This window comes from Lycorma delicatula, chromosome 1, assembly GCF_047948215.1.
Source record: "Lycorma delicatula isolate Av1 chromosome 1, ASM4794821v1, whole genome shotgun sequence".
NCBI classification, from domain to species: Eukaryota; Metazoa; Arthropoda; class Insecta; order Hemiptera; family Fulgoridae; genus Lycorma; species Lycorma delicatula.
Genome location: NC_134455.1, coordinates 74846059 through 74952892, shown reverse-complemented (window position 1 = coordinate 74952892; position 106834 = coordinate 74846059). Strand labels below are relative to the sequence as shown.

The following is a 106834-nucleotide window of genomic DNA, read 5'->3' as shown; positions in this document are numbered from 1 at the left end:
TTGTTTTATCCCATTTATTTACAATTATGACAAAACAAAGAATGGATTACCATGACAAAGCAGATCCATTCAATAATTTTGTTTCGTAAAACAAACAGCAAACTTTTATATTTCTCACAACAATAATACTACTATTGTTTATGGATACATACATACATAAGTCCTTAGACTTATACATACTATATATCACTCACACCTTGATGTTGACAAGCCAACCATTTCTTTCAACAGTTATTTCAATTGATGTTTCTTAAAGCATGTAAAATCTGAGTTAATAAAGATACTATTAAAGCCATAAAGCAAATTCTTTGGTCATCAATTGTTTTACATTTCCTAAATTTGATTCAATTCCCAAATGCTAAGGTAAACACACTTATCAAATGAATTACAAATATATTATAAAGTGTCAAATCCACATAAACTAAATTACAACATTATAAGTCAATAAATATTCTGTATACCCTATTGGGGTGGGGTTACAATTTCAAAATCAGATATTTTAAATTAAAAGTAGATCCATATAAATGTGAATAAACATCATAAAAACCTTACTTGTCATACTTTCCTTTTACCTTTTTTCATACTTTCTGCACCCCACAAGCTTAAAGTTTTTGTATAGGAATGTATATATGTATGTGCCATAACCGCAGCTGTTAAACCATTACAACAATTACAGATGACCAGACATGAATCACATGTTACTCAAAAACAAACTAAGTCATCATTAAAAATAACAATTATCCCATGGCATCTTATTCAGGAAAGTAAGAAGTGAAGTAGTTATGTGTGTGAGGATGTGGATGTCAAAATATTTTTTATGTGAAAAATGTCATTCCTGGATTCACATCTGGAACCTTTCAGATAATGATTCTTTACAGTAAATGTTGGAAATTATGTACATCTTTTTAACACATTGGCTGCAGCATTTTTTTTTTTTTTAATGAATGTAATTTTTGTACATTACTAGTCCCCAATGTCTGGTGTTTGTGTTTCCACTTGTGTTAACAGAACATCTGTATTGACTACTGATGAACTCATATTACAAATCAGCTGATTTTGAAGTTGAGAGTTCTAAGGTTCAAGTCCTAGTAAAAGCAGTTACTTTTATATGAATTTGAATACTAGATCGTAGATACTGGTGTTCTTTGGTGGTTGGGTTTCAATTAATCAGACATCTCAGGAATGGTCAACTTGAGACTGTATAAAGCTACACTTCATTTACATTCATACATACACATCATCCTCATTAATCCTCTGAAGTAACACCTCACAATTGTTTCAGAGGCTAAACAAAAAGAAAAAAAAGAAGAGGACATTGTATCTTGGAAGCTGTCTCCCCTCTTGTAACTAACTCTATGTGTCAGTCATTGATTGAATTATTCATGTTAGTGTTATAAGTTGTACAAGCATCTACCTTGTTTAGGCTTCAACAGTTCTAATTGTACACATCCATAATTGGACCAAAGTAACTATAAATTTTACATTTTTTATCAACTGTCACCTAGGAGATGTATTGCACGGAAAGGAAACTGAGGGGAAAATAGGATGCCTCACTGAAAATGCTCATACAGGACATTCATAACTGTACTGCAGCCAAAGTGTGAAGTTTCATTTATTACATGAGTATATTTATGCATATATTAATCAGTATGTTGATAAACATATAATATATGTCAATATGTCAATATGTATATGTTTATGAATATACTGATAAACATATAAAATATGTTATTAATATATTTCATTATATTGCTAGCAAATTTTCTAAGTTTTCTTCTCTCTTGCATGGTATTGGTAATGTACATTTTCAACTTGTCTAAAGTATGTGAATTGCTCCTGTGATGGTGTCTTTGAGGTAGTTCCATAAAAAGAAATCTAGATTGATAAGATTAGGAGTTCTTAGCAGCCATAGTATTGTAGAGATGATTTCTCTAAAAAAAATTTATACATCTCTATAGAACTAGCTGGAACCAACACACACTTATCCTCTTGCAGAAAAGCAAAGTATATTGTTGGATTTCTTAAAAGGCTTCATAATTTACAATGGCTACACTAAACAGGAATTCAGTTGTTTTCAAATCGAATTAATGATTGAAAGCAACATTTCTCAGTTGTGCTTTCTCTTCATATTTTTCAGAAAAGATTGTCATCAATGAACAGAATTTATCCTGGCATAATTTTCCACAAAAAATGAAATCTTTAATTTTTTGCTACATTGTGAATAATCAGACTTGAAGTAAAACATTTTCCAATAACCGGTCCTTGCGATAGACGAACAAATATCACATGTACAGATGACTTCAAGACTCCCTCCCTCCCACCACTGGACTACAGTCTTACCAACTTCTTATACACAGCAGAATGGTCTCACACACAAATAGAATTACTGCAAACAAAATGATAAAATCAAACATCGTGGGAAATAGCAGTCTACTTTAAAGTTGAATACTCTTTAAAATCTAATAGCCAAATGCAATGCGTGATGTCATCACCAAAGTATAAAGCATATTACATTTTAAAAACATCATGTCTTAAAATAATATCTTTAAATCTAATGTAAAATATTTTATTAAATCAATGTCATTATGGTTCATGAGTTTGAAATACCATTTGTTTTACTCATATGTTAATACATGAACTGTAATTTATTTTACTCTTATAAAAAAGTATTTATATATATATAATGTCAACAAAACCGTCAATCAACTTAATAATCACTCATTTTAATTAATGGAATTATCTAAAATTGACCTCTTAACTTCAAGGTCATTAAAATTTAACAATATCTAAACCGAAATACTTTCCTTATTTAGTTCTTTCTGACAGTGTGTTTAGTGTGGTATATGTGATAACAAGTGAGTTTACATACCTGATTTGTGTTTACTGTGCGTTTCTTAGTCAATTTATTTGTTAAGTTCATAAAAAAAAGTTTTCAGACAGTTTTTTTCATTCTCATTGTTTATTTATTAATTAATTATTCATCTAGTTATACATATAATAATAAAAAATAACTTTTTTTTAAATTATATATATATATATAAATGTATTATAGACATACACAAGAATATATATAAATATATGTTCATTTTTTAAAAATAATTTATTTTTATCACTTATTTAATTTAATAACATTAATTATGGGCTTAATAGTAATGTTTATTAGTTTTAATATTTAATGATATGAAATTTTATAGGAAAGCAGTGTTTTATACACCTGAAAGCAGTGTTTTTAAGTTAGTTTAAACAACATAGTATTACAGTGCTTCTTGTTAGGATTAGGTATTTTAATTATAACAAAAAAAAACAATAAATGACAATAATAACAATGTAAAAACAAAAAACAATAACTAAAAAGGGCTCATTAACTAAACTTTTCTCTTGTTCACCCTTTCATAATGACAAATCGGTCTAAAATGTAATTATTTTAATTAACTTCTTTGAAAAAATCTATGTAGTATTTGAGTCAGATAGATCACTCTCTGGGTGAAAAATCTTGGCATAAGACTCGCATCCTGCAACAATTCAAATCAAATCAAATCATTTTTATTCTTTCAACCATTACAATGTACAGTACATAACATTTTTATACAAACAGTAAACTTTATGTGGCAGTAAATATATAAAAAAATAAAACAGTAAAAAAGCAACAATTAAATATGGTCATTAAAAAAATTAAAATTAACTTTAAATGGTTTAAAAGTATCTTATTTAGGCATTGCCTGTGTCAAGGTTACCATGACACTTAAAAATTAGTAATTGAGTAAATGGAGAATTAAAACTAAAGTTATTAAATTAAAACTAGAGTTAAAAAATTTTAAACTAGTAATTAATAATTACATCAGAACAGAAAATTAAAAAATATTTGAGAAAACCAATTGCACAACTAGTAATAATAAAGTTAAAAGCTACTCTAAAAAAATAAAAAATTAAATACACAAATTAGAATACAAATATTATTGATAAACACTGTAAACACTCTTTACACTGTACAGTGTTGACAACCAGTTTTTCAAATTTCTTTTAAAAGATTTAATGTTTAAAGAGGTTTTTATAAATGCAGGTAATTTATTAAAGATTCTTGGGGAAAAATATGTGTAAAATTTATTAAATGTAGTAAACTTTGATTTTGGCATGTGAAAGTCATGCCTAGATCTCAACTGTTGTCAGTATATATTAATTTCTTTTGGTTTGCTACCACTTCTTTTGTAAAATAAATTTAAAACTTTATATAAATACAGATGTTGTAGTGGAAGATATTTAGATTAAAAAAATTGTTAATTATTTTATTTGATAATATAACTGATATTATTTTACCGTTAATTTTTAGGATGTTATTTTACCGTTAAATCTTCCATCACATAAGCTGTTAATATGTATATGAGAAACAAGATTGGGCCTAACAAAACTCCAGAATTAGAACCTAACACGGTTCTAACAAAACCCCAGTCGCTAATCTGTTCTCCTACTTTAACACATTGTTTCCTAGCTGATAAGTAACTCTCAAACCACTTATGTGCCACAATTCCACATTATTTGTAATAATTTACTGTGAACAAAGAAGGGCATCCTCCATACTACACTATTCTAAAAATCCAAATTGATTTTTACTAAAAACGTTCATTTTAAAATTTTAACTTTTTATTTTTTCAAAAATTTTTGAAAAAGTTGAAACTAAAGAAATAAGTCTATAATTAGATAACTCATGTCTTGGGTCGCTTTTATACATTGGAATAACAAGAGCATTTTTAGATCATCGCCAGATGATAAATTGCCGGCGATAATTGCCGGAAATAAAGATAATTGCCGGTCTCAAGACTTATACTAATAATGCATGTTAAAAATTAAATATAAGTTTAATAAACATTTTTTTAATTAAATCAGAATTGATGTTATCTGTTTCTCGTGATTTATTTTTCTTTAAAGATTTAACAATTTTTTCAACAATACAACTTGTAACTGGTTGTAAAAAAAAAATTGAGTTGGTTATATTTTTATGATTAAAATATTTTTTGTAGTTATCATGGTTAGGTGGTCTTGTCAGCACATTAATAAAAATAAACATTAAAAAGGTTAGCAATTTTAAGGTTATCAGTAACAATTTCATTTTCAATTAATAACTTATTAGTTTCCATTGTTCTACGTTTTTGTCTAGTTAGTTCATTAATTACTTTCCATTCAGCTTTCGTGTTTCCTTGACAAATCAATAATTTCAGAAATAATAGAATCAAGCAAATAAACAATTATACCACCACAGCGGTAACCATCATTGCATTTTTCAACAATAGTATAATTTTCTAACTTGTACTGGCATACTTCATGGGGTCCTATTCAAACTTCAGATAAAATTATTACGTCAGGTAATGTTTCCCAGGTTGACATAAGAGTTGCAAAACATACTTCTTATGTCTTGATGAACTAGTATGAAATTATTTTTCCAAATAATTCATTCATTAGAAAAAAAAATATCAGAAACTAAAATTCAAGAACATAAAAACTATTTTTGTTAAAAAAGAAACCTTATAATAAGAAAAAGAGAATTAACAGTAGTATTAATATTTACAATATCTCGAGGTCATCCGAACAAGTGATACGTATTACTTTGGAAGAAGGATCCTTACTTTTCCGCATGAAGATATTACCACCTTTCGTCCACAGATATTCATACTCTTTTTTCTTGCTTCTCTGGCCAAAAAGTGTAATTTTTTCCGAGTCGGGCTCAGCGATTCATTGATGAAAACTCTATTATCAGCCACAATGTTCATATCTAGCGTCGATAAGTTCTTTTTTATACGCTTCTTTGCAAGAAATTCCTCCTTATCAATATACCTGGTGAACTTCACTATTATCCTGGGAGCTTCATCGTTCCGCCTGTCGTTAAGTCTATGATAGTTATCTTTGATATTTTCAGAGACATTAAAATCGATTGCTTTTCCAACCTCCTTTACAACTTCAACGCTGTCCTCTTCTTTTTTTCTTGGAATTCCTTGAATTTCAATACAGTTTTTACGGGAATATTGTTCCGCCTCTTCAATTCTAAATTCCAGTTCAGAAATTTTCTTTTTCAGATGTTTGTTTTCCGTTTCTAGAACATCCGTTTTAAGTAGTCTTCTATTATCTTAACTTTTTGTTTCGATGCTTTATTGGCGTCATCAATTTTGTTGAACAATAAATCATATGTAAGTCTTTCTTACATTGTTTTTATTCTTGCTTAATGGCTAAAAGTTCTTTCATTACGTCTTGCAAGGTAACATTGTCGACTAAAAAAATGGGTTCTCGCTCAATACTCTTCTCTTCACGGCAAGAAGAACACTGCCATTGTTGGTCAAAGTCAGTCTTCTTCATATTAACACAACGCCGATTAAAACTCAGCTAGTCGCCTATGGACGCTAACAATGGTCTCCGCAGCAGCTCGCACTTTCTGACTGGGGTTCTGGGCTGTCACAAGTGTGGCCAGACGACCAATCTCTCTTCGCAGCTTGTTAACTTACCTAGTCAGACGCGAAACTTCCAAGCCGGCATCCCAGGTCTCTCTCGCTTCACAGCTCCTCCAACTCTCTGGCCATTAACGATCATCACCATGAAAGCACCGATGTAAACAATCTTGTGAAGGCCCTGGATTGCTGTCACGTGTAATACGAAATAAAAAATTACTACTGGGGATCGTTTTACTAATTCCGCCATTTTTCCGTTTTTGTAACTTTATTTATAATTCGAAAACGAAAGAATTTATCGAGAAACGGTTTTCACCATTTTTTTTTTCGAAACATTTTACATTAAAATAATGTATCACATGTGCACCTTCCTATTTAAAAAAAAAATTAAATCAATATGGTGGATCCAAGATGGCGAACAAAAATTTTAAACTCACCATGAAGTAGTAATTCTGTAACTACGATTATGTTGATTTGCACTTAGTTTCTATCTCCTAATTTCCCTCAGTTTTTAAACATGAAGACGTTTCCATGCTTTAATATCACTCTGTATGTTATTACTATTATTACTTGAATTTTTTTTTCACATTTTAATTAGTTTTATTTAATTATTCTCCTTGCTTTATATTGTTACGTATTATTTATATTTTTTATATCATTTATAGAAGCTTTTATTTATGGCTTTTGTAAATTTTGGACTTATTTTTTTTTATGTCGACCATTTCATAAAAATGTGTGAATTCAATTTGAAGTTATTAGAGGAGTAAATAAATAAATGTACCACCAAAATAACATTACATTCTTTGCGTAGACGGGAAATATGATCTGGCCTTCTGCCAAATTTTGACCTTATTTATTATATTTAGCAGATAATAATTCTTTCTTAGTAAATAAAATATTAAGAAAAATGTATTTTTAAATTTAGTTAACTAAAATTATTATTATTTTAGAACAGGTGTCTTTAAGAATGACCTTATTTAAGAATTATTTATTACAATTCGGATCATAATTTTGATTAATTAAATATTATATATTTTTTTAATTTATTTTTAAATATGGGTAGTAAATAATACATTTTTCCCATTTAATTTTGTTTTTAACAGTCGCCACAAAAAAGTATTTTCTCAGTTCTACCCGTAAAATTTTTATGTATACGTTCAAACCTTTTTCTTTAACAAATGGACCGATTTGAATGACTCTTGGTTACATTTCTTAGAGGAAATTTCTGTGAAAATCTTGTTATAAATCTTTCCTACATAACTGTAACGGAAATTTTTTTTCAATTAGACATAAACCTTAAATTATTCTTATATTTAAAATATTTTTATCTCGAAAATTTAAAAATATTACATAAATTAATTTGTGTTAAAAATTACTTGTATTTCCGTATTCCAGGGAGTCTTAAATTACGCTCTATAACATACTTTATCTGTATTCCTCATCGTATTTTTATCAATATAAAGGTTTTTTATTCTATCTTTTTTGTAAACGACTTTTTCATATCATAATTTATATAAAAATAAATTTAAAAATCTTTTTATTTAAAAAAAAAAATAATAAAAGTGTAATTTAATTTTTAGAATCTGTTACTTATTAAAGTTTGTACCAAGTGAAGGATTATCAAATTGTTAGTAGTTCTGTTTTAATTTTGAGCTGAATTGAAGCTCAAAACTTGGCTTGCTTTAATTTTCAGCTGGGTTATCAAAATGTAAAGAATTAAAAACTTATGTGTTTTTAAGTTGGTTTTTGTTTTACACGACTGCCCAAAACAGGAGGGTAATGTATTTAGGGTGTATGTATGTATGTTTGTAGCGGCTCAACGGCTGAACCGATATAGATGTATGACCCCGCGTTGGAATCTTAACGTTACCGGGAGTGTGATAGGCTATGTAAATATGTATGTTTAAAAGTTTAAAAATTTGAAAAATCTATCACATTATTGAGTCGTTTTTTAATAACTCTCTCATTTGACGCCTCATTCTGAACCATTCGGAAACCTCATATCTCAAAGTGTTAATAAAAGTGGAACGAAAATTAAATTTAGTTGAAATTTCTCTGCTATCATTATCGGATTTTAAATATTGTTTATTATTATTATTAGCATCTATAAATTAAATAATTTTTCAAGTACATAAGATAGGATTTACATTATATTTTTTTTTTTAATTTATTAACGAGAACTGTATATTTTCATTTAGTTAAAGCCATTACATGTGTTCTTGAAATATTTTTTCCCAAAAAAAGGAGTGTAATGTATTTAGGGTGTATGTATGTTTGTTCCACTGTAGCAGCTCAACGGCAGAACCGATTTAAATGCATGACCGCGCGTTGGAATCCATAAGTTACCAGGAGTATCATAGGATATATGTTTAAATAAATTTAAAAGTACTGAAAAAAATACACTATATACAAAATTGACATCCGCATGCTCTTTAATTACTATCCTATATTAAAGATAGCAATTTTTGTCAGCAATATTTTTTTTTTTTGGGACGTGTTTTATAATTTTTAATATTTATCTCGTTTTAGATTTATTTAATGATTTTTTTTATACTTAAGTTTTTTTTAAATTCGAGTATCCTGAAACATCTTATTAATTCAAATATATATATATATATAATTTCAAATTTTAGTTAATTCTAAAAATATAATTTGTTCTCGCCATTTTCTTATATCAAATAGTATAAATTCAGAGCTTATTAGTTTGAAATTATTAATAAAATATTTCATTAATTTTAAAATTTTATTTTTACATAATCGATGATGACTTGAGATTATTATAAATATTTATATAAAATTAAATAATAAGAATGAAAAAAATCAAGTTGGTTTTAAGATTAATTAATAAAAGAGATATTTGCCGAATCATTGATGAAGTGTCGTTATTTCTCTATTTATTAGATGATAGGGCGGGTGGGTAGTGGTAATTTTTTTTTAAATTAACAAATTCCTATAACAAATAAAAATGAATATAAATAAAAATTGGGATGAATTCGATACTAAATATTAATTTTCTTCTTTTCAATTTTCTTTTCATTACTGTGAACCACTATGTAATCGTTAACTAAAATCACGCTTAACAACAGCTATCACACAACGGACAAACAATTGCTAAATAAAATTATAAAAGCTTAGTTGTGTCCATAGAATAACTTACAACATAAGAAAGAGAGACAAAAGAAAATTGATGAAAAAACTGACAACAAGGTTGTTAAACATTGCTAGCATTGGTTAGTTGAAAGAGTTAATTTTATATTTTTATAATAATTATATATTTAAAGAATTACGTTTACTATGAGAAATGGAAGAAATTTTAAAAAATTCCCCTGAAAAATGTACAACCAACAAATAGTTACCTAAGATTTTTTTCAAATTCTATTGCAATATTATGAAATAATATTGAAATTCTATTCAAATATTATTAATAAAATTTGATATAAACTAAAAAAGTTTTAAAAAATTCAACAAGTCGACATTTTTAAACTTGATTAGCTCCCTCACCCCCAAAATATTTTTTTGGGCCTCTTGCACTACTACTATGGTTAGAAAGACAAAAATTTCGTTAAAAAGGTACGCAATAAAAAATTATATAGTTTTTTCGATTTTTGGGAGGAGAGAATTTGGGGAAAAATAATTTTTACTTCCTTGTACGAAGTAAAAGAAGTATTGTGATCGCGAAAAATCCGGTTTTCAAATTTCAACGAAAATATCCATTTTGATCAAATTCGGAGTGGCGTCTGTACGTACGTACGTTTATATCTCGCATAACTCAAAGCCAATTAGCCGTAAAATGTTGAAATTTTGGATTTAGGGTTGATGTAACATCTGGTTGTGCATCTCGCTCCTTTTGATTGCAATCGTTCAAAATCCAATTTTTTTGGATTTTGGACTTTTGAAAAGTTGTACTTATTTAATTGATTCCAAAGCTAAGTAAATATACCTAAATAAAATTTTAATTAATAAAATATTTGGATCTTATAAGGGGAAGGCACATCGGTTTGAATCCGACTTCATATACGTACTCTTATATTTTTTTTAACATTTTTTTTTTCAATTTAAATATATTAACTTATTAATAATTATTATTAACCTTCAATTGTAAAAAAAAGTTTCAAAAAAGTAATAATTCAATAATAACAATTTAAAAAAATTTTTTTTAATCAGAAGTTATTACTGATAGAATTTTATGCACTTTTCATTTTAATTAGAAAATTTTTACAGAGGTTAATAAATTTAATTTATTAATCCATCAGTATATTTAAATAATTTTTTTTTACGTATATTTATATGAAGTCGGATTCAAACTGGTGTGTCCATGGTTACGGATTGACACGTTCTCAATTACAGCACACTTGAGCGACGTTAAACGAAATTAATAGATAAACTAACATAAAATGCTGAAACGAACACCAAAAAAAAGTGATGCAATGTGGTGTCCACCACAATGCAATAGTGTACCTGTCCACTTTATTAAAAACATGGAGGCTTGAATCTCAAATAAAATAACTTTAAATGAAGTACAGTAAAAAATATGTATGTGTATATATATATATATATATATATATATATATATATATATATATATATATATATATATATATATATTTAATTTATTAGGCGTACAAGGAAGTCATGTGTTGTCCATGTATACATGTATACTGAGCTTATTTTAAAGTAAGGGTAGTCTATGTTTGCAAAATTTTAAGAAAATTAACCCCAAAGAAACTATCTACCCTACCCCGTGAAGATATTGTTCCCAAACTTTTACCAATAAATTTCCTTATATGCACTAATTCTCATGAGTCTCTGCGCTAATTTTCATCAAAATCAATTTATCCAATCAAAAATTATGCTTCAAACGCACCAACGTACGAACATTACCGTGTCACTTGTTTTGTTTTTTGGGATCCCTTGGTCATGAAACGTCGAGAAATGCAAAAAAACCCCATACCCATTTTTTATTGATTACCGTATTTTCCTTCTAGAGATATGATGCCAGAAAAGTTATTAGAAGATGGCAACGAGGAGTAAACGGAAAATATAATTGCCATCATCGAGTATTGTCAAAAAGTGCCGTAATATTTTTTTAGTGTCAATGGTGGAACCCACTGGGTTAGTCTAGTGGTTAAACTCATTGCAAATCAGCTGATTTCAAAGTCAAGAATTCTAAGGTTCAAATCCTAGTAAAGGCAGTTACATTTATACGGATTTTTAAAACTAGATCGTGGATATCGTTGTTCTTTGGTGGCGGTGGGTTTCAATGAACCATACATTTCAGGAATGGTGGATCTGACTGAACAAAACTACACTTCATTTACATTCATACACATCATCCTCACTCATCCTCTGAAGTAATACCTTACGGTGGTACCGAAAGCTAAATAAAAGAAGAGAGAGTATCAAGAAGAGAAAAGAAGAGAGAAAGAAGAGAGAGGGGGGTTTCTCAAGAAAACAATTATAATTTTATTAAATTTTTTAATTTTCTAAAACTTTTTTTTGTTCAGGAAAGTGAGCTAAATGTTTGTTAATTTCTAAACCCATCTCAAAATTTGATATAATTAGAAAATTTTAATTATTTTAACTACGAACCAGGTCCGAGGTATCTCTGGGGTCTGGGTAATCAATTGTAGTTTTAGGATATCATTGTCGTAGTTTATCTTATCGATCATCTTCTCAAATAGTATTTTACGTCATATTTAGAATATTTCAAGATTTCATAATGACGGAGTTAATCCCCTTTAATCCTATCCTTCCTCTAGCCGCCAGATATATTCGTACCTGGAGACTATAAAGAATTTTGATGAAAAAATTTTCATACGACCTTAGTTCATAGATGAAAAAATAAATATTAAAAAGAAAATTTAAATTAAATTTATACATTATACATTAATTTATACATTATCTTTCAAAATTTATTATAATTTTATTTTTTCCAACCAGTTTTCCAGTTATTTCCGGGTGTTGGTGGTTGTGGGTGTGGGTGGTTGTGGATGTGGGTGGGTGTGTGGGTGGTTGTGGATGTGGGTGGGTGTGTGGTGGGTGTGTGTGGGTGTGGGGGTGTATGTGGGTGTGTGGGTATGTGGGTATGTGTGTGCGTGTGCGTGCGTGCGTGTGCGGGCAAATGTAATTACTGCTACCGTTCTGCCAGGCCTGATGTAGCTGCATACGTAGTGCAATATACCGATAAATATATAATCTGAAACAGACTCAGGTCAACCATTCCTGAGGCGTGTGATTAAATGAAACCTAACCATAAAAAAACTGTATCCATAGTAGCATTCAAATCCATTTAAAAACCATTCCCTTTACACGGACTCGAACCTTATAACTCTCGACTTCGATTATCATCTGATTTTGCATTGACGAGTTTAACCACTAGACCAACCCGGGTTATATTATCTTTTAAAATTTATTTTATTATATCAAAATTAAGAAGGTATTGTAAATATATTCTTCTCTAATTTGTTTTAATTACAGAATTTATTTATTTAATGAAAATTTAGTTGGTAAATTTGAAAAAAAATTTCTTAGTCCCCTCTCTTATTTAAAAAAAATGAACAAGAAAAGTTTAATAAATTTTTCAACACCTTCTTTTAAATCGAGTTCTAAGATTGAACTACCATCTTACAGTTGTGAAAATAATACGATTCAAATTCTCAACTGTACACGTTAATAGTTTTTTTTTTAGTGCAATACTAGAATAGAATAGATTCGTTATCTTTTTATTATAGTTTTTTGAAACATTTCATTAAACAAAGTAAAATTTGTTGTTTTAACTAACTGATAATGCAAATAAAACTAACAATACCTTAACTAATAGCCCATTATTCCTCGTGTTTTAATTTTTTATGTTACGTTAGCATTTAATGTAGGTAATAAGATTTTTTTCAAAATCTTCCAACTAGTTTTCCAGATTAAAAGAAACATATTGAACTTAATTATTGATTATACTACCCCGGTTGTATTTGAATTTTGCTTTCTTTTTCCTCTAAGAATTTTTATTTTTAGTTTTTAACAATTTAATGACAATCTTGTCTCGTGTGAAAGTTTTTACAGTACAAACTTTTTTAAAATAAATATTGAAATAATACTGATACGCTTCTGGATTTTGACGAATAAAAGGATGTTACAGTCAGAAAGAAGATTTGGAAAGAGGACACAGTATGTGGTGTTGCTATGCAAACCTTTTAAAGATTCATTTTGTAATTTAAATAAGTGAAACTTTAAAATTTAATTGTAAAGTTTCATTTTAAAATTATGTGGTCTTTAAACTGACAAGTTTTTGCTGTTGGCCTAGATCGAAATTCAATCAATTGTGTCCGTACCCGAAAGTTTGTCGCAAGTAATAGGTAAAGTTCATTCACACAATCTTATCTTAGACAGTGCAGTAAATTTTGGCTAACCGGAGTATTTTAAGTGTGTATGAAGGAAAAACAATAAATAGTGTAAGAACTCCAGAAAATATTGTGAGAATGAGACAAGAGATAACTCGGTGAACACCAGTTCAAGGCCTTTGAACTTGTCAGATACAACTGGGTAAAATTTTGCATTGATCTTTGATTATACAAAAAAAAATGTATACGAAACTACAGACGAATGATATTCCTTAGAGAATTGAATTTTAAAACGTGATTTAAGAGTTTTTCTATGAAAATCCTGAAGTTTTGTATAATTTAATTATACTGGATGAAACTCACTTTCATTTATGAAGTTACTCTCCCATAAATAGGACTATCGATTCTGGGCCGAAGAACAAAACAAACTAAAGTTCGAAACGAACTTTCGAACAGCTAATATTTTCTATTTCATGGGTGCCAATTTGAACGACAGATAGTTTGTTTATTCTATTAAATGGGTTTTCCGCTGTTGCCATTTATTTCTAATTGTATTTGACCTTATGTAGCCTACACTAAGTGAGCTGAAGGTTTTCCCGTCTTTGTCAACCGAACAGTCGGCTGGTAAGGGCAGGATCTTCTTTGTTGTACTATCTAACCAGATGACATTATCATATTACTAATAACATGGCACTTTTGTATATAAAATGCCTAGACAACAGACTAGTACAATACAATAACTAATACACTAGACACAGCAGTTGGCGAGGGGCAGACTTTTACATATATTTGTATATATATGCAGGGTGAGCAACAAAAAACCGAACCCATAACGTAACCGCTGCGAAATCAGAAATTTCGCCTTTATGTTTGAATGAAATTTTATGAATGATACTGATAAATTAAATAAGATAAACGAAACGTAATTTAAATGTTGCATTAAGAGTCGTCTGACGCAAAACGTTGTTGTCAATTACGTTTATTTCTCGTTGAACGTTCATCTTCAGTTTATCAGTACTGTGGGAATTAGATGCATAAACTCTCTCCTTTATGTAGCCCCAAAGGAAAAAATCACAAGTAGACAACTCTGAGGAACATGGAGACCATCCGTCCTCTGCTGGCATCTCGTTTGGCATCCTCTGCTGGCGATTCAGTGAAACATTTGATGTGTGACACGTTGCTCCGTCTTGTTGGAAGAAGCTGTATTGTTTTTCATTATCAGTCATTCCACATAGAATTCTTCGAAAATTGTGAGATAAACTTGTGAATTGACAGCCGGTTAAAAATTATTGGCTCCACTATACGATTACCGGAAACGGCACACCAAACACCAACTTTCTCATCGTGAAGTGGACGCTCGAATATCTCGTGAGAATTTCTCGCCATCCAGTACCTGGTTTTCTGCGAATTAACATGGCCGGATAAATGAAACCATATCTCGTCTGACATGAAATACGACATCGGCTCTATCTGTCCATCAACAATGTTTTCGAGAACCAACTTGCAATAATCAAGTCGTTTCGGTTTGTCTGTTTCTTTCAGTTGTAACGCGGTATGGTTTCAATTTTAATTCATAAAGAACTTTACGACAAGATGTGTATTTAACACCAGATTGTTGGGATAACTTACGTAGTGATTTTTTTGGACTTGCAGTAACTCTCCTTTCAATATCGGCAATGGCCAGCGGAGTCCTAACGGAAGGTTGCCTATTTCGTTTTGCATTTAAAACCGAACTTGTTGTTCGCCATTTTTTAACTAAATCGTGTATGTTACTTTTCGCTGGGATACAGGCATTCGAAAATGTTTCTACGAATACTTGACGTGATTCTTCAAACAATCCAAAACGAATATAGGCCTCAACTATAGCTATCCTCTCCTAGATTGAATAAGGCATTTAACACAAATGCACTCACTGTTAAACTGCAATAAAACGTACACTGCGCTGACATGTAATCGCCAGACAAACGGCAGCAACAATCAGTAGTAACATATACATCCTCTAGTCGCGCTAGTTGTGTGAGAGTCTTTCATAAATAGTGTTTGGTAGTGGTTTCATTATGGGTTCGGTTTTATGTTGCTCACTCAATTGATTCAATTTCAATCATCTTCAAAGTTAGTTTAGAAGAAACTTACTTTGGCTAATTTTTTATCTAGATTGGTTACATAAATAACTTAATACATATTTTTCTCAAAAGATCAATCCCCCCACCTCTTAAAATTGAAATATATGTTTCTTTTTTTTACTCTATTTCTGAATATTTTTAGAAAAAGGCTTTAAATTGTTTTAATCTATATATATTCCTGGCATTCTCGGCAAATACAGCTAGAATAGCTATATTAAAGGGGAAAGTGTATGTTGATAATGTCAAAAATGGGGAATCAGGTTTTCTTTACGCTTTAGGATCGAGACCGAAAAACATATGGTCAGGCCAAAATACATATTCATATGTATGTATGTACATACGTACGTATGTGTTTCAGTGTCAAGGCCTTATATCTCAGGATTGACAGACGCGTTTTTTTTCTTCATATTAGTTCAAATTTTTCAATGTATGGGGCAATGATCATATTATTTTTTTTTTTAATTATTCAGGGGATACCGCGAAAAAATCATTTTCGATTTTCTTTAGAGGCACATTGGTAAAAATTTAGTTAAATTTTTTACCTATATTGCATTTAAATAATCCAATTTTTTTTCCAAAGAAAACCCACCTCTTAAAATTGAAATATATGTTTTATATTTCTGAATATTTTTAGAAAAATGTTTTTCTTTAAATTTATTCCCCACCTCTGAAATATATAATATTCTGTTTTTTGATTCTTAATTTTTCTTTGTCACTGTAAGAGTAATTAAAATATAAGTAGTTTTGCCCCCCCCCCCCCAATAATACAACCCGGACCCAAAATAAGAAGCAATTTTTTTTATTACTATCATAAATGTTATATTCTATTATTTCAATATTTTTTAAATAATTATTTTATTTAAATTTTTTTATTGTTGTCAACGATCACTTTATAAAAAAAAAGATTTTTTACTAAATTGTCTCCACATAGTAAAGGAGTCACCCAAAATCAACATTTTTTTTTTTTTAATTTGGTCATTTTGATACGTAAATCTTATTTTGATAATCATTATTATAAAAAAAGTCGTTTTGATACGGAGGCCTCAAAATTTTAAAAATTCGCAAAATTTTTATTTTGTTAGTTTTATGTAAACGGTTTATTATGAAAATAAAAATAAGACTGAATTGCAAAAGCTGCTCGGTATAACCGAAAAGGTTTTGCAATGAAAAAGCTGTGCAAGTTATTAATGACTTTGCCAACTCTTATTTATTATTACTTTTTTTATAGTGAAATTACGATTTCAATAAGCTACGTATTTATTAAGTTTACCCAACTCAGATTTTTACATTAATTATATTCGTTTTATTAATTAGATACATTAGTATGAAAAAAAACTGTTTAATTTTATGCTTTCTATTAAAATTAGAATTTTATATTTATGCTGTATTATTATATTTAATAACAACCTTCAACTAACGCATAAGTAATCAAGATATTAAACATTCACTTTCACGTTTGTTTTTTATTTTATTCTTTATTTTTAGTTCTGCCATTGAATTTATTTATGTTTACAAAAAATAATTATACATAAAATATTACGAAAGTAATACTAGAGAAAATTTATATTTTCATATTTTTTAAAGAAAATAAATGTTAAAAAAGAAAATATTATCATTGGCAAATATACAAGAATTTATTAGGATTATAAGAACCTATTTTATTATATAACGACCTTGCTTGGTTTGGTGAAATCGTAACCAATCTCCGTTATAGTATGTAACAGTTTTACATTTACTTACAATATGTTGCACCAAGACGATTGACTGTCTTTTAAAAGAGATTGTTGTTACTTGTCAACCAGCTGTAACCTAGAACATTATTGTTTTATAAATATTTAGAGAATATATTTGTAAATTTCCAAATTTAAAATTAAACTTTGTGAAAATGATAAATTATTTTCGAAGAAAATGAGATTTTTTTTAATTGCGAATAGTCATAACTATTTTTTATTATTAGTTTTTCATTTATAAACAACGGTTTGAAAATGTTTTTGAATAACTGTTGCATAAACTCTTTAGTGATTCTATTGAATACATTATTATTTTACAATGAATTATCTTCATCAAGAGCTGACTCGAATGCAGAACTGACATCTTATGATATTAAAAAAAAGGTAAGTAAATTTCTTTGTCTATTTTTATTAAGATTCTTTGATCAAATTTATTTATTATTTTATAATTATGATTATAATATTAATATTTTTATTAAATGTGTTTTTTCTTTAGATTTTTTTACATTAAATATTGCTAATTGTTTTTTAAATCAATAAAGTTAATAAGTTAGACTCATATTTCATACAATATTTACGTAATCTCAATTTGATAACTATTTTCTTTCATAGCAAACGTAAATCATTTTAAAATTTTATAGTTAATATAAATTTTGTTAACTCTTGAAAATATAAAATTAAATATATTTAAATAAAATATTTAATTTATATAATTAAATTTTCAGTTATTAATACTATTTTAACACAACAATTTTCTCTATTATTTTTAGCATAAAATACGCTAACCGTATGAAAAACAAACTGATCGCTAAAATCAATGAACTTAGGTTTTGAAAAATAAGATTTAAAGTAGGTTCTTTGGAATATGGAAGTGTGTATTTTAACGTAATTTAGCAAAAATATACCCAAAAATTCCATACACCAACAGATTAGATTTTTCTCTTCCTTTAATGAGTGGTATTACATACATTTTGATAAAATTCACCTCTGAACAGGAAATCGCGAAGAACAAGTTTTTATCACCGTAGGGTGGAACCCAAAAATGTTTAACGACTTAACAATTACACCAAATTATATCATGTTAAAGAATTATATGCAAAAATTTGTAAATATTGTTTTTTTGCATTAAGAAAAAACTCTTGAATATTCAAATTGTTTAACACACTCCTGTAGTCTACATTTTTCACTCAAAGTAGACAGATATCGCTACAAAATTTTCATCGATTTCCATCGTCCTACCCACGTACTTGAAAGTTCTTGTCAAGTAATATGCAGAAGCCACATCGTGCTGAAAATAAGGTTTTGTAGTCCTCTTAATCTAGTACAACTGTATTCCTTAGCTTGTTAAGATACTCGTGTTGGTCTACAAGTGTATTGAAAAAGATAGATTCAAAGATATCTTTACACGAAAAATCTGTCTAAAGTATAAAACCTAGTCGAATCACTGTTCCTCACTCGTTACATGAGGATTTTCTATTGAGAAATAGATCTAGTTGTGCCTGTTAACGGTAACTGAAAATTTAAAATTTGCTTTATTTGACCAAATAACGTTTTGAATAATGCTATCATAGCTCGATGAGAGTCAATTGAATGCTCATTCAATTCTTTAAATCTTATCCCTTTGAATATTTTCTTTTGGGAGGTTATTAAAGAAAAGGTATTTGAAAAAAATATACCTTTGCTGTTCAAGATATGATTCAGTTCTTACGAAAAGTTGCCAAAAAATTAAGCAAAATTTGTAGCAAATTAAGTAAAAATGTGCTCGAGTGTAAAATTTAGAATATAGAAGTCAGTAGGTTAATGCTTGAAGGCAAACAACTTGAATACTCAATAGGAAATTGTTGTTAATTATAATTTGTATTTAATCTTTTTTTTTCCTGGGCCGGACATACAATCAAGTATAGCTCAGCCTAGGAGCCTCCTTCAACTCTAAGAGGGCCTCCCCACCGACCTTTAGTACGTACGGCATGGCAGTTCAGCACCCCCGGTGGATCTTTTTTATCGCCTGCCTCTAATCTCCAAGAAGAGGTGTACAGGACTCGACTATGTCGTTCCCGGGCCCCTCCCCGGAGACCGGGTCTCTGTCTATACTCTAAGCCTCACACCTCTAACCACTGAGCAGGGAGAACCGGACTTGACCAAGTCGCCAACCCAGCAGCCGGGTCTGGGTCTTTTATTTTATCCCATCCCAGCCTAAGGACCCCGGAGTTCCCGGTCGATCATTGTAACCGACACGTAATCATTAATTTTACTTAACTAAACTATATTGTATTTTATACTATTACAGGTTATTTATTACTTTCACATTCCGTAACTGTATCTTCTTCTTTTTTACCTCCACCCCATAGTATATTTTGTGAATATTCTCATTTATTTTTAAGTAGATATTATCTTTTTTTTAAGTTTAAAAACGCTCAAATTGGGTGAAAAAATCAAAAAATTATTAACGGGTTAATCGGTTATTCTTTTATAATTTTTTGACACGTTTCAAATAAGTGTAAAGTTTAAAAAATACTCGTTAAAAAGGATGCTTTGTGTTCAGTTTTGTGAAAAAACGATAATATTGAAATTAAGTTGCAAAGGTTAAAAGGAAAGTGATAAGGAAATAAATGGAGGCCATGATTCTATATTATGAGTCGAGTTAATTATGAGGAGTCAAACTCCTCAGAAAAGCTAAACGCGACTATTATTGGAAGATTAATGTTTCCCATTTTAACGTAGCTCAAATAAAAGTTGTTCAAAAAGTGATGCAGCCGTATAGGAAACTGAGTAAGTTACAATAGTTGTTGAAAGTGGCCTACATTATGCGATTCACATAATTGAATACGACGTTACAGGCTCTTAAACAATGTTTTAACGTTGGTTGAGGAATTCCAGTAACACATCGTTCAATTTTGCTCTGCAATTCGGGAAAGGTGTGAGGTTTTGTAAGCAGCATCCTTAAGATATCCCCACGAGAAAAAATAAGGAAGGGATTAATCAGTAGTTGTCCATGAAAACACTGATCCAAGAAAGTCAGAAAGGTGTTGGTTAGCGTTAGTATTGTCGTATGGGCCGTAACATTGTCCCGCTGAAACCACGCGTACTCTAGCCGTTCTAGAGGTACAGTGTTTACAAATTGTTGCACCATCTGTATTTAACGCTCACCGTTCACTGTGTCACAAAAGAATGTTATGAAGATTCGCCTACCTGAAACTGCACACCAAAGCCCACTTTTTGTCCGTGCAGAGGTGATTCGTGCAGTTGATGTGGATTTTTCGTACATCAAATGAGTGAATTCTGTGTGTCACGTATTTATCAAGGTGGAACCATGCCTCGTCAGACCGAAACCTATCATCGATTTCTTCTCCGTCTAGCGTTAAAGATGACGTGAACCGCTGACAGAAAGCTACATGTTTTCTAGTATCTGCAGGTAATAACCCGTGAATAACACGAATTCTGTACGGATTCATCTTAAATGCGCGCAATTCCATGTGGTCACTACCAACGGAGAGACCAGATCTGTCAGATAGGCGTCACACAAATCAAATTTCTTGGGATTAACAGAATATGCAGCTTGCACGTCGATCAACTTTTCTGCTGTTAGCACTTTTGATCGACCACTTTTGGTTGTATCTGTACATTCCCTGTCTCTTTCGGACAGCCGCTTGATGGAGGACTTGTTTTTGAAGGCCTTTTCTGTGAAGGCATTCATTCTGGGTTTAGCATAACTGGCACATCTAATGTATTGGGAAACAATGAATATTCTCTGCTGCATTGTTTAACCCATTTTTCTCAATTAAACCTGCAACAAAAGAAGGAAACATTCTTCCATAAGGTTACGTCACTTTTTGAGTAGTGAATCGTAGTACAGGACAGGTGATGGGCACTGTATATATTCATTTACTTAGAGCTGTTGGTTTACAGAAACTGATGGTTAAATTAGTGACGGAAAACAAAGTTTAAACATTTTTTTTAAACTGAATTTCTATCACAAGCATTACATCTACGCTAGTAATTTTTTCTTAAAAATTCATTACTGAATTTAATGCATTTATGTATCATTCCTTAATATTTTCTTCAAAAAGTCAGTAAAAACACTTTCCATGCAATACCTATAAACAAATCTGTGAATGAAATTTCAAAAAATTTTCAATAATTCTGTTTACATTAATTTTAGTCGCTTGAAGTTTTTGCTTAATTTTATCATTCTAAGGATTTTTTTTTAATTTACCTGAAGGAGAGCGTATTTAATTTTTTTTTAATTTTGTTTTCTTTTTTATAGTGCATTATGAGGGAATAAATTCCATAAAGTTACGAATATACTTCACTATTGTTGATATGTATTTTCTAGTCTCAAAAAAATTTGCAGAGATGTGTATTTTGTATATAAATGTATTCTAATTTCGGTCTGTCCTGACCGAAATTAGAATTCAGGACTTTTCCGAATGAAAAGCAATCGAGAGATCTACCAACCTTTTAGGCAGAGTTATTTAATCTGTTCTTTTGAGAATAATTTACCCAATTTTTTTTAATGAAATAATACATTCTTTTATAAGATTTCACTCGTTGTAAAGTAATACTTGTAATTATCTCATAGAATGTAAGTTATTCATTGATTGAGAAGGTTAATCACATGAAAAATCCCTTTAAAGAATACAACACGCTCTGTTTAATCTACACAACTCGCAAAATAGTGGAATTATATAGATAATTTTAATCCTAAACCATTCTCAAAATGCAATAAAGTTATTGGTAAAAGCATTATTCAATCGGTCCATAGGTTCTCAAGTTCTTTACTTATATCACACATAAAAAAATACATGCGAACAATGGAAATGATGGCCAAACGTAAGGAACTGATTCAGGACATCAAAATAAACAAAATAATTCGTGTGAAAAAATGTTCTATCTCGCTAAATAATTCCTTTATCCTCCACTTTGTTTTGTGTTCTTTTTTCAATAAAAATACTACATTTTAAGAACAGATTGAGATTTTTTAATGAAATTTAGTGTAAAATTATCCAATAATATTCTCTACGTAATAGTTTGAAAATTTTACCTTTAAAAATCCAAAATGCAAAATGGCAGCCATTTAAATTTCATATTTAAAAAGTCAAGCATATTTTTTTATAATCATTCGAATGTCTTTTGCTTGAATATAAAATAAATCTTTGGAACTATAAAAATGTAAACCTGCAAATTATAAAAATATATTCCATTGCATTATAAAAATATATGATACATACATAAATACCGAGGAAGGAAGGGAAGGTACTCTATGGTGTGTATATACGAGGTGCGACAATAAAGTAATGAGACTGATTTTTCTTTGCAAGATGTGGCAACCCTGCAGCTTGCGTAGGCACACCATCTTTGACCTTGGTCTATAAGCTACTTCTAGTCCAAGCAGCACATTGATGCAACCGCTCAGTCGTGAGTTGTGCTGTAATAAGTGAACACGTGTTTGTCTCTCTCGTCACAGAAATGAAACCGCAAAATACTGCCCAACGGTATGCCATTTCTTTTTGCGTTAAATCGTGTGAAAACGCGACGACAACTTACGGTAAGCTTCAGAAGGCTTTTGGAGAGGAGGTTATGTCAAGAGCTCAAGTTTTTCGGTGGCATAAAATGTTTAGTGAAGGCAGAACGAATGTTGAAGATGAAGACCGCAGTGGACGACCATCTACCCCGCGGACAGATGTCAACTTGACCAGGGTGCGTGAAATCGTACGATCTGATCGAAGATTATCCGTGAAAATGATTGCAGAAGAACTCAACATCAATCGAGAAACGGTTCGTCTAATATTAACTGAAGATCTTGGTATGAGAAAGATTTGTGCAAAAATGATCTCCAAAAATCTCACACAACAGCGAGAAACACGGAAAAATGTGGCAGCCAATCTGTTATATGAAACGGAAATCAATCCAGATTTGTTGAGCCGTGTTATCACTGGTGATGAAGGTTGGTTGGTTTTTTCAATACGATCCAGAGACAAAACGCCAAAGTTCGCAATGGTGCTCAAAGAGATCACCCAGACCAAAAAAAGCTCGCATGTCAAAGTCAAAAGTGAAATGCATGCTTGTGTGCTTCTTCGATTCCAAGGGAATTGTTCATAAAGAGTGCGTGCCTCCTGGACAAACAGTTAACCAATATTTCTACAAATAAATTTTAGAAAGACTTCGTAAACGAGTTCTTCGTATCCGTGCCAACATTGCTGATAATTGGATTCTGCATCACGATAATGCGCCATTCCATACTGCTCTGTCAGTACAGCAATTTTTAACCTCAAAACAAATGTCAGTACTACCACAGCCACCTTATTCACCAGATATCGCTCAGTGCGACTTTTTTCTATCTCCAAGAGTCAAAATGGTGGTCAAGGGATACCATTTTCAAACAACACAAGATGTCCAAAAAGCTGTGACGAGGGTCTTGGAGGATATTACAGAAGATGAGTTCCAGAAATGTTACCATCAATGGCAGAAGCGCTGGAATAAGTGTGTGCAATCAGAGGGGAACTACTTTGAAGGAGACAACACTAAACATGAATAAAACGGTAAGCAACATTTTTTTTCACATCAGTCTCATTACTTTATTGTCGCACCTCGTGTGTATATATATATATAAGGTACGATATAAGTATGAAATATATAACCAAAATATATTTGAAAGACAATTCATTTCAAAACGAGAAAAAACTTGCGTTAATTAACTTTAACCTTATCTCTTCCGTTAGCAATACTCATGATAATACTACAGCTTTAAAAACTTTTAGCTTCAGAAAGAGAAATAAATTCACTAAAATTATTTTCATTTTTTTGAATAAGTCTTCTTTTTCATTTCTTTAAATAAAAAAGTCCAAATTAGTATAAATGCGGGAGTTGTTTAGTTGCACAGACGAATGCCCCTGGGTTATACTGACATGTTTTTCTCTTTAAAAGAAAGTCCGTTTGTATCCAATTTTCATCTGCTGCTGTTCAACAGTTAAGGTTTTTAAACGAGTGTCCAACAGAAAGTAATTAAGAACATCATATATGTCGTTTGGTTGGTAATTGATTATACCTACACTCCTCAACGATCTATTTGGTTCTTGAAGAATAGTCGTAAATCTAGCCCTGAACATCACACAACCATATTTGTTGAAGACGCTACAGGAGTATTGATTTTTTTTAGTATTTCTAATGTATACGTTGCAATCTGTTCAACTAGTGAACAGTGAACAATAAGCAACCCCCCCCCCCCCCACTCATGGCCCAATTAGATGAGGATGGTATATATGACATATAAATGAGGTGTGGTCTTGTACATACTCGACCGACCATTCCTGTGACATTTGGTTAATTGAACTCCAACCCCCAAAGAATACCGGTATGTAACACTGCCTAGTATTCAACTCCGTATAAAAGCAACTAGCTTTTACTAGGATTTGAAACTTAGAACCTTTGACTTTGAAAATCAACCGTTAAACAGCTGATTTGCGACGTCGAATATGCCACTAGACTAACCCGGTGAGCTGTTCATATTAACTGCATGAATTATTAATCCGCTGCTTTGAAACCAGGCATCCGTTTTATTTGTCTACATACAACCTCGTTTTCAGTAGAAGCCTATTTACCAATAAATAAAAAACGAGCTAGATATTCACCATCCTGTATTATTTTTACTAACTTACTCTCATCTCTTTATCATTATTATTTGATCACTTGCAGCTTAGTTTTATTATTTTAATTTTTTTAATCCTATTCGTTTTCTAAATCAATTATATCGTACTTTAACTACAGAATAATTCTTCAGTTTCACCTACCTGATACTTTAACGTCTGAAAATTGACAGTGCCTTTACAAAAATAGTTGCAGTTAAGAGACTGTATGTCTCTTAACTGCAAAATTTATTCGACAGCATCGTGTCGAATAAATTTTTCACTATCTTTAAAATACCGAGTGATTCAAAAAGAAATTCACAACTTTAAAAGCACAAAAAATTTATTATAATTGCAGATTCGGTTGAAGTCTCATTTCATAGAAAAACACATCAATTTTTGACTCGTGTAGTTTATTAGTACTGGATTTGGCCTCCAGCTCTGCGACCAGTGTTGTTAAAACTGGATACATTTATTGGTTTAAAACCTGATTGAAAATTACCGTACCCTGTTCGAAAATTACGTTGAACTGCAGTTGCTAACAGGGTACGGTAAGCAGCCTCCTAGTAGGCGTACAGTTTACTCTTGGCACCAAACCTTCGTTGAGACAGGTTTTTCTGTTAGAAATACAAAATCACTAGGATTTTGAATAATAATTTTATTATTATTTCTTAATTTTATTTAGTTTCAATTTTATTTAAAATGAAATAGGGTTATACAACACCCTGTCTATGTGCAAAAAATTCCTTTGAGTCGCAAAGGTGAGAAACTAAACTTTAAAAAAATTTAGAAAAACTACAGAAAGAAATGACTACTATTAAGCGTGAGCTAAGGTTCTTTGGAATTCAAAAATATGCTTTTTTTTATTTATAATTAACCTATATTTACCAATTTGTCCTTGGATTTTAATCTGAAAATACTTAAAGTATCAGAACAATAACGAACTGTTCCTATATAAATATCCCCTATATCTCGTTAAGATCAGTTCACCTGGTAAAAATTAAGATTTGAGTACTTGTAAATAGTAATTAATACTGCTTGAATTTGAGAATCAATTATTAAATCGTTCGAAAGAACAACAATTTTTCTTTTTAAGAAATCGTTTAATTTTTTTTATGTATAGATTTTCACTGGGTGAAAATGAGTTGTTTTTTTGTTATAGAAATCACGAAATTTAAATACTGTTGTAAACACAGTTAAATAGTACAATGATTTTGATTGAAAAATTCAATTCCCATTTTCTCGTATACGTATCAGGAGAGAGAGTAACTACATTTAAAAAAAATGGAACCGACATTAAAATGCGCTAAAAAGCAGGAAATAATTTCGTCCAAATACTTAATTCCTTAGACACTATTTTAAATCGGCCCCTGCTCCTACAAAATTAATTTCTAGATAGAATATAAATTTTTTCTATAATATTATATACGTATTCTACATAAAAGCCAATACCGATATTGCGTCAGTGGAATTCATGTGTGTGCTTTGATTGCTTTTCCGTTTGCGATTATTATGTATTTTTCTATACATTATTTATAGGTCCATTCAAGTACCAAATAAGTATGCTCATATATTTTGGCGCCGATTCAAAAATGTGTCTAAGGAATTAATTATTTGTACGAAATTATTTCTTACTTTTCAGCGCATTTTAATGGTGGTTCCATTTTCTTTTTATAATTATTTCACTATTTTTGTTTCTGATTAATAACAATGTTATTCGGCGGTGTTAATGTGCTCAGTTTTGATAATATAATGTACCTGCCTCCAGTCAAAAGCCATTGATGTTTTATTCAACCTCCTTGAAGTGAAGCAGAAATAAATTTGTAGCATCAGTTTTCACTTTGTAAGCAAACAATAAAAATGAGACAAAGAAATGACATGAAGTTGATTGATTTATTAAATATTGGCGTGAAAGAGAGTACCTTTAACAGACGAATTTGCAGATAGAGATGATGTAAGAATATTCCCAACTATTAAATTAGTGGATGAATATAATCGTAGTGTGACTGTTATGATATTAAAAACAAATAAATCACAAGAAGCTGCAATATATAGGAAACCTTCCGTCGGGAATGTTATTCCGGTAGACGGCTGAAAAGTTTGTCAATTTTCAGACCGATTTTTTGTGTCAAAAAACTTTTCAACATCACGGTCCAACCGCGAAAAGCAACTGTGTCGATTGCTACAATACTCATTTCAATCTCATTAATAGGAAAAAGTTATAGGCAAACATAAAAAAAATAAATGGATCAAAACGTAAACTTTTGAATTCTGTTAATAATGAAACTTTTCAATTTTTTTTAACTTTTTTCAGTTCGGAAAAGTGTAATTTTTTTACGCTAAGCTTTTCAATTAATTTTCTGGAGTATATTCGTGTCCAAATACTTGAAAAATCAGAAAACTGCTATTTCGTAGCGCTATGAATATAAAAAAGTATGTGTGTTGTGGGCGTGTATGTTTGTATTTGTTTCTATATTAATAGATTATTGAATTGCACTACGGTACTGGTTTGCTTGGCATTTCTCCCGCCACCACCCCATTCGGTCGCCCTAAAGCATAAGATCGATTGTCTTTGCCACAAACGGCTACTGAGCCTCGAAACAGTGTCCCAACAGCTTCTAGAGCTTTGAGCGGACTAAGCGCGGTGCCATACACCACCGGCTTACGTGTCAACTGCTCACTTGTCATATAACTAAAATGGGTAGGCGCACCCCGTCAACTACCAAAAATATATATGACTAAAATAAATAAATTTACATCGTCAAGACAGCAATTCGCTGCCACGCCTAGGTCGCTGAATGCCAGCAAGTACCTTTCTACCATTTTAAAGTCCTTGGAGCTTTAGTTAGCTGGTGACCAGCCGTAATTCTCGGGTAGCTTCTCACAGCAGCGCGGTAGGAGTCTTTCCCTCAGATAAACTACTGATGCCGGTTGAACAAAGCAACGGCATCAAGGAACGCCCACGCGGTCGGGCAGTGCAGCTCTCGCCACATTGACTCGCCGCTAGTGAGTGGCCAATTTTCCCCTTGACCTCTAAGTTTCAGGATGACCTGAGTTCTAGCCGCCCCCCCCCCCCCAAGAGCTGGGCAGTCAACCTCCCCGCAGACGCACAGCTCATCAGCTGCTAGGCAGAACCGAAACAAATATTGGTTTGAATTTATGAATTCACGTGGTTGGAGAGCACTTGCCCCCCCCCTCCATTGCCTTTAAAAACGAACTAGAGGCATACCATCCCCCAAGTTCTGAATAAATCTATACAAAGACCTACCCTTAGTCGTGGCGTGCTATTCTTGTTGCCATGCATCCATCACGAAGCTGTAAAGCCTCCTTTGCAGGCTGGAGATGGGCAACTGTTCGAAATTTAGAACCGGTGCATTGCGATCACCGTTCCGCTCCGGTACTGGCCAGGCTCGAAACCGCATCCCAAATGCCTCGGCCTCCCCTACCTCTTCGCAACTTCCACATGGCTGCCCGAACTTTTTAACAAAATGATACTGATATCATTTTTAACAAAATGATATTAGTGTCATTTTGTTAAAAACAGTTTTATTTATATTACAGAATTTTTTTTGTTTTTTGAACGGAAGAATATCTGCTAGACTCTTACCGTAAGATTTACAATTTCATTGTAATTTTTTTTTCTATCTCTGCATTTTCTTAGATTATTCTTTTATTTTTTTATGAATTACTGATTGTTATCTTATGGATTTATTATTAAAATTTATTGCCTTAGAAAAAACAAATGAATTTCACAGCCAATTTTTTTTTTTTTGTTGATAGTCATATTCACTTCATACCATATTTTTCCTTTTACGAATCGAAAATCCGTGATGTAATATCTTTACTTACCTTTGTAAGTGTAGCCCTCGATTTTTGTCGTTAAATTCGATTTTACCAATCGAATTAATTTGTTTTATTTATTCCTTTTTTAATAAAACTAGTCTAATCTCTTGTAAACTTATACTTTTATTTTTTTTAAAGAAGTGACTGGAATTAAAAAAATTGTTTCATCTTCAGTACTTTCATTTACTATTAAAAACAAGCTGTAGTATATTTTCTTTTAAATTTTATTATTTCAAGTACATACTAATTTTTTGTACGCTACCTAGTACTATCAAGTACTGATATCTAGCGCGCGATTTGTTAAGGTACATTGAAAAAATTAATAAAATGGCATATTCGAGTCCCGCGGTTCACCTAACTGAAAAAAAAGTTATCTAACAAAATTCAAGGTATTTTTTAAAAGTATTCTTTATTACTTATCAAATTGAACTAAATATAATTTTTTCATGCGTATTTTTTCCCCCATTTTCATTTCACTCTTAGGTTAAGTCATGTTTAGAACTGTAAACGTAGTTCGTTTATTCGTCGCCTCTACCGACGAAGTTCTACCGAACTCGTGATTCTATTATTTTTGTAGCATTATTCATTCGATCGATTTGAATTATTCTGTTCAAGCTCACACAATGATTCACAATTCATTCATTAAAGTTTATGCTTCAACCGGCAAATCTCAATTACTACTATTACATATATAGGGTTTGAGTTCACCACACACCTCAGGAATGGTCGACATTAGACTATACAGGACTGCACTTCATTTACGTTTCATACATATGATCTTCATTCATCCTTTGAAGTAATACGGTGATTCCGGAAGTTAGACAGAAAAAGAGAAAGACTATATACATAGTACTATACTTTTCATACTAGTACTTACTTTTCATAGTACTTTTTCATACTACTATATACATAGTAGTATGAAGAAAAAAAATGAAAAATCTTATAAAATATATATATTTTTTTTTTCAAGTTGAAATATACCCACAAACCTTGTTATACCAAGAAACATGGATAAAAATTTGGTTGCGATTGATCGAGTAGTTTTTTGTTTATTCCGAACAAACAAAAACCCTCTTCCTCTTTACACAGACTGAACAACATAAAACCGAACCCATAACGTAACCGCTGTAGAATCGGTAGGTTATGTTGGAATGAAATTTTATGAATGATACGGATGAATTAAATAAGAAAAACATAAAATGTAATTTAAATTTTGCATTTATTTACCTTATTGTTAAATAAATGCAAATAAATGAAACGACTAGCACTAGATAGGGAATCTTGGAGAGATGCAACAAACCAGTCAAATGACTGAAGACAAAAAAAAACCTTATTGTTACAAAAGATGTCCAATTGACTACCCTGGGCATCGATGCACTTTTGTGCTCGACTGATCATATTGAGAGTCGTCTGACGCAAAACGTTGTCAATTGCGTTGATTTCTCATTAAATGTTCACCTTAAGTTCATCAATACTGTTGGGATTAGAGCATAAACTCTTTCCTTTAAGTAGCCCCAAATGAAAAAAATCGCAAGTAAACAATTGTGGAGAACGTGGAGGCCACCGTCCTCTGCTGACAACTCGTTCATTTGTGAAAGCTACATGAACACGATTCAGTGACACGTTTGATATGTGACACGTTGCTCCATCTTGTTGGAAGAAGCTGTATTCTTTTTCACTATCGGTTAATAGCACATTGAATTCTTCGAAAATTGTGAGGTAAACTTGTGTATTGACAGTCCGGTCAAAACACATAGGTCAAAAAACACAATAGGATTACCGGAAACGGCACACCAAACACCAGTTTTTTCATCGTGAAGTGGACGCTCAAATATCTCGTGAGGATTCCTCGCCAACCAATATCTGGTGTTCTGCGAATTATCATGACGTTTAAATGAAACCATGCCTCGTCTGACATGAAATACGACATCGGCTCTATCTGTCCATCAATAATGTTTTCGAGAAACAAGTTACAGTAATCAAGTTGTTTCCTTTGTTTGTCTCTTTCTGTTGTAACGCGGTATTGTTTCAATTTTAATTCATTAAGAATTTTTAGACGTGTATTTAATACCAGATTGTTGGGATAACTTGCGTAGTGATTTTTTTGGACTGTCAGTAACTCTTCACTGGGATACAGGCATTTGGAAATATTTCTACAAATACATGACGTGATTCTTCAAACTATCGAGAACGAATACAACCCCCCCCAACTGTAGCTGTCCTCTCCTGTATTAAATAAGGCATTTTACACAAACACAACTGCACTCACTATTGCACTGCAACTAAACGTAAACGGCAGCAACAATCAGTAGTAACATATACTTCCACTAGTCGCGCTAGTTTCGTGAGAATCTTTCATAAATAGTGTAGGGTAGCGGTTTCATTGGGGATTCGGTTTTATGTTGCTTACTCTGTATAATAGTATAGATTACATATTTAAATGTTCATCGTTATAAGAAGTTTTTAACGAAGCGTGGACTATAACTGTTTGGATTATTATTCAGTCGAATAAATGGAAAGTACTTCTATCAAAAATGGGCAATCGAGATGTAAATTCCAATTCAGGGAAACAATAAAACTCGAGATCTGGTAAAAACAACGTTCACAAAAATGCTAGGGGATGCGTGCACGTGTGTGCGCGTGTGTTGGTCTCTACTTCGTTTAATATCTCAACAACGGGTTGACGGAGAAATCGACAATTGTTTGAGGTCATCAATTTATTTATTTTTTTTTAAGTCTATCAATACCTTAAATGGGTGGCGTGGTAAATGGCTTCAGGTGGTAATAGCTTCATATTTCAACAAAAGATTCAAAAAAAAAATTATTTTATTAAATTGTTGATACTAGTAATATTTTCAAAAAAAGGAAAGAATGTACTTTCAAAAATCACACCTTCCCTCAAATATTTCAGATAATCAAATTAGAGTGTTGGTTTTTACTAATTCCATTTTAACTTAATACCTAATTGTTAGCGTACAATATGATTTATAACTTATTTGTTAAATCTTTAAGACTTTAGGGCATGAAACCGGTAAGGGGTCAAAAAATCGTTTATTTTTTTGGAATTTCTTCTTAGTTTTTTTTTTTTCAATATTTTCTGAGCCATTTGATGTAAGATCAAATTTGAATAAACCATATGAAATAAATACTAGATTCGTATATGGATGGCGTTCCGTAGGCAAGGGATATGTAGGCGGTAAAATGTTCTGTAGCTTGTTGAATTTACCAGAACCACTTCATAAATGTAGTATAATTTATAAAACTCCTACTTCCTGTTGTGAAAGACGTTAGTGAATTGAGTATGAAAGAAGCTACAGATGAGGCCATACAATTGAATGATGGTTAACTTATTTAGCAGTAGCTGTTGATGGAAGTTGGCAGAAAAAACCACACATCTTTGTGTATTGTGTCTGTTAATAGTGTAGATTTTGGAAAGATATAGATATTCCACCAAGTACTGCCAACTTTGTAAAAAATCTTTAACATCAGCACACAAAAATGGTTACAAAGCAAATTATGTTGGAAGCAGCAATAGAATTGAAGTCGCTGGTACTACATTATTTCACCGGTCACTGCAGACACAAGGTATTCAATATGTTTACTATTGTGATAGTAAGATATATTAGTGTAGTGAAATTCTAAGTCATATGGGGAAGACTGTGAAATTAGAAGACTAGATTGTGTAGGGCAAGCACAAAAAGACTAGGTTCAACACTGTGTAAGCTTGTGACACAACGGATCACAGACAGAAATTATTAACTGCAAAATTACTATGGCTTAGCCATCAAAAGAAACCAGAAATTAAGCAGGCCACCTGGGCAATTTATTTTCACAAATTGCCTATGGATAAACATCCATGCTATAAGTTGTGTCCTAAAGGAAAAGAATCATGGTACAAATATAATTGTGCAATAGAAACTAGCTGTTCTTACTCACACAAACGTTCTCTCCTAATGTCTGTTCTTCAAGCTATAAAATCAATATTTCAAAGTTTATCTAATGAAGATTTGTTGAAAAAATGTCTCCATGGACAGACACAGCAACTCTGAGTCTCTCAACCACATAATTTAGAACTGGTTGCAAAAATATATTTTTGTGGGAAAGGGAAAATATTATCATTATATAATAATTTTCCTAGTCGCCATTCTTTATTTGGGGGTCTTAATTAATAATATATGATGATCCATGAATGTAAATTAAAGTTAAAGGTAAATTACTTCACAAACAAGTTACACAGTACCTAAAGGCCTACCTCAACAAAGCTGGACCAGATATCCAGAAAATTATATAATATTGTATAAATCTATCAAATAATTTATCTAGAATTATAAAATATATTATTTAAACTATTACAATACCCACAAACATGCACATAATATAATGTTGAAAAATATATTTACGTAGTAGGTTTTAATTGATATTTGAATTCTTATATGTATTTTTTTAAGAGAGCAAAAGTAAAACACACAAGTTTAGTGTACTCATCAAGGCAATGATTGTAGAAAAATTACACACTACATTTACACATATCTCTCTCTCTCTCTCTCTCTCTCTCTCTCTCTCTCTCTGTGTGTGTGTGTGTGTGTGTCTGTGTTTTAACAGCTAATGATGCAAAAGAGTATTATTTTTAACATAAGAACAAAATTTGGGAAATTTAAAGTATATCCATTCTTTTTAAAATAATTTTCTTTGTTACGGTCTTTGGTTCTAGTTGGCCAATTTTGTATTGTCCCGTCAGAAAACCTTTTTCAGTCTTCTGGCATGTACTGCATACAGTTTTGTAAATCATTGATTTTTATCTTAAGTATGGCACACTTCCCTTCATAAGCTTTGTTTGAAGGTACTTTTATTACACCCATTCACAAATTGACTCATTTCAATAACTCCCTTTTTCTGTGAATCAGAGTCCTTTTTTGGTTGTTTTTGTGTGATCATTTCAAGTGATGTGGCATATTTTTTATAATACTCATGGCCACCAATTTTTAAAATCTAAAATTTTTTTTTGTTTGAACTCTATTGATAAAAAATTTATTTTTCTTTGATGAGTGAATGATGAGTTCCATCATTGTATAATACCTATCGTGCCTTTTTAACTTTTAACGTCTGTGAAATCACGATTATTTGGCAAAAATTAGTGTCCTCTTATTGCTAGACTTTTTCTGCTCATAACACAAAGTATAACAACTGATAATTGACATAATTGGCACAAGTAATACATTTCCTGAATAGGAAAACATGGCAAAGAAATGTTTTGCATGTAGTCAAAAGTTAAGCACATGATGCTTTCTTCAATTTTGCTCTAAGTTCAATCGATTGACGCAATGAAGAGTAAAATATATTACTCCTTTTATGGACTAAAAGCTTAGCAGCTTCAAAACGTTTCACTACTGCATTAATATTATTAACTTTTAATTTTAAATTCAGTCTTTCACATTCACAATATGTATCTATCTGTGGACGACCAAAGCAGTAATCAAAGTTTTCGTGTAAGTTTTGTAATAGAATGAATATTTGACTTCGTAATCTGGTTATTTTTTCTTAAATAATTAAAACATAGTCTTAGCATTAAGTGATGCATCAAGGTATAATTTCTTTGCTGAAGTAGTGACTCATTTTGAGAGGAAATGATTGAATATGGTTCATGACACTGGATATGCTATTGACAGATTTTTTTTTTTAGATTTCCTTGTTGACCTCATCTGTCATGAGGAGAAACACCTTGTAAAAGTAGTTTTTGTAAACGTCAAATTCTTTCTGCAGAAAAAGAATGCAAACTAATAAAAGCCAGTCAACAAACTTGAATTTTTCACCATTTTTATCAATGACATGATATTGGCAGCTTGAATGCCCTTGCTAGTATTTCCTGTCAGCCAAATTTCTCATGCGATGCTTTGTGAGCAAGTATTAGTGTTTGCAGGGTAAATCCTGCTCATTTTTACTTTGAAATGCATGAAAGTTATTTAAAATATGCAATTGCGAATAAAAATCAATTATAACCTCCATACATTTTTCTTTGAATCTGTAACAAGATGCAAAAGAATTACAATGCATAGAAATTAACAGTTATTCTTGCCAATAACCTAATTAAAAATATTACAAAAAAGTATTACAACAAATTAAAAAGTAGAATCAATTGTTACCATTTGCCATATTTGTAGTAAAATTTGGAAACTGGCTTTGATTTATAAGTTAGTTTCAGTAACTTTAGAAAATAGTATGCACTGTCCCATGCATAAAAGTGCCTCACATTAACAGGCTATAATATTATCAACATATAAAATTTGTACCTGCAATTAGGCCCTAATGATCTTGCGGGTGTTAATTTTCCTTTATGATTAATATACTCATCACCATTTAACTGAGCTTTTTTAATTTTACTAACTTTGTAAGATGCTTTTTTCCGAACACTTATTTTCCCAATCTCATCATTTACATGTTGAGATAAATTAAGAATATTATCTTCACAATCACTTTCAACATCACTCATTTTATAATTTACTAATAACAAATTTAATTTGTATTTATTAATAATACAATGTATACACAAGTTACTGAATGATTATTTTGTTAATAAATTATTTTTCATTTACAAGAAAATGTAAGCAATATGGCACCCAAAATATAAAGAAAAAAGGTTAAACACCAGATGATTACAGTTCTGCACTCTAGTGTTGATTCTTAAACCACATAAGTCAGCTTTTGTTGATTCATAAATAAACAAAATACATCATCCGTAACTGGAGTATTAGGCAATGGATTTGAGTTGTTTCACAACTAAACAGAGCATATTTAATCATATTTTGATGTTGTGGTCATAACTCAATTTGCAAAAAAAGTGACTTATGGTGTTTCATAAATAAGTGATTCATATATGAGTATATATTCTACTGGTGATAATAATGAAAAAAGTTCATTAGAAACGTAAATCTGGAATCACTTTGTTTTTGAGTAATTGCTAGCGAAAGATTTCACCTGAATTTCAGATCTTCTAATAGAGCTAATCTAGGGTTTCTAAAAAGAAGCCCTACTGTAATTTTTGGGAATTACTTACTGTAATTTAACTTCTAACTAATGCAAAACACAATATTCAGTGTTGAAAAACAAGTTTACTTAGATTTGTAGTGCAATAACTTTGTTTAAATGATTAATAAATGCGGAGGATTTAGTAACAAAACTTGAAGCGAATTTAATTCTAAGAAAATTAGAAGAGTTACAGTTCTGAAACCTGTTTATCCTACTTCCTAGCTCAAATTACATAAGAAACCACCAACTTTACTCCTTCATTTGAGTCCAAAAATTACAGTAGGGCTTCTTTTTATTAGAAGAGCAGAAATCCAGGCGAAATCTTTCGCTAGCTGTAATTCGAAAACAAGAATTTCCAGACCTATAAATATATATATATATTTATAGGTTTATAGGAATATATATTTTATATATTTTACTCTTTTTGATTTTTCGGTGATGGGGTGTGGGGGACAACTAAAATATCTCAAATGGGATACCAGTACTCATTTGACATATATTTTTAAAGAGCTCAATGAGATGAGAAAATGATACAATTAAAACTAAATTCTGATCACCCAATCCAAAATGGGAGCCAACAATGAGTTTTTTACACACACCTACATGGGCATCATGACTATGATCCTGGAAATACTATGATTAGGATGCTGCACATTAAATGCATTAGCTGTTCGTTTGTACTATTGGCATTTCCAACTTATGAAATGATATTTTTATTAAAAAATGAGTAAATTAATTATTATTTAATAATTATTTTTAAATTCAAAACAGTAAGTTTTATTAAAAAATGTATTTGAAAAATTTTAATAATTAGTTTTTTCAATATTTAATTAAGAAAATGACTATTCTGCTCGCCATTTTGCTTTACTCGCAAAGACCTTTAAAGCAATATATCACCATGACTATATGTACCATTTAAAATTTTTTACCCTGAATACAGATGCCATCTAGTTTTAGTTACAACTGATCAAGGGGGATAGGAAGATGTGGTTATCATATGTAATTTTACTCAAAGACTAGATTAATTTTTTACTTGCAAGTTAATAATTTTACACAACAATTTTTTACTTGCATACTTAATTTTCCACTTATGTTCTCCTAAGTAACTATCTGTCAAGGTTGAAGCTAGAGTTGCATATATTTTCCAGCTTAGCTGGTAATGGGCCCATCTAAGCCAGGAAAGTTATATGTAAATCTTTCCCAGCTTTTTACTTTATTAAAGATCATTCTCTGTATATTTATCCTCTTATGAAGTACAACACTTTTTGATCAGTGAATATGAATTGTAACTTATGTAATACTTATTTGATTTTTGCAATATCTTAGATAATAATGGTGATATTATTTTGGTTTTTCAGAATATATGGGAAACTGATGCCAGACTTCCTGAAGATGTATTTCCATTACATTATAATTTATTATTACATCCTAATTTGGAAAATGGTACATTCTATGGAGAAATTGATATAGCAGTAAATTTTTCAGATGAAAAAAATATTATTGTATTACATTCACAGGGACTTACTATAAATGACGTACATTTTTCAAATTCTGAAACATGTGAAGTATTAAATATTAAAGAACAATTTCCATATGAAATACATGAGTTTTACATTATTATTTTGGATAAATATGTGGCACCTGGAAAATATGAATTGTCAATGACCTATAGTGGTGTTCTTACAAATAAAATAATTGGTTTTTACAAAAGTACTTACAGAGATGTTGTTACAGGTGAAATCAGGTCAGTTTCATTGTTTTATAAAAACAGAAATACTAACTGCCTCTGAGTTGAGAAATTAATTATTAACAATTGAAAACAAAATTCTGGCTATTTTACTCTTAGATAAATAAATAATTTTTTAAATGATGCACCTTGTAATTAAATTATTGTTATGTATCTGTGAAACTGTATGTGCTTTGTATGTAAACAATTTATGGATCGTAAACATCCCATTTAGCCAATAAATTGCAAAATAACTAAATATAATTCAGTCCATGATTATGAATATTTTCTTATTTATTTAAATTCACCTAGAATACATCCAGTTATAGATTTTTTTGTATGATGAAAAATATCAAATCCTTACTGAGAATTGAACCCAGACCCAGTTAAATGAGAAAGCCTATTAAGTTTCTGTTAGTGAATATGACTATTATGCTGATTCTTTTTTCCATTATTATTATTAGCATTGTAGACATATTTTAATAAATTTCTCTACATGATCTCCAATTTTGATGCAACTAACAAAATGAAAAGTCTCATGCTAAGAAATTCTATCAGCCATCAGTTCAATAAGTGATTAATATTACTTCTGACTAGCTGTAATGATATCTATTTACAGATGTCATATATTTGTGTTGTTACCAACCCAAGTTCAAAACCAGTTAAATTAATTATGGTATAGTTAACTTAAACTGATTTGAACAATATGCTGCAGAGATCTAAATACTTGTTTTGTTTAGATTCAATTAATGTAATTCTTTAAAAAATAGTCTATTAACTACCAACTATCAAATTAAAATTAATTTTTGTGCACAGTCTGTTGTGAGGCAATATCCAAGAACTTTGGCATTTTACACTACTATTAAAATTTAAACTGATTCACAAATACAGAAGTGTCCAAATAAAACAATGTAAAATTTAATTTTAATAGGCATGATTATTAATGGATCATATTTCAGATCTTTTGCACTTCGCAATTTGTCTTTGGGACACAGGAATAAATTATGACATTATATATCTATAAAACTTATGAAATGTATTAGTAAATTAATAATAATCAATTATCAACACTATCATTTTCCATAATGGTCGTCATTGATGAAAATTTATTTTAAAATAATTTTTACACTTGCATTATTATAAAAGTTTCTATCAGATGAGGTCACACAATGCTTTCAGTTGTTGAAAGGTTGAAAACTCAGTTGAAAGCATTCTCCATTAGTGTGAAAATATCAATATTTAAAAAATTTGTTGAATTTGAATTTTTTCAGCATATCATTAAAAATTTATTATGTTGTAATATACGAGTTAACCATGAAAGTATCATTATTTGACTCAGTTATTTAAAAGGTACAGTTAGTTTTTGATTTCATTTACTTCCAAAATGGACTAGCATTAACATATGACCAGAAGAATTTTATTCAGTATCTGGAAACCTTGAGGAATTGAAAATCCTAGTTTATAAAAAAGACAGTTGGAAAAAAGTAGATCCTGGAATTGGTAACAATTTTTTTTTCATTGTTATATATTAAATAACTTTGTTTACTTCTATTTTTCAATGAGTAATCATTCACATCGTCTTTGACAATAATTTATAAGCTTGGAGCTTTCTTAGATTGCTATAATTATTAAATTGTTATTATGCCTAAGACTATATGTTTCCAGAAAATAAAAATATTAAATACTTTCATAGCACCATGAAATGTAATGTTTTCTTCTAATATCTTTTATATACGAGTATAATCTATATTTGTAAAAAGTGATCTATTCCCATAAAATAATGATATCCACTTTTATCAAATCAGTTAATTGTATTGTTTTCACATTACACAGAATAATAGTACACTTTATTCATAAGGAAGAACTTTATTATACTTTTGTGGTAATTTTTTAATTATAAGCTAAGGCTCATGTTTAATAATTTTGAATCAAATGCAACAATTTCTTGTAAAAGATAAAACCCATCGATAAATTAGTAGATTAGTTTTAAACAATATAAACTTATAAGCTGAATACATCCAGTTTAATGTGAATAATACTTAAGTATGTGTCCAACTTATAGGTTTTTAGATAAAACAAACCTGTAAGTTGAATACATTTAATACATTTAGTTTAATGTAAATAACACTTAAATATCTATTCGAATATTTTTTCTATTAAATTTCAAAAAAGTTTTCAAAGTTGTCTGCTTTTTTTATGTATTGAGATAATTTATTATTTTCATAACTATTCTGTTTTTATCTATTATATTACATACAATCTGTTATCATTTGTAATTAGTTTTTATTCTAACATAGTTATCATTTATACATATATTTGACTATCTTCATAAAAAAATTCCATTTTTTTTTTTTTTTTTGTTTAGATTATATTTTATTGTTACCAATTCTATTTACATTATTTATTATAATTCATAACTTTGTTTTGTGCAATCGTTTACTTCCAGGTTTTATAATAGATTTTTTTTTTATTTCTCTTAATAGATGTCACAGCAGGCTTAGTTCATTTATCAAAAAAGCATCACTTCTATGCATTGTTGATATCATCTATATAATCCATAAAATTATGTATTGATATGAATAAATATTATTCTGTAATACTTTTATGTGCATAATCCAAATAGATATTTTACTATAATCTTTATAATTTATAATTCAACATGCTGTTTGTTTCAGGCAAATTGCTACTTCAAAATTTGAGCCGACATATGCACGTCAAGCATTTCCTTGCTTTGATGAGCCAAGTTTCAAAGCGGAATTCACTGTTCAGTTGGTCAGACCTACAGGAAAGAATTACATAGCTTTATCCAACATGAATGAAGTGGTACAACTTTTCAGTATGAGTATTGATATTTCCTTTATCAAACTTTTAAGCTATTGTTAGCTAATTATAATAAAGATCATAGTTTTTGTTAAAAAATATATTATGTATATATATAATATAGTACCACAAGATTTTGAACAATGAAAGTAAATAATTATTTGCAACAGACTTTTTTAAATCTTCAACTAGTTTTAATACTAAATATTCAAGATGAAAACCTAGGTTTCTTCCTTTTTTGACCACGTATGAATTATGTTAGTTTTTGTGATACAATTTACAATAATGAATGATCAGTTATTACATATTTTGATGGTAGCAGGGGCTACTTAGTTAAAGAATAACACTGGACTTTTCAAAAAGCTCCTGTACTATGATACATACATCATGTTCAGTTTAAAAAATAGTTTAGAACTGATTTTGAAGTTGTTATTAAAACAGAAAGATTAAAATTTTTTTTTAAGATTACAATTACTCTTGGATTATAAGATATTTTCACTTATTCTTAAATTATAGTTTCTGTAGAGATTTGTGTAAAGGCATATATTCTGTAATACCACTGCAGAATATATACCTGAATTATACAATGTCGACAAAATTTACTTGAAATTTAAAGTACTTCCATTCAGGCTGGTAAGGACTAATGTATTTTTTTTACTGGTATTCAATAATTTCATAGAATTGTAATTTAATACAATCTTGTGAGACTTTTTTAAAGGTTTTCAAATACACTCTATAAAATTTCAAATTAGTAGTCATATAAAATTATTTTTTTGAAAATTACATATTCAACCTAAAATTTTAATAAGTTTTAGGGCTTTTATTTGGTAAATTATTTAAAACTTACTTAGATTCACAAATATTGTTCACAAAAATGTTGTCATAAAACTATTCTATGATTGGAATATTATTGAGTTTATAACATTCAATCATTGGGATCCTATATAATCCTTCAAACCTTAGATGATAAACTAAAAATTCTGTACCTAGGCCATATGATTTCATTCAGAGTTTCTGGTTTCAATTTCCTAAATATAATCTAATTTTCTTCAGGTGTCTAAATAAAAATCAAAAATCTCTACATAGTTGTGCAAAGACAGCTAATTGACAACAAATTGAAAGAATAGATGAGAATGAATTGAAATCTCATGAATGAATTGAAATCTCATGTCTGTTAAAATATTAGTTAATTAGTAGGAATATCTGTGTTTGTGACTTGCAAATAGAAAAGATTACCCCAGTTATTACTACAATCTTTCATGATAACAAAAGATCATTTCTGTTTTTAATTAAAAATTAACTATAAAATTTTAGTAAAAATTTTGCCCAAATCTTCCAGTAAGAGGTGGTTAACTATCTCTCTTAATAACAAAATCATATTCAGTCAGTCTCACGGGACACAATGATCTCAGATCTGTTATTTTACTTTTATAGCATATTTCTCATTATAAGTAGATGTCCAGGAAGCCTTATCTGCCAAGATTCCTGTAGCATTGTTGAACTGAATAAACCACCAATTTGGCAAGAGATAAAATGAATTCCTATGCACTTGCTTTAACTGTGTAGTTTCAAATTTATTTTTTTAAATTTGACAAAATTTGAGCGCTCTCTATTCCACATGTTTAAATAGTGATAATTTTCCACTACAAACAACAATCACATGGCATCATTTTTGCTGTATGCTTAATATGGGACCATGTCGTATTTCAGATGGTAGGATAACCCTACAAACTAGATGGTGTGAGCAATATAAGGTGTGTCAACTCATTTAATTGTTGGATTGTATATATTTTGTGAAAATAATTTGAAATTTTAAAAAATTTGAAATTTTGCCAAGTTGTTTAATAAAATTAATTCATTTTTCTCCAAAGCTCATCAGAATGGCAATGATTTACCTGTGGAAATTAATATAAAAAACAAAAATTCCTTATTAAGTGTAGTGTATGATTAGTAAGTTAACACACTCTGAACATAAAACATTCTATTCCGATGATTACCTTAATCCTAATAAATATGAAATAATTACACAATATACATACAGTCTTCTAGAAAATTATTCTATCCGGACCCATGATGCTAATCTTTTTTATATTCATTCCAAACTGTTAGTAAACATCTTTCCTTCACACTATCAGGAATGAATTAATACTACAGTACACCTCTTTAAAAAAATTACTCTTTTAAATTTTAATGACTTGTTTTCAGATTACATAGAAATTGCAATTCCAGGACATCTTTTTAAAGCTAATATATCATTCTTTCACCGGTGGAGAACTATGAACTCTTTTCTTCTTATTTATGTTTGGCATAAAAATATGTTAATGAAGTTTAGTTCAACAGCTGTTTTATAATACAGGTTGATTCAAAGAAACGGGATATTTAAAAAATTAAATAACGTTAATGAAAAAATTTTTTTAGATAATGAATTTTATTTCATGTAATTGTACAAATGTTGCCATTTTAGGATACATACATTTTAGTTTATTTTTTAAAGATGACATCTTCCAGGTGACCTCCTCTTCTACTACGTAAACACTCACGAAGTCTCTTCGTTAAATTGTTCATGGTTTGACGTAACATCTCAACTGGAAATTCCGCAATTGCTTCTCGGATCTTTGCCTTCAGTTCTTCCGTTGTAGCAGGTCTACTGTGGAACACTTTGCTTTTAAGGTGACCCCACAAAAAGTAATCGCAAGCTGAGAGATCAGGCGATCTGGGAGGCCATATAATGTCACAATTTCGTGAAATGACATGTTGTCCAAACAATCGGCGTACAGCTGCCATCGATATTCGTGCACTATGTGACGTTGCTCCGTCTTGTTGAAACCAGGCTGTGTTAAGAATCGGTGGAAATCTCTTTTGTTTTTCTAAAACAAAGGTTTCAAGCATGGCTACGTAACGAGCCGAAGTCACTGTAATCGCAAGACCGTTGTCATCCTCAAAAAAATAAGGGCCTATAACACCGTAAGATGACATAGCACATCACACGGTCACTTTCTGGCTGTGCAACGGACGCTGGTGTAGTTGCGTAGGATTTTCTTGTGCCCAGTATCTGAAATTTTGCTTGTTAACAAATCCACTGAGGTGGAAATGCGCTTCGTCTGACATCCACAGTTCGTCAACAAACTCTTCGTTATCATTTATTTATCTTCTGAAGCATTACATTACAGAATTGTACTCACACAACTGCATCGTTCGGTTTCAGTTCCTGGACGATCTGCAACTTGTATGGATGGTATTGCAAGTCCTTCACTAACATTCTTCGAACACTTGAACTATGCACTATAATTGTAAAGATGCTGAGAGACGACGGATTGACCGATGTGGACTTCATGTGACAGCATCTTGTAAAGCTTGAACATTCTGTGGTGTACGGACGGTTCGCTCACGGCCTGGAGGTTTCTTTTTCATTGCCGAACCAGTTTCCATGTGCTGATGGAACACGGTCGTGCCGTCCCAGATTAAAATGACGGCGAAATTCTCTACGCGCTCCCTCCACACTGTCATTGTTTTTGTAAAACGCTTTGATAGCAAATGCATGTTGCGCACCACTCCAAGGATCCATGACAACTAAATGGCAGTTAGGTTAGAGAGGGTGGTACCAATCGCCCACGGCTACCAACACAACTTTCAAAATTTCCCGTTTCTTTGAATCACCTGTATATATATTTCTTCTTGATAATGCGATTGTTAAAGTACTTTTCATTTAATTATTAAAGTAAATTTTTTCTCTTTAAAAATGTTATTAAAGTAAGTTCAATAAAAGATGTCTTCAAGGTTAAATCAATGCTATTTAAAATGTGGCTTAAAAATATGAATCTAAATAAATACTTAAATATAATACTTCAAATATAAATATTGAACATGTACCTACTGATTAATCTCAATATATGAAAGAAATGTAGTTACAAATATAATTATAAAATAAATTAGTTATATCTAAATCTGTAATAAAATGTATATGTAATAAAAATATAATTAAATACATTAACAAAGTGTTTATTGAAGATATTATTGATCCAGTGACATAAGTTTTGAATGCTGGAAGTTTCAAGTAGGCACAGTTATTCGAACAACTAGGGCTGGAGCAGTATTGAAGATGGCACATCTATCTGAAGTTGCAACCCTATTCAAGCATAGTCAAATGTATCTCATCTGTATTATTCTTGTACATTAAAAATATTTTTCCAGTTCATCAATTTTATAGTTGCAAGCAAAAATTGCCATTTCATCTCATCCTCTGAAACAATACCTAACAGTGGTCTCAGAGGCTGAAAAAAAAGGAAAAAGTATTTACGTGTTGAAAGAACATTTTGTGATTGATACTCTTAATATATATGTCCTGTTTTTATGAGATTGTTTACAAAGGGTGATTTATATTTTTTAAATGATTTAAAAAAATGATGGATCATTAATAACAGTGCCATTGGTAATTCCATTGATGACAATGATGATAATGAATACTTAGCTAAAGAAAGACCATCAGGAAGCACAAGTTCTGTGTAATTTGAAAGTGATCTAATTCTTTTCTAAATTAAGATTTTTTTAAATCTTGAAAAGAATTTTCTGTAATTTTTAATCTCTACCTAGTTTATTACCAATTGGATTAGCATTAAAGAGATAAAAAGTTGTGACTGATAAGACCAGACATCTTATTAAATCTACATTTCATCATATATATTCATACTTTTTTCACTGGAAATTTTTTGCATAGTTTTCATTTACATAAATTTCCCAGAGCCCTTAATATTTTCCTAGAAATTCTCTGGGAAAAGAATTTGCTAACTTTAAATAGTTTCACTGAGAACTTTACATTTAATATTCAAATAATTTAAATAATTCAAGAAAATTGTTAATGAAAAAATATTAATTGTAGTAATAAATTTAATATTGTCTGTTTATGGTGTAATAAATTTATAAAATATGAAATATATATATATATTGTATTCATATCTGTTTTTTTGTTTTTTTTTTCAGGAAAAAGAAACTGACAAACCACAGGCTGGTTTGACTACAGTACACTTTGCAAAATCAGTACCAATGTCAACTTATCTGGCATGTTTTATAATTTGTGATTTTGACCATCTTGACCCAGTTATCTCAAAACAAGGATTTCCAGTCACAGTTTATGCAAGACCTGGTCAGGTAAAAAATATGCAATATGCTCTGGATTTAGCTGCCAAAACAATTGATTATTATGTTGAATACTTTGGTATTAAATATCCTCTTCCGAAACTTGGTAAGTTATTTATTCATCAATAATTCAAAGATTTTTAACTTATTAAAATCTTTTTTTAATTACCACTATGTTATTAATTAATATTTTTCTTAATTTAATTAATTAATATTTTTCTAAGTTTTATTAATAGATGAAAATGAGCAAATTACATTGCAATAAAACAATATTATGAACTAAATAAGCATGTAACATTCAAATTAACCAAAAATTCTCTTTTAAAATTTGATTTTCAGTTATGTTCATAATGACCAATATGTTAAATTGAATATTTTATTCTTTTTTTCTTGTTTCATGTATTTCAGTGTAAAGTTGTACAAATATGATGTTACTCCCAGCTTTTTTTAAATTTACATTCATTGTCTATACATTCCTTTTTTGTGTCTACATCCAAAAATCATAGTCTATTTGGGACCAACTCAGGAAAAAGGAGCATTAGGATAAAGCGATAAATTTTTATATAAGAACAAAAAATATAAAATTAAATAGAAATTTTAATTATGTCTGCTTAAGCTTCATTGACATACAATTAATTTTAATTTAACATTAACATTATGAAATGAATTCAATATCTTCGTTTATTCAACTAGTATTTTAAATATTCTTCAATGCTTCATGACAGTGTTGAAAGATACTGTTTATTAGTTACAAACCATTTATGGCAACCATCTACTTCATTCTAACCTTAATTTATGTATTGATGCTGTCTGAAAGACAGCAAAGATTACTTGCCAGATTAAATGGATTTAGAAGAATATCAAACTATGAAATAAGATTAGATTTATTGACTTAATTCAAAAATTTCTCTGTATTTAAAACAGGAAAAATTGTTACATTTATTTGTTCATAATTTTAATTACTATAATTAAGCATTGACAAAGAATTTGTAGACTGATAACACTGATAAACATAATTTTTTAACAAGATTTTTTCATCTTTCAACATATGAGGTCTGTTCAAGAAATATATAGTCTGTTTGAATTGCTCGGGTCTAGTTGGTTCCAATCAAATCTGCTTCACGTCGCCATGTTCGTACAGATCAGCGGATTACAATGCAGCTATTTGATTGCAAATATCATTATTGGTTTAGCTACATGGTTGTTTGTGAAGTGTGTTTCATTTGGCAGATTTTAGAATAAGTGACTTGAACGAGCAAAGAGTTGCTGTGAAATTTCGTGTTAAACTCGAAAAATCTGCGAGTGAAACTTTTGATATGCTCAAGACGGCTTACAGCGATGTTGCTATGAAGTATGCGACATGCTTTAAGTGGCATGGAAGTCTTAACGATGGTCATCAGTCGATTGAAGATGAGTGTCCTGGACATCCTTCCACGTCAACTGACAACTCACACTTAGACCAAATCAACACCCTGGTTCAGGCAAATCGACGTCTGACCATCAGAGAGCTTCCTGAAGAGTGTGGGATATCAGTTGGATCATATTACGAGATTTTGACCGAAAAATTGAAGATGCACCATTGGTTTTGTCATCATGACAACACTCCAGCCCATTCAGCTCTCAAAACTTGTGAGTTTTTGGCCAAACACTCGATCACTGTTCTTCCTTACCCACCCTACGCACCTGACCTTGCTCCTTGTGACTTCTTCTTGTTCCCCAAACTCAAAAGACCTTTGAAAGGAAGAAGATTTGAGACAATTCCCAAGATTGAGGCAAATGCGACGAAGGAACTGAAAAACATCACAAAAAAATCGTTCCAGGACTGTTTCCAAAAGTGGAAACACCGTTGGGATAAGTGTGTGCATCAGGGAGGAGAGTACTTTGAAGGGGACCCAGACAAGTAACTTCTAAATAAAGTACATTTTGTTTTATGAATTTAGTCTACATATTTTTTGAACATACCTCATATGGTTAGCATTTTAAGCTCCTATATTGAATTTTGTTAGCCCATTTTTTATTGTGTAACTTTGTTAACATAAAGCTACAAATAAACAATACGAGACAAAGAATTAAATCATATCTAATACTAAAAGAGTGAGCCTTCTTAGACAAGATTAATCATGTCTCTGCAGGTTAGAACATGTAGCTGAAAACACAGCTGTGTATAAAGCACTGGATTTAGGAATGAACTAATTTTGTTCAGTCTTATTGCTGTCTTAATTTTGTTAACAGTACAGTGTCATAATGCCTCGAAATTGTGTAAATGATATGGATGCCTTTTGTTATGTATGAGGTGAGTTTACCATAAAATCAAATAGAGAAAACATTACATTTTTAATTAAAAAAGCATTTCATTTGTATTATCAGTGTAAAATTGGTGATCAGGATAAGACTTAGGCTCCTCATATAATTGTTCTGTATATTTAAGAGGATGGCTGAAAGGTACACAGAAGGTTTTGCCATTTGGTATACCTATGTGAACCAAAGGATCATGTAACTGATTATTAATTTTGTTTGACAACTGTGTCTAGAATTTCTAAAAAATCTAAACATACTGTAAAATATCCTTCATTGGAATCTGCAATCAAGCCTGTACCTCACAGTGACATTATTCCAGTTCCTGAGCCACCTGTTATTGTATGTTTCGAAAGCAGCGATGAAGAATCAGGCAGTACTGAAGAAGACAACAGTGATTTTGATTTTGAATTATTTTCCAATAAGCTACATCTTATATCACAAGGTGATATAAATGAGTTGGTTAAGGATTTAAATTTATCAAAAAATCAAGCTGCTCTATTAGGATCAAGACTGCAAGGTTGTAATTTACTTCAAAAAAATACAAAAATTTTGGGCCTTCGAAGCCGACAAAAAGAACTTTCTCAGTATTTTATTGATGAAAATAATTTGGTTTATTGCACAAATATTAATGAGCTTATGTTGCACCAGAACAAGTTCATAAACCTGAGGACTGTCTCCTTTTCCTAGATTCGTCCAAGTATAATTTAAAAGTGGTTCTACTACACAACGGTAACAAATATCCTTCGATACCTACTGCTAATGGTATTAATTTTAAAGAGACATACAATGTGATGGAAGACATTGTTGAAAAATAAATTATAAAAAACATAGCTGGAACATATGTGGTGATTATAATCATATGGTGAAAATAAAAAATTATTGCTATTTTGTTAGGCATGCTGTAAGGCTATACTAAGTACATGTGTTTTCTTTGCGAATGGGACAGCCGAGCTAGGGATAAACATTATGTTACCAAAGAGCAGAAGAAATAAGACAACTTAACTCCAAATGGGAAAAATATTGTTCATGAGTCCTTAGTTGAACCCAACAAAATATTTTTACCCCTTCCCATATTAAGCTGGGACAATGAAAAATTTTGTAAAAGCAGTGAAGAAGGACAGTCCTGGATTTTTGTACAACAGACAGAAATTTCCGAATGTAAGTGCAGCAAAAGTTAAAGAAGGAATATTTGTTGGTGCTCAAACAAGATAGTTGGTCAAAGATGATGTTTTTAACTCAATGTTAAATAATGTAGAAAGTGCAGCTTGGGCTTCATTAAAAGACGTTTGAAAAAATTTCTCAACAAATAAAAATCCGACAATTACCATGATATTGTTCATCAACCTCTAACTATGGGATGTAATATCTCTTTGAAAACATATTTCCTCCACTCACATCTGGATTTTTCCCAGACAACCTCAGAGACGTAAGTAACAAATACGGTGAATGTTTCCAAAACATTTTGGTGATGGAAAGCCGCGATAAAGCGAAATGGAATACTAACATGCTAGCCAATTATTGTTGGACATTAAATTGGGATGTGCCTGAGGATATTTATAAAAGAAAAGCATCAGCGAAATTATTCTAACACAGGTATGGCCACGCAAAATTATAAATTTATCAGATTTTAAATATATTTTCCCTTAATTTTTTATGAAGTGTAATTAATTTAAAACTAAAGCTGATAGAAAAATTGAATTTGCAAATCTGTAATGTACGCAAAAAAGCAATTCAAGAAATGTATCACACATCATAGAGAAATATTAATTTTTTTTTGTCTATCAGTGTAATTCATAAAAACACTCTGATAGTGTAATAATTTAAGTGTTCCTTAAAAATTTGTAATTTATATTAAGAGCAAATTTTTTTTACATATTTATAAATAATTTAAAGAGCAGTCATTATTAATAATATTTCTAACTATAAAGTAAGTAAATAAATAGAACTATCAATTTTTCCGTGACGTGTTTATTGTATATCCTTGATTGTGAATTTGGTGAGGGACATTATTTGTGTTTAATCTGATCTTGGAGCTGGTGAGTATTAAATTTTTAAAATAGCCTGCTAGGGTGTAAATAACGAACATTTGGATTAATACAATTTTTTTTTAACCTCCTGAACCACCGTTAGGCATTGCTTCAGAAGATGAAATGAATGATTTGTGTAGCATGTATGAAAATGCCTGACCAGGATTCGAACTCAGGATCTCCGGAAGAAAGGCTGAGACGCTACCACTCACACCACGCAGGCCGGCTGGAGTAACACAGTTAGCTAACCCCAACATAACCTACTAAGTTCAGCTAATTTGACGCTCAGCCTAACTGAGCAACGTAAACAAACACTCAGACTCAGCCACTTCCTCTGAGTAAAGGGGAATAGTTATGAGTATGAACGACCAAGTAACAGTATGTGAAAATGTATCTGAGAAAATGCCTGAGGGTAACAGATTACAGACAATCTGGAATAATCATAATGAACCATCAAGCAAAGCCAATCGTTCAGGAAATGACACCCGTCTTACTAAACAGATGAAGAAATCAGGGAGTTATGCCACCATAACCCAAAAATTAACTTACCCCAATAAAAATCAAGCCATAGTACTAGACTCCATAGGGGATATTCCAATCAGTACCTATATTGTGGCCACCGGTAAATTAGTCACTTCCAAGAATATCTTATATGCATCTAAGATCTCCATGAACCAAGTACGTACCTGGCAAATAGTGATCTTGTTAAATCGATCATCGACAAACATAGTAAAGTTAATGTTGGCAACCACCTCCTGGAGACTGGCCCTTTGTTGATCAAATTTAAAATCTAATGTGTGCCCAGTTATCCCAAATGAGATATTAGAGGAGGAACTTAAACGCTTCGACATCCACCTTGGATCGGCTGTCCAAGGCAGCTTAGTCGTTGTTCCAGAAGCGGGTTATGAACATGTCCTGAGTTTTCATCGTCAGGTATACGTTCATTCTGATGATATTATAAAGTTACCAAGTTCCATGAACCTAACCTATAATGACCTGTAGTACTAAATATATCTCTTGGCCGATGCCGTATCCTACTTCCTCTGTTAGTAGTCAGGGCAAGTAGTAAAAAATTGTAACTTACAAGGGGGAAACCCCTACAATCTAGAAACATCTTCAGGAAGTACAGACCATCAGGATTCAGAGACCGGTTTTCCTAACCTCTACCAACCTCTGGATGCATTAAGTAAGGCTCAGAAAATGTGTTGTCCACTAATTCTATCTCTGACAATCATCAGGGAGACATCAGGAATGCAGCAGAAACGCTGAGCAATCCTCCTAACCAAGAGGCTTGTCAGTAAAATAAGATCAAAGAAGCTAAATGAGGATAATGACAAACTTGATGCGAGCCTAGATCCCATAATGGAAATCTTGCAAGCCAAAGATAACCCCTACGTCTTGAACTTTGTTGACTTCAAAAGCTTCCTGGAAAGCTGCAAGGGAAAATCAGCGACACTGGAGCTATCACTAGAATACACGTCTAGTATGATGGAACTCATACATATGCTTTGGGGAAACGTACTTGAAAATACTGGAAAAGAGTATTAAAAGTAGGTTTATGCGCCTATTAAACAAATTAGTGTTTCGACTAATGAGTCAATGGAGGTTGCCGAAGTTACGAGCATATCTGATGAGGATTGCAATGACATACCTCTCGTCGAAAGCCAACTGGCCGATCCAAGTGTGTAGTCGTCCTAACAAAGAATTTCCCATGCCCAGATAATATTCACCAAATCCGTGACTAAATCCTACAATGGAATATTAATGAGTTTCACCCCCAGAGAGAAAATTTGCAATTTCTTATTAATTGGCTTCGTCCAACTCTGATATGCCTTCAAGACTAATTTTAAGGATAACCATTATCCAGTACTGAAGAGTTAATACATTGTCTCAAAAATAGATTGGATGTTTCCCACGCCAGCAGTGGTGTGGCCATCTACATCAGCGATCAAATATCCTATATAGAAATTCATCTACATACTAGACTTGAGGCTGTGACTTTGATGATTACTTCTGGTACATTTACAATATGTAATATCTACCTCCCTAGCAGTCGGGAGTTTACTGTAGAGGAACTAACAGACATAGTTAGGCAATTGTCCAAACCGTTTCTACTGATGTATCATTTTAATGCTCACAGCATCAGCTGGGGCTGCAATAAGTTGAACATTAGGTGTAAGTTAGTGGAAGAAATTCTTGATAGTCTGGAGCTTGTTTTCCTAAATACACACCTCAGCAGTTGATATGGAACCTTGTGCCATTGACCTAACTATATGTGACTCAACTAACTGAGGTGACCCAACTATATGTGACACCTCATCAGCCCACCTCTATGAATGGGTGTCTACAGGAATTATATGACAGTGACCATTTCCCTATTGAGATAGCAATTAAACACTGTAAAGTAACCAATATTCCAAGAAGAGTGAACCCTAGATGGATATTGCAGCATGCTGATTGGAATAGATTTAAGGAACTGATTTCTGAAGACGTTGGAAGTTTACATCTGACAAGCGACAGGACACAGGTAAATGAATATGTTAGGGACTTTATGGATCATGTATTACATGCTGCTGAACTCAGTATACCCAAAACATCTGGGTTCATCAATAAAAAATGTATTCCTTGGTGGAACAACGAATGCAAATTAGCAATTCAAGGATCAAAGAATGCATTCAACAGGTACAAACAGCATTGGAGGTAACTTTTGTGGAATACAGAAAATGTTGCTTGAAGGCTAGGAGAACATATAAAGAAAGCAAACCAAGTGTAGTGCAATTAACTAGCTTCACTTAACAGCCACACTCCCATGAGGGAGGTATGGAACAACAAAATCAAAGGAAACTTTTAAGTCCAATCATGTACACGATCTGGTGGAGAATGGTCGTGTAATACACAACCCTTACAATATATCAAACATTCTGGGCAACAGATTTTCACAGAATTCGAGCGACTCAAACCTTGATGACAGTTTTCTGAGGATTAAGAATAGCCTTGAATTCCGCTTAGAGGATATGCTTTAGCGGGATACTTACAGCAACCAGGAGCTAAGTGCCCCTCTAACCTTAAGCAAATTACAGGATGTACTTGCAAATTTAAAGTCTTCTAGCCCTGGACCTGATGGAATATTATATATCTTCATACAAGAGCTCTCAGATAAAGGTCTCCACCACCTCTTACACCTGTTCAACACTATCTTGAAGGAAGGAGTGTTTCCAGACATCTGGAGGGAGCCTGTAGTCATCCTTGTAGTTAAGCCCAATCGTGACATCACTTTAGCAGACAACTACTGTCCAATTGCTGAAACATGCACCCTTTGCAAGGTGATGGAGAAAACAATAAATAACCAACTGAAATGGCATCTGGAAAGAATTAAATTCTTCTCCCAATACCAATATGGATTCAGAGAAAAGAGATCTACCATGGATCATGTAGTATCTACACAGACAGATGGGTGTGAGGCATTTGCATCTAAGGCGCACCTCCATGCAGTGACTTTAGACATTGAAAAGGCCTATGAGATGGTTTGGGGAAAAAGGATAATAGTTGTCTTACTACAGAATGGTGTTAACAGAAATGTGTTGAACTTTGTGGCTAATTTCCTAAGCAAAGTGATGATGTTAGAGCCAATGTGGTACTTCCAAAAGTCTTTGAAATTAAAGATGGAGTCCCTCAGGGATCTGTCCTAAGTGTGATGCTCTTCTTGGTGGCTATTAAGGGGTAGCTGATGTGATCACTCTGCCAATTAGAAAAGGTATCTTCACTGATGATATCACTATCACCTGTAGAGGCAAAGAATTGAAACTACTGGGGAAATAATGCACAATTCGCTGAACTCAGTGCAAAGATGGGCGCAATGTAGTGATTTCAAATTGTTGGTAACTAAATCAAGATTTATTGTTTTCTCTAGACAGCTAGATGGATACAAGAACATGGTGAAATTAAACTTAGGTGAAGATGAGATAAATGGAAGAAATAAGATAAATTTCTAGGTGTGACTTTTGATGGCAAGTTGACTTTCTCAAGCTAAATTAAGTACACTGAATGTCTAAAGAGAATTAATGTCTTAAACTCATATCATCTTGCAACTGGGATGCTGACAAACACATCATTGAACACTTATAGAAGCATTGTTCAAAGCTAGAATATGGGTCTATCCTATACGACTCTGCAAGAGAAAAAATTTAAGGTCTACTAGACTTCTTGCACAATACCTGCATCTGCATATCAATAGGGGCATTTGCCACTATCCCAATATCAAGTTTATTGGCGGAATCCTATGAACTCCTATTACATTACAGATGGATATACCAGGCTATCAAGTATGTGATCAGCAAGTCTAATGTCTCGCCAACTACTCACAACAAATGACTAGGCATGCTCACACTCTACTATTTGAGGGAATGAAGTCCTTACCGCAGTCTTTCAACTTCAGATTACCTCCAGGCTACCCAGCAATTATCAGGCTATCTCCATCAGGCATATCTGCAGATTAGGCTATCTCCAGAAACCAGACCTGCCTATTCCAAAGATTCTTTGAAAGGAAATAGAATACGGCACTCCTTGGTTGTGCGCATCTCTAAAGATCGAATACTTACCATCTGCAAGTTATAAACGGAACCCACATTACCATTCTGCCAGAGATCAATTTATCAAAATGACCAAGAAGTACAAAGAGTACACTCTCATCTATACAGATGGCTCTGTCTTGGCCGACGGATAAAGTTGGTCAATTATACTCCCTGACACCGAAATATTATATAAACTTAATGCCTACTCCTCTGTATTCTTTTGCGAGGCCTATGCAATTTATTCTGCCTTGAGAGTTATTGAAACCTGTAATGATGACAGTTCCTAGTAATTACAGACTCTATGAGTGTCCATCGTCCAAATAATTTATGATACTCTCTCAAGAATAAATAAGACAGTGGTATTGGTATGGATCCTGGACCATTGCAGCATCCTTGGGAACGAACAGGCTGATAAGGGTGCCAACAGAGCAGCAATACATGACCTCAGAGAAGATTTAACATGCAGGAGCAACTTCATAAAAACAGTCAGTGATAAACTACATTCTCAGTGGAATAAGTTCTGGGTGTTAAGTCCTCCCATGACCTTACATAGCACCTGGAAGAATGTGTTTGAGAAACCTTTTATCCCAAGCAACAGAAAAGATCAAGTCATCCTAACTCGGCTGAGAATTGGACACACTAGGTTTACCCATGCCTATATATTTGGCTCTCTTCAGCAGAACTATGAGGTGTGCAATGTAAATTGGTCTGTAAACCACTTGCTCATAGATTGCCCAATGTTCAGATCTATTAGACAAAAATTAGACTTTGGGTTCAGATGTGAAGTGCTTACTAAACTGGAAGGCTCTTTGCAGTTTCTTTCTGATAGTGGGATGAAGAACGTAATTTAGCAGTTTTGCTTATGTGAGATCCCCTTTCAGAGTTCTTTATGTGCAGTGTAAAATGACTATTGTGATGTTAATATATTTATGACCTATTTATTATTCTTTCTCTAGTTTGTGTTTATTATTTCCTGTTTTTGGTGTTTATTGTTTATTATTTATGATTATGTAATTATTAAGTCGGTAATTACTATGTTAATGCAACTATAAATAAAAGTATTTAACTCTAAACTTACATTATTTCATTTTTTACATCAGAATTTATTTATTCCTATATATTATATTTGCTTTGTTAGCTTTACGTATATGTAAAATATTATTAGATATAAGATATTTGCCTTTAATTGCAACATGTTTCATTTAAATTGGGACATTGATTCCAAGACAGGTTGTGGATAATTATAAATGTAAGTAAAAATGTGTGTTTGATCTATTTCTTAGTCAATCTTAGATAAAAAAAATTATTTCTGTTTTCATACATTTTGTTACAAATTTTTGATTGACCAAACAAAAAATTCCATATGTCGGAAATTTTAAATAAATTTAATTCAAATTTTGGATTATTTATATTAAACAAAGTATTTTTGAGTTATTAATATTTAAATAAGTGTAATTTAAATTTAAAAGCAGAAATCTGAAGGAGAAGTGATAATCAAAGCAATGGCACTTTGATTAACTTAATCTATTTACAGATTAAAATGCAATAGTGATGTTTTTTGTTATTATATTTAGCAACTAGTGTGCTACCTTTATTTGAACTTATCAGTCCAAAAGCTTTTTAATAGATGATATATATTATTTAATCAATTACAATTTTTAAAAAAAAGAAAAATTGTCAGATTTCTAGACAGTACAATACTCAATTAATTATTAATCATTTGAATATAGCTTGCAACAATTTATTACTATATTTTAGTGAAATTTGTAAAAGTATGTTCTCAGGTCATAATTCCACCTTAATAAATCTATCAAATGGAAGTTGTGATATTGAACATAGATTATTTTTTGAAGTTCATAGTATTTATGTCTTGGTATTTATACAGAAAATTAATATTTTTTTTTTTTATAAAAGAAGAATTATTGTTAGTTGTTAGGTAAAAATTATATTAAAAAAACTAAAAATTGATTCAGATAAATAAATTGACTTTTATTTTCAGATTTAATAGCAATACCTGATTTTGTTTCTGGTGCAATGGAACACTGGGGATTGATAACTTTTAGAGAAACTAGTGTTTTGTACAATGAAGGGACCAGTTCTATATTAAACAAAAAACATGTTTCTTTCACAATTGCCCATGAGTTAGCTCATATGTGGTTTGGAAATTTGGGTAACGTATTTTTATCTTTTTAATTTGGATTTGATATTTTTTTATGATTAATTCACCTTAAAAGATTGAATTTGAATGTGGATATATAAATGGAGAATTTATAGTTATTAAAAATGCCGTATATAAGTAGGATTCAAATTCAGGACCTTCTGAATGAAAAGCTGAGATGCAGCTGTTCCATCATGGAAGTTGGCCAAGTGAAGAATAGTATTTACTTAAGTAATATCACCTGCTAAGTTTATTAGCAACTAAAATATGTCAGAAGCATGAAGAGAACTGCTCCCAGATTTCCTAAGTTTTAGTGATCTATAAATTCTTGAATGTGGTTTTGGCCACTGGTGTTTTTGCTTATTTTCTACCCCTCTTTTTCAAGGTTGCTTGAATCTTAACATGTTTCAGATACTGCAGAATATTCAGGTTGTATGTGATTCAATTAACAGTTTTTCACAACATCCTTTACCTTATTTTACATGGTTATAACTATAAAATGAACCTTTTCATATTCAAGAATATAAGAAACATTTATAAAATTCATAATATTCATCTTTTAATTACAGTATAATTACAAATAAATTAGAGCCTATTTTTGATGTAAAGTGGACTACTTATAAGGTAAAATTATGAGAGGAGCATCTTTCTGTAATCTTCATATGACTACAGTTTTTATTTGCCTCAATACAGAATAATAAAAGTTAATTAAATTTTTTCAATCCAGCTTAATCAAAACAGCAAATCCTACAACCATAACAATTAAAATACAATGCTATAGTAAAAACATGCTTTAAAAAATGTAATAATAATTTTGAGTTTTCAGAAGTCTATACACCATATAACTCAAAAAGCCAGTTTTGTATTTCATTTACAAGTTTTACTTAATTATTTATGTAATTCTTATTTTATATATAAATTCAAACAAAATTTCATTGTAGAGTCACTCTAGTTGATACAGCTACCTTACAAGATAACCCTAATGTAGATAACATTAAGACCCTCCCATACAGACAACCCACTTATTTTTCTAGCTTTTACAATCAGTGCCAAACATATATCAATTATATATTAAATATGTCAAAGAGTACAAGGTACCTGATCTAGGTTTTTTTATATCACCAGACTTGGTCCTGGATAAGTCATTAAAACTGATTCCAGTCAATCACTAACTAAATGATATTAACTTTTGTAACAGTAATACAGTTTCATTTATTAATGACTGATAATCATCAAAGATAATTCTACCAAAAGTTTATTTAAAAACAAAACTTCAAACTAAAAGTTAAAATTATAAAATAAATGCGACACTTTTCAGACCTAAATACAATGAAAATTATATTTTATTCGGAATATACTCTTCAATGGGAATCGATTAGTATAACTGAAAAAACTCTTTTCATAATGTTAACACCAAATTGAATATAATGTTGATGCTGGCATAGTTTTAGAAGAGTTCAGTTTATCAACTTATTTACCACTAATAAGGAGTGTCTCAAAATTTTAAAAAGAGATTTAAATTGGGTGCCATTTTTTTTCCACTGGGTTTGCAGTGTTTTCCAAAGCAAACGTAGTAATCACATCCTGGTTATTACTGAGTCCTGAGTAAGTCATGATGGAGAAATACACAGTGCAGGCGTGCATAACTGTCGTGAAAACATACAGAGAGTGTTGTACAGAAACTGTTAATGGTTACGTTATTGCAGTAATATATTTTTGTAACTTCAGTTGGAAGCCATAGACTGTGGCTTTGATATTTATGAGATATTCTTCCAGCAAAATGACGTGTCATGCAGCATGTGAAACCATTGAGTTGTTATAGCAGAAATTTCTTGGGTGGCTGATTTCATGCATAGTGATAATTAGTCTCCAAGGTTATATGCTCTTACACCCTGCAACTTATCAGGGGATTGTAAAGGTTTACATCAAATGCATACCAAACATTCCTGAACAATTAAGCCACAAATCTGCAAAAATGAGAAAAATTTTGTTAAAAGACTGCGCAAGTGCCATATGATATGTGAAAGACATTTTTGGATATTATTTTCCATATTTAATTGCGATTTTAAAATATATATAATTATAAAATACATAATATTAAGATATGTCCCAACTTTGCCGATTCATGCATAAATAAAGGTCCATTTTGTAAATTGAAAAACAGCATTACTTTAGGGACATCTATATTATGAATAAAACCTTCAGGAAAAATATTTTGAGAAACTATAAATGAAAATATAAAAATGTAATTTTCTTAAGTTTTAATTTAAATTCCTACATTACCTGGAATAATTGTAAACTATCCTTTAAATTAAAAACCAAAAATAGAACCACACTAAGTTTTTATGGGAGTAATATTCAGCAGCAGCTTACAAGTATGAAATTCATGACGAAGATTAATCACTTTAATTTAATTAAAAATCTTTTTTTGATTTAATAATTAATTTTTCTTGCATGTTTGAAATTATTTCTCCTTGTTGAACTGCCTTGCTTCAGTGTATTTTGCAATTACCCTGGGTCTCCTATTTAGATCTATTATTTGTAAACAGTTCCAATATTGTTTGAGTAATTGGTTTAGAGTAAAAGTACTGACAATAGCAAAATATATACAAAAAATTCCCCAATATTTATACTTGCACTATAAAGTTTTGTCACTAATATTTTTTTTTTACTTTCATACTTATAGATTTCAAATGCATCTAATATTTTTATATTTCTAGCGAGAATAACTAAAACAATTTTTTATATTTTAATTCTTTTTTCTCAACATTTTTTTTTGTCTTCAGTCATTTGACTGGTTTGATGCAGCTCTCCAAGATTCCCTATCTAGTGCTAGTCATTTCATTTCAGTATACCCTCTACATCCTACATCCCCAACAATTTGTTTTACATACTCCAAACATGGCCTGCCTACACAATTTTTCCCTTCTACCTACTCAACATAGCATTCTTTCTCAACATAGCATGTTTTAATTATACATAAACTTTAACTACACCGTCGGTGATTTTTTAAGTCCTGTAGTAATTTTTAACTATAGAAATAATTTTATGTATTTTCTATAACTTTGATTATCCAAAATCAGGTCCACTCCTTTATACTGAGAGATCTTGCTGTGTGATTATTTTTTTAAGGTATTAATCTTCTATATATATATACATACTATAAATATGGCATATATTCATAATTTCTATAATTCTGTGCAATTAAATTTATAGATAAGAAACAATTAAAAAGAGTATATTATTTTTCTTTGAGAATAAATTATTGTGGGAAAGCTATAACTCACATTTTTGGAGAGTAAAAGCTATTAATCGCATATCATTGTTTATGATGCATTGTTTCCTTTAATTATAGATAATATGGTTGTACCAGTCTGTACTGCTTGTGCTTAGAAATGTCAAAATGAAAATTTTTGAATGAACATTACCCAGTAATTTTAATACCAAACTTTATTATTTTTGTTGTAAAATGTGTATAAACTAATGCCATTTATTTTGTATTTACATATCCTTTGCATTCACCCTGTGTGACAGTGTGGTGTGTGATATCCAAGCATAATGTTATTGGTCCCCATTTTGTTCTTGAAGAGGAGAGTGTAGTGGTAACAGTGAATCCAGTCATTATGTGCACATGATAAACACCTTTTTTCTGCATGAACTGCTGATGTAGAAGAGGGGTGTGGCTTCAACAAGATGGGGCTTCAGCCCATACCACCAGACATTCCATGAACATTCTACTGGGATTTTTTCCTGATCATTTGATTTCCTGTTTTGAAGATGTGACTTGGTCTCCTCGATCTCCCAAACTCAGAATGTGTGACTTCTTTCTGTGTCCTTTAAATAGAAGCAAGTTTACATCGACAAATCCCATTCATTAGACAAAAATAAGACTGTTTATATAGAGGTGCAGCCTCTATGGAAGATAGACATCATCTTCCATATGAGATTTTTTCTTTACACAAATGACATTTCTACTTACACCTTTTCAAACCGTAAAAGTTTGGTGTATAATGAATGATCTGTGTAATGTTCATTCAGAAATGAAATAATGAGTAACAATGAGAATAATTTCCACATTTTTCAAAAATAACAAGAAATATTGAGGAATTAAACCAAACAAATATATATATATATATATATATATATATATTAGATGATCTTGCAGCCTCAAATTATTTCATAAGATAATCAGATTTAAGAAGATCATAATTGGTAATGGTGTAGTTTATATATTAAAATAATTTTTACTAAGAAAACATTTCAGCATTGTTTCAATGGAATATAATTTTTTTTGAATAAATCAATTCTTACAGTACCATTCTTTATATCTGACCTAAGAAAATTTCTAAGTATCAAAATATTTTATAAACTTTTCCATTAATTCAAAATTAAGATCTACTTTCACAATTGACACCTTAGCAAGGGTTGTGCGCAGACCAAGCTCCACAAGAGTGAGAGAAGTTAAAAAATAATAATGCCAAATATACCATGTTATTAAGTTAGACATTTTTTAGATAACTTAGAGATTTAAATAAAATTTACTGTCACCATGGATTCAATTCACATATATTATAAAATTTTAATTTAAATATGACTGAATCCTTATGAACATGCAAACACAAATTAGCCACCACTTATCAATCTTCTGTAGCAAGCAAATTACTAATTTTCACTTTTAATTTTTTGTTGTACTGTGTAATCCCGCTTATCCAAAAATAAACTTGTTTTCTTTAAAATAGTACTTTAAAAATATAAGTCAAAATTTAAAAAAATGTAGTCAATGACATACCTCTGACCAGATTTTAAAGGTGTTTGATACACATGAACATTATTATTAAAATATTTTTTTTCTTTTTTAAGTGTAATTATCATATCACTGTGGATAAAGTACCTTTGCATATCATTTCTATCAGAAACAAATGTTTTCACAAATTATTTTTGATGTAAACAAGTGTATGTTTTTGAGATTTTTCTTTTAAGAATCAACTTCTTTGAAAAAATTACCTCTTCCAACACTACTCCTTATCCTATTTTTATTTGATACCTGTGAAAAGGAATTATAAACTCTGACTATTGAGGGTTTAGCCCTTGAAAGACTGCTGCTTAGGGGGAAAATTAAGTAGAATATTAAAGTATTCAAAGATGCAATTAAAAAATCATGTAAAAAAATTATTCTATCCTTTAAGGAAAATTTTGAGTTATAGGACTTGTGGTGATCATATCTCCCCACCCACTTGACTGATTATGATCAAACTTAAATGATATCAATGACCCAGAATCACTCTCTACAAGTTTTGTTTAAAACTTTTATGTGTTTATTACATAACAAAGCTATTTTAACAAAACATAAAACAGATATTTTATGACCCCAATCTTTTGTCTTTTATCCCATATTTCTTGAAAACTAATAAAAGTATAGTTCTGACACCTATGTTTTTTTGAGATTTTTAGACCAGATTTTACATAAGACCACTAAATTTAACCCTTAATTTGGCTCCAAAGAATTAATGTGTGGCTTAATTTTGCTGAGGACACAAAAATCAGGGTAGAATCTTTCTGAACTTATGTTTATATGATTTTTCTTCTTTATTTTCACCAGTAGAACATGTAGTGATAGTTTGTTGTATTCTATGTGAATCACTCTGTATAAAACATATATATATATATATATATATATTTTAAACTGAAAAGAACTTTGACAATTTTGAACTGGGAAAAAAATCATTGACAGCATTGCTATTTTTCTAAATCAATAAGAAGCCTAAAGTGAAAAAACTTTTACATAATTTTGAAGATTTTGAAAATGTAAAAAGCAGACTATAAAGTTTGTTTATAGATTCAGTAATCAACCAGTTCACACTTTTGACTACAACTAAATATGAAGAATTGTTCCAATAAATTGGAACAATTCAATAAATTGCAATATTTTCCAATAAATTGGAACAATTTTTTAGCTGTTCATATGAGATAAAAGCAATAACTAATGGATTTCATTTTATTAAATAAACATTATACAATACAGTATCTATAAATTTAACTATGTTAAATATTTTAATTGTAAACTCATTTTTCCAGTTACAATGGCATGGTGGAATGATTTATGGTTGAATGAAGGTTTTGCAAGTTTTATGGAATACAAAGGAGTTGGTCATTCACATCCTGACTGGGATATGGTTGGTTTTTATTAAAATGTTTTTATTAAGTATTTTTTCTAAGAAACTGTTAAATATACATATGTATGTTACATGACTTGCAATGTTTTATAAAGAAAAGAAATTTATAACAGAAAACCTTATTCCACAGTGCTTGTCTTGTTTTATAAGCCTAAATATCATAGTATTTGATTTTTTTTAAATTGACTATAATATTTATTTTTAAACAAGTAAGTTGTAAAGAAACTTCTGCCTGCATTTGAGGTAGCTTTTATTCTGTTAAGTTTTTTCATCAGAAACTGACCATTGACTGGGTATGCTGAATATGGTGGTGTCAGATTTGACACTTGTTTGTTTTATACATGTTCAAAGTGTGTACGATTTAATTACTCATTTATTTTGAATGTTGTTTTTATTTGATCTAGTGCTTTGTAATTCTGAGTATGTTGGTATATTTCAAATGAACAACATCCATTAAATATTCATGTAGTTCAGTTTGTCAATTTGATAATGCTGAATAGATTTTTTGCACCCTTTAGCACTTCTGTTATATACAAAATTATGGGAATAGTAACATTTTTTAAAAATTTGTTTAATGATGTTTCTAGTTCATTTTCATTATTAGTACATTTCGTAATGCAGTAACTCCCAGCTTAACCGTTGCATCCCTTTTTCATACTATGGCATCACTTAATATTAGCTAGCAGCCAAATTGTGCTGTGCAAAGCTACCCTCCAGTGATGCGATGACTTCGCCATAGCCAGACATGGATGGTACACCCTGAAGAACTTTCACTCCCTGACCCTGAAGTGCAATAATCAGGAACACAGTCTTCTCTGATGCTGTTCAACCATTATGAATGGATGCTGCCTCGAACTGCCATTTGAAGACAACCCAAGATGTACTCTTGTCGAACTTGGGTGGTTTCACAGTAGTAGGACATCCCATCAATGCATCTGGTCCTTGGTCCTGTGAACTGTTAACACAAGATTTTCCGGCACTACAAGCTACTTCCGTTGCCCATGTGTTGTCCTTATGGCTAACATGTATAACATTATTATTAGTCTCTAATTTACTATTAACTAATTATTCAACTTTATCAACCCTATTCTCTTAACTTTTTAGAGTCTGTCTTAAACACATCTACATCAGACTTAAAATTTTCTACATCTTTTCTAAATTTGGTACTATGATTACTGAATTTATCCACAATACAAGACATATTACACATCTCCTCTTTTAGTTTATTCATATTTTCATTCATCTGAGTTGGGAAGGCCATAATGCCCTCCTTAGTAGCATCCTTCTTACTACTAGTAAATTACTTTTACCAGCGCAAGAATAAAATTAAATTAATACAAAAAAACCTTACCAATAAATTACACAGTTTGCTACTATTGCTACTGTCAATGTAACATTGAACATCAAAATAAATAACACAAGAATAAATGAAACAATTAGTAATCAGTACCAACAACTAATCAAAATAAAAACAAAATTTGACCAATATAAACTAACATAAATCATAAACAAATAAAAACTGTTAAAATTTTACTACACTTAATATATCCCCCTTCTGACACCAATGTTGCGTGTTTGCAGCTCAATCAGGATATTGAGAGATTGACAAATGAAAAAGTTTACATAATTACATTTTAATGGTTTAAAAATATAGGTAAAGCAAGACATATCAATAATAATAATAATAATAATAATAATAATAATAGTAAATGACAATAATAAAAGAAATAATAAAAAAAGTAATCACAACCACAATAATAATAATCATAAATGTCAATAATAATAATAATAACAAACGGAGATTACATACAAAACAGAATTTAAAATAATCATCAGGATTTATTCACAGGTAGATAAACAACAGAAGAACAGAATTCAGTCCCACTGACAAAAACATTAGCATGTTCAAAGCGTAAGCGTAGTTAAAAGTACTTTTTTAACCACTAGTCTTAGTACAATAGATAAGACAAAAATGAAGTTCTTTCACTGCAGAAAAAAAATTACCTTTGCTGTTCACAAATAAAACTCCCTAACAGTTTCTGAATGAAATGTAGTACATTATCTCTTTCACTTATAGTCTTACAGTAACTCACAGAACCATTTCTTGCTTTCATACACTGGAATTACTTGTGACATCACTTTAATTGCATCTAGAACTTAATTCATTAGAAATTCACTTATTCACTAACCTCCTTGGAAAGTACTCTCGCTGACTGATCTCGTAGAACTCACATCTCACGGACTTTCATCTCGCAGACTGACATTGCAGACTCACGTCTCACAGACCAACGTTGTAACATCTCGCTTAGACTGATTTGCAGAACTGAACTCAACTGGTCTTCCCTGGAATATTTATATTCCTATCTTCTTTACCTGCCGGACTAGACTGCAGTTGAACATGAAAATGATTAACCGCCTTCATATTTTCCCATGAAATTCCAAACCTTGCTCTAGTAACTCTTCTCATGGAATAACATCTGTTTGGGTGTGTCAGTGGGCAGTATTACAAAAGGCAATTGTTAAATGGCCTGTTACCTTTACTAAAAGGGTTTCTTTTAGCTCCTTTCTGGATTCCTCCCATTATTATATTCTATTACTTTCTTCTAAATTGGTAGGAATTCGTTACTCAGGTTTGTTATACTGGTCTTGTTACAATTTTTATATATATATATAAATAATTTCATTAGGTCTTAAGTAAGATAACTACAAATTGTAGTTAACCACCATTTCATTACCTTAGCTTTTTATAGTTACCTAAGCAAAATTTATGAAAGATAAAATTGATTTAAATTCTTTTATAATTTTTTACAGGATACGCAGATATTGACAGATGAAATTCATCGTGTGATGTCTTTAGACTCAGTTCTCAGTTCACATCCAATTGTACAGACTGTTTCCCATCCTGATCAAATTACAGAAATATTTGATACAATTTCATACAGTAAGGTAAGTTTTTTTATTTTTCAATTATAGTTCTGCTAGCCAGAACCTGGACACTCAGGACTCTGGTCAGCCCAGGCAAATCCCACAGCCAATTCAGGAGCTCCTTGGGGCCCACTTCATGGTCACAGAGCTTGCTTTGCTTGTCATTTCCAATTTGCCATCCCCCAGAGCTTGCATCCATCGCCATTCCCATCAACCCAGAGGGCTTCACCCCCTGGACTCTCGCACTATATTGTGAGAATAATACTGAAAAACAATTACAGTATTCAGGTTTTACAGAAGCCTGAAATGAAACTAGATTACAATTGGTAATAATAATTATGGTAAATAAAGTACACTTATCTTTGACAATGAAATATTCGTAACTTATTTCTTTGCCATTGTGGCAGAAAAATAAAAATGAAGTACAAGGATTAATCTCTTTTTTCCTTAATGAATATCTTTAATTCATAACTTCATCCTTCTTGAAGGCGAAGAACAATGAAAAGTTTTAATATCTTAATCTTCAAGTGGCTAGGGCCTCAGTCAATGGCTTAAAACCTTCCCTGGATAACACCAATGTATCCTGCAAATTTGAAAGTAATTGATCAGTTGGTTCTCATGTGATGCGATAAAATACAAAGTTGATATATATATATATACATTTCTGATTTCTGATTAATTGTGATCAATTGTGTGTTACCCTTCAACCTACTAATAGCCTGTTTGAATTTTGAAATTGGACGATTGTTTGCCAGAGCACCTCCCAAAACAGCACCCCATTTGTTATCAGTTGATGGTGATGATTGGTCTAGCCTCCCACGAAGTGCTCATATACCTCACCACTCTAGCCTCACATGCAGTCCCCACAGGAAACTCATTATTGTTAAACAGAAATTTTTTTAATTTATTTAATATTATTTTATTTAACGTAAATTTAATTCTTTTATTTTGTTAATATTATTCATTCGATTGATTCAAATCATTCAGTTCAAACCCAGCTCACACAGTCCAGAGACTCACAGTTCACAATTGATTAATTCAATTCACTGAAGTTTCTGCTTCAACCAGCTAATAATCTCCACTACTATATGTATTATTTTTTTCAAGATTTTTAGAGATGAAATATATCCAAAAACCTTCTCAGTTATGCCTAGAAACATGGGTAAAAATTTGGTTGTTTTTTTGGTTTATGCTGAACAAACAAAAATTCTCTTCCTTGTTATATAATAGTATAGATTTCTGTTGCTGCAGTATAGCTATATAGGGAAATATAGTGATAGTCAAAATTTCAGTTGTCAGGGATTTTGCCAATGTTGATGTTTCAAACCCTTTTATTCAAATAACATAATAAAAGCTATAGAAATTTCCAAAAGATGAATACATGTACATGTGTTGGCCTGTATTTTGATGAATATCTTTGGGACTGGCTCAACATAAATTTTTAGAAAATTGCTCAAAAAATTTCTGTATATGAGACATTGGCAATAAATTTTTGATAAAATTAAAAAAAAGGGAAGTTTCACCTATTTGATGTTTTGTATAGTGTCATAGAAAATTGAGTTTAATACGATGAAAGTACTTGTTAAGTTATTAAAAATTCCTGAGTTTTAGGAGATATTCAACCTTGTTTCTAAACAGGTTTTGCTACATATCTCAAAATCTAAAATTCATTTACTAAAACAATTGATTTGCCAAAAATCAACTGTATATATATATACATACAAGCCAATAAGCCAGTTTTGGCCTGATTTTCAATCTCATCAAAGAAGGGGACATCACAATATACATATTTTTTTTCAGTCATGTTCAATAACATGGGATGACTTATTGAAGTGAACAATTACATTGATTAAAAAAAGGTTAAGCCCAGAAAAACAAGGGGGCTAAATGGGGGCCCTATTCTTATAATATTTTTTTAACTTTAATTTTCAAGATGGAAAATCCAATTCATCTAGTATTAGTGTGGACAAGGATAATTTCTTCTTTTTTTTATATAGAGACTTCCATGAAACCTAACATTTTATTTTTTATTTTTTTTAAATATGATACTTTATCTGTTTTCCAGTTTGTGCCTGTTATTAAAAATATTGAAAAGGATAGCTGTAAAATAAAGATGTCAACTGGAATCCAAATTTTTTCAATAAAAAAATTTTATTTTTTTCATGTTTAGCAATAATATTCTAAGTACAGTAAAATTTTGATGATAATGTCATTGTTGTTAAGAATTTTGATTTTTTTTCAATTATACTTTTAATAAAGAAATGTTTAAAGTAAAACATCATTTCATTAAGGTGATTAACAAAACAGACCTAATTTTTTTTTTACTACATACTTTGATATTTTTCACAATTGTACTCTAAATAATAATATTTAAAACTTATGTGGTGTAATTCCATTAAAATTTATCAAGACCAAAGCTAGGAAAGTTTTACAACCCTTTGCAAACCTTTTTCTTTCTTATTCCAGATGCCTCAAATAAACATGTGAAGTCAAGATAACATTTATTCAAATAAATTATAATATGTCTATAATAAAAATACTTAGATGTAGAAAGTGATTGATTTCTGTAGTAGAGTACATATCAAATAAAAACTTCTTTACATTTTTTAATGTTTGTCACAAAAGTAAAAAGTTCTCTTGTTTTTAACTTCTTAATATATTATTCGTTAACTTAATTTTGAACTTTTGTTCATAATTAACCTTTTTAATTATTTTTTTCTTAAGTAGTTATGAAAATAGATATTTTTCTTCTAAATGCTTTCTTATTTAAAATTTTATTACTACAGTTTAAATTTATTATTTCTTTATTGTTCAGTTATATTTTATTATTTGTTAAACAAAAAGTCCTACATAATGAAGAGGCTTTTAATAGGACCATTAAAATTGTATTAATTATATGTTTTAGAAAAATCTACATTTTATATATGAACATCAAAATCCAAGTAAATTTATTTTCTCTGACAAAATTGACAACATTGCATAACATTACACAACATACAAGGATTAACTAGCCAATAATTATGTTTAAAAATATTTCTAAATGATTCTTCAAACCCAAGTTAAAAATGATTCCCAGTGCTTAGTATTATAAAGCAAGGATTATAATTGTATAAAGAATTGTATGTTTGTAACCACTTCTATCACAATTGTAACTATTAACAAGAAATGTGTAATTATTTTTAAGATAGTACTTTTAAAAAAATATGATGGTAAGCATTTAAAATTAATATTTAGAACATTAAGATATTAACAATAAAAAAAATAATAATATTAAAAGAAAATATAAGAAATTTCCTTTTATATGTAAATAAATAAATCTGTTGTAGTATGCAGTAATGTTATATTATTTCAAACAATTCTTGGGATATTAGCTTCGAAGCATATTAAACAGAGTAAGACTGACAGTTTAACAGTGTCAAGTAAAACGAGAATATGGGGAACCTAAAGCAGTTTAAAGATTTGGAATGAACTTAAATTATCAAAAATTAAAATTATTTAGTTGAACCATTGAACAATATTGCCAACTATAGAGGCAAATCCTTGAGTAGATTTATGAACGCAAAAGATAACAGAATAACAATGTTTTGTTGAAAATTGTGAAATTCAAATCAATTTGGTTGCAAATTCTTATATTTCTAAACATTCAACTGAAATCTGAAACAATATTTAATTATTCTTATTAAAATGTTTGGGAAAACTTCAACTTCAGGTAATACAAGAAAATGACCAGTTTGCCCTTTATTTCCATCAAGGACATTTATTGATGTTCTAAGAAGTTGAAAGTTGTCAAATTTGGTTCAAATTGACAGGAAAATCAGAAAACCCTCATTTCAATAGATAAAAACTATTTTAAAAGTGAAAACTTTTAACGTTTACGTTTATGTTACGAAAACGTAACGTAAACATAAAACTTTTTGAACGTGAATTTTAAAAGTGAAGCAATTAAAAAGCTGATTGATTTACAGGGTGCAACAATAATTAGAATGCTGGAAGATATGATGGGACCTGAAGCTTTCCAACAGGGAGTTTCTGACTATTTGAAAAAATTTTCCTATGGAAATGCAGAGACCAATGATTTATGGAACATGTTAGAAAAACATTCCAATGGTATCAATATAACTCAGGTACAATTCTGTTAATAAGTAGAATACCATAATGAAATTTATTTATTGTTGTTTTTATCATTTCTTTTAAGAGCTGTTGTCAAAAGAAGTAGAATACCATAATGAAATTTATTTAATATTGTTGTTTTATCATTTCTTTTAAGAGCTGTTGTCAAAAATATTATGAATTGTTACAATTTCTTAACAGCTTTGAGAAGTAGGAAGAAAGAGGTGGTACCGCTTCAGCCTTACAATAGGGCAGCCGCTAGTATAGCAGAAATCATGAGTTATAACCACAAAACAAGTACACATTACATATGTAATTGTGTTAAAGATAATTGATTTGATCAGACATTTTCTGATTACTCCCGAAGGATTATGCAGTTTATTAGTAAAGCACATTTATTTTTTTTATATATCAATGCTTATGTCTTATATACATCATAAACTTACTTAAGTCCCTTATGACTTTTACTTGTTTATAAACACAAAAATTATGAAAATTTCAGTAGTTGTAGCTGAAGAGGTGAATTTTCTGATGGTCAGCAGTGATGTCAGTTTTATAATGTTAACTTTTACAAGCCAAACCAAATTTTATAGTAAATTTTGTGATTATCTTTAATAACAGTTATTAAAGATGATTTTTTGTTTTTCTTTTAACAGGGCAGAATGTATTTAGAATGTAGCTGAAATGTGTGGTGGATTTGAATTGCTGGTCAATTCAAATCCACCACACAAACACCACCACTGTCTCCTTCCAATTCTATCCCAAGCCATCTCCTTTATCCTCTGGTAGTTTCTAATTCTTCTTCTTCATCTTTTGCGCTTCCTTTCTCCTTCTACTGATCTTTTCAAAACAGTTGTCAAGATTCCATTTCCTCTAATAAGATGTGGAATATCTTCTTTGTGTATTGTAGAATATCAAGATTGTTTTCAATATTGGTAAATTTATGATTGTGTCAGTTAGTTGATTATATTGCTGGGCTTTCATTGTTTTCATTGCATCTTTGAAACTGCATCCCGTTTTACCATTCTAGAACATTATAAATGACTCCACAACCAGAGTACTCTGGTCAAAGGGATGTAGTTTCAAAAGAAATGCAATGATTACTTACCTTAAAAACCCTCCCCACAGCAATGTAGTTCACAGTTTTGAGAATTCAGGTACATCAGTTTTGAAGCTTAAGAGAATGACATATACAAACTAATAAAGGTTTGATTTAATCTCATCAGTCTCTACAACACTATGACAGTCCACCAGGTGCTTTCTCTACAAGAGTGATAGCTTTTGCAGAGAATATGTTAAGGACTTCTGTGCCTTCTTAATTTAGACCCTTATGAATTACTACGTCTTGTTCACGAATGTTAAACTTACAGAAAAAAATTAATTGGCTCCAAAAGGGGAAGGAGGGTTTTAAGACCATGGAAAAATTTTAATTTGTAAATTTGTGCTTGGCAGGCTTTAAGAAAAGTACTTCCAGGCACTGCTTGAAGCATGCTAGACACCGCTTCAAGCATGTTATAAATGGTTACAAGGTTACAAGGGAGACTACTTCAAAAGGGATTAATTGGAGTTTTATATTGATAGCATATTTCAATAATTCATCATATTTGTTTTGTTTATTTATTTATTGTATTCCCTCGGAATTATCATTTTTGATAAAAAGTTGTCAACAGTGGACAGTTTACATAATTACAAAACGTGTATCTCAGACTCATGATTTTAGCTTCAGTTATTTGCTTATTTCCATTTTTTTTAAACATTGGAAATGTAGAAGGGTGAATGTAAAATCAAGAGGGTAAAAACTCTGATTTTTCTGCACAAAATAGATTTTCCTTCTTAGTAGATCTGACCTTCACCTTACTATCATATTTCTTGTCATTTTTTTTGGATGTAAATGTGCCTTTTGTTTTCACCCAGATAAAACTGTAGGATTTACCTCATTCTACAGTTTGTCTCTGTTTGTATTATTGAAATGAACAATTTGTTTACCTTGCAGATAATGAGTACATGGACTCGTCAGATGGGATTTCCGCTAGTAAATGTTGAACGATCTGGAAACACACTGATATTAACTCAACAAAGATTTTTAGCTGATAGCAATGCTACATTTAATAAAGATGAATCAGAGTTTCAATATAAGTGGGATATTCCATTGACATATGTTACTTCAGTTAACCCGAGTCACATTCATAGAGACTGGTTTTATACTAATCAATCTTCAGGTATGCTTTTTGCTTTTTGTGTTTACTTATTTGACATGAAATCATACCAAAGAGCAATGTTATTTTGTTTTAATTATTTTTTCTAATAACTATATCGAAACATACTTTATTTTTACAGCTTCAGAATTACCTTTTAGTTTTGTATTAAGTGATGTACCAATTTGGTTTGTTGGTCTTCTATAGGAGCATGTTTGAACTGGAAAATACGTATCATGTGCGTAACCATTATGCTTAGTAACTGGCATGACCAGATCAATGTATTCAACTTCTCTTTCCTCAATACGCACACACATTATCAATTCTTAGTCACATTACATGCAACAAAAAATAAAATTCAGTTTATTGATAGTGGCTCTTAAAACAAATGATCAATCATAATTTGTAATTGTAGTGGTTTTAACTACCATAATCTTTCTCGTAACACCATTTAAATAAGAACCATTGAGAAATATTTATAGAGCTTGAGAAAATTGTTGTTACACTTAACTGTTATCTTAATTCACTCAATGGACTTTAATTATATTTAAATGATAGCTGCAGCAAGACCACGTATGAGCAACAGGAAAACCCAACTGCTCATCATTACAGTGCAAGAAGGAATTATGTAATAGTTTTTAAAGATATTCATATAATTTGGAAAATGAATCGTTGCCATTTAATAATGTTTTCAGAATTATTAGCAAGTTTCATTACGTTACATAAAATCTTTTAAATATATTCATAAGGAGGATGAATATCTTAAATATACTTTATTTACGCAATTTACAGGAAAATACAATTGACTAGGAAACCTAAATTATTCCACAATATTATGATACATAATTTTTACAATTCAGACGCAGTGTTATGGTAAAATACCACAATTTATAGTATTATACAGCTGTTTTTCAACTAGAAAAATGTTCTGGAATTGACGTTAAACTAAAACTACAGTCTTGTTTTGGGATTTTTGGTAAAAATGAATAGATTCTCTGTGGTAAGCCAGGGAAGGATAAGAAAATATAATGAAGAATTATTTGATTGCTTGTTGACTATCTATGAAGTAGATTTTTATAGAATAGATGTTTGTACAGCGTATTTTAGGAAACTTTGGCTATTTCTGAGTAAGTTAGTTATGAAGTGTTCAATTTATACTTTAATGACGTATTATTTTTAGGATACAATATTTTGAATTTTATATGTCATATCTGGATATGAGTACAAAAATCTGAAATTTTTAAGGTAAGAGAAAATTCACAAAGGAATCGAGCCCTTTCATTCCCATGCATTCTTGATCTGGGTCCAGTAACTCTTCTCACTGAAGAACATCTGTTTATTGTGTGTTAGTGGGTCGTATTACAAAAGACTATTGTTAAATGGACCTATTACCTTTACTAAAAAGGTTCCTTTTAGCCCCTTTCTGCATTTCTCCCATTATTATATTTTCTATTACTTTCTTCTTAATTGGTAGGTATCTGTTACTCAGGTCTGTTATTACCGGTCTTGTTACAATATAACTCAACTAATATTAAAAAAAATTAATTTTTTTCCTTTTCTTTCCCAATTCTTTTAAATATTTCCCAAGTCTTAAATAAATCATTAAATTGATGCAGGATTTTAGATTCTCTAGTTTTCAGTTGAGTAATTAACTTTGTAACTAATTAAATTTGTTGTGGTTGATTTCAGTTACTATAAATCTGTCACCTGATACTGAATGGATAAAAATAAATTACAGACAGTTTGGCTATTATAAAGTCAGATATTCTACAGAAGATTGGCAGAAGTTGGTTAATGTTCTTCTCCAAAGTCCAGATGTCAGTATACATTTTTATTATTATTAGTATAACTAAACCATTAGGAATTAACAGCTACTTTAAAACTATTTTTCATAATTAATATATATTAAAGAAACATACATACATAAGTCAGAAACAAACTTTATATTATTTAGAATGTAATAAAGATTATGTTAAATATAGAGCAGAAAAAATTACAATTTTTAAAAGTGTAATAAATGTTTAATGCATAATATCAACCAGATTCGAAGCGGGAAAGCATTTTTGTACCTACATATTTCTTTTATATAAAAAAAATAATAAAAATTACATCAATTTTTATGTATGTTCTAAAAATGTTTTTAATTAAGAATTCTTCTTTATTATTAAAGAAATGGGTGAGGTTCTCATTTTTACCCAAATATATTTGTTTATACATTTTCACCCTTATTCTTCAAGTAATTGATCGTTTTATTACCTTGTACAAAGTAAAGGAAGTATTGTGATCACGAAAAATTTACGTTTTCAGATTTCAACAAAAATAACCATTTTGACCATCCCTGAATCTATTTTGCCAATTTTTGGCATACTGTCTATACGTACGTACGTATTTATGTACAGACATACAAAGGCATGTTTGTATCTCACATAACTCATAAACGATTAGCCGTGTAGTATGTTGAAATTTTGGATTTAGGACTGTTGTAACATCTGGTTGTGCTTCTCCCCTTTTTATTGCAATTGATTGAACCAAAAATGTAAAAAAAAAGCCGAAAATCCAAAAAAATTTGGATTTTGAACTGTTTCTTAACTGCAGTAATAAGCCCTTATTGAAAGCTTTTCAACTATATATCATAAGTGGTACTTATTTTCATTGGTTCCAGAGTTATAGCCAAATAAAATTTTAATTAATGAAATATTTGGATTTTATAAGGGGAGGTTCAAATCAGACTTCATCTCCTTTTGTTTTAACTTTTTTTAATTTATTGATTTATTAATAATTATTAACCCGTGATTGTAAAAAAAACTTTACAATAAATTATTATTCAATGTTAACAATAAAAGAAAATATGAAAAAAAATCAGGAGTTATTAGTGAAATAAAATTTTATGTACTTTAAATATGTGTATATGTAGTCCAAGAAAAATACAATGAAATTGTAAACCGTACGGTAAGAGTCTTGCATATATCATTTTTTTCATTCATCCTCTGAAGTAATCCTAACGATGGTACCAGAAGCTAAACATCAAAAAAAATTCATTTCTTCCGCTGAAAAAACAAAGATTTCTGTAATATAAATAAAACTGTTTTTAACAAAATGATACTGATATCACAAAAAGGTAAGACACTACATTTTTATTATCAAAAACTGTTATTAATTAAGAATTTTCTTTAAAAAAAATACATGTTAAATATATTTAATAGACAGTAGATATACAGTAATAGATAATAAAGAATGTTTAAGCGTTCCATATAATAAGGAAAAAATTGAAAAATTTGTTACAAAACTCTTACTGGGCCGATTTCATTTATTAAATACCAAGTAATCATAAAAAATGTATTATTTCTGTAAATGTGATTAAGGATTACATATAAATGAAATCGGGCCGGTAAGACTTTTGTATTAAAGTGTTCTACTTTTTGCTTATTATATGGAACGCTTACATATAGTTTATTATCTATTATTGTATATCTGTTGTCTATTACATATATTTAATATGTATTTTTTTTTGATAACAGATTTTGATAATAGAAATGTAGTCTTACCTTTTTTGATATCAGTATCATTTTGTTAAATAAAAATTTTATTTATATTATAGAAATTTTTGTTTTTTCAGCGGAAGAAATGATTTTTTTTTTAGCCTCCAGAACCACTATCAGGATTAGTTCAGAGGATGAGGATAAATGAAAGAAATGATATCTGAAAGATTCTTATCGTATGGTTTACAATTTCCTGTATTTTTTTTTTATATTACTATGTTTTGTTTTGTTAGAATATTCTTTTATTTTTTTATGAATTACTGATTGTTATCTTATAGATTTATTATTAAAATTTATTGCCTTTCTGGAACAAACAAAACTACTTTTTTTTTAATTTCATGGCCGGTTTTTTTTTTGTTGATATTCAGTCATATCATTCACTTCATACAATTTTTTACATTTTTTAATAAAACTAATATATTGACCTTCACGAATCGGAAGATCCGTGATGTAATATTGCACTATACTTTGTAAGTGTAACCCTCGATTTTTATCGAATTTGTGTACACACTTTCACACTTTTTTTATTGTTACAAGCTGATACGGCAATGCTTCGCTATTGCTAGATTTGGTATGTGTGTATACACACTCTAGTTATATATATATATATATACATATAGATTAAATTAACAAATGAAAGTTTGATAAAACATTAAAAAATTGAACATTACAGAACATCACAAAATTTAACAATTCCTTTTTCCCTCTTTTCCCTTCCCCTCTTCAATTCTTCATCTCTTTCGTAATTCTCTTACGCTTTTTCGTAAAAATATTTCTTTTCATGTAACAAATACATATTCTGAATATGAACCAACAGACCATGAATACAATTTTTCGAATATCTCGAGCCCAGCGCCACCTAGCGGGTACAAACTATTCAGAAACCTTCGCGGGCGTGCACACAACTCACGAAAGTTTCTTCGTAATCGAGAATAAAGATTTAATGATTTTTTTTTTTTTTATTTCTCCATCAATTAGTTCAAATAGTTCTAATTGTAGAATAAAAACTTTATTTATTTATTGCTTTTTTAATAAAACTAATATAATCTCTTGTAAACTAATACTTATATTTTTTTAAAGAAGTGATAGGAATTTAAAAAATTGTTTAATCCAGTAATTTCATTTACATAAAAGCATTTATTATTAAAACAAGCTGTAGTATATTTTCTTTTAAATTTTGTTATTTCTTGTACTATCAAGTACTGCTATCTAACAACGCGATTCGTAAAGGTACATTAAAAAAAAAAAAAAAAATATTTAGAGTCCCGCGGTTCATCAAATGAAAAAAATTGTTGTCTAACAAAATTAGAGGTATTTTTTGAAAGTATTTTTTATAATAAATCTAACTGAACTGAAATATAATATTTTCAGGCTTATTTTTTAATTTTTTTCCTCATTTTCATTTCACTTTTAGCTTACGTCATGTTTAGAACTGTAAACATAGTTCATTGACTTCACTGTCTGTTCAGTTCTGCGGACTCTTACCATCGAAGTTCTAACGAACTTCGTGATTTAATAGGCATTATTACATAAGTGTATATTTAATAATTTGGTGAAACATCTGATTATTTAATATTAATTGAAAAATATAATTTAGAATCATATTATTTTTAGATTTTCTAGCTTAATTTCTGTTTAATTTTATTTTATTATTCTGGAATTAATGTTTAATTTTATCTACATTAACGTTAACTACAGAATGACTGAAAAATAGACCCTCACAAGAACAACATATACATGCAGGCGCATACATGCAAGATCTTAATAAATTGCCAAAAATTCTTATCTTTTATTTCATTACTCCTCTGATATTGTCGGACAATATTCTCCCTAAGTCAAAGTTGATCATCATTTGGTTTATTTGTTTTTTGTTGCCAATCACTTAATCACTCTTTGGTTTGATATGATTCTTCTGATCTTAATTTGTGTACACGTTCTCTAGGTTTCAAATATCCTCTCATTATATTCTTCATCTTAATATTTTTATTCTTTCTTTGTTTGCAATATCTTCCTTTTTATTCTTTCTTTGGTTTTAACATTTTCTTCTGCTTTATATTTGTCATATTCTCTTAATATTTTTATTCTTTCTTTGGAACATTTTCTTCCTCTTTATATTTATCACCTTCTCTTAATTTTTTTATTCTTCCCTTGTTCTTAACATTTTCTTCCTTAAGAAGATGAATATGAATTCATCTTCTTGTTTTTTTAGATATATTTCTTCATGTTAGCATTCTTTTTCCTGTATGATTCTTTCTTTTTCATTTTTGATTATTCACCAAATAATCTAATAATAAAAACTCTGAGTATTTTACACTGTAAGGTTGAAATTAACAATTGTAACCAGTATACAACAGTTCACTAAACGGAATAGTTTAATTATTTTGAAACTTTTGTGAATCAGCAATTCATAAAGACACGAATAATACTGATCTAGTAATACAAGTAATAAAGGGACTTTTACTCTATCCTAATATTTCATGTAAGATTATTGAATAATTAATTGTATAAATATTTGATGTTAATAAAAACTAATACTTCATCACGTGTAACTCCATTTTATTAAGGAATTGGAGGATCGTATCTCATTTTCAAATGAAATAAGTTTAAATGAAGTGCAGCAAAAAATGTGTATATGTAATTTAATAGGCGCACAAGAGAGTTATGTGGTGTCCACATCAGATCTTTTTTATTTTGTGAAAGTACTTTTTATGTTGTTTTCCTGATAATTTTAGTAGAATTTTTGAAACAAATATTACATTGCCTGTATGCAGATAGATATTATTTAGAACCTTAATTTGTGCTTACTGGTAGTTTATTCTAAATTCTTTTTTATTATTTTTAAACTCATTGGTTTCTTATCTTATTTTTTGCAGATAGGTTTTCTTTACACAGGTAAAAGTTTTTAAGGCTTATCCATATTTGAAATAAAAATTATTAACTAAAATAAATAATTTTCTAATTAAAGAGTTTTTCATGACTACTCTTAAAAAATACATAATTTTATATTTGTAAAGAATATATTATATATATATATTATAAATATATATATATATATTATAAATAAAAATAATAAATATATTATAATTATATTATTATATATTACATTATATATATTATTATTATATTATATCATAAATATATTGAATATTATGTTAATGCTTTATTTTAAAAAGATCCATTGATCATAACCACATTTTACGAAATTCATTCTACTTAACAAACTTCCAAAAACATAAACACTTTGAAAGAATTGTTTAACAGATAACGATCATTGTGTTTTCCCATTCTTTGTTTAGTAATTGTGACAACTAGCCATACAAATTTCTGTTTTTGTATCAGTCAGTCTTGATCAAAAACAATCATTAAATTAGCCAGCTTAAATAACAAATAAATAAACTCTTTAATCATAAAATTTAGTTTTTAACTTGTAAATATTATATTTTAATAACATTTTTAAGAATAAATTGTTAAGAAAATTGATAATAGAAGGGCTGAAATATTATTCCCCTACTATTTATAAGCATACAAACTATTTATATATTTTTAATCAGTTTGCCAAACAACATTTTCCACTGCTGTTATCCAGATTTTGATTTTTATTTATATCTTTTGCCAACACCGTGATACTTTTAAGTACTTATGAAAATATATAATTCCTATTTTTAATACTGTAGAATATTCCACATTAGTCCAGTACAGTTAATTATTCCAGAGAAAGGAACAATGAGAAAACAAGGAGTAAAATTATGAAGATAGTAAAAAGGACTGATATAAAATTCTTATATGTTAATATTATTCTGTTAATAAATAAGTTTTGTTAAATAAGTAATAAAAATTAAAAGGATAGATAGAAATTTTAATTTCTATTATCAGAGAAAATAACAATGAATAGCTGTTTGTTTATAAAAGAAAAAAGCATGCAAAATATCTGATTCAACATATCAACCAGTTTCGAAGCAGTACTGCATTTTTGCACCTACATATTTCTTTTTTATAAAAAAACTAAATAAAAATTATATCACTTTTTAAAAGTAAATACAAAACTAATTACACAATGTTACAATATTGATGATTATGAATTTTTTTAAATTTTGATATCAAACTCTAATTTTTAGTTTCAACTTCTCCAATTTCTTTGGCAAAATGGTAGCACCTGTCATTCATCGTAAAGTTCTAGGTTCAAATCTCATTGAGGCATGGTATTATTGCATATGCTAAAGAATTTCACTTAACTATAACTGGATATCAAACTATTGTTATGGAAGAAATAAAAAAATTATATGTTGACATAAATCAAAACCTGATTGATTTAAATCAAATAATTTATTTTTTTTATTTTAATGGGTAAACAACCAGGAAGGTTATCATTGTCTATGATACAAAAAATTAACTGCTCCAGCACAATAACATTTATTGTATGTACGTTTTGTCTATAAATTTAAATACAGCATTTTAAATAGGTTACTTTTTTGTACTTGAATATATCTTGTTATTAATAAGTAATAATTTATATTACTTACATACTGTACTTACTGTGTATTATATATTGAAAAATTGATTTTTTAACTCAGTTTTTATAGCTTTTCTCAAATTTCTATTGAAGTTTTTCATAATCTGAAACAGTGTCACATTTCAGTCCTTATGTTTCTCTGGTAATAAAATATTTATTGTTTACTTTACCATACAACTTATTTCCATCTAAACAAGCAGTTTGAAAAGGTTTATGCACTTATACTACATATACTACAATTTAGAGCCTTCTTATTAATCTTTAAACTGATATAATGGTCTGCAAAAATTGTTTTTACCATATATTATTGTTAACAAAGATATTAATATGAGAAGAACTGAAAGAACTACTAAAACTCGATGCCAGCATCCAATAACAACATTACCAGAAAACACCAACCCTCCAACAATAAATAAAGTCTACCAAGCACTGGATGAGATTACAAAGTATTACAAAGCAGCAGGATAAGATCAGACCTTTATAAGATATGAAAACATGCAGTAAGACCAGCAAAAATCGCCCTTCATCAATAGCATGTCATCGGTATCAAAGAACTACCAGAACACTGGATGACAGCCTTCATCCACCTGATACACCAAGAGCAGACAAAAAAATTACAAAAAAAGCAGACCCTAACAATTACTGGGTAATCTCATTCCCAGACACAACATACAAAATTCTTTTAAGAATCTCTCTCAACAGCATCAGTTTACAACTTGAAAAATAACTAGGAGAGTACCAAGGAGGTTACAGACCCTGGAGGAGCTGTCCAAACCAGATCATGAGTTTCACAGAAAAAAAGCAGAGACATGATGATAATGTTTGTAAACCTCAAGAAACTCTAACAGAGTTTGTAAACTTCTCTTGTATCCAGGAGAATCATTATTAAAAATTCTATGACACCTTGAAGTACATCCCAAATTAATAAGCATGATGAAACTGAACCTCACAAACCCTAAGTCAAAAGTGAAATTCAAAGGCAAACTCTTGGAACCATTTTAGACCAAAACAGGACTGCACCAAGGCTACTAGGGACTATTACTGATACTATTCAACTGCGCTCTGGAAATTGTAATGAGGGAATGGCTCAGAAAAGTCCCTCAAAAATAAAAAAAGACCAAAAATCAAAACAAACTGCCTTGGTTTCGCTGATGACTTTGCATGCTAGAAAACAACATTGATGAATCTAAAACACATTTATTAGAACTTCAAAACATTGTAAATAAAATTGGTCTCAAAATATCATTTGAAAAGACAGAAGAAATTACACCCCAAAAACCAACACAATTAAAAGAAGCAAACATAAACAGTAATAAAGTCAAAATAGTAACCCATTTAAATATCTCGGAAAAATAATAACAAACAACCTAAACAAAAAAACCTCAATCCTAACAGAACAAACAAACTAAACACAAAAATTAACCTGGTACACCTAAAGTAAACAATGTCTCTCCATAAATGTAAAATTAAGATACAACACAGTTATAAAACCAGAAGCCACATATGCAGCAGAAACACTCTTCCACCTAACTAACAAAGAGTGACAGACTCCAAAAAATTGAAAGAAGAATTGGAAAACCGCGTCAACAAAAAGTACCAGAAAGACGGGTAGTGGTGAATCATGCCACAATGTCATGTACAAAGAGTTAGAATCCATCACTGATACCATGCATTAGAGGAGACTAAGATTCTTTGAACACATCATGAGAATGCAAGATTTAAGACTTCTGAAATTCAGCTGAATTTCTCTTGACTTGAGAACAACAAGACAGGATGCAAATGGATCAGACAAATAACAGAGGGAGGATCTGCAGGAAATTGGCTTTACGCCAGAAACACCCCAGGCAAGTTAAAATTAAATGAAAAAATCAAGGACAAAAACACTTGCTTCATACTCACAAGAAAGAAACTCACAACACAAACATTTTCAATACCAGAAAGGACATGAAGATGGAAACATATAAAAAAGTACTGGTAGGACCGCAAGGTCCGAACAGTTCCTTCGAAGATACATGGATGATAATAATAGACTGACTAAAGTGATCCTATGCAGTCATAAAAGAGAAAAAAAGAAGAAATATTTAAACCAGTGTACAAATCTCATAATCACCTAATAAATTATTTAAAAAACAAAAAGAATAATAAAAATAAATTAAATGTAATAATTGTGAATTTTATTTGTATAGAAAAAAGAAATAGATCCTTTAATACTTTTTTTGGACTTTTTTTTAAACACAGCAAGGGGTGACTGGTAACTGCCTGAAAGACATTGCCTCGATCGCACCCGTGTGTCGTGGCATAGAAACAACCCCTAACCCCTATCTTTGGACTCTTCTGTATGTCCACCTGTCGGGGTCCCCCCCTAGTCCATCAGAACATCCCAGCCTTCCCTTCTGGAATGCCAAAAAACCCCTCCCCAGGAGGGCTACCCTTTCCGGGCCTATCCTACCCAAGGACCGGGTATGCTCCTCACGCATACCTCCCCGTCAAGCGTGCCCAACTAGATCCTTTAATAATAGATTTCTTGAACATTAGAGAAATTACAAAAATAATAAATTGGGTTTACCTAATATAGTAGACCATCAAAACAATAAACATTCTATTTTTGATATTAACACAAATTTATAAATATTAGAAATTAATCAAGATGACATAAAATTAAAATGCCTTTTATGCAGAATTAAGGTAAGATATTTCTGCCTTATCTCAGTATTTTGACCTAGGTGATTTATTTAATAGAATTTAATTTTTAAACAGTTTGACAAGTATACCTGTAGTAAATAATTGAATATTATATGTAGATTAAATATTTTATATGAAATAAATATTATTTTTATTATATTTGGTTCAAATAAATAGAAATGAAATATACAAAACAACTAATAGTATTTCCTCAACTTACTGGAATAATATAATATTTATTAAAACATTGAATTTGACAAAAAATAACATATTAAATAAACAAATACAACATAGATCAAATATATTGTTCTATAACATACTGATACTAAAGGCATCTCCTAACAACTTAAAAAGGAAGGCGCCATTCACAACTGTACCAGTTGTAACACCATTGATGAAGAATCTATATAAAACCTCTAGAAAACGTTTATGGAATAACTCTGCTTATTAGAAAATGAATATGTTTTGTTTTTTAATTTATTTGTTTTAATATTATTTTTAAGCATATTTCATGAAATTAGCTACTTATTTGATTTGTAAGTTTTTTTTTTTGTAGAGCATAACTGCTGCTGACAGAGCACATTTATTAAATGATGCATTTAGTTTAGCTAAAGCTGGTTATATAAAATATAAGATTGCACTTAGTGTAATTCAGTACCTGCCAAAAGAGCAACACTTTGTACCCTGGATAGAGGCTTCACATAAACTACAATTTTTACAAAGTATTCTTATAAATACACCAGTATATATGAAGTTCAGGGTAAGTTGATATCATTTAGCTACTATTTTCTTAATATATTTTAATTAAAATAAAATGGTTATTGTGTTCTAACACAATAACTGTGTTAGAAACACATCTCCAGTTGGTAAAATTATTTTCACTGTTGCATTTATCATATGGTTATATAGCTTGACCAAACCAAATCAGCACAGATCTGATAATATTATACGAGCACAGGTTTATAATATTACTCGATTAAAGACATATGAATATGGTACGATTATTGTTTATTCCAATCAATGAACAAATTCACATCTTTTTTAGTTACTTGTTTAATACTGTGTTTATATATTATTACATTAATTTATTTCTTTATTAGATACTGAAATAGATATGTTATGCATATTATGCAGACTAATCAGCTGTTACTAATCAGTGTTTAGGCCTAAATGTATTTATTTATAGTTTTATAATTGTATAAAATATCCAGGCCAAACACACACAAGATTGACTGTTTACGCAACGCTCTTTGCCCTTTGTTCTGGGAGTGGTGAACAATCGTATGCTAGCCTAGGCTAGAGTCATACATAAGAAAAATTCCTTTATTCAGGTTTGTGTAAATAATAGCTGAATGATATCTCATTCTAAACATTCAAATGAAACATTAAATCTCTATTTATACAAACCGTTCTGATTCATTCTGAGACTAACTTGTTCTTGTAAATCATTCCGTTCTAATTTATTCTGTATTTGCAGGTAAATCTTGTCCAGTTAATTGTGTATATCTAAACAGTATAAGATTATCCGATTATAGCGTTCTTTGAGTTTCAATTCTTAAAAGTAGTTAAGTTTTAAGTGAAATTTTAAAAGTAATTTATTCACGTTAAATTACAAAATTTTTATTAGCTCTATTCTTATGGTAGTGAATTGATTTTATTATTTTGCATATTATGTCTAATTTACATGGAAAAGGCATTCACTCCCAAGGGAAAGAAATTATACACAACGTTTTTAATTACATAGCAGGAGAATATGCAGTTGAAATGTTTGTTAGTGACCCTAAAAAAATAGTAAAACGTGTTTCGTCTGCCAAATCTCAAAAAGAACAGTTTAACGAATTACTGGTGAAATAACTTCAGAATAAAATTAATTTCTCCTTGCAAAGGAATGGGGTCCTCATGTTTGCGCTCTAAACCATTCATCATGTATACGAAAAAATTGTCAAAAACATCAGATTTTTAATTTGAAGCTATGACTTTATGTGAAAGTCATAGCTTCAAATTACCATCAAAGCTTGTTGCCAAATCCATTCTGAGATATTGTCTTAAAATTATGTTTTACCTTTTAGTGTGTTTAATTTAAGTGTTTAAAAAATTTTTTGCATATTTTTTTATTTTCTACTTTTTAGTGCATTAAATATGAGTGGTTTTTAAAAGGTTTTTTGTATATTTTTTGTTTTTTATTTTTAGTCTTCATAAGTTTATACTTTACAACTGTGCTAGCACTCAGGTTTGAGCGCATTTAACGAAAAATCTGATCGGTATTTTTTACAGTGGGCAAGTGCAATCAAAACATAGGGCTAAAGATTTAATTTCCGGATAAACAAGATCCGGTCGATAAAGAGTGTACCTGATAAGTTAAACAGTTAGCACTCAACCTGCTGATACACACGCCATGAAAATCGGACAAGCGATTGCCGAGATATTATGGTGGCACCCTGCCCCCAATTTCCAAACAGTGCCATAGGAGCACTTAAAAATATTATCATCTGACGGATAACACTGGGAGCATATGGGAAATGATGAGAGTGGTCAAAAAAAATTTTCAGAGCACTAGGACCGACCATTTTCGAGATATTTGCGATTTTCGTCCAAAAATTGAGATCCAGTTAAAAGTAGTAAATCTTACCAAAACTTTGGTCGCCACTGTACAGAATTTCTAGTAGCAATTATATATGCCAATATATATCTCACTTAAAATGTCTTTCACTAAGAAAATATGCATGTAAACGAGGTTGCATAAATTCAAGGGGCATTTTTTTCACTTAGCAACTTAGGGGCATCTTAGCAACTTGAAAATGTTTCTAAAATGTATTGTCATCAGGAGCAAACCTGTATACAAAATTTCAGAGCGAATGGATAACCGGAAGTGTGATTTAAAGGTTCCATACCATGAACCTCAAACACAATCCAAGAACGAGTTAATATAAGAGAGGTAAAAATAAATTAGCGAAATATTTGTGTATTGTTTTATTCGTATATATATTGTTTTATTTGTATATAAGTATAAGACTAAAAATAAAATAATAAAAATTTATTTTGTTTATTGATTGAAATAAACATTAGTATAAAAAATAATATAAAAAATGTATACTGTAAATAATTATAAAAATATTAGTTAAATTAGGAAATTACTGTAAGATAAAAAAAATTTATACCGTATAGATATCATAAAATTTATTATACCGTATGTATACTGCCTTCCACGAGTAGCATATTATAGCCTTATGCTAGCTAGGTGCCAGTTCGGCTTGGACAGTTATAATATTATGATCATCATTTTAAAAATTACATATTTAAAACTTCTTTAAAATTAAGAAGTTACACTTTCACTAAGTGCAAAACTCTTGCAATAAAAATCAAGGTTTTGAATGAGAGAATTGTTAAATATGTTGCAAGTTTAAATATATTGGCATCATGCAGATATTTATTTCTCCAAATTCTATTTACAATTAAAACAAAATAAAACTAAGCAAGAATAAAATTTTTATAAAAGTATAGTTATAAAATGAGAATTAATTATTTTTAAAAATAATGTAAGAATATATAACAATTCATGCATTGTGAGTGTATGTGATAACTTGCACCAGCTAGTTTATTAGAACTTTTAGTCTTAGTAAAATAAGAAAGTAAAATGTTTATCTTTTTATCTTTATTTAATTTTTATCAAATAACTATTTCACATATTTATGATCTTTATGGAGAAAATCCTGCTTCATTTTAATTTTGTAGTTTTTTTTACATATTTATTTGTAATAAAGACCAATATCTAATTATAACTAAAACTGTTAATTCTTTTTCATGAAGAAATTTATTCACAAAATTCTTGATCCAGTTATGACCGATTCTTTATGGAATATTTCTGCATCAAGTTCATACATAGAAAGGTGAGTTGTGCTCTTTTTTATTAATTTTTAATCCTTAATCAAAATGCAGCAAAACCTCACATAAAACACTATAGGCAGAATTTGGCTTCATATTTGAAAAATTCTGGCTGGTAAGAGATTTTATTTTTTGAATATATCTTACAAAATACCAGGTGATTCAAAAAGAACTTAACAAAAATTTATTTAGATAACTTGCAGATTTGGTTGCGCTCATTTCACAGCAAAACATATCAAGTAATGACTCTCGCAATTCATTAGTACCAAAATCAGCCAGCAGCGCTGTCACCAGTGTTTTTAAAAATGGAGTTGTTAAAATCATAGAGAGCACAGGCCTCTTAATATGCCTACAATTTACTTTTGGCACTAAACCTTCGTTGAGGAAGGTTATTCTGTTAAACATACAAAATTACCAAACACCCATGCGTCCCTGAAACTGCTGTGGAACAACTCTGAGAAAGTTTTGCACATAGGCAGAAGAAATCCACTTGACATGTGTCAGATGAGAATGGCATTCTACAAACAGCTGCTTGGCACATATTATGTAAACAATTGCGCTTGAAGCCATATAAACTATCCGTAGTTCAACATATTACAAATGACGAAGAAAGTTATTCGGCTGCAGTTGAAAATGATGGATAGAATTGCAGTCAATGATACATTTTTAGACAATGTAATTTTTTTTTTTTATTTTAGGGTTTTATTAAAGATTGGGTTACATATACCACCTTTGCCTACTGATGTTGTTGAACTAAGACTTCGAATTAATGCCGCAGCTGCAAAGGTAATGCCAACTTGCTAGCTAGAGTCGGGAATGAAATCAACTTCAGGTGAGATGTATGTCCAATTACAAATGGAAGCCATGTCAAACCAAAATGAATGTTGGGTGACAAACTTGATGATGTATTTTTCTATGAAATGTGACTTAACCAAATCTGTAAGTAAGTTCAATAAATTTTAAGTTGTTAGGTAAAACATTTCTCAATCTCTTTCCATTTTCATTGAGTATGTTCTCTCCAAAAGTGTCAATAGATTTAGAAATAGGTAGGTTCCTTTCCTTACCATTCAGATCACCAAGCAGTATGATATCATCAATTGCACTAACTCCATTGAGTAGTCATTGCATCAGTTTGTAAAAATGTTCTGATTCTTTTTTCTTAGTGGAATCCGTTTCCTCTGGGCCATAAGCCTCTATTACTGTAAAGTTTCCCCTATCATGTTTTATTCGTGCCCATTATAATCCTATTGTTCACCAACCTTAATCACTAATCCTTGCTTCCCAACTTTTATCGATTAAATGTATAACACCCCTTCTAGCTCATTGTCTGGTTAACCCCACCATAATCACATAACTGACTCTGAAGCAGCTCCCTTTCAATTTCTTTTTTGTTTGTTTTATCTGCCAATTTTATCTTGTTTTTCTGTAACTTTGTAACCAATTCTATCTCCTTATATGCCATCTCCTCATGTTCCAAGTAGTAATCTTAACTATATCCTATATCCATTTATTCTTAGATTTTGATGTTCTAACTCTTTTAATCCAATTAGTCCTACCCTGTTCTGAGGCCAATAAATGCTTGCCAGTAATAAGATTTCCCCATCCGTGTTATAAGCACTGCACTGAGTACTCTTGATGGTGGGGCTACCATCTCACTGTAGTCAAGCCTACAGAATTTGTTCTCAAGGTTAACTCTTCAAGTTCATCTATCCTCATTGCCATTAGTAATGAATTCCTCATCTGCCCCAGAGACCGTTGACCATTGACCTTCAACTGCGCTTATTTAATGGCAGCACATACTCACCATGTCACCACATCATCAACAGATGTATGTGACTTTTCTTGAGGATAACCTTAGTGCAGATTATCCCATCACATCCTCCAATGTGCCTGCCTTGGTCAGGACTGCTTATTTGAATAAGCCTTATTTGCCCCACAACCAATATCATCACTGTTCATTTTTCTAACGTATTTGAAAAAAAACTTGGGAAATTCAGACTTTTAAGATTTCTGTAAAAGCATATTGACAAATCCTCAGTGTAGTTATAGGGAAAAAATTTTATATTTTTCAGACTTTAGAAAGTTTTTGAAATATTATAGATAACAATTTTTTTTCACATCAACAAACCATACATTTCTTAGTGGTTAAAAAATTTTTTTTTAAAAAATCTTAATTGTTAATGATATCTGTTTGTGATTACAAACATACAATTGAAACTTCATCTTTCGATAAAAATACACTCATTGGTACTCATTTCAAAATGTAGAGCATGGAGTATTACAGAGAATTGTCCTTTGTCTCAATCTCTCTTATTATTTATTAATGATTTGCTTCAAAATCTTGAAAGATTCATCAACAAGCTCTTCACAGATGAATAACTGTCTATATCTAAAAATAATTATTTAAAAGGACTAGAAAATTCTACATTAGCAGTTCAAAAGCTATTTATTGCATGAATTACTACTGCTCTCTTAACTTTAAATGTAGATAAAAACATTTAATTGTACTTCTTAGGTAGACATAAAATCCTAATCAAATGAATAGCATTTTCATTAATGATAATAGTGGTGTTTCTGTTGTTTAAATGTGAAGTTTCCAAGTGTTTTGTTATTTGACATTTCTTTAAGGACGAGCAAATTGATTTCATTTGTAATAAAATCAAACCATACTATTTTGCTTTGAATAAATAATAAGTTTTTCATTATTAATAAATAATTATTTACATCTGAAATATAATTTCACCTCTTGAGGCTTTCAAAAAATGGCAGTTTTCATTTAAAATAACATACAAGTATTATGTACCAGTCATAATAACATATTTATTTGTTAAAATTAAACTAATGTAGATAGATTCTCTGACTATTTACTCAGCCTACAAGACAATGTATACAATAGTTTTCCTTTTTTATCGTATTTGATTCTTAAAAGAAACATTATACATTACTTAAAAAGTAGTACTTTTGGTACAAGTAGGATTTTTTCTGAATTTTTTATATTTTATTTAAATACTGATAGCTAACAACCATATCAATTTTCTTATGCTATCTTATTTATTCATTATTATCTCTATCTTTTTCTACTCATTCAAGGCATTTCTTTAATATTATCTAATATTCATTGTTGATTGATTGGTTGAATAGAATTAGAATATCATCCATATACAAATCCCAAACATATAATAAATCCCACATCATATGTGTAGGTCTACTGATAACTCTAGGTACAGAGATTTCTTCAAAAGGTTTTAATTATACCTTTGAAGATGTAGAGGATCCAATTACTGTATATATAGACAAACAAAATTATTATGCATTTAATAATCACCATATATACACAACCTATATAATGTATAATTACTTAAAAAGTTGCATATATTGATTTGTTTTTTTACAGGCAATGTATATATATAGATATATTGCCTATAAACATCTTTTGAATATAGATTCAAAAGATGTTTTAAACAGAAATATCCTTCTTTTATAAGAATTTAACACATGTAGATTGTAGTATTACAAAAAAAAGCTATAATTTTTTTAGATTAACATTCAAGTTTTAAGGCTTAGATTTAACTAGATTAAATAGTAATTTCATTAGCATTCTAATAATAAATTTTGTTTGTAAATTATATTTAATCTTTTAAATGAATTGCAGGAGACAAAAGTTGGTTGCGTTGGAGCTTAGTTGTTCACTCAAAGTGCCTTCTTGTGTTAACAAAGCTCAGGAAAAATTTAACTTTTGGCTTTTGAAGAACGGAACAAAACCTGAGCCAGAATTAAGAACACTTATTTACAGTACTGGTATGTGCTTATTTATTTAGTGGTATGTAGAAAAAGAGACATTTTCATCAAAAAACATTAAGTAATGATACAATTTTTTTTTAACTAAAAAGTAATTATAGGTATTATTTTTGCATAATTTTATTTAATGATAAATCTTTTTAGTAAATTTTGCAATAAAAATGATATGAACATTAATGAAAATCATTGGAACCATTCATAAGAAAAGAATTTTTAGAGAATTTTAGATAAGGAATAATGAATAAATGGTCTCTTTGACAACTTACTAAATAAAATTTGAGTAAACCAATAGTTTAGAATATGGTTACAGTTATTTCATGGAAACAAACACACAGATGTCTTCAGATCATCATGTTTAAAGAACTCTATAAAGGACTGTCAAAATTTTAAATTTACATATATTGCAAATAATTTAATTATCATATTCACCGTTCATAATTATCATTAATAAAACATTAAATATCAAGTATTGTACTTGGTACTATTGTACTGTGTGTTCTGGGGACAAACATGATTATTGGAAAGCATTGTACAGTCCTTTTCAGTTTTTATTTTTACCAACTTTTGAAAGAAAGGTACAGTATTAGTTTCTTGCACAATTGGATAGGGGGATGAAATTAAATTTTCTTTTTTATATATATATATATATATATATATATATAGTTAGCTTTTTGTACTACTTTATCATTGAAATTTAGATATGTTGTAGGAGTATATCTGAAGTTCTGTATGTGAAATTTTGTTGAAGATTGGTTGTTGTTCTTCAGTTTAAGGTTATGTTGACCTTGTATTGGTATATTTTTCATACACATTTATGCAGTGAATCACAGTGATGAGTGAGTTTAAACTTGAAGCTTGTGTATAAGGTTTACTCATTATTTTTAATTTTTCATAAAATAAGAGTTATAATTTAATTTTTTTATAAACAAAAAATATAATTTAATATTAAATTTATGTTTTCTTTATTTCTTGCACAGAAAATTATGCAAAGTAATTACAAAATAAAATAACAAAAAGTCAGTCTTTTTGAGAATTTTTAATTATACTTGCTATATAAAAATTGTTTAAACAAAATATTATTTATATTAAAAAAGTATTTAACTTTCAAAGTTATATATTACTGTAGATGTGTACACTCCCTATTGATGCTCTTTATCTTTATATATTTTATATTTTTGCTTTATGTATTTGCCCTTTTCTTTGAATCGTACTTTCAAGCTTTTGCATTCTTAAAAGTATGATACAAATTATGGTACTCAATACTGTGTACTGAAAGAGTTGTCATTTTTTAAATAAATTTTGTGAAGTTCAAAAATATATTTTATTTTCATTTTATTTTTGTTCTAAACATATGATTTGTTTAGATATTATTTTACATTATTTTTTAGGCTGTCCAGTATCTCAGCTATTTTTTTCTTTAATTTTGTTTAACTTTAATGAATATTTCACACACTAAATTTTGATTACAATCAATATCTACTTCTAGATACACATTAAAATGTTGTATAATTTGATTTTTAATCTCTGCCTAGTCATTATATAATTTTTCTGATATCTTCATCTCCTGTAATAATATTTAAAAAATGTACCAAATCATTTGTCCATAACTAGTGCAAGATTCTGAAAAAAAATAATTATACATAAAAAAAATATGTGTAACTAACATTCTTGATTAAAAAGGGAATGTTTCTAATCAGCTAAATTTTGGTTGTTTGTGATTTCAGGTATGTCTGGCAGTAGTGAAATTGTATGGGAACGAATGTGGCAAGCTTATATCACTGAAGAAGAACCACAAGAAAAGGTTAAGTTAAGAAATGCACTTGCAGCTGTACGAGAACCTTGGCTTTTAAACAGGTTTCTTGCTTCTTTTATTTTTAAATTTATTGTTATTAGAAGTTATTTTTATTCACTATTAAAAAAATAATTATTTACTCTATAAATCAATAAAAACCCATCTTTTATTTAGTTAAATAAATGTACTGAAAATTAATTATGTAGTCAAAATATAAAATTAATAATTTACAATATACAATTTTAATTTGCACTATAAGTTGTTTTTCAAAAGATCTAATCTGATGAATGGATTTACATTTTACAAGGGATTAAGAAGACTAGGTTAGGAGAGAAACCCACCGGGTTGGTCTAGTGGTTAACGCGTCTTCCCAAATCAGCTGATTTGGAAGTCGAGAGTTACAGCGTTCAAGTCCTAGTAAAGCCAGTTATTTTTACACGGATTTGAATACTAGATTGTGGATATCGGTGTTCTTTGGTGGTTGGGTTTCAATTAACCACACATCTCAGGAATGGTCGAACTGAGAATGTACAAGACTACACTTAATTTACACTCATACATATCATCCTCTGAAGAATTATCTAAACGGTAGTTACTGGAGGATAAACAGGAAAAAGAAAGAGGTTAGGAGAGAACATGCCTGTCAGATCTGTGACAAGCTATAGGCCTAGGCAGCTATTTATACCATTTGGCATGTATAGCAATGGTAAATTTATTGTTTTAATTTAGATTATTATTGTAATATTTCATTGTGGTTTTATTTCGATTTTAGTATATGTCAAAGGCGTTTTCCATTTATGCTGTATTTTTTTTATGTTACTGGTTTTAGTTTTAAATTTAATTTTGTATTGTTAATTTTTAATATTTATTTACTTATTATATAATTATCATATCCAGGCACTGATAACAACACTTCATTGTACGGCCAGGGAAAAAAAATATATATTACTGGCCTAGAGATTGTATAACCTATAAAAAAACAGAAACCAAGTTTCAGGTCAGTCCATAGGCAACCTCTCATTAGATCACTGGATGTCCTGCCTCTACAATTTCTACTATCCTTAGCATGGAACTAGCACAGTCCAACCTATGATCACGTAATGCAAAATGAGTAAAAAGATACAAACAAGATGAGTTAGACGGATAAGGAAAACAGATGTGTGATGAGAAAGAATGATCTTTATGGATATCACAATATGAGACAAAAATTCATACCCAGAAAAAGCCAGTAAGTAGTATCCATACTACTCATGATCACTCAGAAGAGATTTTTTACCTACAATGGAGCAACATATCTAAGATTAATGATTTTTTGATTGAACATGTTATCTTGGATTGCAGTTTAAGAGAAATAGGAAATCTGCTTTACCTATTAGTAACCTCACCCCATATTGTGTTTTTTTTTTTTATGAGCCCCAGGTGGAAATCAAAGTTTTTTAACAGTTCTAGAAGCACAAAAGCCTGCCACCAATCTGGAACCCAATAAAGGATTAAATACCCTGCCAGCTACTAGAAGGTGCAAGCATGATTCCATAGATTGAACTAGGCCAATGACTGACCAGCTGATCCACTTTCATAACACTCATCCAAAAAAAAAAGAACAAAGGATAAAGAAGGTAGTAAAAGAAATATAAAAATCAGCCCACAGAGGGGCTACCTCTGACCGAGGTAGTATAAAACCTTGCTCAGAATCCTTAACTCTCTGCTAACATCCTTGTGTGGAATATCTCTAACATCTCTAATTTTGAATGTATTTATGGTAAACCACTATAAAAATATGTACTTTTTTTTTAGGGAATTGAAACATTAAGCATATTTCACTGCAAGACTCTTAACATTTTTATCATCTGAACATTTTTTTTTCTTCAGTGGATGTCAAAAATCAGATCAATAAACTATAACCTTAGATTTTAACTAAGTAGTTTATAAAGTATGTTCATGTCACTAATTTTCTGATCAATAATTTCATTACCCACAATGGTGTCGACCATAAGATTACAGAAAACTAAATTGTAAATTTATGAAAATATAATCTTCTTTCTTTTTCCTGTTTAGCCTCCGGTAACTACCATTTAGATAATTCTTCAGAGGATGAATGAGGATGATATGTATGAGTGTAAATGAAGTGTAGTCTTGTACATTCTCAGTTCGACCATTCCTGAGATGTGTGGTTAATTGAAAACCCAACCACCAAAGAACACCAGTATCCACGATCTAGTATTCAAATCCGTGTAAAAATAACTGGCTTTACTAGGACTTGAACACTGTAACTATCGACTTCCAAATCAGCTGATTTGGGAAGACGCATTAACCACTAACCAACCCGGTGGGTTATGAAAATATAACCTGAGTTTTTTTAAAAGTTTGTATGATCATTTTTTTTTTTTCATTGAAATACTGTTTCAGTAAAATATTGGTCTTGTTCATCTGTATCTTAATACTTTTTGTTTTCATTCTTGAAATTTGTAAAATGAATAAACCATTTAAGAATAAAATCACAGCCAAAGTGGAATCTTTTTTATAATTAGGAACTCAACTGGACTAATACTGCTATCACCATCACAAAACTAAAATATGAATTTCTATTTATTAATTATTTCTATTTTTATTATAATAAAAATAGGGAAAAAGTTCACCACTATAACTTTTGAAAATAGTTTTTGGAAGAAAATTTTACAGAAATTAAATCAGATATTTTTTTCTAGAATTTTGGTTTTCTCAAGGCAGTTTTACTACTTTTTAATCCCTTCTAATAAATAACTCTCGTGGTCTACTAATTTTTAATCGGATATTATGATTATTAAAATACGTGTCTCATACATTGAGTAACAATTAATTTTATGACCTTGAACATGACTTTTTTTTAGAAATTACTGAATATCAATTTTTTTTATTTTCAGGTTAATTGACTTAGCTAAAGATGAAAACTATGTACGTTCACAAGACTTCTTTTTTGTTCTTGGTTCAATTTCAGATAATCCAGTTGGAAATCCAGTTGTTTGGGACTTCATTCGGTACAGTGAATATACTTACAAATTATGTACATAAATAATTATCTTTTTACATTCCTTCTACTATCCATTTAATGACTTCTGATGAAAATAATTACAATGATTTGTTTGAAATAAACATTCTGTCATTAAACATATCAGAATTGTTTCATTTTGGCAGTCCTGTCATGTTATTAATAAAATCATTAAAATTATTATAATGTTTGAAAAATTATTATTAAAAACAAACTTATAATGCTGTGTTTATTATATTACAAACAAATAATTTTAGTGATTTTGCTGTTTTTTGTGTGAGGTAATTCCATGATGCAATAATTCCTAAATATTTGATGATGGCGTATGTGTTCTGAAACATGTCAGTGTAGAATATAATTTATCAAAAATCAATTTTGTGAAGAAATATTTTTTCATTGTTGAAACAAGCTATTATCAGTAAGTTATGTACTACATACAAGTATATTTATAAACTTGATAATTCACAGTTTGTATCAAAATGTTTACTCCTTCTGATATACATTGTCAGTTTATATTAATTACTATTCTTAGCTTAGAAAATATATTTCATTCTTATTTTTTTTGTAATGCAGAGAAATTTATTATCCTCTTCATTCTCTAATTCACCTGTTCTTACTTATCTTTTACACTCCCTACTTCTGTTTAGTTAAATGTGTAAAATCAGTATTACTGATTGAAGTACACTGATAAAATGATAAATAATATTATCTTATAGTTTATTATTTATAGTATTCAACTTTTGATGTTTTATACTGTCGCGTGTTTGCGGTTCGGCGAGAATATTCAGAGACTAACAAACTAAAAATTTACTGTAAATTTTCAGTAAATATATAATATATAATATAATAATAATAAACATCTTATTATTGAAAAAAAACGTAGAAAATAATAATAATAATAGATTATATTCTATATGTAATCTAATAGTAATTCTAATAAAAAGATAAGATTTATTTAATGACAGTTAAACTATAAAAACCAGAATACAGTCCAATTTACTTAAAATGTTATAATGGCTAGTAGAAACTAATGTTGCACTAACAAGATAACAATAGAAAAGTCTTACCAATCACTTTCTGCAAGTATTATTAGTTTTACTGTATATAAATGAACTACTCTTCACTTTATGAATGAATAGAATATTGTCACTTTCACTACTGTTTAGCAATAACTCACCAAGCAGTTCTTGTATTCACCCACTGTCTAGCAGAATACTCTCTTCACTCTTCACTCGTTACCATACACTTACTGATTTCGCTGTTATCATGAATGCACCGATCATGGTCTTGCAGAACTACTGACTGTTATCACGACATGCTAAATATGCCCTAGCTGAACTTTTGGCTCTTTCCACTGGTCCCTGGCAGTATTTATATTCCTTGGACTACAGAACCAGTACCTGACTCACCCCTTTAATTGATGTAATGTAATAATTTTCATTGTCCGTACCCTTAATTTTTGCTCTGTATTCTTTTCCCGGTCCAGTAACCTTTCTGATCGAACAAGAGCTTTTGGAGGTGCTGTTGTCTATATTACAACTAATAAATTGTTTAAAAAAATCCCTTTTAGTTTCTTCTAGATTCTTTTCTTTATTAGTTATTTTCTCTTTCTTTCATCTTAACTAGAAGAAATGCATTACCCTGGGACATTATACTAGCCCATACAATACTTAAATCAGAATCAATTTTCTACTTCCTGAAATATTTAAGACCTTGCATTATCATCAGATTGTAAGAGATCTGAATTACTATCAACAATATATATACTAACATCTCAATATATATACTAACATTAACCATTCTGTTTAGTATTGGCTAAAAATTATTGTTTCTCTTTGAAAATTTATTGATTATATTGTATTCAAGATGAACTTCTAGTTTGTCTCAAAATTTTATGTGCACTTTCAATAGTGCAGAATTATTAAGTTCTGTTTTAATGATTCAGAACAACTAATACTATTTTCTGCATTTGCTTATTATAATGTCTTTTATTTTTCAGGACACTTTTTCAAAAGATATTTATCTTGCAATAAATACTCATATGCGATTTGTATTGCTTATTACTTTTCAAGTATCTACTTCTTGCTTCCACTACTCCTACAGTTATTCAATAAGCATTTTTATAGTAATATCATTTAGTAGAAAACAACTGATAATTTAAGTATATCTAAACTAGGAAACAGAAGTTGACTTCACACTGTAATTACACTTTTGTTTACTTGTATAGCTCACAGAGTATGTAACAGAAGGAGAAAATGTCATTTATAATATTTTAATTATATCTCAATTTATAAAAAGTCTTAAGGTCAATTTTAAGAAATAAAACTCATATATAAAGGTACTCTATAACAACCCATTTATTTTTAATTTCATGAATGTCATGAAAAAAGTCAGCATATTACTTGTTCATAAAGCTCCTACAATAATTCTTGTTGATTTGGAATCCTGCTACCAGAAACCATTAATTCTTTTACAGTTCCTTACTTGATAATACTGTATTATTTATTATAATACAATATTATTATAATATTATTTATTATTACTATAAACTATATAAACATTTTATATTATTTATTTTCTAACAATTAAGAAAATTATAATGACCTATGTGTACACTCATAGGTCTATATGTACTCTTTTGTCATAAGCAGAATACCAACAATAGCAAAAATCTCAAACGCATCAAAAATGTTTTGATATATAATTGTTCAAAAGTTTCTGAAAATTAAATTATGCTGCTATTAGATTTTCAGTAAAATAGCACAAGAGAATGGCAAAACAACCATTTCCGACCAAAACAAGAAAAACAATGCTCACCAAATTTTTTAAATGCTAGCATAATTTTTAAACATAGCCAAGATTTAATCAACTTATATGAATTTCCTTTTTTTAGTAAAAAAGGATTACCCGCTCAGAAGAGATGCTTTGAGATCATACATACGTTATAATTTTTTGTAAAGATTTAAAACATTTAAAGATGGGTAAGTACATACTCCAACGGAACAAAAATTATTCCTGGATTTGCCTGAAAAAATAAAAGTAAGCCATGTTGAACAGATTAGAGATACGTTATTCTACTGTAAACATATTATGAATATGTTATATGGCAAAATAATGATAAGAAATAATAATGATGCAAATACGTAAGACAGTACAAAAAAATTTTTAGAGTACAATATTTTTTAAGTAATAAAATCTGTACAAAAAAATAAATTTTTTTGTACTGATTTCATTACTTTTGATTATAACTTGATCCTTTAAGATCAACTGAAAAGTATTTCATTACACAGTTAACACTTAAACAGATACAAAACACTTCGTATACAAGAGTTATATTCATACAAACATATGGATACATTTGTTTACAAAAATTACATTAATTCATCCATAAATATAATGTTAATAAATGCAAAGTAGTTAATTATGAGGCATTATCCTTTAGATCAGCTAATTCACAATTATTCCGATAATGATAATTATAAACATGAAATAAATGTTTTATTAATGTTTATAATTATACAAGTATAACTTCATTTTAAATATAACTAAAAGTGATTAGATCAGTATTAGTAAGCATTTTTTTACATTTCTTTTACAATTTTTGTACAGTGTATCTTTACATTTTTTGTATAGCAGATAAAATTATCGTATTTTTTATTTATTTTTATTTAAAGAGATCAGTGGGGATACCTTGTAAAAAGATTTACACTTAACAACAGAAGTCTTGGAACGCTGTTACCTCGCATTACAAATAGCTTTGGTACAAAAACAAAATTAAATGAGGTAAGTTTTTAACATTTTCAGGACATTTTTAACATTTTTTTTTTTTTACTTTTTTTTATTTACTGTAACTGCTCTGGTAATTCACACACTTTTTTAAACCAACATTTTTTATCTGAAAGATGTGAGAGATTTATGCGATGAAACGATTTTAGATGGGTTTACAATAAAATTAAAATGTGATAATCAATGAGAAAATTATATTTAATTAACTAAATATTTTTTTTTTGAATAGTTTAAAAATTCTGGTGTGTGAATTATTTGAGTAAATATGGTAAGTAATGACATAAATTTGTTATTAAATTATCTGCTAATTTATTGTTATATTTTATTTTTTGTTACTGAATATCAATATCTTGTTTTGTTGTGGTAATTATGAATGCAAAAGGGATGTGGTGGGTGAAGCTTACAAGCTTTAATCACAGTAATCAGTAATAGTATACTTACTACTAATTCTTTTAAGGGTGTTAGTAATACTACTTATGTAATAGCATGCAAGCATATGCTATATTAAATAAATGACATATTTTATTATTTGACTTAATCACTGACAGAATGTTATTTAAGTTACCACCCGCAGGAGTACGGTTCTATATAACTCACCTAATTAGTGCGAATTCTACACACAACATGTTTCCCATCAGAATGGAAAGTATCCCAAATGACTAAATGATTTTGAAACTCCACATTTTGAAACCAGTCCATGACAGGCTTCAACACATACATTCCTATAAGTTTACTGCCTGCCTATCCTTTCTAAGGGCCACCTTTACCTGCCTTTTCAAGGTCTTTGAGAGGCACGGCTGTAACTGATACTGATAAGCAATGTCATTATTCCAGATCATTAATTTGGCTTTAGGAACGACCATTTAATCAATGAGCAAACGCATAGAATTGTTAGTATTATCTATGAATGTCTGGAAAGGAAGGAGTTTGGCAGCTTTCCTAGTTGTGCAGCAAGCATTTGATAAGGTCTGGCTACCAGGTTATCTTTGTAATTTAAATTTGAGCCTACCTCAACCATTTTATTTGGCATTATGAAACTACCTGGAAGAATGCTTTTCACTACTTAGCTATAATTGGGAGTTATCTAGCTTTATCAATACTAACATTGGATCCAATCTTGTATCTAATCTACACTGCAGATCTTCCCAGTTCAGAAAATTGCATTGTTTGCAGATGACATGACTATCTTAGCGGTTGATGATGTTGCAACTTTGGCCTTGAGTAAAGTTTACAGTCAGCATTGGATCTTATCATTGAATGGCTACATAAATGGAAGATAAAAATAAATCCAGCTAAATCAAATCATGTAACTTTTTCAGTGAGGAGAGGTAATTGTCCACATGTCCACCCTGGATAATATTCATTCTAGATACGAACACTGTACAGAATCTGGGATTGCAATTGGATTATCGTTTAATGTGGAAAAATCACAAAAAAAAATGAGAGAAAGCAAGTAGATATTAAGTTTAAACAAATGTACTGGTCACGAGGCAGGAGATCTCCTTCATTTCTATCAAACAAATTACTACTGTATGTTATATTTTATATTCATAAAGCCAGTGTGGTGTTATGGAGTAAAGCTACAGAGATCATCATGAAACAGCAATGTAGAGTTCATCTAGAGGTTTCACAACAAAGTGGTTCAGTATCTTAACAGAAGCATCATGGTTTGTAAGAATCAATGAGATCCACAAATGTCTAAGAATACCATACATTTATGAGGAAGTCACCAATGTATACGTGCAAAATATATATCTAAACTGAATGAACGTGTGAACTGCTTAGTGGTGAATCTGTTGGACAACAGTAGTGATATTAGAGGTCTAAAGAGGTGACACATGGACCTGGGTTATATTGCATAGCAATGGATGTTACCTTTCAGGACTATAGGATTTTATCTTTCAGGACTAAAATATAAATTATTACTGAGAACCTGGTTTGTTATATTGGATTTACATTCTCATATTTTTATATTACCTTTATGTATCTGCTAAGAGAGAGAATTCAGCTGCCAATTGGAATTATTTGAGGATTACTGATATTCTGAAGGTTATTGTGGTGTGGTCAGTGGTGCTCTCAGCTGATATTATTAAATCATGAATCATGTTACTGTCTGTTGTTTGTGTTGTTTACTTCTTTAGATCACTTGTTTGTTGAAGTACTTTAATAATTTGTTTCCTATTGTATTCTGATATTTTGTGTTTTTTTTTTTTCATTATGATTATTATTTTTTTTTTCTTATTACATTTGTGTTGGTAAATGCTCATCATGAAGAGAAGTAATGTAAACTGTTGGTGCCAGTACTTCATGAAATTCCTCTGGGTATTCTTCACTTGTGTCATTATTTGTCAATCCATAAATATGAAACCAATTGTAAATAAAGTATATTTATTTAAAAAATGAAAGAAAAAATAAATATTTTATTTACAAACTAGAATAAAATTTTTCAATAAGAGACAAATAGTAAGAAAAGAATATTTGGCAAATAACAAAACACTAAGCATTCTGTGCTTATCCAGTTCACTGTACTCACTTCATACAGCATGTTCAGAGGTACATGTTCAAACTACGTCTTAAATTATTGACCTTTAATATAAAATAAAAATTATGAATAACTTTAAAACATTACCTTTAAACTAGTGAAAATAAAGATTTTGCAAACTTCACAGAATTAAAATTATTAAAAATAATGAATAGTCATATTATTATCAGATGATTGGTGGTAATACATTTAATTAAAAATAGGTTGAGAATGTTACTTAAAGACAATAGGAATTGTAAGATATAACTTTCTTGACAAGTTACTTACTGATCAATAATTTTTAATGAGCAAATTGGTTCTAAAAAATCAGAAAAGGATTATATGAGAATACGGAGTGTAACTGTATAACTTTTTTACAGGAGTTTATATCTATTATTTATAATAAAAACATTCTATTCAGTAAATGACAGATCATCACACCACTGCCTAAGTTATTAATATAATTTCAACAACATGCTTTTTACAACACATAATAACAATATAGCTACTATATAGTAATAAAGTATAAAAATATCAATAAGGAGGTTTAAGTGTAAAGGAAAAGATTTCTGTATCAATCAAAACGTTATAATAAGTCATTAATCGCAATTAATTGTCAAAATCTTTCAGCTGTTTTATAAATACATACATATTAAAAAGAATGATGAAAAATAAAAAGAATGTTAAACAATATGCGATATCAAATGTAAACATTTAATTTCCTTTTCCCACAACTGAACATGAATTGGAATTTTTTTAAAAAGAATAATACTTCAAGTAATCTCCATTTAACAGCAGTCTCAACTAAACACTTCACTTGGTATAATAGCAGTAGATCACATATGACCACCCAACCTTTATAATAGTACATAGACTGTTAACAGCCCATGCATATTTTTCTTACAAATTACAGTATATTGTTTTTAAATATGAATAAATAGGCCCTGTAGGTCAAATTCACTGTTGAACTCATATGAGCTGATAAAGTTATGGCGATATTTATACAACAACTGCAACTCACCTTTGGTGTTTAAGTTGACCTAATTTTGTTTTTGTATTTATTTTTCCAATTTAGCATTCCCCATATCCATTCTATGATCTGAAACCAGTTAAAATTAAAACATTAATTAACCGTAAAGTGATAGACAAACCGTTTATTTTTTAGCATAAATGTGTTAAAATGGGTGTTCATCAGAGTTTGATAAATAAATCAGAAGTAACAGAAATATGGTCTTATAACTTTTTAGCATAGACCACCAATTAATTTGGCAAATGAAACTAAACAATCTCTCATTCGGTATTCAGTTTAAAATTTTATTTTCTTATTAATGGATAAAAGTGTGGGTTATATGAAAGTAATACTTTCAAACTGGATGTTAAGTGAGAGTAAATGTAGTGTTTTTGTTAGGGCAAATTACAACCTGGATAAAATACTTGAAACACTACAATTTTAATGTAATTACACAATACATTCATTTAAGTTGAATAGAAAAAAAATTATGTTTGTTTTAACATAAATCAGAAATCAAAACAAATGTTTTTACTACTAATTTTTTCTTCTTTGTTTTTAGCTTAAGGCATTCTTAGCTGCTAATTCAGATGCAGGTGCAGGAGCAGCTGGACGGAAGATTGCTTTGGAACGAATTGAAAATAACATCAGATGGTTGTCTCTTCATCTTTCTGAACTTTCACACATTCTTTAATTTTATTCATTTCATAAATAATTTATTTTGTTAAACAATAATTTAACATATGAAAGATTGTATTTAGTGTACAATCTGTTTATATTCATATACGAGTAGTTAAACTTCTGGTAATTAACGTGACGTAATTGATGAAGTTCTTAACTATTTACACCCACCCCATTTATTAGTTATACAACAAAATTGTCCATAACCTTTTAATAGGGAGTCTGTCAAAAAAAAATAAATCCCAACACAACAATTCTATAATCCTTTATTCATAATCATTATTAAAATTACGTCCAACAACGTCTTTCTGAACAGCAATCTTTTACTGCAGGATTATAATAAGTGTTTATAAAGGCTGTATTTCACTCACCTTATAATATTACTGTAAGGTATTCAGCAAGGGTGTCTCAAGAATACTACTAACTAATCAAATTTCACAATCATCAGAGACTTACAACATACTTGAGGACAGCCCAAAAGAACTTAGCTACATCAAACTAAGAAATCCTCCCAGTCATTCAGTATTTCCAAAAAGTTAATTTACATTTCTGAAATGCTTCTTTGTTGTATTGTATTGAGTTTTGTTGTTTTTATTTTGAATTTTGAAGTTTAGTTGAAGAGAAAAAAATACTCTTTTGAATCGATGGTATTACTGACATTTTGTAAAAATGGAAATATGTTTCCTTATAAAACAGTGTTCCTGAAATATTTCTTGTTTCCTGACCCATCTTCTGTTTGAAAATCCACTTTTTCTTTTCTTTATGAAGTAAATGAATATTTTAATGCAATCCAGCTTCTTAGAAATTTTCTGATAATGTTTATAATCTTAAAAATCTTCAGATAGAATTCTTAGATTTTGTCAAGGAAATCTGCTGTTTGAATTGTCTGCAGAAAGAATTCATCATTAGAATTCAAGATGCATGAAATCGTATTTGTCCCAGTTTCAAAGGTAATCAAGAAACAATATACTTTTCATGTCGCTGATTTCATGGTTTTGAATATAATATAGAGAACAGCTTTAATCTTCCTCAGAGTAACTAAGTTTAATAATATATTTGCCCTTGTTTTTAAATTTTCATGAGAACTCTCAAAATGCTTTGAAGCAAGTATAGAGTTCTCAATGATTATTTTGTTCTCCTGTGAAAGTTTTTACAGGTATCCTTCAATATTGCAGTTTATATAATCCTTTTTCCTATTTCTGATACCCACTGGTTACTTTGTCAGTCTTTCAGTCATTTATTTACAGCTGCAATATTTATGAAGGTTTCAACACTAAATGAACTATAGCTTATATGGCTACATAGGATGTATTTGTTCTTATTCAATCAATTAATCATTAATCCATACTATCATTCAGTATGTTTGCAATAGTATAAATGCTGCAACAAAATCAAGATTGCATTAGTCCAAACTGATTTCATACATAATGATCCATTTAATCTTTTCTTCTAGAATCCTGGAGAAAGGTTATGGACAACAACATAAAATTATGAGTTTTATTCCTGAACAAAATGTTTTTCCAATGGAAAAAATCAGTGTTAAATTATTGAACACATCAATTCAAGCCAGATGCTGTTAAAAAAAAATTTTTTTTAACTTAAGGAGCACTAACAATAGTAAATTAAATTGAAATTAAAATGTAATTTGTTTTTTGTCCTTAAAATAAATCATTGTTACTTTTCATCTCAAACACATATATAAATGTATCATCACTTTTTCCTAATGTAGTTATTCATGAATTATTTTAATAGCATGTGCCAAAAACTAAATTTTTGTGCAATATTTGTAATAACAACAAAAGTACTATTAAATAATACTGAATTTAAATATCAAATATTTTTCATTAACTGCCTGCATTTATGCATTGTTTCCCAACATACCATTGAAGTAAGATGTGTGAATAACTGATAATTTATTTATGCCATGTTGTACACATCTTGCAGTCTAGAAGGACAACACATAAAAATTATTTTTTCCTTAGAAAAACCAGAAAAAATGGGCTAGAAAAAATTAAATTATTATGCAATATTTATGAAGGTTTCAAAAGACCATTCGAAAATGTTAAAGCTTCTTTTTATACAAAGAGATTACACTGTATTCAGTATAATAGCTATTTTGTTGTAATATGTAGGCTATCTTAAAAATATACATTATTATCAATACTATTAAAGAACAATAAATTAATTACTTTTAAATTTTGGAAAATTATAAGGGTTATTAAAATAAAATGAATAAGTTATACCAGTTAGTCAAAATATACTTTTATTTACTACACATTGACCTCACACAACATGTCTCTATGTCAAGCAAAGACAAAGAATAATTCTTTCGATGAGCACAAAAGTTCTTAAAAATTGATTCTATTTTTACTAATTTTTTAGTAAATATGGAACCACATCTTATATCTATTCCTGAAAAAATTAGTTAGGAAAAGAGTGTGTTCAGTGAACAATTAGCAAATAATTTAATTTGAAAATTAACACAGGATAGGTTAAATCTCAACAGTAACATGATATAATTTAACAGACAGTAAGTTATAAAATTACCAAGATTTCATTACTAATATCAAAATAGGTCATCCCTCTTTTTTGAGTAAGTATATTACTTACTGGTTGTTTTATGTATGACAGAAGAATATATTGTTCTAATATTCATAAAATAAAGTATTTACAAATGAGTCATCATTTTCAAATCCTGGTTATGACCATAGCAAATTGAAAATGAAATTTTTGTATCATCTTTTAAATGATAGCAATATAAAAAAGTGATTAAATATGTTTTTTATCATAGAAAAATTAATTTACAAATTGTATGGAGTTACAAACCATGTTTTCAACATCTATTACTCTCCGTTGCTGTTATTTCTTATACAGTATTATAATAATATGACAAATTCTGTTTCATAAGTTGTCTGTTATCTGCATACTTATTCAGAGTTCATTTTATTTTTAGCAACATTAATTTATTATAAAATATTATGTTTTTATTCAAAATGCTATAATATTTTTTCGGTCAATTTAATTTTGGTCGCATTCTTGCTGGAATTCATGAAGAAAGTCTAGCTAAACTCTGTACTTTTAATGTTATCAGTTTTGCAAACTGATAGAATTATTATCTTTGTTTTTATTGTTAATTTATGTAACAGATAGTTAAATAAATTATGAAAATAGAAGAAATAGCATCACCTAGTATTATTCATTGCCAAAAAAGCGTAGTCAGAAAGAAAAAAGTAGGGAGATAATTTTGGAAGAAAATTATTGAAAAGAGAAAGAGGAAAAGCTTTAAACTAAATATTCATAAAATTACTGCTAATGTTTTTTTTCATACCATTTAAGACAACAGACTTTTTTAGTTTTGATTGCCAAA

The 106834-nt window shown here is 29.8% G+C and overlaps 1 protein-coding gene across 5 annotated transcripts; it reads left to right on the top strand.

Annotated features, from left to right (window-relative positions):
* Positions 1 to 2802: 2802 nt before the first annotated feature.
* LOC142319404 (glutamyl aminopeptidase-like) lies at positions 2803 to 105295 on the top strand. Of its 5 annotated transcripts, none has more exons than XM_075356652.1 (18): positions 2803 to 2855; positions 17374 to 18002; positions 37465 to 37850; positions 40508 to 40655; positions 45630 to 45891; positions 56681 to 56851; positions 62915 to 63012; positions 65824 to 65958; positions 69903 to 70061; positions 72041 to 72266; positions 73932 to 74059; positions 83530 to 83733; positions 86781 to 86860; positions 90508 to 90653; positions 92378 to 92507; positions 95346 to 95459; positions 99145 to 99253; positions 103349 to 105295. In XM_075356652.1, the coding sequence occupies exons 2-18, from the start codon at positions 17874 to 17876 to the stop codon at positions 103478 to 103480; spliced, it is 2757 nt and encodes a 918-aa protein (XP_075212767.1). In that variant the 5' UTR covers positions 2803 to 2855; positions 17374 to 17873; the 3' UTR covers positions 103481 to 105295. The 5 variants fall into 5 exon arrangements, with proteins under 5 accessions (XP_075212767.1, XP_075212775.1, XP_075212785.1 ...); XM_075356660.1 differs by having other exon boundaries at positions 2836 to 2855; positions 17846 to 18002; XM_075356670.1 differs by lacking the exon at positions 2803 to 2855 and adding an exon at positions 2868 to 2885 and having other exon boundaries at positions 17846 to 18002.
* Positions 105296 to 106834: the final 1539 nt, after the last annotated feature.

Bases quoted from the DNA above. Each gene is read 5' to 3' on its own strand.
- LOC142319404 (XM_075356652.1), top strand. From the start codon at position 17,874: ATGTTTTTGAATAACTGTTGCATAAACTCTTTAGTGATTCTATTGAAT. The intron at 83,734-86,780 runs GTAAGTTGATAT...TTTTTCATGAAG, and splicing joins CAGTATATATGAAGTTCAGG to AAATTTATTCACAAAATTCT. The intron at 90,654-92,377 runs GTATGTGCTTAT...TTGTGATTTCAG, and splicing joins AACACTTATTTACAGTACTG to GTATGTCTGGCAGTAGTGAA.